Raw genomic sequence first — 144,179 nt, 5'->3', positions numbered from 1 at the left:
GATTCTAATGTGTAGCCAGGGTTGAGATTCTCCAGCTTCAAGAGCAGGGAAGAGCTGATTTGAATGGCGGTGGGTTGGGGGCTGTTTGTGCAGAGCTGACCAGTGGTGTGTTTCTGGTGCCCAGAGGAGCCAGTGATTATTAACAAGGGAATCACTGGCATTTAATTCTAGTTGTCTGCTCAAATCCTCAGTGACAGTCTAGGTGCCCAGTCATGTTCATAGTACTCTCTGGGGGAAATGTCAGAAGCTATGCTGGCCCCAGTAATGGACAAAGAGAACCCAATACCTACAGAAGATGAAAACTGGATCAGGGATGGAGGATTCAGCAAGCAGGAAATTGGAGTTAGAAGAAACAGAGACAAACATAATCCCCCTAAGAGTCCTCTGGGACGTTGGGAAGGATGCTTGGTTTCCTACTGTTTGTGAGATAGGGATTCAAGGTAATCATCTTTAAATCTCAGTGGATGGTGCCTCAGCTGCCGAAGAACATGAAGACTTACAAACAGCTGACACCCGAGCCAGAGGATAATAAATAATTTACCACCTTGCACTCTTTGCACCTTACACACTCCATGTGTGGAGTATTTTACAGTGATCGCAGTTCATTCCCATTCATCTCTCTATGAGCCTTCCAACAGGCCCGGGAGATGGGGAAGGAAGGGATTCATCACATTTGATCGCTGTAGCTTGTGCACACCAATTATAGCAGCAGCGGGACCTGGACCATCACCAGCTCCAAACCATCACTCCGGGTCTGACTTGGTGCTCAGCCCACCATTCTAGGCTGACTTCAGCACTGGATCAAGACCTTCTGCCTTAAAAAAAATTATTTTTCTTTAAATAATGAGCTCTAGATCCAATGTTTACTTTAATCTCTACACTCTCTCCAATTTTTTAAATCTCTTTCTTCTCTCTCTTTTCCCTAATTGTCCATTCTTTGTCTCCATTTCTCCATCTTCTCAATCCATAGCCATTTTTTAATGTTTCCAGGGCCACACTCTCATTGGATAGATTCCCCCTACATTACTGTATTCATGCGTGAATTCTATATAAAAATGTTTTCAAACCCTTCCTTACTATTTGCTCTTTTCTGTTTCTTGATCTGATTCCAGGATGAGTCAAATGTCCTTACCAGCAAGTGATGCAGACTCACCCAGTTTCTAAGCGGGAAACAGTCGCCCTGCCGATCTGGGAGGAGCTTCCTGGCTGTGCTGGTGCAGCTCCACACGCTGCTGCTGTAACCCATTCTCGGCAGATAGAGAGGACTAAGTCTATTAACTGGTTTCAGTGGACCTTTGCTCTAGATATAGAAGAGAGGCCTGGTGACCGGTTTCTCCCACATGCAAGCGAAGAGCTGAGTGTATTTTATGCCCAGGTGTTTGCCATATAGCTTGATACAAAACCATGTCCTGGAAAACTATAAGCCAATCTAATTTATAGAAATAAACTGAGTGAGAATCATTATTTTTTATTGGTACCACTTAATGTGAAGAAAATGCACATTTTCCCAAAATATGGAAAAAAACGTTCCATTTGCCTTATTGGGTCCAAATGTGAGGTTTAAATTATTTTACTATGCAAACTTTCTTTCATATCTTGGCAGTAGTGATTTCCATTTTTATTCCTTTGGTATCCATAATCTTATGAGAATCAAAAACACATGCCTTGAGATCACTGGACAGCTCCTCCTCCAACATTCTAAAAATGCACAATGAAGGGTATTGCTCTGGTAGCAAAATAGCAGGAACGCTATGGGAGAAAACTGTGAGGACATCTAGGCTGATGGGAAGGAGGTTCAAAGGTGCATTCTGGGTGTCATGCTTTTGATTTGCAAGTCATTACTCTGGAAGAGCCCCTGCCTCCTGCTGACTGCCATTAGGAATGCAATATTTTTCTTCTCTAATAGAGGATGCATATTCACTGACTCCAGGTTTGCAACATTGGAGGGGAATGCGGGATCTGGACCTTCCGGTGCTTTTTGAGGAGGGGTGCTTGCTGCTTAGCAGTGGGCTAAGAGTGGATGGGCTCCTGGCCTCCCTTTGTTGGCAGGAGGGGGTGCATTTGGCAGGGAGGGAGAAGCTTCATGCAAGTTTCAGTCCCAGGAATTTCAGGCTGACAGAGAGAAGTCAGTGAAGAGGTGAATGTTTTGTGTTCTCTCCTAAAAAAAAAATTACTAGAGGGAAGAATTTGAGGCTAGTCAGATGCTAAAACATGAAAAAAGGAAAGTGAGAATAACATGACAGAAGAAGGGAATGGGCAGATGAATGGGTCGGTGTCCTTCAGGGGTAGGAGGTCAAGGGCTCTGGCTGGCCTTGCCCCAGCCTAGATGTCCTCACGGTTTTCTCCCATAGCGTTCCTGCTATTTTGCTACCAGAGCAATACCCTTCGTTGTGCATCCACAGGTTATGGTGCCCATTTGGGTTCAGAGTCAGCCAAGGCTCTAACATGTACAGAAATCCCGGTGCCATTTTCTGCCTTCTGCTTGGGATTTGCCACACTTGTCTTCTGTGGGATGTAGGCCTTGCTCAGCATGCACAGCTTGACACCCCAAGACTCCTCCATCCTTCGAGTGTGGTTAGTGAATGAGTGTTTCATCCACAGGCCATGCTTAGTTGAATTTGTGCAGCACACACATTCCCTTTAATCTTCCACATGGATGGTACCTTGGATTGCCCTTTCTCCACTCTGAAAACTCACTCGTCTTCCAAAATTGACACAAGAATCTTCTCAGTGAAACTCTACCTGGTTACCCCAAGCCAAGCTGTTTCTTCTCTCTTTCAAGGCCCCCTGTAGCTAGTGGGCACATAACACTTATTGCCCTGATTTCTCTGTATTATACTTTTCTCTACATGTCTAAGGCTCTTCAACTTGTAAACCCCTTGAGGGAAGAAACTACCTTAATTACCCTAACTTTTCCTACCTTTCTGTACTCAGCACATAAATAGGTGCTTAGTAAATGTTTTTGAATGAGTGAATGAGTGGCATTTATTCATCTAAGCCCTGAATTACAAGGATGAATGAAAAACATACTTCACTCACAAATAAGCAATGTAATTAAAGCAACAGAATTATTTAAAATTTATTTTCTATCAATTAATTTTTGCATTCTAAGAGTGAGAGAGGGTGTGTACATTGTATGGTTAATAACCAAGTGGAAAAATAAAGACCCCCTGTACTTGGAACCCCTGACCCACATTCCACTCTTACCTTGACTTTCTGACTTTGACTGTGGATGCATTGAATGATGCTGCATGACCATCTGCTCATTGATCTCTGGAGACCAATAGTGCCTCTTTGCCTTTAAAAGCACATTGAGGGTACAGTGTGTTATTTGTTTAGTGGGAAAGGCTTTTGATGAACATGATTCAGGAAGCAGGTTTATGTCCATCTGTGACAACTGAAGGGATATAAGAGTCCCATCAGGAACTCATTTCATTCATCAGGACATCACAGTTCCCAGTAATTCAGCCTCCTTGGTCCCCAGGCTTGCCATTGCAAGTCAGACTTTTACTCATTCCTGGGTGGCTCCCTCTGTAGGCCCAACTCCTGCTCAAACCATCTCCGCTAGGAGATATCAATAAGGCTGAAAGATGGTGGGCTTGTGCTTGGTGGGCATGGGTGGAATGCATTAGTAATTGGCCAGCCTGGAAGAGTGGACCGCACGGAGAGCTGGGAGCTAATGGAATTCAGTGGTTGTCCTGGCCTTACCCAGTTCCCCATCATTAGCCTCAGCAAGTTGCTTAACTTCTCCGAGTCTCACTTTTCTTTTTGCAATGTGGGAATAAAATGAGCATTTCTGCTAGTCTCCCATGACTGTTGGCTAAACTGCAGACTATTTGGGTTTCACTGGTTTTCCCACTCATGTCCTTTTTCTCTTCCAGGGTCCCATACCACACTCAGCTGTCCTGTCTCTTTAGTCTCATTCCATCTGGGTTGGTATCTCAGTCTCTCACTGTTTCCCATGACCTTGAAACTGTTTTTGATGGGTATTGGTCAAGTGTTTTGTAGACCGTTCCTCACTTAGGAATTGTCAGATGTTTTTCTCACAATTAAAATTGTGTTAGGGGTTTAGGGAAGAACACCACAGAAGAGATGTACTTAGCCTACACTTCAGTGAGAAATCTGTCTTTGCTGCCTTTTGCTTCTCCTCAATTGCTCTTCCTCTTTTTTTCTCATTATTCTTCCCCAAATAGATTCACAATATGAGGAAACCAAAGAGTAAGATATGAATTGGGCTCTTGAGGAAAATTAGAACTTGGAAGTGAATTAAGAATTTTGCTAGCCTGAGCCTCCATCATCCCTGACATTCCAGAGGCCACCATGAGGGTATAACTCTTCTTACTCCATCCACTCCGCAATTTTTGGAAATTTTGGAGAGGCTTCCTACTGACCCATGACACCAGTTGAGTTTTATCTTCATTTCAAGGTGCAGGTGCTAACATTTCAGTGGCACTTCCTGTGGGTCTTCTGCTCCTCAGAATACCCTTGGATCCATCTCTGCCCAGCTCATAGGCCACCTCTGTCTCTCCACAGCCAGGCTGGAGTTCAAGGTGGAAAGGAGGGCCGATGGACGGATACAAAGGAAGACAAATGCAGCGAGGGATTCTGGGAGAGGTTCAGCACCTGGGCTAACGGTAAGGCCTCTGGTAGGGGCCCCCACACTTCATTTCTGGCCTCCACAGCCAGCAGAACTGTGCTGATACTTGGCATTCATACTGTTTGCTCACATACCATATGCCCACTGCTATCCACACCACCTCCATCAGAGGCTACAGAGTCATGGAGGAAGATAAGAGGGAGAGGACTTGACTTGGCACAAGAAATCTTTGAAACACAAAAAAAAACTTTCAGGTTGGGATTTTCATGCTTAAAATTCAGTCCAGCAAGAGGATTTGGTTTCCAGTCTTAGATCCGTTTCTACTGAAATCTGCATTTCCGCAGCTCACCAGACGGTGATTTAATGGGGTCACCGTGTGAGGACCACAGCAGCTGTTTCATGCATACATATAACCTTCATTCAATGATGAGCTTCTTTTAGTACCATTCACAATTCTGCAGAATTATATTATGCAAATTATTGATTCTATGGTAAATGCCACTCTAAAAACTCTATTTGTATATTTGCCATTTAATTAAAAAAACAAATGATCTGATATACTGTAGAGAACTTTATGGGCAATTTAAGGGATATTCAAGAATAATTTTGACCATATCTGATTGCCACCTTAGGGTCCAACTTGAGAACCTGCAACTGAATAAGATGCAAGCTGCTGTCATTCCAATTTCACTGGCTCTTGCTCTTACTGTATAACCTGAACCCCTTTCACTTCCCATGCATTTCTGGGTGATCCCAGGGATGTCACACAATGAACTCATGAATGGCGCTTTCACAGTCTGTCTATGAATGGGGAACTTGCTGTGGTAGTGAGGGGTTTCGGAGGGAGAGAGAAGGATGAGGAGGGGGCATTACACCTGTAGTCACTAAATGGCTGTGGATGTCAATGCCAAAGGTGCTGCCTCTGGCTCTTCCACCACAGCTGCTAATTCTCCCAGAGCCCTGCCCTCCATCATTGCACATCGCCCACTGCACATCACCCAGTGCACATCACCCTGTGGGACCCTGCCAGATCCCACATTTCCCTAAGCCCGAGTTTGTACAAACCGCAACTTCGGCTCGAGCCTGTGACCTCTCTCTTCCTAGGACTCACACCTGAATCCAGCTGGTAAGGAGAAACATTTGCAATAGACGATGCCCAATGCATTGCATGAAACTTGGTAAGTACTTTAACCTTAATACAAAACGTTTTTGGAGGAAGACAATGTGATTGAAATAATTTAAGTAAATCTTTAAATAACAATACCTCAGCTAATAGTTATTAGTCTTCTAAAATCAAAATTCCTTAATTTTGAAGGTAGTTCAGGAGAAACCCACAAAGGAAGTTGGCAAATCATTGCAAACTGAATATTTAATTTTCACACGATTTAGGCTGAAACACTCAGCAATTTGTAGGTTTGTGAAGGTTAAAATTCATCAGACCACGTGGCTTTTTGAGTTGCAACATCTTGACTGGGGGGCTTATGGAGGTCGTCTTCAGCAGCGAGTTTTTGTTAAGGGGGAAAAGCATTGTTTTAAACATAAGACAGAAAGTGAAACTGATATTCTTCATGCATTGCTTTGAGTTACAGCCTGGTCTGGCATTCATTTAAAGCAAATATCGCCGTGCTGTGCCTCCGCTGTGGCAGGACAAATCAGAAAGGGCCCGGGAATAATTCATGTACTGCAAGCATTCCGAGCTGCTTGATGTGGATTCAGGCAGAACATACTGGAGAACATCCCCAAATTATGTGTTCTGTGTTCAAAGAAACCACAATGTCTCTGCTCCTTTCCCCACCCCCACTTCACCAAAGGCAGCATGCTCTGATGACACAGAGAGTATGGGCTTGGGGTGCAGGGGGCGGGGTGGGGGCGGTCTACCTCTGAGGTTCAGCTCTCCCTTGCTTGCTAACTGTGAGATCCTGGCTCAGTTACTTCGTTTCCAAGTCTCAGTTTCATCATTTGTTAAACAGGGCAAATTATTTCCACCTTTCAGAGTCGTTGGAGATATTAACAATGGTTTCCATCGGGAGAGCCCAATGCCACTGGTGACACATGTATGTAATAGGCCCCCTTTGATTTCTGTGCTATACGTTCTGCTTTTTCCTTGTTTATGGAGTTGGGCCGTAAAGAAACAGAAGAATCTTCTAGAGCTTATCATGGAAAATGAGCTCTTGCCCCCTCCACTGGATTATTCTCAGGACCACATGGCCCTGAGAAATCTGATGGCACTAGAGGAAGGCAGCTCAGAACTTGGGGAGGAGAAAACAATGGGTGGGTAGAGGAGGGTGTTGACTCAGGAGGGGAGGAGATAGAGGAAGAAGAAGGGGCTCTTTAATTCTCCCCCACTCCCTTGTCTCGCCCCGTTCTGCTCCAGGTGGGCAGTTAAATTCCCTGTGTGTGCTTGGTCTGTTTAAGCCGAGTGGGCTGCAGGAAAGCACAGGTTTTTACAAGTTAGTGTCACCACAAGGGCCTCACACATGGGATAAGTTTCACCTTCACTTGCACAATGAGAGATAAGATTTGGGGATGGATTTGGAGAAGGTGTGATCCGAGCATGGAAGGATTATGAGACTCTGCTTATGGAAATGTCCCTATTGGACCAGAGGGAATGCATTGAACAAGCTTTCTTGGGCCTTGAGGCTCTAGGGGTGGTTTGAGGACACCCCAAGCTTCCAGTGTAGACCAAAGTGCTCTGTGACCTGTAAGTTTGTGAAGGTTAAAATTCGTCAGACCACATGTTTTCTTGAATTGTAAAACCATGACTGGGGGCTTGTGAAGGCATGTCTTCAGCAACAAATATTTGTTGGGGAGAAATCTTGTTGTAAATGTAAGACAAAAAGTGAAGCCAATATTCTTCATGCGTGGCTTGGAGGTACAGCCTGGTCTAACAGATTGTAGGGAGCATAGTGTTTTAGGTCCATTAAAAAGGTTTCATCCTCATAGATTTGGTTTTTGTTTGTTTCACCTTCACCTCCATCACCTCTGCCTTCTACAAACCATCATTCTGAGGCTTGATGCTCCACATCACTGGCTCCAGATAAGAAACTTGGTTACCAGACTTTCACTTAATTTATTCTACCCTCTACTGACTTCTGCCATTCTCTGACCTCACTGAGATGCCCCGCCCACCACCCTGACACTCTCTCACTATTCCTACCTTCCTCTTGGCCTCGATTCCTCCCAGACAAAGCTCTGGTTCCTTCCTCAGCACCATATCAACTCCCTTGTAAAAATATTACCTCCCTTTCCCATCTCCTTCCATATCACACTAGCCCAGAAATTACCAACCCGGTTAAACCCATCTGTCCACTTACACTGAGTCATATACATGAGAATCTGGACACAACTGGAGGAAAAATCACATCAGATCATATTTGTGTTGATTGGATTCTCTTTACATTAATGGCCACAAATATCAACTTTCATTCCTTCTCTTACCTCCAGACAATCTTCCAAGGAGCCCCACTTTAAGCTCACAAACTTGCCTCATGCTGTACAGAGAACGGATGTGTTACTGCTCCTATACAAAGTCAAACCCTTCTGCTGGGCTCTGAAGAAGCAACCGTAGCGCTGAATAAATGGCAGGTTATCTTTGATAATGGGTGGATTAAAATAGAGTCCCATTTGACATTTCAGCCAAACTTTTGTCAATCGGGGATTAAGTCCCTTCAAACACGAAAATTTTTCTCAGCAACACCCTACAGTGACATCTGCCAAGTTTTTTTTTCTTCCATCCTTTGCCTGTTGCCTTCAGAGCCATCATGGCTGCCAGCACTGATGATGACCATTGTGAGGACACCCATGTCTGTTTCAGAGATGACCTTGCCACTGTCTCTTCAGCTCACTAACCTCTGCGGTGAAAGCACGTTTGATTTCAGGACTGGGAAAGCCCTCCTCTGAGTCTGAAGTCTGGAGGTGTAAATTGTCCGCCACGCCCACTTCTGCATAGCTGCCCTCCCCATTTACATTCTTAGAGCTGTTGTTCCTCCTTCCAAAAAAGGACAAGCATGAGCATGGGATTAATTAGTTTTTTGGTGCTGTTGTGTGAAAATAGAAAATCAGAGGGACTGTTGCCAGACATAATATCCACTCCCCCCAGTGATGGATGGGAAAAGTCTGCTGGACCCCGGGAGAGTGTACACTGTTTCTCTGAGTGTCGTCCTGATGGGGTTGCCATACATAGAAGCACAGCCCCTGCCACGCCCAGTTAGCGGGCTGGGGTTTGGCTCCTCATTTGTTAAATAAAAGGGTTAGACTAGAAGACTTTTAAGGGTATGTCTAGCTCTGGGACTTTAACTTCAATAAACATTTCGAATGATGCCGTGCATTAACTAACTACCTTTCAAAAATGCGTTGGGGTCTGAATAGAAAATCTTAAGGAAACATGCCAGAGGTCCTTGAGTCTTCAATGGCCCATCCATTTCCTGGTACAAAAGCCAATGTAGGAAATAATCGCAACCTCTATATTCTGATGTATCACAGCTGATTGGTCACACTGAGTCAGGAGGTGACACTTCCCCAGGCATGTCAGTGGGAAATAGGACAGTTCATGGCTGGGGTGGTGGGGGTGGGTGGGTTTCCCCTCAAATAATGATAAAAAAAAGGCAAACTTGGGGGCTGATACTAATTATAGACACCAAGGATTTGACCTGGGGCATATCTCTCTGAGACTTGGTTTCTTCTATAGTGGGAATTTAAATAATTCTTACCTATTTGGTTGGTTTGAAGATTGTTAAGTTTTAAGCACACGAAAAGTACTTAACATACTATCAACAATAATAATTGTGGTATTTATTATTAGTACTACTGAGTATCAAGGAGAGATTAGAGGAGGTTTTCTGAAAAGCTGATGACAGGTTCTGGGGTCCAGGGTGCTCCTGATATCTGTGTATACAGACAGCTACTTCTGCTTGCTAAGCTGAGCTCTAGTGATCAGCCTCATACTCTACATTCTCTAGACCCCAGTGCCTCTCCTCTCTGTCTCAAAATCACCCTCCTAGAAGACCTCATCTCCATGATTTCTGGAATTCAAGGGAGAGGGTGGGGTTAGGGATAGGGTCAGCAGGTGGGTGATATAAGAACCATGGGCAGGATGATATCACTTGGGGAGTAAGTGAGGATGGAGAGGAGAAGGTGGTGCCAGGAGGGCTCTGAAGGAAGAGGGAAGGAATGCTGGTAGAATACAAAATGCTGGTCCACTCCTCTCTGAGACAGGGAAGGCACCTTTGGTACAAAATTATTCATGAGGGGCTTGGCCAAAAAGAGAGGTTAAAGAATTCCGTTCATCCTCTTGGTAGCTCTCCTTCACCTGACTACCAGAATGTTCCAGAAGGTGAACAATTCAGAGTTGAACAATCTTGTTCTTGAGTTTCTCAGGCATTAATTTTGTGAATTGATTGATGTTGGCTCTGACTCTTTGGGGACATTCTCCTTTTGGTAAGCTCGCCATGGTGCTGCATCTTTTAGGAATTATTTAAAATTTATGAGCTCTGGGTTTGCATAGCATTCTCATGGAGGGTTCCTTGGGAGGTCCTGCCTCCACTGGGCAGTAGAGGGGGTCAGGGGGGAGATAATCAGAACTCTGCCCCCTGATTTCAACAGCGCGGTGTGCCTCTCGTGGCTTTACCCAGCAATCTGTGCAGGATGACCTGAGAATCACTGGGAGACACAACTAACTCTGTAGCCCCAGAAGTCGGAAGGCAGCGTGGTGGCCATCAGCTTGTTGAAAGCGGAGGCCATGTGTGTTCGTGGTGGTTCTGTTTTCTCCACAGGGCTGAGCCCCTGCCCGGTGCCCAGCAGACTCCCGGGAAACTCTCAGGAAACTTGTTGAATTGCAGTCCTCGCTGCAGTCCGCAGGCCGGCAGGGCAGCAGCCCCCGTAGGAGGCCGGGTTCCGCAGGGTGCAGGTCCCCGTCTCTAATTGTGCAGCAGAGATGATTGCTGCGGCTGCGGAAACTTCCGATGCAGCATGGAAACGATTAGATGGAAATGCAGTTGGAGGTTCCAGTCATCTCCTTGGAGTAGACAAATAAACGTTGAAATCATTTGCAAATGATGCACCAAATCTGTGTGGCATCTGCTCATTGCAGGGGGAGGATGGGCTGCTTCCAAGAGGCTTTTCATGTGATGACATTGCCGCTTTCACGCGAGGGGTGGGGGCGGGGGGCAGGGGTGGGGGAGCAGGAGGAGCTTGCCCACCGACCAGGCCTCAACCTGCCAGGCACCAGCCCGTGTGGGAGGATGCTGGGATCCCGGCCTGGTCCAGCGGCGGCTCTCTCCTTGGAAGCCATGCTGGTGTGAGATGGGATATGCGTGCTGGCCACCACTCAGGTCCTGGGAGGATGTTTTCTCAGCTTTGCCGCTGCGAGGCTGTGATGGGGGGCTGCCCTTTGACAGGCTTTGATGACAAGCCAAGAAGCTGGGAGAGCCTGTCCCAGACTCACTCTCCTGGCATGACCATGGGCTCGGGCCCCCGTGCCAAGAGGGAGGCGATCCAGAGTGGTCACATTGTATGTGAGGGCACATTCCGGAAGGCCTTGCCTAATTCAAATCTTACGTAATTTCAGACTAATTTTCCTATAAATAGCTCTTTGATAGATACAATTATTGAGGTGTATCAAGTGGAGAGAATGCATTCTTAAAGTGTGTAAATTTCAACTTCGGGAGTCTGGGGCATATTATATGACATTCCTGGGCAGCCATGTCAGCAGCAAAATTTCCATTATCCTTGGATATGTGCGCCTGTTTTCTATACGTATAAACTTGAAGGTGCAACAGCCTTAGAGCTGCCTTTGCTTTCCCAGCATCCTCTGCAATCACTGTCGTGTTGCTGCCTGCTAGATTACAGGGTACCCCACAGTTGTCCTTACCTGGATTTCCTCACAGGACGTTATTGTATTTCATTTCTGTTCCAAAGTGCTATTGCTGCTCTTCTGATCACTTGATGACTGCTTGCATACTATTGCTGTAAGATATAAAAAAAAGGTTTGAAGTTATAATAACAGCAAATGTTATTATAGCAGTGAGCTACAACGTGAGTGTCAGGATATCGTTAAAAGATGGGTTGCTCTACTTAATAGCTGAAATGGTTCTAATGCGATCTTAGTGGGAAACATGGTTTATAATCCACTCGGCCAGAGTGCTTGGAAAGGATCTGATCCCAGAAGAGTTTTCAAAAGGAGTTGGAGGCTTCACATGATTTCAAAATTTGTGTGCAACGTGAATTTGAGAAAACTGTGTGTGATTTCAAATGTGGAGAATTCAAGTTCATACAGCATCCATACTGTTATTAGTTAGGGTTCTTTTGGTTGTAGATTATGGAGCAACAGACTTGAAATCTCTTAAGTGAGCGAGGAATCCTGTATAATAAAACCTTAATATGCAAATCAACCGAACTGCGGAACAACAGGTCGCTATGATGCGCACTGACCACCAGGGGGCAGACGCTTAACGGGAGTGGGCCTAAGCCAGCAGGCAGATATCCCTGGAGGGGTCCCGGACTGCAAGAGGGTACAGGCTGGGCTGAGGGACACCCCCACAGTGCGCGAATGTCGTGCACTGGGCCTCTAGTTGTATTATAAGGATGCTGGTGTCTCTAGAATCCTCGAGGCCCTGTGCCTCTGCTCCAGGAATGGCTGGAACCAGGGGCTTCAAAACTGGTCAGGTTTCTTTTCTCTATGTTTTGCTTTTGCCTCTGTGTGTTGAAACTTTATTATTCTCTCCCACAAAGCTGGCTATATAATTTGTAGCATCCCGTGCAAAATGAAAAGACAGACGGACAGCCTTGTTCAAGTAGCAGAAAAAAAGCTTTTTTCCCCCTTGTTTCCATGGTCTTTTTTCAAACCTATTATGGATTTTTTATTTGTTATTTAATTTCCCTCTCTCCAGGGCATGGGGTTACTTGCAGGGCAAACATGAGCCTCATCCAGTGTGGTTACTGTGACTCGTTGTGTGAGAGGTGCATACCCCTAGACCCTTCCTACATGGGAGAATGGTAGCAGGATGTGACTGAGTGGGTGCAAGGGAGGGGCCAGCCCAGAACCCATTCGAGGGAGGTAGGGAGGTGGTGGGCGGCTGCAGGCCCCTGGGCCCACTGTCCCATCGGACTGCACTCACTGTGTTAGCTCCCTAGGGCTGTCACAACAAGAACCACTGCCAAGTGGCTTAGATGACAGAAACTTAATGTCTCACGTTCTGCAGGAGTCAGTCCCTGATCAAGGTGTGGGCAGGACTGGCTCCTCCTGAGGGCTGTGGGGGAATCTGCCCCTGCCCCTCCCCTGACTCCTGTGGTCTCAGAGACCTCCTTTGACTTACAGGTGAACTCCCTTCCCACCGTGTTCTTTCTGTACCTGTCTGCCCCTGTGTCCAATTTTCCCTTTGTATAAGGACACCAGCCATGCTGGATCAGGGCGCCCCTCATCCCAGCGTGACCTCATTTTAACTCCACCATTTACATCAGCATTGGCCTTATATCCAAGTAAGGGCACATTCTGAGGGTGTTATGGCTTCAACATATATATTTGGGGAGAGGTACAGTTGAACCCATAATACTTACGAAACAGAAACTCACAGATAAAACTCTTAAGGGTTTCAAAACGGCAACTGCAGAGCATGAACCCCCAAGGGTGGGGCACCCTTCGGAGCATGAGGCCCTGTGGGGCTGCAGATTGTATTACATGCTCGCCCCATATTTCCCACAGGGCACACAATGTGACTCCAGTTTAGCTCCTTGGCGGGAGATGACTACGCTCTGAGTCCTGGGTATGTGTGTGTTATCAGATGTTGTCTCTGACTGGAGCACTGGGGCTCTCAGCAGAAATGGGCATCACGGCTCTGTGTTCTAAAGACTCTGGCAACACCAGTCAGAACCTGCTGCCCACTGTGCCCTCCCTGGTCAGAGCTGACTGCGAGTTGGTGAAACTGTCCTCTATCACCAGCACCCCAGTCACCCCACCCCCAAATTCCATGAGCAGATGGAAAGAGGAGTGAGATATCTGGGCCAGGGTCCGTGCCTTTGTGCGACCCTGCCTCCCTTTCTCCCAAAACACAGAGGTCCTCAAGGGTTAGTGACAGAAGAAGCCAGAACCCAAAGGGAGGAACCCTCAATGATGGGCTGTTAACTCTTTCCTACTCCCTCCTGCAAGCCAGGCCATGGGAAGTGAGGGGAGGAGTGTGCCCCAGAACTAGACTAGACTCCCCCTCACTCAAGAGTGCAGGAGCAGGAAGAGGCATGAAGGTGGAGTCCAGTTCCATTCCTGCCATTCTCACCTGTCCAGCACAAGCCGGGCCTGACTGGGGCCCTACAGCACAGACCAGGCTGTCCTTGCTGACACGGAGCTATGACCTTGAGCACTGAGGGGAGCCGCAGAGCAGAGCATACTGATGGCAGCTGAGGGGCCACAGGACTGAAAAGGCGTGCTGGATTTGGAGGGTCGCCAAGGGCCATGGTGGTGGACCGTGCAGATTCAGACTTTTGCAGGCCAGGAGCCCCATGGGACAAGAAGAGGACCTTGAAAAACACAAGACGAACCCAGGGTGGACCAGCGGAGAAGCTCACGCCTTAGCTACACTGGATAGGCATTTGCATGAGGCACACAGTGCTGTGGAATCCTCAGCACTGTAATTCCGTTTTTATGCACATATTTCTACGTAAGGTTAGAACTTTAGCTCCTTCTAGAAATGAGAGGCGAGGTGTTCTTGAGCCTTTTTGACATTTCCCTTTCTTCATATATGGTGATATACAGTTACCCAAGATTGGTGAGCTCTGCCTGACATTTTTCTGCCTGAGTTTATGGAATATTCCAAAAGCAGTTGCTAAATCCTGTTTGTTTAACCTCTGTCACATCTTTAATACCTAATTGTCAGGAGTGTCAACAGGCTCTCCCTGCCGTTAGCCTCTTATTATCTTCATCCTACATACTATATGTCCCACATGATAGATGGCATGCTTTTTATCACACAGTTCTAAATATACTCGAATGTTATCTTTGACCCAGGAGTTCTTTAGGTACGTGTTTCTTAATGATCAAATCTATGGATGTTCCTAATTCTCTTTTTAGTGCATTTCTAATTTCATTGCATTGTGATCCAAGCTGATCAGAAAATGTGGTGTGTATGGCACCAGTACTGTGAAGTATATTGTGGCTTGTCTTACAGCCAAATATCTGTCAATTTTCATAAATATTTCTGTACATGTGCTTGGAAATAATGTGTATTCTTTAGTCCTTGGGCTTAATGCTCTATATTTGTCTATTAGATCAAATTTGTCATGCTATGTCCTGATGGCGGGCAATTTGGCATTATGTAACAAAATTACAAAGGCTGACACTACAATTTCCCATTGTTTCAGCATTTCTGGTTTTAGATGTAAGATGAATTCTAAGATATACTTTTACAAGTGTGAGCCATAAACTCTGTAGTAGACAAGGGCACAATTAACTTATTATATTATCTCTGAGAGCAAAACCAATTCCAGTGCTTATCATGAGGGTACTTTTGTATAAGCGAGGTTTCAGCTTTACCACTGACTAGTATGTAGCCATCAAAAAGCATAAGCAGAATTCCCAACCAACAGAAGTAGAGAAATAAAGGAACTAGAACATCTCCATTAGATCATCACAGTAATAATTTTTGCAGGCAACATACAGATTAATGTTAAAATTAGTGGATGCAACTTTAAGGTGAAACAGTATAGTTGTATAACCTCAAATTATCTCCCTCAAAATGTTTATTAATTAATTATCGCAAATCAAGAAATGAGCATAACCTAGATGAAATAAATGCTATGATGTTGCAAAAGGACACATAAGGAGACTTGAGGAAGATATGACACAAAATTAAAAAGATGTCAATTATTCATAAATAAGACTTTCTTGGTGGGTAAACTCCATTATTATTATACAATGTCCCACTCTCCCCCTGGTAATTATCTTTACTTTGACACCTACTTTACCTGATAGCAATATAGCCACTCTTACGTTCTTTTGATTAAGGTTTGCATGGTATAGTTTTCCCATCCTTTTATTTATAACTTACTTAATTTATAACTTAATATCATTATATTTGAAGTGAGTTTGTTGTAGACAGCTTTTTTAAAACCTTAATTTGGGTTAAATTTTTTATAATTTTATTTTGATTATAGATTGTAGGAGTGCATCTTTTTGGGTAAAATTTTTTAGTAGTCGCTGTAGGCATTAAAATATACATAACATACAATTTACCAGTTTGAGTGAAGAATAAACACCTTGCCTCTCTTTAAATCCCTTTACCCCTGTCCCCTTAAAATTGTCTTAAGTATTTTTTCTACTTGCATTAAGAACCACATCAAACAATGTTTTAAAAACTTATTTTGGAAAATCTGTGTTATTTACCCATATTTTTGCTCTTTCCATTGTCCTTTCTTCCTTTTTGATGGGCTAAGATTCCTTTTTTATAAAATAACTAGAGGTTCAGTGCATGAAATTCGTGCGGGGGGGGGGGGGGTTGTCCCTCAGCTCAACCTGCACCTGCTCCAATCTGGGACCCCTCGGGGGATGTCTGACTGCCGGTTTAGGCCCGATCCCTATGGCAGTTGGACATCCCTGTCGCAATCCAGGAGTGCTGGTTCCTAACTGCTCACCTGCCTGCCTGCCTGATCACCACTAACTGCTCTGCCTGCCTGCCTGATCACCCCTAACTGCCTCTACCTGCCGGCCAGATCACCTCTACCTTGCCCCCTGCCGGCCTGATCAACCCTACCTTGCCCTCCTGCTGGCCTGATCACCCCTAACTTGCCCCCCTGCTGGCCTGATCTCCCTCCCCTAACCACCTCTGCCTTGGCCTCTGGCCTAAGCTGCAGTCAGGCCTCCCTCTGTGGGAGGCAACCTTGAGGATCAGGGGAAGGCACTGCCCCCATTACCCCGCTGCTGCTGCCACTGCCTGCCTGAGCCTGGGCCCTTCGCAGTCGCCCGTGGCTGCTTGAGCCTGGGCCCTATGCAGCGGCATCTCAGCCCTTCACAGCCACTCACAGCTGCCTGAGCCTCGGCCCTTGCAGCCCCTGCGGCTTTGTCTGGAAGGACGTCCAGAAGGTTGTCTGGAAGACGCCTGCCCTAATTAGCATATTACCCTTTTATTAGTATAGATTCCCTTTTTGTTTAGAAAACTTTTCTTAACTATTCTTTTGGGATAGATTTGCTGACAACCAAACCTCCTAGCTTTTCTTCATCTGAAAATCTATTTATTTCCCCTTTGTTTCTGGAAGATACATTTGCTGGCTATAGAATTTGGATTGACAGTTCTTTTCTCTCCACACCTGAAAAATGTTTTTCTCCTTCCTTCTGACCCTCATGGTTTCTGATGAGAAATCCACTGTCATCTGAATTGCTTTTCCTGCACAGGAAAAATGTTGCTTTTTTATCACTGCTTTCATGGTATTTTTCTGGGTCTTTAATTTTCAGATGTTTCATTGTGATGTCTCTTGGTATGGATTTCTTTGGGTATATTCTGTTTGGAGTTTTTTCAAAATCCTTACTTTGGAGGTTTACATTTTTTTTTTTTTTGGTCAAATTTGGGAAATTTTCAGCATTATTTCTTTGAGTACTTTTAAACCACTTCCTCTTTCCTCTTTCCTTCTGGATTCTGAGAATACAAATGTTAGATCTTTCATTATTGTTCACATGGCCCTGAATTTCTCTTTCATTATTTTTCACATGTTGCAAGTGTGCTCATTTTTAAGTCTATTTTCTCTCTGTTTTTCAGATTGGGTAATTTGTCCAGTTATATCTTTAAGTTCACCGATTCTTTCATCTGATTTTGCCATTCTGCTGTTGCACCCATTCATTGAGGTTCTATTTTTAGTTATTGTATTTTTAGTTCTAAAATATTCATTTGGTTCTACTGCTCAGTGAGACTTACTATTTTTTCACATGTTGCAAGTGTGCTCATAGTTATTCATTGAAGTATTTTTTGATGGCTACTTTAAAATATTTTTCAGATAATTTCAATATCTTTGTCATCTTGGTTGTGGCACCTGCTGACTGTCTCATCTTATTCAAGTTGAGATTTTTCTGGTTCTTGGTACACTGAGTGAGTTTTTATTGTATCCTGGACATTTTTGGTATGATGTTATGAGGCTCTGGACCTTGTTGAAGTCTATTTTAGCAAGCCTTGTTGGACATCACACTAGAAGGGAAATGAGGGTCCCACCACATTACTGTCAGGTGGAAGTCCTAGCTCCCCACATGACCTCTGTTGACATCCTGGAGTGAGGAGGAGCCGATGGGCAAAGGACACCTCATTACTCCTAGGATAGGAGTGGAAATTAAGACTCTCCACTAGGCCCCTGTTGATATCACCCTGCTTGGGGCAGGAGGTATGTCTTGTTTCTGTGGCCTCCGTTCACACCACACAGGTGGAGTTCATATTATCTGCCAGATGGTGCTGAAAGTCCTAACTCTCCACTAGGCTGAAAGGGAAGAGCCACCTGTGTGGTGGGGGGCAGGGGGGGTGGAAGGTCAGGATTCCCACAGGGCCTTCACTGACTCCATGGGGAGGGTGCTCTTTATAGCCAGTCATGGATGAAAATTCTGGCTTTCCACTTGGTCTACTCTCATGCCACACTTTCAGTGGGAGACATGTGGATGAGTGGGTTGGGGCTCTAGGTTGATAAGCCAGGTAAAGGTTAAAATCTAGGTTTCCTAATCAGTCTTTGATGATGGGGGTGGGGATGTAGCCATGGTGGGTTTTCTTTCTTTTTTTTTTTTTCCATAGCATTTCTCTAGGGTGGAGAGATTATTTTCTCAACTTTTCTGACTTGCTAAAATATCACTTTCCTGTGCCTTTCCCTAGAGAGAGCTGGCTTTCGTTTGTTTGCTGGTTCTCATTGATGTTCCTAGGTTGCTGGCTTCTCTAGCACCCAGTCTGGGATACATGAGGCAAAAAAAAAGAAAGAAAGAAAGAAAGAAAGAAAGAAAGAAAGAAAGAAAGAAAGAAAGAAAGAAAGAAAGAAAGGAAGGAAGGAAGGAAGGAAGGAAGGAAGGAAGAAAAGAAGAAAGAAAGAAAGCAAAGAAAAGCCCAGGGAACTCAGCAACTCATTATCATATTGTTCCTCATGTTCCAAGGTCCCTCGCCAGTCTGAATTCTTCTTTCTACCTTTCAGAGTTCTTACGTTTGTTCTATACATAATACCAAGGATTTTTAGCTGGAGGCATAAGAGAAACATTTTAGCAGGAGTGAAAAGTGTTTTTAACAAGAAGAATAGGAAAAGCAAGTCATGTTGATCTGAAGCTGGAACTCTTCCTTCCAATTTTTGTCTTTAATTTTTTTCCTGAGGAACTTCTGTTGTAATGTGAAATTAAGGTGGTAAAGGGGGACGTCTATGTCTACTCTTCACTTCAGAAGAATAGGTTCTACTGTTTATCCATTGAGCTTTTGTTAAGTTGAATCTTTTTCATTTTATGGTGCCTTTTAAAGGTTAAGAGTTATTGCTGGATATATGTCAAAATGTTTTATTTTGATATCTATGGATATGAGGATACACTTATCCCCATTTTACAGATAAGACAGCTGAGATTCAAAGAAGTGGAGTGGCATGCCCAACATCACACAGGATGTATTCGATCCAGGATTCAGCCCCAGGTCTGCCTGGCTTCAGAGTCCACAGACTTTACAACTTAATGCTTGTGACACAGAAAGGACAGTTGCCAGGTGCCTTTGTTGACACAGTTCAGCAGTTTATAGGAGTGCAAGACTGTGACATTGTGTGATATTATAGGCTATGGTTATTTTCTGTCTTGCATCTGCTGAAGTTCAACATATGGCTTTCGTCATGCTACTCCTGTAGAGCTTGCTTTTAATTTATCTGCTCAGGAAGTCTCAATTTTCACACAGTGTTTGGTTTCCAGCAGAAACCTATTCTGCTATCACTTTCCAGTTCGTCCGATTCAGGCCAGTCGAGGTCCAGTGTTTTTCCACAGGTCATCCTGTGTGAGGGAGTCAGAAGTTGTGGCTGCTGAATCATAAATTCACAATCCACATGGCTCCTGATTCTTTACCGCGGCCACCATGCCATCTTCCTCGCTGAGCCTGACAAAGCCCAGACTACTGAATGGGAAATGCATTTCAGGGAAGCTAACACCGAGGTGAAAAATAGACTGGGGACTTTCTGAAGAGAAGATCTTATTTAAAGGAATGAACATTCTATTGGTCTCTCAGGCAATAAGACCATCTTTTAGGTAGAGCTTCTCAACGGGGGTGCCAGGGCATGCTGAGCTGCTACAAATGGATTACAGGTGTGTCTGAAATACTGATCCCTTTAATTCATGGGGGCAGCCATGCAGGTCCTGGGGCCCTCCAGGGCTGTGGCTTAGTTACCTCCAGCTGTGAGCAGCAGCATCTATATACCCCAGGGAGTCATGCAAAAGGTATCATTTTCAATGTGTAGCAGGAAGAGAAAAAGGTTGGGGAGCACTGTTTTAGCTGATGTCTACAGTCAGGTACAATATCGCAGAGTTGATTAGCTCCAGTGCTCTGACACTGGGCTAAGCTCCAGCTAAATCAGGACTGCAGTGCTTTCTTGGGGCATGGCTCTTGCGATGGAAAAGATAAAGATGGCGAGAGCCTGCTGGTCTCTGAGAAGGCATGGGTGGCACTCACAAGTCTGTTAACAAAATCATGGAATTCTGGAATGAAGGAGTGGGGGACATTACCTGAAATGAGAAAAATAAGCTGGTGAAAAGTTAAGAGATCCAATTCGTTCAATGGGTGTTAAAAATTAAGAAATGAAAATACCTTCAAATTGAAAAGTCAGAGACCCAGAAAAATGCCTCTAAGGTTACAATGGACATTTCTATTGTGTTTCTAAGGAACATGAGGGTGCTTGTAGGACCTCCTTCCTCTATGAAGTTGATTTCAGGTGGACAGTGAGGCCCATTTAAGAGATCTTGGCTCTGCAGTTAAGGCTAGCATGTCCAGCCTACAGGGACATCTCTGCTATCCTCAGTTCTGCTCTGTTCGGTTTTCCCGTTTGAATGCCACGGAAGTCTCCCGCTTCACTCGCCATCCTGGGGGCTGGAGCCAGTGCAGCGGTACTAATCTCCTCAAGGGCTGAGAGCAGAGGAAGGTTCAGAAATGGGCTTTTTGAGAAGTCAGTGGAGAAATGGGCTTTTCATCTGATGTTTTTTTATTATTATTGAAACTTCCTGTCTTACACTGGGGTTCCTAGGTACAGATATTGACTCTAATTTTGAGAACACACATGAGGTGGAGAGGATCCTGAGGGGGGACTAGAGCAGGAGGAGGCAGAGGCTTAGGGGATGGCTGACAGCACATGTCCAAGCAGGGCTGGGGGAGCAGAACGCTACTGCCCGAGGGGCCTGGCAACCTCCAGCTGCTGTCTGTTTTCATTGCTGCTGATGCTGTGGCTGCTGTTGTTGTTGATAAAGCCATGGCGTTGATGGGTTTGGTTAACAGAATGCCTTGATGAGTGCCAAATCCATGTGCCATTTTTGACACCTTCAAGACATCTTGAGGCTGTTGCATAGGTGAACCTTCCGTTTGTTTTGAACCACACTCTAGAATGGTATTGTGACGAGAGGTGGGGATATGTTGGTTGGATATTTTGGAAATATTGTGTTCTTTGAAGGCACCCTGTGGTCCCAAGAAGAAAGGTCAAGGGTCTCCTCAGGGCATTTTCCCAGTCACATGTTGGAGAAGGGGACAGTCATCCTTACTTAGAAAGCAATCACACCACTGGCAAACGCATGGGATTCTGAATGCTTACAAAAAGGGAACCTTCTAATAGACTAAGCAGGGCTTAGAGGGTTATCAGTGAGCATTAGGCAATGTCCTGCCTGGAGGTGGGAACTTGGAGGGAGAGAAGTAGGAGGAAGAGAAGGAGGAGAAAGTGGGAGGCAGAACAAAGAGGTGGGCCTTTCATTTCCACAGCCAAGGATTTGCAAAGTGGAAACAGTGATCCCAACGTGCACGTCAGAACTGTTGGCTCACAAGAGAGGCGTGGCAGGACCCTTTCTTCTCTTTCCCAGTCACCTCCGACATTGTTTGACTCATCTTTCTGGAAATATTTCTGGTTGTACCTCTGAACCCTGAATGTTTCCCAAGCTCATTGAAATGCACAAGATGAAAATTATTCATCTGTTTGGAGATTACACAAAGCTGAAAATGCTGTCAACAGTGGACGGTCACGGTTACTCAATCAGACAGATCCATTATGAGAAAAGGAAAGATTTGCTACTGACAGCCCAATTGGCCAAGTGCTTGAAGACAGGTAAGGGCAGATGGAGAGTCACTGCTGGCCCTCCCCAAGAGAGTGGGGAGACAGGTGCCCTGAGCTGGTGCTTAAGAGGACACACACCCACCAAGGCAAGCAACATAGATCTGGATGCTGGCCACCTAACTGGTTTCTTGGAATCTGTAGAGATGACTCAGGGTGTGCAAAATCACAAGCAACACAGAGCGAGCGAGCAGACAGGAGAGCGCCAACTCACTCTAGGACCAGGGCTGGGCTGGGCTACTCAGGATGAGCATCGGATGGTGAGTCAGAATCCCAGGACCTCTCTTCTGTTTCTGCGAGGATCAAAGCAGTGGTGATCTGTCTTAGTCAAATCACTTAACAGTCGTTTCTTTACAGAAAAGGGTTTGCAAATCTTTCTCCAAAGCTTGAGTAAACGAATCATGCATTTTCCGGGTAAATAACTGCTGAAAAGTGTCTGTATTGACATTACTAAAGAGAAGGACTAGCTTTGCCACAGGGAACTCAGCGGAGCCCTCTATGGTATGGTTGAGAGTGCTAGGAAGGTCCTTTATATAAAAGAATCTTTCTTACTAGGCTAGAAATTTCACCTTTTCAGATCATTCTTTTGGGCTAATCTCTACTGTCTCCAGTCACCTGTGTTAATGTACAGTATCTTGGAGAACAGGTGATGTCAGGGTGGCTGCAGAGAACCAATGAGATGTCTTCCATCCTGGGCAGGATGGGAGTTCTGGTACTTGGGGATGCAAAGGAGAAAGGTTATGGAGGGGAAGAAGACATGGAGAGGAAGAAGGGAGGCACTGGTATGCTGCCTTCTGGAAGTCTTCAGAGAATGAAGAGCCCCAGACTCCAAAAGTAACTTCCAAAGGCACTTCATGGCCCTAGCCAGTTTGGCTCAATGGATAGAGCATCGGCCTGCGGGCTAAAAGGTCCCTGGTTCGATTCCAGTCAAGGGCTCATGCCTGGGTTGTGGGCTCGATCCCCAGGATGGGGTGTGCAGGAAGCAGCCGATCAATGATTCTCTCTCATCATTGATGTTTCAATCTCTCTCTCCCTCTCCCTTCCTCTCTCTGAAATCAATAAAAATATATTTAAAAATATATTTTTAAAAAGGCACTTAATGAAAGAAAAATCATGTGGTCAGTTTCATCTTGGAGATATCTCTCCTCCTTTTATGTGTCTCATTCCCTTTCAGTGTTTTGAGGTACATAGACTCATGGATGTTCAGAGCTGGTGACGGTATTACATGCTGGTGAGTGCATGGAGTCAGCCAGCTAGTGATGGAACCACTTGACTACCATTTCTGTGTCTATGATCATATTATTTAACTCCTCTGTGCTTCCAATTTCTTATTTGTAAATTGAGCATAATGACACCTATTTCCCAGATTTTCTATGAGGTTAGAATAAAAATATTACATAGTAAAAGGCTAGCACAGGCCCTGGAAAAATTGCCAAAAACCCAATAAAATGCAAGGGGATTCCCTCTGCAGCCTCAAAACTCCCTGGTCTATTAGAGAATTCGAGTGACACTGACAGGGAACTCACTACTGCATGAGGCAGCTCTCTTTGTTTCCGAGTAGTTGTGATTGTCAAGAAATTCTTTTTTGAATCATTATCTGCCTTTCTGTACCTTCTACCTATTAGCTGTAACTTTATCATTTGGATCTTCTCAAATATACTTCTTAGAATTCACTTACATTCTGCCAGGATAACCTTAAGATTTTCTTAGAAGACAGTGATACTTGAGGTTACCACTTTTCAAGGCTAAAAAGCTCTATTTCCATCAAGCCTTATTCATTTGAATAGTTTTGAGCCTCCAACAACCTCTCCTGCTTCCCCTGGACTATGTAGTCTTTTTTCCTTTTTTAAGTCAATTTGCAATTTATACTATTCATAGATTTGGTATTTACAGTTGTGTATATTTTACACAATGTTCATGGATTCAGGGCCTACTGTGTTGAGACACTGCCTTGAGGGGCCAGAGAATTAGTATCATGCCCTCCTGAAGCGATGGTCCCCACATCAGGGTCGTGTCAGTGGCGTCCCCCAGCTCTGGTTGGACAATTACACCCATTACGTTAGCTGAGGCTCGTTTTTAAAAATTCCAGCCCGATGCAAACCAACACTGGTAAAATGTAATAAGGATGATTACTGGAGGCTAAAATTACTGGAAAAACAAATTAAAAAACACATATGATACAAGCCATAATTTTTTTACTCTAATTCACAGACATAAAATTGTGTTTTAATAAATGTCACCAAAACAAATATAACATAGGAGAAAAACGAGTGATAGAAACTGGACATGTTTGTTATAGATGTGCACTGAGGTGATTACTGTGAAGAATACCTTTGCACTAGTAAATGTTTGCCAATCTGTAGTACAGCAAGCACAGTCAGCTGTGAGTAAGTGGGAGTCCCCATCTCCAGTCCCTGTGCAGGCAGCGTGAGTGGACACCAGGAATGAACATTTCAGTGTGACAAACAAATTAGCTTCTTGCTGGCTAATTAAGTAAGGTTGGACTCACAGTACTACTCTCAGAGGGTAATGCTTATCTAGATTGCTTCCATGTCTTGTTAAAATATTGAACATAGGCAAAGCGGAACTAGGTTAGAGGGAACGAAGATGATTTTAAAAAATATATATTTTATTGATTTTTACAGAGAGGAAGGGAGAGGGATAGAGAGTTAGAAACATCAATGAGAGAGAAACATCAATCAGCTGCCTCCTGCACCCCCCCCCCAAGGGATGTGCCCGCAACCAAGGCACATGCCCTTGACCAGAATCGAACCCGGGACCCTTGAGTCCTCAGACTAACACTCTATTCACTGAGCCAAACCGGGTAGGGCACGAAGATGATTTTTAAAAGCAATTTCAGCTGGTTAAGGATATTTCCTTTTTTAAAAATACGTTTTTGTTGATTTTTAGAGAGAGAGGAAGGGAGACAAGGAGAGAGGTAGAAACATCAGTGATGAGAAAGAATCATCGATGGGCTGCCTCCTGTATACTCCCTACTGGGGATCTAGCCTGAAACTCAGTCATGTGCCCTGACCAGGAATTGAACCATGACTTCCTGATTTGAAACCAGAGATATTATTTTCAAAATTTATCTTCAACTTCTCATCAATAGCCAGTTGCAGAGATTTCATCCTGCAAGTTGAAGGTAAATTAAAAATAATCTTTAATTGACAAAAGCAGTAGATTCTAGATTGTATGAGATTTTCAGATGACAGACTAATGTTGAGATATCTACAGTACAGCATGGTCTCAGGTGCACTTGACAGTGCAGGCCAAATTTGACTCACCACAGGAGTGTGACAAGAACCAGTCTCTACGCTGCTCTACCAGATGCATCCATGGGTGGATGCCATGGCAATGACCTATTGCTGTAAATGTTTCTAAATGTGGCTCTCAGTTTCTATATGTACGTTGTCGCAGACTAGTAACAACAGCTCAACAACCAGCCAGGGTCACACTTTGAGCAACACTGGCTTACCCTGCCTGTGGGGCAGTCACTCCATAGTTGGACTGTTCTAGTTGCTAGAAAATTTGTCCTTACATTTTGCAAAAAATCTGCGTCTTGTTGGTTCTAATTCTTTGCTTTTGAACCATAACTAATAAGTTTACTTCCTGCCATATGTGTCAGCATGCCAGGAATTTCACAGCAGGTGTGGTGTATCCTTTGCATTTCCTCTTCCCCAGGTAAACCAAACACCCTTGCCAGGACACGAATTCTGGGGTCTTCACCTGGTCACCCTCTGGCTACCCTGGCGGTCAGTGTCCTTAAAACACAGTGGTATTTGTTTATACTCAATACTCTAATAGACAGAGTGTTTTTATTTCAATGAATGAGAAGACTATGACAGATAGTATGAATGGTCTTAGGTTCTACAGAAAAACTCTCCATACCCCCCATCTTTCTCTCTTTCTGTCTGTGTCTGTCTCTGTCTCTCTTTGTCTTTCTCTGTGAGCTTGCAAATGTTTCTGTTGTTCAAAAGGGACAGACTGGTCATATTTGCTCAAACTGTGAGCTGGAGCACAGTGATGTCAGCAAGACAGTTGCCTGGCCTTCTTTGGTGAGTCTTCCTCGGCTCTGCCACATCGGTCTTCTTATAATTGCTTCATATGCATGCACACTTCTGCCTTCAGGTCACTAGATATGCTCTTTACTCCTTATTCATTCATTCATTCATTCATCCATCCATTCATCCATTCAACAGCTTCTTATTGATGTGTGTTTGATTCTCTCCCAGGCCCTGAGAGTTTAATGGTAAACCACAGAGGTATATATCCTGCTTTCTTTCTCTCCACTTAAGAAGGAAAGATAGACAAACGGATCAGAGGACCAAGAGGAGTCTCCAGGTGAGGAGTGTGTGTAGGTGTGTGTATGTGCAGAGGAAATTATTCCCAGCAAATGCAGCAGCTCATGGGAGGGCTCTGAAGCAGGAACTTTTTGCAGAAAGTTGCCCTTCTGGATGTCTGCCGTGTGAGTTGCTATGTAGCTGGTGAGCGAATACTAAGAGGCAGGTTCTGTGAAGACAAGGTCCATGTCCATCTCCTTCACCCCTGACCCCCCAGCACTTACAAGATGGCTGGCACAGAGCTGGCTCTTCAGTCATATTTGCTGACAGAATGAGTCAGTGTATAAAATCTAATTGTCAACGCATCTGGGGCTGTACTTTAGCTCCAGAGTACTGGGATTCTAACAGAGACAATGACAGTGAGCTGCATTTCTTCACAATCACTTATCTGTCCTCACATATATCGCTGCATGCACGTTTCTTCTCAAATTACCTACAGAAAACCAAGGGACCAGAAATCATAATAGGACCAGCCCAGGATTATACAGAGAGTGAAAATCCGTCTGGTTGTAGATTGCAGGCCTTCTGACATGCAGACTGCCTATTATCCTGAAATAAAACTTGAAGTCAATTTTTTTGCTTTTTATCGCAGACACAACTATCATTATTACAGTAGTTTGCCTAATAATGCCATGCATTTGATTGCCATATATTGACAATAAGATTTTTAATACAACTTCTACTGCTTTTGACATCAAAGCCAAGCAAAAAATCACAAGAAAGATCTTTCTTTTATTTTAATTTTTTTTAAAAAATAAGCTATTATTAGGAAAGAACAAAAGAACTGGCAAGCCCTGGAGGTTGACCATCTGGGAAGGATCACTGGCGCTTTCTCCCAGGCTGATTTGGACTAGTTTGGGTCTGTCACTCAGGGACTGATCTTTCCGCAGAGGAGTGACTCATGCCCATGGGCAGAGTTGCATCTGTGATGTTGTTTCCAACAGCAGCAGAGGCAGGGGCTTAGCCTGGGTTGGTTTTGCCTTGAAAACAGAGCCCAAGACAAGGTCTTGCAGGTTAGTTCATTCCATGAAACAGGGGTGAGGACTGGGCAGAGTGAGGGATGAAGGAAAGCCTACAGGAGGGTACATTATCAAGGGTACCGCTGAGGGCAGTTGGAGCTTGGTGATAAAGAATACTCCCAATTGCCCCTAAGGGTTGGTCAGGAGAGGTGGAATCATGCCCCCCCCCCCCCGCACCCTTGCTCATTGGTTGTGGTCTCCCTGAAGAGGAACTCGCTGTACTTTTAACTGCACAAGCCTGTTGGCCCCATGGGCTCCTGAGGGTGTGGCTGACAGTGTTAGGTGAGTCAGCAGGTACAGAATGGTTGCAATACCCCAAAAGATGTGAGACAGAGAATCAGAAAGGCAAAGGGCATCATCTCCTAGATAGCAAGACTACTGCAGGGAGGCCCTGGGCTGACCCTGCTGTGCCCAGTGAGGCTAGGGGTAAGGAGCACTCTCAACCTCTTTCACCAATGAAAATTCTGGTAACTTGGAGAAGAAAGGAAGGCTGGCAGGTGCCCAAAATATCATCACATACTCACATTTATAAGCTAGACCAAGGCTGGAGACAGGTCAAGTCAATGCAAAGGCAAAGCTTCTCTGCTTTCCACAAGAGTCTGCTGGAAACCCGAAAGGACTCAGCAAGGCTGGGGGAAGACCACTCTAGGGCTGGAGTCCATTTCTTTAGAGATGTTTACTTCATTTCTGAGACTTGTCTCTTTGCCAAGGCCAAAGACCAGGCTTTCTGCCTCTTTATCCCTGCAGCTTGGTCACCATAGGGCTGGACATGCTAAGTGCCCTCAGAGATGTCTTGCCACATTAGATACATGGCAACTTTACTGCCTGCTCCCTTGTCATGTGGTGTGAAGACAGGCACAGTGCATTTGGTGACAATGGTAGTCTCCTGAACTATAATTATTGTTGTTCTTTAAATTTGCTCATGGCCTGGGGGAAAAGACCTCTATCTTGGAAAGACCAGAAGTAGGTATGTCAAAAGAGAATCATGGCTCCCACTATTCATGTTGCCCTATGATCTTCTTATAGGTTCCTGTTCAAAAAGGCTTCTCATTGTTCTTGTACTGTCATCTTTCTAGGCCCTGTAACAGTCCTCTCTTACCCAGGAAGCTGCCTTGGATTAGACCATCCTTTCTCTAGGATTCTCACACCCAATAACAGATGGGTGAGCTCTGAATGCACACTCCATGGGAAGACCACTGGGGTCTCTTCTCAGTAGGCTCAGCCTATAAGGGACTGGGCTGGCTGGCCATCATGTGTCTAGACTCTTTGGGAAGACATGTCCAGGAAGACTGGTGGACTTGGGGACTAAGATCACTTGTGTACCCCCAGGCCACATAGCTCATCTCTTCTTTCTGAATCACATCACATGAGCCTAGTGTTTGTTTTGGAGAAGGTTATAAAATTAATGGATGAAATAAATACAGCAGATGCTACCTATTAGAGAAGAATTTCATATAGCAGGCCATGAAAATTTTGTTTGCAAAATAAGACCTAATTAGTTGGCTTATGCTAAAACACAATAAATTACAGTGACAGGGTAATTAATAATGATAGTTTGAGCCTCATTCCTGGTTTCACTTCTATTTGTGTTACTTGTTGGGATTGTTTTTGCCAACGTCTCCTATTTGAAACCAAGTCTTTCCTCCATATTCACTTGACTCATATATGAGAAGATTCTGACAAAGTCATGTTGTTTTTTTGGGAGGGGCGGGGGTCAAGAGGAGAGCCATGGTCCTTCTTTGACTGCAGAGGAATCTTGGCTGTGACTATCTCCCTATTGGTCCGATGAGTGTTTTGGAGGATTCTCCTCTTCTGCTGTGCCATCCATTCATCATTCTAAGTAACAAATATATGAGCACCTAGACATGCCAGGCCCTGTTCTCAGCATTAGAGAATTAAAGTGCAGGGCATGGTGCTACTCTTAAAAAGGTCACAGTCTAGTGGGGGAGACAAAGAAGTGTCCTAAGTGCTAGAAGTCATCTGTGTGCTTGTTATTATTCAGAAAAATAGTGTGTAAATTAGTGAATAGATTCACTGAGTCTTGAAGGGCCAACACAAGTTATGGTGAGTGCAAACTACTGATGAATTTAAGTGGAGAATGGCTTGATCAGATCTCTGTTTTTGAGAGATCATTCTGGAAGCACTGTGGAAGATGGAATGGAGGGGGACAGATCTAGAAGATACTATTACATAATCCAGCAAGAGAAATTTGGGGTCTGAATTAAGATAGAACCAATGATGAAGGTGGAAAGAAATAGGAATAGATTATCCTCCTAAGGTAGAAGTGCCTCCTTCTTCCTTAGGTGTCCGGTGCCCTCCTGCTTCACTTTCATTCAACGTGCTTATTGAAGATCTACTGAGTGTGCAGTGCCCTGCCAAGTACTGTATCGTGATAAACAAAACAGACATAATCTCTTCTTCCCAGAGTTTGCAGCGAGCTCTTCTCTCAAGAACTGAGTTTGGAAGGAAGTGGATATTGGCTGTTTCTTCCTGGTTTACAGCATCAGCCACCGTCTTTCCTTTTTTAGCTTTAGTTCTCACTGTGAGATAAAGGATTTAATTCCCAGAGGCAGGATTATAGCAGGAAGAGAGGGATTAGGAGAGAAGGCTCGGGGAGGGACTTCCAAAGATCTCTAAACTTTCACTGAGCTCCCGGCAGCAGCTTCCTCCAGCAGGTAACACAAGCCCTGCCCTCAGGGCCTGGCCTTGGCTTCCCGATGATCTTCCTGCCTGTGATTTATCTCTGTCTAAGCACTCCTGGTTGTTGGTTGCTGTTGGAATGTGCACAGTGCCATGGGTCTTCCCAACCTTCTCTTCCTTGGTTCTATCCCATATCTCCAGCCAAACATCTGGCCATACCAGACTAGACCTGCAGTATGAAAGTCAGAGGAGAAGCAAGTAGGCCAGAAATCATAAAACACTTCCTGACAGCATGAGTCTCCAGGGAGAATGTGGCTCTTCCCAGGGGACTCTGCCAGGAGGTAGATGAAATGCTACACAGAGGCTTGGACAGAACAATCCAACTGTCAGGAGGATAAATAAGGTGATCTCTTGGATGTGTTCCATCTCTTCTAAGATTTTCTGACCTCTCTGGCCCTTCAGAATTTGTTAAAGATGAGCAGCTGCTTCTGAGTAGGACAGATAGCTTATTCTAACCTTGGTTGGCTGGGCTGATGAAGGCTCACATTTTCTCAGGAAGTGGGCTAGAGCTGGTCCTCTGGTCTCCATGTGTGGTTCGGGGTAAAACCTTTCAGTCTTATCCCTCACAGCTCAGAGCTTCTCCTCATTCCCTTGAAGCTTCTCCTTTTTTAAAGACATGTGGGAGGTCTTTCTATAACCTCCTCACAAGCTGTGTGGGAGGAGTTCTTTGCAACTGAAGTCTTGCTTCTCATCCAGGTTGGTGTGGTCTGTAGCTGCCTTTTGATCTTCCTACTCAAATCATAGTCCCTCCACAAGAAAATTTCATTACCCACATTTTAGGTCGTGGCATGTGCATCTTTCAACCAATAAGAGCATCCATGCCATTACTGACCTCTCCAGATTGTGCTGTCTGACTTAGCAGACTTCCTCTGGAGGGACCATCCAAGAGAAATATTTTTCACGTGAAATTATTGTTGGAGACTCTCCAGATCAACGAGTCCCTTCTCTACCTGCAAGGGATCGGAGGGCTGTGGATTTGCCAAGGCTGCTGACCTCCTGTCCTGTGGCTGCAGAGGCCACATCAGAGGACAAGCCAGCAGTGTGTTTCCTTAATATCACACTTGTTACAAACATACAAAGTGTTGGCTTGATCACTTTAGACGTTTCTGTTGCCTCCAATAATTTATTTCCCACAGAACAAATGGAATTTTCCAACTAGTTCTTCTTTGGGGAAACTAACTAGTGTTATTAATCAAGTGTTAGTTGCTAACATCTGTGGATCCATGAACCTAAAATAAAAACGTTTTAAATTCAGTGATCTCCTATATTAGTGTCTGGGTCACATGATATGTTGTGAAATATCTACTAATAGTATTGCTCGAAAGCAGAACCTTCTCTATTTCTTTACTCTTTTACCCCAGTGCACTGCCAATCTTTTAGCCTAGTGAGGTGGCCAGTGCCAGGAGGCATTTTGCCTGTAATTGTTAACGGAACCTGTAGATGAATTTTTTAAAAAAATATTTTTATAAATTTCAGAGAAAAAGGAGGAGAGAGAGAGAGAGAGAGAGAGAGAGAGAGAGAGAGAGAGAGAGGAATATCAATGTTGAGAGAGAATCATTGATTGGCCTCCTCTGGCACACCCCATACTGGGGATCGAGCCCACAACCCGGCATGTGCCCGGATGGGGAATCAAACCATGACTTCCTGGTTCATAGGGCGACGCTCAACTACTGAGCCACACCAGTAGTTTGTAGCTGAATTCTTTCTTTTAAAAAAAATATATTTTATTGTTTTTGTTTTGTTTTGTTTTTTGTTTTGTTTTTTACAGAGAGGAAGGGAGAGGGATAGAGAGTTAGAAACATTGATGAGAGAGAAACATTGATCAGCTGCCTCCTGCACACTCCCTACAGGGGATGTGCCTGCAACCAAGGTACATGCCCTTGACTGGAATCGAACCTGGGACCCTTCAGTCCGCAGGCCGTTGCTCTATCCACTGAGCCAAACCGGTTAGCGCTGTAGCTGAATTCTTAAGCTGAACGGATGCTGCTGTGACCAAGCTCCTGAAAGAATTTTCATCCTTAGTTTGAACTTTGATTCTCCATGACCTTTGGAAAGGGCGCAGAGACTGGGGTTGCACCTCCTTCCCCGACCCTGCGGAGCCCAGAATCCTTCAGGGGCAGGAAATTGTGCCTGCCATTTTAAAATTATAAAACTAGACGAGTCTGAACCATAATGGGGACCTTGAAAATGCAAATGATTACCTGTTGCTGATGGCAGGTTTCCAGAGGTAAGTGGGTGAGCAGTGCACCTGAGGCAGTCCTGGGGATTTCACATCACCAGCACCTCTGGCCTTCCAGGCGTGGGCATTGCGAGGGGAGCACTGCTCGCTCTGGGGCCTTTCATGCCTCCTTATGATAACTGGTGGTTAACTGAGCATGCGGAGAGTAAGCTTGGAGAGTCCGTAACAAAACCTTTCGGCCTTGCCTGGCCAGCGTGGCTCTGTGGTTGAGCATCGACCTATGAACCAGGAGGTCATGGTTCGATTCCTGGTCAGGGCACATGCCTGGGTTGCAGGCTCGATCCCCAGTGCGGGGCGTGCAGGAGGCAGCCGATCAATGATTCTCTCTCATCATTGATGTTTCTATCTCTCTCTCCCTCTCCCTTCCTCACTCTGAAATCAATAAAAATATATATTAAAACAAAGCAAACAAAAAACCCCCTTTTGGCCTCAACGTCTAACATACATTTTTACAATAGCCAATATGTGAACAAATGTTACGTGTTAAGACGTGGACTTTGGTAGTGTGTCTTGCTCCGCCTTGGTCAGGCAGCTCTTTGAATTTTTGAATCAGGATAGCATTGGCATCTTTCAAGCCTCTGTTAGACATGAATGCTGCATTTCAGCGACAGAGACAAGACCAGGAGAGCAGCCACTGTGAAGGGATCAAACCGAGACAGACATCTGCTTGGAAGACTCGGGCTCATTTCTCATTCCCCCAAAGCACCTCAGCAAGGTTAAACACGCGGCCGTTTGGCTTCCACTTTTATATCTTGAACTCCGAAAACTCCCCTGAACGATGCAATCACATTCTCTTGATAACTCCGGGCCAAGTGTGGATCCGGTGTCGCTGCTTCCCTGGCCCGGTTGACTGTAATAATCAAGTTCAACACTTAATTGTCAGGTTTCCCCCTGCCTTTGTGTGGTTTAGACAGAGTTTCAGAATGCCTGGAAAGCCCCGGCCATAAATAAAACAAGATTGCACACAGGGGCTTGGAAATGCAACATTTATAAAAGCCCCAGATGCGGGGCAGAGGGAATTCAGAGTGAAATATTTAATTATTTCATCATTGGAAACTAATTACCAATCGGGGAGTGTTTTCATTTGTGGAACATAGATTGATTAGCAGGATCACCAAACTTCTAGTTTCCTTACTACTGATTACATCTTTCAGAGAAGAAAAATGGGTTCGTTTTAACAAGCTCGACTCCAGCTAGAGACAAGCAGGGTCACAAGAGTGATTGCACGGGATTAGTGTTATTCAATAAGCAACGGGGTATTGAGTTCAGGTTTTTTTTTCCTGATAGACTATTAGAGATAAATTTTACAATTGGGAATTTCTCTTCAGGCAGGGTTGTGTTTTTTTTCATACCGGAAGTTAATTTGTTTGTAACACAAAATGTTTCAATCAATGTTATACATGTTCAGTGACCTGGAGCCCCGAGGCTAAGTTTTGTCCCAGACACTGGACATAGATATATTGTTAAAAGTCCAAGTTTGGGAAATGAGGACCTCTGTAGTAACTTTAAAAAAATGTATATATTTTTTATTGATTTCAAAGAGGAAGGAGAGGGAGAAAGCGATAGAAACATTAATGATGAGAGAGAATCATTGTTCGGGCTGCCTCCTGCATGCCCCCTACTGGGGATCAAGCCCACAGCTTGGGCATGTGCCTTGACCTGGAATCTTGAATCATAGGTCGATGCTCAACCACTGAGCCACTCCAATTGGGCTGCAGCCACTTTTTAACATGAAATTATAAGAGCTGTGGCTCATGATGGGGCCCTGTGATTGATTGGCCACAGACTCTGATGGGGTGGGACTTTTATCAGGGAGATATTTTTAGAGAATGGAGGGGCATGGTTTTGCTTAGCTTTCATATTCCCAGGTGCCTCTCCTTCTTCAGATATCTCCATGTCACACTCCTATTCAGGTGACCTGTCACCTTATTCTCTCTTGCCCTTTCCCTTGTCCATTTTGGTTTCCAGAAGGAATCTGCTGTTAAGTCATTTGTGGATCCATGAACCTAAAATAAAAACGTTTTAAATTCAGTGATCTCCTATATTAGTGTCTGGGTCACATGATATGTTGTGAAATATCTACTAATAGTATTGCTCGAAAGCAGAACCTTCCCTATGAGAATGGATTTAAGTCTCTGTGTTCCCTGATCTCTTCTTAAGATAGAAAATAATTTCAGCACCCAACCAGCAGGTGGGCTCTGGCCCCAAGATAACACTGTGCAGACAGACACATTCTTCCCGTTGGTGTGGAGGTTCCTGCTGCGGGTGACACTCAGAGGAATCCCGATACAGGAAGAAGGATGCTGGGAAACGAATAGAAGTCCTCAGTCCCAGTTCTGGTTCTGCCACCTCCTCTGAGTCCCCGGGTCTATTAATTGATCCTTTGAGTTTATTCCTCGCATCTGAGGATCATATGGAATAAGGAATGTGAAAGGAAGGGCATGGGAAGGCTTACCGTATTGTTCAGATGAAAACGACTCTTCCCATTGCTTTGGCTACTAAGAATGATCATTTGGAGGCTAAAAGGGGTGCCTCAGAGCAAGGCTCAGCCTGTCCTGCCCAATTTCACTCTACACTGGAATTGGTGTTTCTATTTTGAGATGGAGACAAGCTTATAAACTCTCGTTCATGAGCCAGCATGGCCTTCTTCCAGGCGAGTGTGTTCTCCTCTGGGCTTTAGGCTGTACCAGGACTTTTTAAAGCAGACAGGGCCCTCTGATGGGGGCGCTTGGTCTGGGGGCATGGACAGGAGTGATTTTGAAACCACTCACCTCTGACCCTCATGCCTGGTGGGCAGCTCACCACTCAGCTGGCTTGCTGGATTTCCTAGCGCTAGCTGGGGATGACCCTGGGTAGGCCATGGCCGCCTCTAACGTAGTGGGAATGAGTGTGTGTGACACGTGCATGGGTAGAATCACTATTGTCTGGAGGATGGAGTTTCACACATTGCTTAGATTATGACTTTTGGGGACTGACTTAAAAATTGATGGGGATCCGCCAAAGCCGGTTTGGCTCAGTGGATAGAGCGTCGGCCTGTGGACTGAAAGGTCCCAGGTTCGATTCCAGTCAAGGGCATATACCTTGGTTGCGGGCACATCCCCAGTAGGGGGTGTGCAGGAGGCGGCTGATGGGTGTTTCTCTCTCATCGATGTTTCTAACTCTCTATCCCTCTCCCTTCCTCTCTGTAAAATATCAATAAAATATATTTTAAAAAAAAATTGATGGGGATCCAATTAAGGGGCTCCAGAGGGAGGGGCAGCTGTGGAGGAGCAGACAAGACAGGGGTACTGAATTGTTTCCTGAATATATCTGTCCATGACTGTGACCCCGACAAGGCGAAGACTTTTCTGCCTGACGTTCGGCCAATGCCAACAATAAAATGTTTAAAGGAGATAAAAGCACAAGACCAATGATAAAAGATAGACATTTTAGAAATTAAAGGCTAAAAGCATCAAGTGAGTAGAAGGAGGAAAGACTTTAAATTCAGAACAATAAATGAAATGTTGAAATAGTTATAATAGCATTATTAATGATTATACAAAGATAAGAGATAAAAGAGGTTTGATAGTTAAAAAAAATAGCTTAGAAGTTACAAAAAAAAGAAGTAAAGAAATATTAAGAGCTTCAGACAAACAACCTAAAAAGTAGCTAAAGAGCTGAGGGGCACAAAAAGAAAGAAAATGGAACGTTAGAAAGTAAAAGTTTAGCTAGAAAGTAAAACATGTAAGCAACATTCAAAAGCCACGTTGTACTCTCACGATTAAAAATAAAGTGACCTAGAAGTCAGTGAAAAAGAGGCAAAGTATAAACTTTTTTAAAAAAATATATTTTATTGATTTTTTACAGAGAGGAAGAGAGAGGGATAGAGAGTTAGAAACATCGATGAGAGAGAAACATCGATCAGCTGCCTCCTGCACAACCCCCACTGGGGATGTGCCCGCAACCAAGGTACATTCCCTTGACCGGAATTGAACCTGGGACCTTTCAGTCCGCAGGCCGATGCTCTATCCACTGAGCCAAACTGGTTTTGGCACAAAGTATAAACTTTTTAAAAAAGTGACAAATGCTGCAAGTGGAAAAAATAAAAGTGACAAACCAATTTAGATGTCTAAAGCCCTGCTCCCGCGGCGATGCCTTCCGTTTCCACGGCGTCCTGGGCACTCATCCTCTGGACAGTCCAGCACCTTGTCCCAGGGGCTCTCACGTAAGATTTCTTTGGGAACTGGGGGATGAAGGAGCACTGGCCCACCCCCACCCCATTTTTGATGTAGAGATTTCTAATTTCCTTAAGCTTCTGTAAAAACACATCATGGGTATGAGTTTCATCGAAGATTGCCCCCCAACACCTAGTGTACCGAAATCCGGGGCCCACTGGAGGTGGGGGGTAGAGAGACACGGTGAACTTAGCCCCCAGATGCAGAAGGGCAAGGGCGTCCTAGCAATCTTCGGCTCCGGAGGCCCTGTTTCGGCCAGGCATCAGAGCTAGACAACCTACAGAGAAGGGTCTCGTTTAGTCTCCACAACATGATGAGATGGGTTCTACCAACACTCCAGGTTTACAGGGAAGAGAGTTAGCTAGTCGGTTAGATAGTCTATCTGTGGTCCCCAGCTGACCAGTGTGAGAGCTGGCACTGCTGTCCAGCCCTCGGACCCAGAGCCCATGTTAACCATGCTCCGACCACCTCCTGTCTGTCTGCAGTGCCACCAGGGGCCCAGCATCTGCCCCGTCCCGTCCCCCCAAAGAGCGAGACAACTTTCTCTGAAAGCAGCAGTTCGAGTTGCTGTTTCTCTTTCATCGTCGGCTCTGAGTGGACAGTGACACGTGCACTTGTCCAAGGCCATTAGGATGAATCCATTGGTGATGACATGCTGACAAGTTGCCCAGTGCCTGTGGCATCTGCAGGCTGGGGTGGGGGGAGCGGTTGGGGACTCTAAACTCCAGGAGGGCAGGGGCATATTTTCCCGGCTTCTCCCTGGGTCACCCGGAGCTTGGCGCCTCACAGAGCCAGCCTCTCAGTAAATTACAAGGTGACCTGATTCTGCATCTTGTAATTCGGTCCAAGGGACAAGTCAAAGACAGTGCTGGTGGCATAAAGAGGGGTCGATCCCATTCCCTCCTTTCCTGCTGTGTTCGACTGCCCCTTGCAGAGCGCAGGAAGGAAGTCTGTGTTGGGACTTCTGCATCCTATGGGGTGAGTTCTTTAGAGGGGTCGCATTCGCAGAGCAAAGGGGCACGGGACACCCCTCTTGGTGTGTGGTATGGGGGCTCCTGAACAGCACGGTTGCCCAGAACCTTCCGCCGTCCGGGCCTTCTCTTGGGAGAGTCACTCCTTTGGTTAAGGTCCTGTTTCCAGCACATAGTGAGTAACCAGCAAACATGTGCTTGGGAAGGAAACTCGCCCAGGCCTCTGACCCTGGACTATGGGGTGGCTCATGATACCGACAACAGGACCCCGATTCTTGGGAAACAAGACGAGAGCGTGGAGGTGGACGCGAGGGAGGAGAGACCCTGTGGTGCAGGAGGCGTGGGGGTGTCATTGCCCGTCTGCTGTGGGGGTGGCGTGGGCAACGGCATGTCCCGAGGACGGCAGGGCTGTACTTTGTTTACCTCTGCGTTCTCCAGCATCTGGCTCAGGGCCTGACGTGGAAAGGGCTCTCTGCCTATAGAACCAACAAGGAAACAGGCTTGTCCTAGATTCTGGCATCAGAGGGAGTGGCCATTGATCACCAGGAGAGCCTGGGTCCGAAATGAGACAGCAGAGCAGGCGCTGACCGAGAGCAGGCGGAGTGCCTGTGCCGGGCGGAGTGGGGGATGCAGACACAGAGCGGGCCCTCCCCACCCGTAGGGACCTTTCCAGGCAGCTGGGGGGAGACATGTTACATGGTAAACAAGGAGCATGGTTTAAAAGTATGTGTTTTGACATCCCCAGTAATGGGACAAATAGATATCAGATGCTCCCTGATACGATGCGCGGAGAAGGACCCATCATCACTTCTGTGGTATGCCGGCCAACAATGCACAGCCTGAATCCAATCAGGGGGAGCTTCAGAGGGGCCCCAACTTGGTCGCCTTCAAAAATGTCAAGGTCGTGGCAGCATGTGATCCTGGATGGGGCCTGGAAAAGGAACAGGAAAGAAACCCACTCGGTTTCTGCAGCCACCAAACTCGGTGCGAAAGATGCTGCGGGGAGAATGAGCCCAATGTGAGTGTGGTCTGCAGATTAGATAATGGACTTTCTCATTTTAATGATTTCCAGGATGTCCTTGCTTCAAGGAAATACACAGAGATTTTGGGGCACAGAGGGTCCTCACATCTGCAACTTGCTCTCGGTGGCTTTAGAAAAACATCAGCGTGTGTGAGTATGTATGTGTGTGAGTATGTATACATATATACATATATACATATATACATATATACATATATATACTGTATACACACACTCACACACACACACACACACACACACACATATATATATATATATATATATATAGAGAGAGAGAGAGAGAGAGAGAGAGAGGGAGGGGGGAGAAGAAGGGGGGGAGAGAGGGAGAGAGAGAGAGAGAGAGAGAGGAGAGAGAGAAAGAGAGAGAGAGAGAGAGAGAGAGAGAGAGAGAGAGAGGGAGAGAGAGGGAGAGAATGGTCAAGCAAATGTGCTAAAGTGTTAACATTTGGGGAATCTAAGTGAATAATATGTAGGAATTCTTTGTATGACTTTTGCAACTTTTCTCTACGTCTGAAATCGTTTCAAAATAGTTTAAAATTGTACATCTGTGTGCGTATGTGTGCATATCCCAGCATGCATAGGGTCAAGGACACGGGCTCCACAGCCAGGGACCTGGGTCCGCATCCTGGCCGCACCCCTTGTGAGCTGCACCACGTTTTACTTAAGCAACCTGAGCCTGCATAGCACGGGAGGTAACTGGTGCCGACCTTGGTTGGTGGTGAGGATTAAGTGGGTTAAAACCTGCGACACGTTTAGAACAGCACAAGCACATGGCAAGTGTGGAATAAATGCCAGCTCTTCTTATGTAATGTAGAGCCGTATATAATGACAGTAGTTATTTAGTTTCAAGGCATGGAGTATACATACATTTGTAGACCCGCCATCTATAGGAACAATTTAGTGTTTAAAAATAATTTACATATTTTATTATTACAACAGTCCTATAAAGAATAATAATAGCAAGAAATATTGCCCCTATTGTATAGATCTGTAAATTGAGGCCAAGAAAAGGCAGGAAACTTACCTAAAGCCCACCCCCCCCCCCGCCCACATCCCACAGCTGATAATTGCCAGGTGACTGATAACTGATAATCGTCCAGATAATGGACCCTAGAGGACATGCTTTCTGCAGGTGCCTCCGGATCACTGTTGCCTGTTTGCTCTCTTTTCTACCCTGTGAGTGGGCATCTCCTGGGGCAAAGTGCGTTCGGGGGCCGCCCGTCATCCTGTGCTTATCCATCGTCAAAGCTGTCATGTGTATGTGGAGGAGCATGCTTCCTCCCAGCGGTTACTGACCAGTTCCTTGAACCAGAGTCCAAGCCAGAGGTGGCCCGTCGCTAATCCGGAGGCCGAAAAGCCGCCCGCGAGGTGCTTTCTTGGAACACAAATCGGAGGAGGCTTCGTCTAAATGTCAGGTGCCCTGCGCTTGTCACAGCCCGCGAGTGGATGAGTTGCAGCCAGCACCTGGGCGTTCTGGAAGCTATAGATTCTATTCGCCTTAAAGCCCCTTGGAATGCGGTCATTACATCTCTTTTAATAAAAGCACAACAAACTAAAAACAAGAAAAGCAACAGGAGTTTTCTGAGAAGCAGCCCTCATCTACACTTCAGAGGACCCAGAAACCGGATTCCTGCCTCTGCGGGCCCTGTGATCGCCAATGGGGCCTCAGCCCGACAGATGTTATTACTATAAACCCATCTCTGGCAGCCGCGTGGAAAGGGAAGCACCTCTCAATTTGTCAGGGATAATAACATCTTCCCTGTATTTGCTCACTGCCTCATCCTTTGCTCAGCTTTGTATTGAATATTTTTATTGATTCTCTCGAGGAGAGCTCAGGGTAAGGGGGATGGGGGTCGAGGCTGCAGTTATCACTGAGTCCAGGATAAAACCAGGGGCTCATGGAGGCTAAACCCACAGCCCACCAGCCAGGACCCCTGGGTGCCGATTCATGCTGCTCACTTCACGGTCTCCCTAACCCTTGCCTTCCTATGTTGAAGGTTATTCTATCTTGCTCCTTATTCATTGCGCGCATGTTTACTGAGCACCGCTCGCTCCTTCCAGCCGGCCTCATCCTGCCATCCTTTCGAGCATTTCTCGGTTGTCTCACCAGCTGTGAGCCTGCAAGTGCTCAAGGGATGTGGAATCCCTCAACCAGTTGCTTGAAAAGCAGGAAAATTGTGAGAACAAATGTGTTGCCAATATGACCACGAAATGCATGATAAAGCCCAATAGATATGGTGCTGAATGTTAACTCTGGTTTACATTTTCTGCACAAAAGTCTTCTCCATGTGCACACTTAACGAAGAGCTGAAAGCACACTCATTCATTCAGTCACAGGGAGCATCGCCTATGGGCCAGGGCCTAAGGTTTTCCCTCCTGCCTCTTCCTCCAGGTGAGAGGGTGCACGTTGTCAGCCAGACTCAGGATGGAGCTTCAAGACTTGAATTCTAGACCTTTCTTCACCAGGACCTTTTAAGATCTGTGAATTGCAAGGAGGCTAATTTAATTCTTGCACTTCCTACCTTATTATGGCAAGAAAACAAAATGAATTTGAAGGTCTTTTGTGGATTGCAGAATATTCCTCAATGTAAGCAGGTATAACAGGGATGATAATGCCAAAGAAGACAGGGGTTGTTTCTGAGAGCCCCTACTACTGTCATGCTCCCTATGTCCTGTGCAGATGAGAATACATTCGATAAATAGGATAGTAAATGGCCTATGTATAAATATGAGAATGAATGAACAAAAAGGAATTGTAAGCTACCCTTTTCCAGTATTTTTATCAAATCAAGAACTTAATTCCCAGAAACATTAGCAGGAACCAAAATGACATATCTGTATGTTCCTATAGCTAATCTATAGAAAGCCTTGCACTCCTACACATCCTTTAACCAGTTAACTGCCACGTGTCCAAAACAGAAACCATCCTTGCGTCTATAGACGCTTATGGCCTACAAAGGGTTAAAAGTCAGCTCAGCTGTCATCAACTCTAGAAAGCCTTCTTGGACTCACCAGTCCTCCTCAGCCAGGCTGGATACAATGGCTCTTCTCTGCTGCCAGAATACAGGGGCTAATTTCTACTGCATGCATCACGTTATGCTCACCTGTGCTCTGCCTGCCTACACTCTGTCCTATTCCTCTTCGCATCCTGCATGTCCAGGGCAATTCCTGGCACGCTCTTTTTGCCTTTGGAAATATTTCCCGAGTGAATGGCCAAACATTTACCAGTTCAAACCAGGCTTGGCTTGTAAACACGAGGATTGAGGTCAGGGAAATGTGGTTCACTTTTTGCTATAAAGTGCTTACATATTACACACAAAAACACAGTGCTTCATGGTTTTTTTTTTTCAACCTCTTATGTGATTATCCCCACCAAAGCCCCAGGGGCTGGAAAGGACTATAATGGCCTTGGGAGTTTTGAGCAGTTTAATATTTTCTTTACATCCAAGTTGGCCTGTTTTCATTGTGAAAGAGATGCCTGACTTCACGTAGGCAGGAAGAATCAGAAGATGGCCCTCTCTCCCCAGAAAGTCTTCAAAAGCCCAGCCTGGCCTTTTGGGGCTCTACCAGTATATGGAACATAAGGAGGCAGTAGGATATGGGCAAAGTTGTCCATTTTTTAAAAGATTAAACGTGATATAGTACTGGAACTGAGCATGGGCGATTGGGGCCCTGGGTATTATGCTTTCCCTTGCTACAGGGGATGGAAAGAATATTGTTTCTCCTTAAAATGATTTATTTAAATGGGTAGGCTAGAATTCTACTTAAAACCCAGTGTCTGAATGCACCTGTTTGAGCCAGCTTCTTGTTCTCCCAGGTATTTAGGCATTGAATTTTCCCCATTAGGGAAGTGATTGACACCGTGGTCCTTACAATAACACATGATTATAACTCTGCAAATGGCAATTACATTCAATGGAAACCAGATGTTGCACGGAATTTGACTCTCTGGGTTTCTTGGTGAAGTAGATGAATTTGTAAAGTAGAAAACCACAATCATTACTCAGATGGACTGTACATGAATTAATGACATAATATCTAAATCATATATGGTTGAAAATAATGATTAACTTAAACTATCAAGATAAGCTAATGAAAAACAGACTCTTCAAAAATTAGGGATATGTTTTCTTCAATATATACTTGATCAGTATGCTAATAGCAAAACCAGACTTGTTTTCATGTCTCTGCAGCCCCAAATAAGAATATATTTAAAAGGAAACTCTTTGCAATGGTTAACATTAAGGAGAAAGTGAACAACCTATGATAGTTTTTCTTGGCGGGCGAATTTTTAGAGTGTCTGAAATCAATCTTTAAAAAATATATTGTTGTTAAGGACAGTTAGCAGTGTTTTATGCTGAATTACACAGGATAGTTCATTTTTAAGGACACATTTGACATGCAAAGTACCAACTTCATATGCCTGTGCAAAGTATAAACTCTCAAATGCAACTTTTTTTTCTGTTCCCATCTGTCTCCAGAGACTGCATGCAAATGTGTGTGTACACGCATGTGCACGCACATACATGCGCACGCGCGCGCACACACACACCCACACACACACACACACCACACCAATGATGCCTCAGGCCAGGAAGACAAATCAGCATTACATTGAACCCGGCACTGTCCCTTGAAAATCTCAGCCTTCAGCTAGCAACCTCCTAAGTGGTTAAGTTTGCAAACCTTGGCCCATCATTTCCACTGTCATGAATTCTCCATGACATCATCACTGTAAAATTAGGAACTCTCTTTCTTTTCCTGCAGATGTGAAAGTTTGACATTGCATTCCATGGTCCCGTGCCACATTTCATCAGCGTTTTTCCTTTGCTTTCTCCAAAGCCCGTGGCCGCATGTGGCGTGTAGATTGCCAGTGCTGTTTGGGATCTCATATCAAATGCTGCTACCTAATCCCAGGCGGCCTTTCCCAAGCCCACACCTGCAGCTCATTGAATCCTCCTGGAGTACAAAGGGCTGATTTACAGCACGAAGGGTCCAGGCACTGGCTGCAGCTGGGGCTCCAGCAGGAAAAGGAAGTTGTTCATCTTCTTGTGTGCATTTCATTAACAATAGTGTACCCGATATGTAGCTTATAGAATAATTTCAAATCACTGACACAGAGCATTATGGCATTTGGCACTGCTAGGAAAAATACTTGGGGATGGGCAAATTACACCTGAGCGTGAGGTTGCCAGGCGACCCTCTGGAACTGGGCTCACTGATTTATACCAGGTGGGTTGACCTTGCGATACTTTCTGATTCCTGGGGCATTTTCCCATTCCTCATTTCGTTCCCTTTGTCTTTGAAGCAGCCTGGGGTAGAATCGGAATCTCCTTAGCTTTCTGTTCTTTCCATGTATCAGTAACCAAGAGCTCAGAGGAACCTGAGCCCAGCCTGGTGTTTGGAGACCAACCACCTGAGGATATGTCTGTGTCCCAGGTGAGCTGGGAGTGCCACAGCCAAAGGTGACAAATAGGGTGTCCCTTTCTCCTTTGAGTTTCAATGGCCCCAGAAATGAGGGAGTCCCAGTCAGACACTAGAGCCTAGAGCTGGCTCGTCAGGGGTCGAGGGAATAAAAGGACAGGAGAGTCTTGTTCTGTCTCCATGGTGATTGTGTCATCATGGTGGACATGCCATGAGGGTGGTGATGCGTGCAGATGAAGAAAGAGACAAGGAAGTGACAGGCAGGGAGATGACTGCACTCTGGCCAAGCTTCCCACCGCCCGCAGGCAGCCTGGGGCCTGTCCCCTGTGGGGCAGCATGGCCTCCAGCTCCAGCATCTCACCTATTCACCAAGCCCGGCCAGTGTGGCTCAGTGATTGAGCATTGACCTATGAACCAGGAAGTCGCGGTTGGATTCCTGGTCAGGGCACATGCCCAGGTGGTGGGCTCCATCCCCAGTGTGGGGTGTGCAGAAGGCAGCTGATCAATGATTCTCGTCATTGATGTTTCTATCTCATCATTGATATTTCTATCTCTCTCCCTTCCTCTCTGAAATCAATAAAAATATATTTTAGAAAAGAGAAGGTTCCAGGTGCTCTGCCTTCCTAGATCTTTCCGGGGAGTAGCCTGCAGATTCCCGGGGAAGGATTTTTTAAGGAAGTAGAAAGCCTTGGAACCTCAAAATAAAAAACCGCTCCCAGAGCAAAGGCTCTCTGGGTTTGGGGCCAAGTCTGCCTGGGGAGGCCAGCAGCTGGTGCAGAATTAAAACGCAAGGGCTTCTCATTAGGTTATCGCAGGCATTTCAACTTCGACCGGTTTATGAAGGAAAACAAAATCAATAAAAATCGCCGTCCTCGAGGGAAAGGAAGCAGGGGAGGAAAAGCAAATTTCTTTTCACTTTGTAATGGTAAACAAACTGGGCTCCGAGCAGTATCTGATGTGGCCGCGCGGAGCCTGGTTTCCAGTTTCTCTTGATGTGTCAAATGTATCCCGTATGTGAATCGGGCTTTAAAAATACTTTTACTCCGTGGGTTCGGGAAATCCATGAGCTTTTATGATTCTTTCCTTGCTTCACATAATTTCTGATTTCAAAAGAGACTCTGGGTATTCCTTAAAGATGTGTATATAGTATGCATTTTAAAAACTAACAATTCTTCCCTGGGCTCCTCAACCATTGTTGTGGGAGTGGTGGGTTGTTGTGGTTTTTGTTTTTTTGTAGCCACCCCACTCCCAAACCTCTTCTTTCTTTCTTTTTTTTTGAAAACATAATACTAATGATTACGGGGCTTACACATAAATTGAAGCCGGATTTATAAAATGCAATATAAAAATCCTTGGGAAGGAAGATAAATATAACAAGCTAGGAAACCGCCTTAGCCTCGTCCAGCGTTGGAGTGACTACAAAAGGGGAAATTAACGACCAGGATGTGTGATGTTGCCCAGGTTAGGGGCTCTGGCTCCCAGGCCAGCTGCCTTAAGACAAGCTGTCCTGCACTCCTTGATTTCTCTGAAATACAAATCTAATTGCAGATTGGAACATGTCCATTCGCTTAGTCTGTAAAAATAATTTTCCCTGAATATTTACCCAAAGCGCATTATTGCTTATACAGTTGTGAAAAGCATTTAGCACTTTATAATCCCGTATTTGCTCCTATGTGGGCCTGGGAGTGTACTCTCCTTACAAAATTCACAAATGCCTAGAAGGCTAACAATTTTTACAAAGTGTTCCTCGTGGAAAACATCTGGAAGTTTTCCAGAATGGCATTCCAGATGTTATAGTTTTAGCAGTCACCAAAGTGCGCTGCACACCGTGTGTGTGAGTGTGCATGTGTGTGTGTGTGCATGTGTGTGCGTGCGTTTTTCCTGGTTCTACATACTACATTACTTATCCATCCCTGCTCTCTTTGCTCTACCTCTGGAACATTTTAGGTTTGAATTGTTTAATATTCCACTGCTGGGCAACTCTGCTTGCTGGGCAATTACACATCTGTAAGGAGGGGGTGATGGGGTAGACTACTGTAACCAAATAGGCGGTGAGAAGGGCCTTTTAGTTGGTGTTTTTCAATTCATTTTTTCTCTCTGATGGGTTAGAAAGAAGAATAAACACTGGGGGAGAGAGCCCTGGATGCATCGGCTGTATCAGGAGGGCCATCCTCCCCCAATTTATAGTTTGCAGAGAAGAGAGCATCCTCAAGCCCTCCTCCCCCCCTCCCACCAGCTGCAGGGTCAGGAGATGAGCTGAGGTGAGACAGTTCTGCTTTCAAACTGCTAAGTGCTGCTCGGCTCCCAGGCCAGCTGCCTTAAGACACGGGGCCCTGCATTCTTTGATTTCTCTGAAACACAAATCTTGCCTGGGGAGAAGTTTAGGAAAGCGCCAGATCCAAGTCACTGCTCCTGGCTTTTCTCTTCTCCCTGTCCTCCTTCCCTCTGGCCTTCTGGAGATGGGTCCTTTCTCTAGCAACTGCCCCGGGAGATGTAACAGCCCATAGAAGTTCAGCCAGGAGACTGGCCTCTGTTCTCAGAACCAGCTCCTGGTGAGTCCCGCCTCAGGACAGGTCTCCTCAGGACCAGGGCAGAGGATGGCGACAGGAGGATGGGAGAAGGGCAGATCTGGTCATGGCTAAGGGTTTTCCAGCCACGAGCAATGACTTTCACCACCTGGGGAGACAGGAGAACGGGGTCCCCTCAACAAGCCACCAGACTCATGAAAACCCCCTCTGATCTGAAATATTCTTGAGCATCACTTGTTCTGTGTTGCAAGTTACTTTGTGGGGAGTAGGGCGAGCATACTGGCAAGGAAAACAGCCTACGCAAAGGGCGGGCGGTGGTGAGGAGGTGATGCATGTGGGTAACAGTGGTTGGTCTACCTTAGCTGAAGTGGCCAAGAGGTGGGGAGCAGTGGGAGGACAGGGCCCAAGACCTGTATAAAGGGGTCAGACTGGGGAGCACCAATGCCCTTGTGGGCTTGGGAGAAGGAACTGGGTCTTTGAGGAAATGTCTTCCAAGACAAGGGTTGGAGAGGGCAGTCCTCTTCGTTGACTCTAATTCTGCTCAGCCCACACCCACTGAGCACTCACCCCGAGCAGGATGGAGGGTCTGTGGGTGAGAAGCAGCATGCTGTGCCCGCCTAGCTCCCTGGGGGCCCCCTCAGCTCCTTCAGGCTGGTGGAGAGGCACAGGGCAGAAATGCACCACCACCCCCTGCCCTGAGGCTCTGGTACCTCCTGGGAGTGCTCATCAGGAGGCTGACATGAAAATGGCAAAGGCCCCTTGTTCTCCCCTCGCCAATTCTGGGATAGGTGTCAGCTCTAGTCATTTGCCCCAGGAAATTCCTTAAGGGTCCTGGCATGGCCTTGGGAGAGTCAGAATCAGGTCCCCTTCAATGAAGAGGGTCAGAGAAGGGTCAGAGAAGGACTGGGCCTGCCTGATTTCCCATCAGCTCTTGGGCTCTTGTTCTCACCATTGACCCACAAAGAAGTTGCTCCTCTGGACTGCCCTGGTTCTTGGGTCCTGGGCTTCCTAGTTCAAGTACGTTCCTGCTTTATGTCCGATTACCTTAGGTGGTGGTGACCTTCCTTTTCCCTCCTGGTGCTGCCATAACCAAGAACCTGTTTAGAGCTGGTTCCTGGGTCAGCCCTGACCCCTGGAACACCTGTCACACTGCTGTCAGATCACAGCAGTCGGGTCTTGCTTCAGGGGGTGCAGGCTCTTTCCGGGGGTACCAAGGAAGAACAGACAATGAATACTTAGGGCCAATCCCTCTCTTTGCCTCCACCGCCTTGTTCCCCAGGGGGTGGTTACTGGTGATCTGCTCCAGGAAGGGGGAAGGGCAGTGAGGCACAATGGGAAGAGCCCAGCACCAAGACTGAGATTGTTTCTAGTCCTGGATTCATGATCAACTACATTTTTATTTGTGATATTTAACCTCTCCAGGTCGCAGTTTCCTCGTCTGTAAAATAGGGATAGTGATTCTTGTTTTATAAAATCTTAGTGCTGTGTTTGGTGTATATTACTTGTTAAAAATATTTGTTTCTTCTGCCTCAGGATCATGAGGGGGTCATCATCCATAGTGGAATAAATGTCGTTTATGTCCAGCATAAGTGGCCTATGAGGGTGACCCTTGGATGCATCTCACAGCCCGGCTTCCTCCTTCACAATGGGTTTCTGTCCCTTTGCTCTCCTGGGTCACCTTGGACTCCTCTGACCCTGATCAGCCTCCTCCCAGGGCCATGTCCTCCACTCCTTTTCTGTTCTTGAAACTTGCCTCCATTTCCAGGGCCAATCACTCTCTCCCATGGCATGAACAGGCTAGCAAAGGCTCCCAGGCCAATCTCCATTTCCCCACTGCATTGCTCTCTTGGACGCCATATACTTTTAGTTTAATAATATTACAACTATTGAATATCTTTTCTGTCTCTCACTGTCTTTCTCTGTCATTGTCTCTTTCATTCTCTCTCTCTCTCTCTCTCTCTCTCTCTCTCTCTCTCTCTCTCTCTCTCTCTCTCTCTCCCCCCAACTAGTCAACAAACGAATTTAATTTACCTCATACATATTTTTCAAAACCAAGCCAGTTCTCATAGACTCTCTCCTGGTCTATTTAAATAAAAACCCCTATTATATTTTTTTACCTCTAATTCCGTACCTCTCCAATCTCCCCTCTCCCCTCAGTGAGACCAGAGTGTTGTTGTTGTTTAACTCACATTGGACCATGTCACATCCTAACTCAAAAACCTTCACTATATTCCCATTGTTTCCACATTAAGCTCACATTGCTTAACTTGGCATCTAAGGTACTTAGCATTTAGGTCTTAATCTCTCCAATGTCCTATCCTACTGTTCCTCCCTCTCTTTCCTCTTCCTCTCTCTGTGCTTTGCAGTGACACTGTGCGCCTGTAGTCCTTTGTATATCCCGTGCCTTCGGCTCCCAATGGTTCTTCATCACCCATCCTTTAACACCCATCCTTTAACAGTTACCTCTTTTGCTTAGGCAGAAGGAGAGCTATAGCATCTGTGCATTCATCTGTTGTAGCACTTAACACCTTGTGTTATTGGTTTTCGTCTGCAGCTCCAATGTGTATCACCAGGCTTAGGATGTCGTAGGGCAAGGGATATCCAGTTGAACAAATGAACAGAACCCTGGGAAAGATGGCTGAGCACTCATAAACACTGTGGTCACCAAGGTCAGAGTGCCATGCATTCGTCCACTCCAAGGGCTCAGAAGAAATCTTGAGTGGAAACTCCCAAATCTTCAGTGAAGAGCTGACAGAGATGCTACCTGGGGGGTAAAAAGTTCTTCCCACCCTCTTGGATAAGGTCCAGATTGAACTTTCCATATACAGAATCCTGTTCCTCAGTGATTCAAAAATCTTTTTCATTACAGATGGTTAGTTGACAATAAAAATAAACTGTAAAAGTTGAAAATTATACATAAACATGCTGATATTACTTTAATATTAATATTACCTTGAAGCAAGGTTCAAGGAATTATGACTATACTAGAGGCCCGGTGCACGAAATTCATGCACGAAGGGGGGGTTGTCCCTCAGCCCAGCCTGTACCCTCTCCAATCTGGGACCCCTCGAGGGATGTCCGACTGCCCGTTTAGGCCCGATCCCACCAGGATTGGGCCTAAACGGGCAGTCGGACATCCCTCTCACAATCCAGGACTGCTGGCTCCCAACTGCTTGCCTGCCTGCCTTCCTGATTGCCCCTAACTGCTTCTGCCTGCCAGCCTGATCACCCCCTAACCACTCCGCTGCCAGCCTGTTTGCCCCCAATTTCCCTCCTCTGCCAGCCTGGTCACCCTTAACTGCCCTCCCTTGCAGGCCTGGTCCCTCTCAACTGCCCTCCCTTGCAGGCCTGGTCCCTCTCAACTGCCCTCCCTTGCAGGCCTGGTCCTTCTCAACTGCCCTCCCTTACAGGCTGGGTGCCTCCCAACTGCCCTCTCCTGCTGGCCATCTTGTGGTGGTCATCTTGTGTCCACATGGGGGCAGGATCTTTGACCACATGGGGGCAGCTATATTGTGTGTTGCAGTGATGATCAATCTGCATATTACTTTTTTATTAGGTAGGATAGAGGCCTGGTACAGGGGTTGGGGCCAGCTGGTTTGCCCTGAAGGGTGTCCCTGATCAGGGTGGAGTTCCCTTGGGGCATGGGGTGGCCTGAGCGAGGGGCCTGTGGTGGTTTGCAGGCCGGCCACGCCCCCTGGCAACCCAAGCGGAGGCCCTGGTATCTGGAATTTATTTTCCTTCTATAATTGAAACTTTGTAGCCTGGAGTGGAGCCAAGCCTGGGGCTCCCTCCGCAGCCGGCAGCCATTTCTGTTGGGGTTATAATTGAAACTTTGTAGCCTTAAGCGGGTGAGCCCGGCCAGGGTGTGCAGAAAGCTTTGCTTCCCCTGTTGCTGGGGACAACCCTGGCCTGCTCTCTCAAGCTCCGTTCTGCCGCCATTTCTGTTTGAATTTGTTTACCTTCTATAATTGAAACTTTGTAGCTTGAGTGGAGGCTTAGGCCTGGCAAGGGCAGACAGAAAGCTTGGCTTCCTCTGTTACCTAGGAAACCTTGCTCTCTGTGGCTGTAGCCATCTTGGTTGGGTTAATTTGCATACTCACTCTGATTGGGTGGTGGGTGTGGCTTGTGGGCGTGGCTTGTGGGTGTGTCGGAGGTATGGTCAATTTGCATATTTGTCTATTATTAGGTAGGATGTCCCTTGTGTCTATTTTGTTTCATTTAGGCAGTTTCAAGAATTTTAATGACAAAATTGAATTCCACTCCTGTACATTTCTTCTGAATTAAAAGAGCTAGTATGCTAATATGACAGCCAAACAAATCAGTGACATGTAGACAAAGGCATGGCTAATACATAAGCCGTATCAGAGATCTCAGCACTGGTGTGGCACTATCCCTTCAGGTAACAGGTGATGGGGTGGGGCCTATGGTGGCATTTCAAAGGTGGTTCCTTACTTTGAATTTGATTCACCCTGTTATGCCAGGAACCCTGTACTCTGTACTGAACACTGGAGCATGTGCATGAAGTTTAAAGCATCACTGTCCAGCATAGAAGACTCAACTCCTCCAATGTGTCAACACTCAAGGGCACTTAATCAAGATGAAAATTCTGGAAGTGACCAGGGTTGCATATCTGCCACAACTAGAATCTGGCTCAGATTTTACAACATCAGACTATAATCCATTGTGATATGAGACCAAATATATTTTGGGTAGCAGTTTGAGACACTTGATAAAGTCAAAGTTTCCAAAAGTTAATTATTTATCTCCAAATATAAGGATGAGTAAGCACTTCCAAATTATACTGCAAAATGGGTCAGAGTCATCAAAATTGGAACCTATAAATTTATGGGAAATAACTCATATATTCTAGTAGGTCACGTTAACTTATTCTGTCCTCTGGGGATAGAGATATAGATTTAGCTATAGATATTGATGCATCTGTAGATATAGCTAAGGACATATAGATGTAGACATAAAAGCTGATATACATACCATATATATACATGTGCTACTATTCAACAAATAACTTTTTAAAGCTGAGATACTGATTGCCAAAATTGAATCAATAGCCTTAGAATATTTTTATTTCTTATTTCTTTCTTTCCCAAGATGTTGGTGTTCTGCGTGGTTTGTCTGCAAACCCATTGTATATTATTTTACACTCTTTTTGAGCTGTTTGGCAATTCCCATAGCCTCACCTTTTTAGGTATATATCTGGCACCTCTTAAGTGTAGATCATGGAACTAGGTGTTCATTGTGTGTAATACAAAAGTTGTAGACCCCCAAGGCTCACCTCCCTCTGCAGGGAATGCAGTGCACACCCAGGGGTCAACGGGGATGTTTGTGCTGATCCCCATTTTGGGAATTCTAGCTTGTGGAAGTCCAACTACCTCTCCAACTTTTCTGTAAACTCCCAGGACTTCTTCTTCTTCTTTTTTTTTTACTTGCATTGGGACTTTTTTTTTGTAATTAATGTTCTATTCTGCTTTGTAGATTTCTGCTTCCTGATATGAAAACTTTGCTCTGAGTTTTTAACAGGCAATAGGATGATTCTCACACCAGCATCTGTAGTCCACACCTTTGCACGTGAGGCAATTCAATTTGCCTCGTGTCTTGCTGCCAAATGTGCATATCCAAAGGTGTTCAGCAGAGCCAAACAGACTTCAGCTCAATACAACTTTTTTGCTATAAAACTCAGCTGTGGTTAATGACCCCCTTTTATTTTGTGGGATTTATAAGACAAAAATGTGTATGAATATTACCAAAGGAGCATTATGGACAAGTCAATGTCATAAGAGTTCAGAGGATGGAAAAAACATTGTGTTCTCAGAGTGCATGAAAAGTATCCAAGATGGTTTTCTGAGAGGTGATGAAATTGAACTTTGAGGAACACACAGAATCCATCTAGAAGGAGGAAAACGATCTGCTCAGCTATAGGGCAAACAATATGAGCAAGAGTTTGAGAGGTGGACAGACATGGGGTGGCAAGAATAGGATGTATTTGAGGACCCAGGGGACACGACCCAACTGGAGTGGAGAGCCCTGGGTACCAGGCAATCCGGAGGCCTAGGAGGAGAAACAATAACCTGCCATCACTACTGGTAAATTCATAAAGCATACTGTCTTTTTGAATTAGTGCCCCCTGCATTTATGGACACAACAGGAATTTATACAATGACTCCTCAGGGAGGGTGCTTTCCTGCTTAGCTGATCCACGGTGCCTGGGATTCTGCAAGAAAATCAGTAATTCCCATTGACTGACATGTTTTGTCCTGGTCCCCAAGGCCTTCTGTAAAGGCTTCTGAAAAGACCGCCTTTCTTCTCTTTCCGACCTCAGCACTCCCTCACCTCTACCTTCCACTCCCAATCTTCCCGAAGCTGCCATTTCCTGTCTCGCCTCCCTCTAGTTTGTTCCTTGTGAGCCTTGATTAGAGGTAAGCCCACGGAGCAGGACCCTCAGGCAGCTGTCTTTCTTCCCTCTCTTCCCTGAGCTGGGGCATCTGGTTCTCATTCTCATCCTGATGCATCGGTCTCCACTTTCACCTTGCTCTGTTTGCGTGTGGGTTACACTGCCTATTTGAAACGCAGAGCTCCTAATTGTTCTTGCCCCCTGTAATGAAAACAGCATCCAAGGGGAATCTGAAGAGAGCTGGATGGTTGAGAAGAGTTTGGGTATGAATCAGGCCTTCACCAGAAAAAAATTTCTGTAGCCAGGGAGATGTGAGCCTGTCAGACCTTTTGAAGGCATCATTCCTAACTCGATCTGAGGACAATCTTTGTGGAGTCTGTTGATCCCACGTGGGATTTGAACTTGTGTACAGGCACGTGCATTCTTTGAGGAAAGGATTTGAAGCTTTTATGAGAGTCTCAAAAAATCTGGGACCCACAAGAGGTAAAAATCCACCATCACAGATCATTCTAGATGGTTATCTGTAGCAATACCATTGTTACTAGGAGGAAGCCGAAGCTTAGAAAGTTATATGCTTGTGAACTGGAAGCAAACCACAATGGGCTGAGTGCTGGCAATGAACCATGCTATCCTGCCCCTCCAGTGTGGGAGACGGTCTTCACATTTGCTAGAAACACTAGTCACCTAGTACAGTGGTCGGCAGACTCATTAGTCAACAGAGCCAAATATCAACTGGACAACGATTGAAATTTCTTTTGAGAGCCAAATTTTTTAAACTTAAACTTCTTCTAATGCCACTTCTTCAAAATAGACTCGCCCAGGCCGTGGTATTTTGTGGAAGAGCCACACTCAAGGGGCCAAAGAGCCGCATGTGGCTCGCGAGCTGCAGTTTGCCGACCACTGACCTAGTAGACTGCACAGGTGTGCAAAGGAGGCTGGGTGTAGCCTGTGTGTTTTCTGTTGGTACCTGGAGCAGTACAGGTCACCTAGAACAGACGTTCTCATCCTTTGTTGAATTAGAAGTTCCTGGGTAGCTTGTACTCATCCTGATAGCCAGTCCATCATTTCATTAGACCCTCAGGGGGTAGGACTCAGGAGCCAGTAATTTGTACAGCTCCTCGGGTGTTCCAATATGCAGGCAAGTTTGAAACCATTGACCAACAGCATTTGGAATGGTGACACAAGACAGTGCAATTTGGGAAACATGAATCCTGGCCATGGCACAGCCATTAACAAGCCCAGTGCATTGAGCCTTTGTGGTTTCCTACCCATAGGGCTTGCTCAGCCTCAGTGCTCCATCAGGATTGGCCTTCCCTCTTCTGTTCTCATTAAAGTGTTGTTCATTTTCTGAAGCCCAGCTCCTGGGATGCCACCAGCCAGAAATGCTGTCTCACTTCCTGTTCCCTCAAAGCACAGCTGGTTCCTCTTCTCCTGGCACTCTGATTTGTTCAGTATGAACCTTTACCACAATACTTGGTGTATAGGGGTTATAATTTCTAGCCCAGTTACTATCAGGGTATTTTTCTGGGGTTGTTTGCTCTCCCAAGAAAGGAGAGAGAGAGAGAGAGAGAGAGAGAGAGAGAGAGAGAGAGAGAGAAATGATGTTAGAGAGACACATCTGATCGGTTGTATGAGCTGATGCTCTAACCATTTAGCCAAACTGGACAGGGCAAAGCCTGGCGATTTTTTTCTTAAAACATCCCAGGAGATGATTATTATTAAGGAAATTTGAGAAACACTGTAGAGCAAGGCTTGGGACTTTTAGACTTTATTATTTTGGATTTATTTAGTAAATTTGATGTCTTTTTTAAAACATTGACAGCATTCAAGCATAGTGTCCTCACAAGTCAAAGCAACCAATAACATTAGAACAAATTAGAAGGGCTCTTTTTAGCAACTTCTTAAAGGAATCCACATATCACAATATCTAACACCTTTCTTAATGAAGAAGCATTCCCCATAAAATCAGGAGCAAGACAGGGATGGCCACGATCATCATTATGGCTTAACCCTGACCATCTAGTTGCAAACTCAGGTCCTGGAGTCAGAGCCCCCAGGCTAGTTCCTCCTCTAACCTACTCTTTAATAATCAGCACATTGCATCTCTGTCCCTCAGCTTTCTCAACTCTAAAATGGGGATGAGGATGTGAGGCTAAAGTGAGGTGATGCATATGATATGCTGAACCAAGTGCCCAGCCCACTAGTTAGCACTCCCAACAGTCAGCTTTCTAAAATTGTCCATCGTGCACAAATGAACCTCTGAGAGACAGTGAGCTTGCCTGAGGGCACCTGAGTTATGGATGTCAACTCTGGCTTTGGGAGTCGCCTTGTGCTTTTCTCATTGCCACTTAAACCTGCACTTGGAAGAGTTGAAACAGGAGAAGCAAACAACAGAAACATAGATTTGATGTTCAATGCAGGCTAACCCCCCACAAACCCAGAGGGTGAGCACTCATGCTTCCTGACCATAGTCCTGCCTCTGAGAGTCACTTGGGGAAGAATCTTCTAGAACCTTCCAGTCACTGGGGCAGTGGCAGAATGGATGGGAGAGTGTGCCACATGGACCCCATCCAGGCCTTCCTCACTCCTACTACCCTCTAGGAAGAAGCAGCAAGCCTAGTACATGAAATGCGATCACTTCTGCATGGTGGCCTTCCCCAGAGTGGGTGCGGCTGTAGGTTTGCTCTCCCAGCAGGGATGGTCTGAACCTTTCATCACCCAAACCACAGTTCATGCCTGAAGACTGTGGTGAAATTAATTCTGTGGGTCTTGACTCAGAGCTTTGATTACCCATCCTTCACTTAGATGAATCATTATTTTCCCCACTTTGGTGGTTGACAATCTCCTGGTGCCCAAGGGAGGCAGGAAATGTGCTGATGGCAAGATGTGAACATCTCAGAAAGGGCCTGGCCTATGGTGGGCCAGGGCAGCCGGGTGGTATTAGAAAATACCTATCAGGTATATGTCTGGGTGGATGAATGGAGTGAACAGCGGTACAAAAACCTTCCTTGGTTTCCTTAGCATACTCCATGTTTTGTTCCCATTCATTTGGAAGAGAAGTCTCATATTTGCTATAATGATAAGAGGTTAAAAAAACTTCTGCTCCTCTGAAAACCAAATATTCAGAGGTCAAAGCTGAACAAGGACTGGACATTAGGAATCCTGGGTTCCAGACTCATGTGCCCCTAGTGGTGTGTGGCTTTGGACATGTTAGCTCAAGTTTCAGTTTTCTGCAGTCAATAATATCTACTCTGATGATCTCACTGGGGGCTGTAAGGTGTAGTTGACAGTTCATATAAAAGCTTTGTTGAGGGCACGGTTCAATTTTTATTTATCCCTCTCTCTTGACAAAGAAAAACTGTTCAGTGCATTTTTGGTTGAAGAATGAATGAATCTTTTTATGTCTCGGTATCTTCTCCTACCCCATGATTTTGATGAGGACAGGAAGGGCATCTTCTTCATGATTGTACACCTGAAGTCTGCATCAGGGTCTGGGGAGCAGTAGTTCTTGGTTGTAAATTTAGTGAATGCAGAATAGCGGTGGTATGGTTCCAAAGATGCCCCCAAACCCAGCTCCTTCTCTTGTGTTAAGTTTATTTATTCTGTCAATCCAAGTTGGTGTTAAATGTATCTCAGTTCACTTTACTTATATATTTTGTCTCTTCCATGAACTGTGAGGTCCCAAGGGAGGGGGCACTATCTTCCTGGCAGTTAGGCCTCAGGAGAGATGCCTTCAGCTTGGTGGATGGAGCTATTGGTATCAGTCTGGCTAATAATGGTCCAATAAGCACTTGAAAAAAACAAACAAACCCAACAGTATTTTTTCTTATTATAAAAGTAATAAACACTCATGTTAGAAAATTTGTAAAGTACAAAATATTATGAAGAAAGAAATTTTAAAACCTTACCCTAATCCTTCCACCCAAGAGCTATTCTACATTAGAAAAATTTAATGTTATTTGAATTTAGCAACATAAAAATGTAGAAAAATTTACTTAATTTGTGATATGTGTTTCTTCCATGTTAGAAATAGTTAATTCCTAAATAATTTCTTGTTACTGCTCTCTCTTTTTCTGAGCAGATATGAAGAAGTTGGTGTTCATGTGTTTTAACACATATTTGATGAACATGACTCTAAATGTATAGTTAATAAAACTTGGTCCGAGGTCAGAAGACACCACTGAAATCTAAAGTAATAAGCACACAAGTTAATTTTTCTTTCATGAAGTAAATAAATTATGCTTACTTTTATGATTCTTTTTCTTCAATAAAAATTAATAGGGAAAAACCCATCTATACTAAAAATGCCCCATGAAAGTAACAGAGCACGTTAAAGATGAGCAGACACGTTATGGGGGAAATGGGGAAGAATAGCAGTTCAAATGCATTCATGCTATCGAAGGCTAGCTTGTTCTCTCCTTTCTTCTGAGTTACCTGAACAATAGAATTTGAATTGATTTATTTCTACTAACATACATTAAACACTTAATTTATGCATGGCAGGTGGTGACCTAAATTCAGTGTATTTTATCCTCAAAACTTAATTATTTTGCAGATGAGGAATTGAGGAGTTGAGAGTAGGTTGGCTAAGATCCCACAGCTGATATGTGGCAGAGTGGTTTTGGGTGAAGGGAGACTTTTATTGTATCTTTAGTAGACCCGTAGGGACTTTAGAGAGACCATCTAGCCCAACCATCTTGTTTCAGTATTAGGAAACTGGGACTTAAATGATACTCACAGTTTCTCAGGCAGGTCTTAGCAAGCTGGGCTAATCTCCAAGTCTCATTATTCTTATTCCAGTGTTCCCTCCACAATTCTGACCTTGAGTATAGTCACACAATTTTTCCAGGGACTAACTATCCTTATTTATCAAATCTATGTACTTGGACCCATTGGGGATGGTGGTTTTTACTCTCATCAGTTGCATTATCGTGGTGTGTGGGACCCCCAGGACCAATGAGTCTGTCTGAAGTGCTGTGACAGTCAACAGCATTGTATGTTACCAGATCAATTGGTTGGAAAAAAATAGAGGTTTAGATGACTGCTGGTTCCAGAAACGTGAGACAGTGATGTGTGAGAAGGTGCAAGCCATCATTCCCCTTCCAACTCCACCCTTGTCACTTAGAGTTAGAACCCTAGGTGAGAAGGTGCGAGAGGGAACACAGCTACCGTGTGTTCTTAGCCAAATCACTGGTGCCAGCCAGCACGTGTGGGCATAGACCATGTGCTAAGCCCTGAAGAACTCCTTCCTTTGTGTCTTCATTTTCACCACCAGCTTCCTGTTGTTTTTTTAGCAATGGGTTGGTCGTGTTCCCCAGGTTTCACCCTTTCAACATCTGAATGTCATTCCTTTGGCTAACTGAATTTTTTTCTTCACTTCTTCACTGGGTGATGACAGGAGAAACTGTTAGTTTTTAAAAAGTTGATTTAATGGTCCACTTGCAAGAAGCCACATAGCAACCAATCTGTTCTTAAGATTTGGAATTTATTTGATTCATCTTCTCAGATGACTTATTGAAATTGTCTTTAGAATGTGTCTAAAATGGGTGTTGTGTGCTCTACTGATGGCACCAGACCCAGAATTTCCATCCAGGTATTTATTTAATTGTCTCTTTTAATTCTCTCTACTGACACTCATCTTGAAGTTTACTTTTGCCATTTTGTTGGAACAGCACTCCACCCCTGCCCCAAACATTTAACTCCTCTCAGATAAATCCAAGCCCAACCCTGAAATTCCCAGGTTGGCCCTAAATCAATGCCAGACTGTATGGTATGTTAGTAATGGCTCATACTTCAGGGAGAAGAATTTTCATGAGTAGTTTCAGAGATGCAGATAAAAGAAGCAGAAAACCCACACTTAGACTATAGCGATCATTACTTAAGACAAGTAGAAACGATGTGGTGGAAAGAAGAGAGATTCGTTGTTCGAATACAAGATGAATATTAGAAGTAGGTGTTGGGAAGCCAGAGTCTCTCCAAATTTAAGTTTAACTCTTTAAGGACATTTGAATTTGGTCCTAAGACAAGGATAGGGAGATTCAGGGTCTTTCAAAGGAAAGGATGGTTTCATGGTGTGGGCTATTTCTTGGAGCTCTGACAATGAATGGACAGGCAGCTCTTCAGAAAGGTGTGCTCTTTTGACAATTAAGATGCACCAGCTTCTTAATTGTGTGGTGACACTTCGTGAAGGCATGGACCTGGCCAGGCTTTGCTTTCCTTCCTTGTCAGAATCTCTGCGACACAATCAAGTATTTCATGACAAACTTGGGGAAATCACCTCTCCTCTGTGCATTAGTTTCCTCCTTGGCAAAACAGTGGTATAGAATAGAGATGCTTTTAGTGACATTGTTCTATTAACATTATGATTCGCTCTATACTAGGGTTTTAGAATTATAAAGCTGAAAGCACCTTAGAAGTCATCTGGTCTAACTTCCTGGCTCAGTTAGTCTTTGATGTGTCCCAAACCATGCAAAAATGTAGTGGCTTGAAACCAAATAATGTATGATTTCTCATAATTCTGTAGGGTGGCCAGTTGTTTCTCTTCCTCTTTCCCTGTGCTCATTCATGATTGCTTTCAGCTGGCTGGAAGAGCCAAGACGGCCTCCTTCACATGTTTGGAAGTTGATGCTGGCTGTTGGTTGGGGGCCCTTATTCTCTATGTGACCTTTCCTGTTCTAGTAGATTAGACCAGCTCCCATACAGGGAAATCTCAGGGCAGTATCTTAAGAGGGGGAAAGCTGCAAGGCCTCTCAAGAACTAGTGTCAGAAGTCACACAAGGTCACGTTCAATGCATCGATCATGATGAAAATGCAGGTATGCTAACTCCCCGAATGGAGAGCTATGTTCACTCTGTAACACACTCCTCTCTGATGGCCATTTTCCAATTCATTCATTAGCCACAATAAGTATTATTGGGCATGTACTGCATGCCAGGGAAAGTATACTGGGATACTTTTGGTGGATTCAAAAAATGAACGAGAAAGCATCCCCCTTTCTTCAAGTAATTCACAACCTATACCTAGCATGACATTCAAAAGGGGTTAACTGACCACGTTTTAAATAGGACTGTAACTGACTTCTATAGTCTCTATAAGACTGTGGGTCATAGGTAGAAATGAAAGCTCCTTCTTATCTAGATTTCAGTAGGCATTACCATATATTTTTACTGGGACAGTTGGGATTCTTTTCCACTTTCCTCAATCTCCTCCTCAGTGAGTTTAATACATGAAGAAAGACAATATCCAAATTATCATAAATCTGTCGGCATTCCATTTCAGAACAGAGGCAAATGGAGCTTCCATGTATCTGCAATGTTGTATGTATCTGGATTACCGTTTTATCCTTTAATGGGGTGGACCTCAGGGTCAAGTTTTATTATATGCATCTTAAAAATGTAGAGCTGGAGTTTCAGAGAGGGGAGTAGAGAGGTGACCTGAGTCAGGATGGGACATTAACCTCCTGACCTTGGAGATTGATGGGTCTCAGGCAGCACTGCACCTCTGAGGGGAGGCTGTTTGGGCACAGGGAGGAAGGCCAGATGCCCTGGTGTTTCATTTTAAGCTTTGAAAGGTTAAACTTAGGCTTGCCTTTGCCCTCTAACCTGCCAGGGCCACCCCAAAGCAAAGACCACCATTAGAGTTCTCTCCTTCCTCTTCTTGGACTTTAATTCTGCTCGTCCCCCTCCTTTGGGTACCTGATGCCCACTCGTCTACAGCTGCTCCATTCCATACCTGACTTCCAAGAAAGAATCAGCTACCAATTATTTACTCTTCCATGTGAATGTCAGTTAGTGGATGAGTATGATATTTTACTGGGAAAAGGAAAGCTACATTCATGGGGAAAGGGAGTGTAGACACCAGCAAATAGGATATGAGAACATTCCCAAGGCCTCTCAGATCATGCCTGCTACTTTCTGCTCTTAATACCCATTCAGAGAGTCCAATATTCTAAGATGGTTGAGTAATAGAGTTTTAGAATTGAAATGGTCACTGATAATTCTTAATTTGTTGGTGAAAAAAACTGAGATGCAGATAGAAGTGGTTGCTTGTCATGTTACACAACTAGAGTTGGGATTCACATCTGAATCAGTAGATCTTTACATCAGCAAAGTTTGAGCTAGATATTATTTTCATTTCCAGAGAAATTGATCTACACAAAGCTGGACAGTTTTCAGTTGCATAAATCCTCATATATTGTTTTTATAAGATGGTAAAGAGTGCTAGGGTTTTGATACCAAAAGAAAAAAAAAAAGAATAAGGGATGGAGAGGAAGCTATGGCTAGTCTTCAAGTTGCTATTGTTATTGTTGTTGCTGCTGCTGCTACTTCGATATGACTCATGGAAGTGGCATCAGAAAAATAGCATTTGACAGATCAGGTCTTAAGCTGTAGCATTCAGACACAAGTTCACTATGTGGTCTTGGCAACTGGCATAACCTCCTTACTCATCTGTTTAACAAAGAACAATAATCTCTAAGCAAATCCATAGACTCTCCAGCTCTGGAGCTGGGCAGATGAGATTCTGAGGCAACAACCAGAATGAGCACAGACTTGGAGTAACAAGGGAGTAATGGTTGGAATAATGGAGTAATTCTTGGAGTAATGGTTATTCGCTATTTTGGGGACAGCAAAGAGGCCAATTTGGCAAAGAGGAATGATTTATGTTTGCAACTTTTAGTGAAATAGAGATAATAGTTACTTTCTTAACATGATAAAATATGCCTATCAGGGGCAAGGGAAGACTGAAAACTCATGTCACCATCATAAAAAGTTGCTCAAGAAGTATTAGACAATGCCATTAGCTCTTTGATGTCTCTTGGTTTTGGACCACGTTAAAACTCAGGACATTTTAAGAGTTCTGGTCCTTTTCTGAAAGAAGTGGATCTGTGGTAAAATGTTTCACATCATTGATAAGCAAGTAGAGGAAATAATTTTAGGCAGATGGTCTTCAAGTCACACTTAGACATCTACCTCCTGTCTTCTTAGTGGGATGCCTACAAGGGTAGGCACTTTATAACAGCTCTTTATTACAATTCTTCCTGGTTTGATAGATAGAACAGCCTTGTGGAAGGAGCACTACTCATATCTTTATAAAGATAGATATGATACCTACTCTGTTTGTATCACAGAATTGTTTTCAAGATGAAATGAAAAAATGTATATGAATGTTTTATTGTTGAAGAAAATTTATGGCTATGAAGGGTGGATCTTCTCTGGACCCTTCAAGCCTGTGGGTCTTGAGCCTCCAGAGAGCCCAGGTGACTATACCTCTGTACTACCCTATAAAACCACAGTCTTTTCTGGGTGCAGGCAAGGCCCTGATCACCGAACCCCACCACCCAGAGTAGATGGCTCCCTGAATGACAGCCAGCATGGACTTGTATTTGCAGAGCAGGTACAGTTAAAAGGCCTTGGACTTTGGAATTTTAAAAAGGGAACCAACACCAACATCCCTGAAATAAATTGATTTGGTTGAAACTCCTCCAAAGAAATTACCTTAATTCTGAGACTAAATATGCTGTGTTCCAGCCCAAATGGACTTTTCTTGGCCAATTTCTTGAGAAGTAAACATTCAAGTTTAATAGGGACAGGGCAGTAGAACTTGCAGTTTTAGCTCACTGATGTCACCCATTGCTTTTTGAGCCAAAGAACAAGAAAATCCAACCCTTCCTTCAAGTATGAAGGCATCGTGTGGGAACGGCACAAATATGTTTGTGGTTTCTATATATTTTCCTCTAAAGAAAAACACAGGCATTGAAGAGGATACATTTTTCAGAAACTTGACAGACATATGTGCTTCTCTCAGAGAGGGGCCCACCTGGGAATTTTGGCTGTCTGGTCTAAAAGGCTGTCTTTTTATTCCTCGATTAAAAATATGATAAAAAATAAGCACAGAGGTTCTAAACTGTGAAAGAACTTAATGTTAAATCAAACAACAAAAGTCAGATCAAGGATAAGATCTTAGTGTTAGGGGAAAAAGAGAGCTTTTGAACTTGAAAGGCAAGTGTTCATTTTATCGTGGATGAAGCGACAAAACGAAGAGCTGGGAGAATTGTCAAACCCACTCCAGATCACAGGGCTCTGTCTTCAAGGCTGGACTGGGGCTTAGGCTTCTTGGCACCAGGAATCTTCCGTTGGATAACAGGTCATTTCTTTTTTAAAATGGATTTTTAAATATTTAATTACACTTATAAAAGATTTTGCTTAGCCCTAACTGGTTTGGCTCAGTGGATGGAGCATCGGCCTTGGGACTGAAGGGTCCCAGGTTTGATTCTGGTCAAGGGAATGTACCTTGGTTGTGGGCACATCCCCAGGAGTGGGTGTGCAGGAGGCAGCTGATCAATATTTCTCTCTCATCAATGTTTCAAACTCTCTATCCCTCTCCCTTTCTTTCTGTAAAAAACCAATAAAATATATTTAAATAAAGATTTTGCTTAAAGAATTGAAAGGGGGTGATGTCTGAAATAAAGTTTGGATTCATATCAATGAAACCATATGGTCTATGTCATGATATCACAGATAATGGTCAAGTTATTATGTTCTCTTTTTTAGTATATTTTTGTTGATTTCAGAGAAGAAGGGAGAGGGAGAGATAAAAACATCAATGATGAGAGAGAATTATTGAGTGGCTGCCTCCTGCATGTCCCCTACTGGGGACCAAGCCTGTAATCCGGTCATGTGCCCTGACCTGGAATTGAACCATGACCTCCTGGTTCCTGGGTTGATGCTCAACTACTGAACCACACTGGCCAGGCAAGTTGTTATATTCTCATAAAGCCACTCTGAAGTGCAGTGTTCTCACACTGCCGGGCACTAATGACTCTAAGTGATAAAATGATGCGGCAGTGACACCTCACTTCATGTAATGAGGCAGGCTATAGCCCCCTTCCAATGGTAGCTGACTCCACTCAAGATCTGTATCGGAGGGCTGCCTCCTGGGCAATGAATCAAATCGCTGATTTCAAAGGTACTAGCACAGCTAGTCGGATCCTAGCAGAGCTATTCTTGTCCATCTCTGGCGCTTTCCACTGGAGAGTGCAGAACACTTTGGCGAATCCATTTTGATTCCGTCCACCTTAAATAAGAACCACTGAGGTAGGCAGATGGTCAGAAACCAGGAAGCCAATCCCAGCCCAGAGGTGACTCATGATCCAAAGAGGAGGCAAGGATTGGAGATTTTCCATTGTTATATCCACAGTCTTGAGCTCCCAGAAAGTATTTAAACAACAGTTGGTGATTGAATATGGATGGCTAAATGTTAAGTTGGTGGTAGAATTGCTCTGAGTGTGGAGTGGAAGGGCGATCAATCTTCCTGGGGTGTGGAAAACAAGGTCAAGGAAAGCTTCAAAGCTGATATTCGATCTGAGCCTTAAAGGGAAACACATTGCAGAACAAATGATCATCCTCTTGTCTATTTAAGTTTCAGGTTATACAGATCTGTTACTTTAAAGATACTACTTGTATGTCCATCAAACACCCCAACTTCCCTGATATGGAAAGTGAGCACTCGGACTCAGGGGTACCCGTCTTGTTCTCATCAGAGCTACCCGGTCTGCCTCTGGGGGGTGCTTCATCCTTAGGGAGCAGGCGAGGGCCTCAGACTCTCCTGCAGCCTCACCTGACTTCCTGCATTGCCCTCACTTGGGGCCTGGGGAACGGCTGTTGTACTTGGCCTCTCTCCACCCCCAGGGTACGCAATTACTCAGAAACTCCCAGCTGCTCCCAAGCCCCACACTGAGTTTCCAAACAGAACCTGTGAAAATAGATCCCAGTGGCACCTTCGGCCACTTTTGGCAACTGCCCGGTCCACAGTGCACCAGCAGGCTCTCAAGGCCCAGATGCTCTCCAACCCAGGTGCGAAGAAAGCCTGGGCCGACACTGTCTGTGAGACACATCCAGGAAAGGTCTGCCCAGGAACCCTTGATCTGATGTGTTTCTTTTGGCTTCATCCAAACCAAATGGTGCTGAAGATCTGTGCTGGGACCTGTCCCTTTATTGCAGGCATAGGCTCATACATCTTCGGTCATGCAGGAACAGAAAGCCTCCTACCTGCCTGGCCCCCTGCTGGTTCGGAATGTCTGCTTCTTCCTGTATGGAAACTTGGTGTTCATGTGGCTCCGCCTCACCCCTTCTCCTGACCAACTGCTCCATCCGTTCTGTATTCAATCCTGTTCCATGTTTTCTTCCTGCCTCCTTGTCATCCTCATTCAGGCCCCCACTTCTTCTTTTTTTTAATATATATTTTTTTTATTTCAGAGAGGGAGAGAGAGATACAAACATCAATGATGAGAGAGAATAATTGATTGGCTGCCTCCTGCATGCCTCCACACTGGGGATCAAGCCCACAACCCAGGCACATGCCCTGACCGGGAATCAAAACATGACCTCCTGGTTCATAGGTCAATGCTCAACCACTGAGTCATGCTGACAGAGCAGGCCCCCACTTCTTAGCTGCACTATTTCAATAGTCTCCTACTGTTCTCCCTTCCTACATTGTCCATCCTCCAGAGACATGCTGTTGCCAGACTGACCTTTCCAAAGTGCATACCTTTGGTGACAAAATTCCCCTGCTCAGAATCCTACCAGGGCCAGCTCACCTGCTCCGTGACACCCGGACACCTCGTCTGGCATTAAGACCTTGTTTGATCAAGGCCCTGTGGCTGAGGGGGTCAACTAAAACTTGTGTTCCCCACCTGGAGTGTACAGTGTATTTTGGAAGTGGCTGCCCAGCCTGAGACCACATTTTTCATCTCCTCATGTCCCCAACTCTACCCTGCATCTCATTTTACAAATGACATATATGCAAAAGTGCTGTATGTGTATATGTGTATAGATACCCACATGCATATATATACAAATATACATATCTATACATATATAGACACATATATACAATCTCTAAGGAGAGTACAGGTTACCTAAGGGCATATGTCATGATTTACATTTCTTCTTACCTCATGCAACACTATTTTAAGATGTGGGGACACCCAATCAGGATTTTATCAATGACTCAGATCAGGGTTTCCACCTTGCCTGATGATAGCATACTTGTTAAAAACAGATTCCTATGCTCTTCCTGGAGATTCTGATTTACGTGGCCTGAGGTGGGATACAGCCTGCAGATCTTCCAGGAACCCTTCCTTCCTTAGAGTCTGAAGAGCACTTTGGTCTTATTATGTCCCTTGTTAAGACAGGCATTTGGGAAAAGAAAGTCAATTCAAGCATTTACTGAAACATACTCTCAAACAACACTCTCAGCTTTTATTCCTTCATTGCTGGCCCAGGACAAAGAATGGGTACCTGAGGTGGGGCTGGGAATAGATCAAGGTGAAGATGGGAGTGGTCGTGGAGAGACAAGGTCAAAGAGGAAAAAGAGAACTTCACCAATTTTTAATCAACACTTAATCTATCTCTTGTACTCATGTCTTTGGACTCTAAAAATCCCTCCCAAAAGTCTCCTTTCAATTATTTAAACACATTTCAAGATAATTCAGCAATTCTAAACAAGTATCCACACAAAGATTGTGTGAGCCTAAGAAACATGTACTCTGTGAGGGTCTTAACTACAGCTTACAAATAGTAATAGCTACAATGGGTTCTATGCTCTGGGTGCCTGAGGGTCTTAATTACAGCTTACAAATAGTAATAGCTACAATGGGTTCTATGCTCTGGGTGCCTGAGGGTCTTAACTACAGCTTACAAATAGTAATAGCTACAGTGGGTTCTATGCTCTGGGTGCCTGAGGGTCTTAATTACAGCTTACAAATAGTAATAGCTACAATGGGTTCTATGCTCTGGGTGCCTGGGGGTCTTAACTACAGCTTACAAATAGTAATAGCTACAATGGGTTCTATGCTCTGGGTGCCTGAGGGTCTTAATTACAGCTTACAAATAGTAATAGCTACAATGGGTTCTATGCTCTGGGTGCCTGGGTATCAGGCACTATGCCAAGTGCTTTATGTGCCTTGGTTCTAACACAGATGGAGAAACCCAGGCCCACAGCTTAGTAGGTGGGAGAGCAGCTATCTGACCCCACATCAGTTTGGTGTGAAGGCCATCTTTCTTTTATGCCACACTGCTTTTGTGTCTGCCCAGTGTACAGCTTGGGTCAGGAACAGAATGAGTTCTTAGTAAATACTGGTTAAAAGATTGAGTGAATATTCCACAGTGTTAGGTTCCTGTGTTGCAACCTTGTTTGGGAGGACAGAAGGTTCAAAGCAGGCTACAGAAAAAAGTCTAGAAAAATCTTTTAAAAAGGGAAGAAATGAAAGGGAGAAAAGTAAAACAAAAATCCAGATTTAGAGGAAAAGTAGCATGATTGGGGTAATTAAGCACAAAGAGGAAAGAGCAGCCCTCTAAATGGTCCTTTCGGTTTATGAAGCGAGGAAGAGCAGAGGGAGAGGGGGATCCATGGCGGGAGGAAGGTGGGTAATCACTGCAGTGGCCTGGGACTTCACCGGGCTGTCGGGGCGGAGCTCTGTGGAATGGTTGACCATGGGGTGTTGGATGGCAACCAATGCTGACTGCTGAGAAATGTACAGGAAAGGACTGCAGAACTCACCGACAGCTGGGATCGCGAAGCCTCATTCTTGTGCCTGTCCCGGGTGTATATCATCCAGTGTTCTACCAGTCACTTCTTCCCAGCATCAGTCTTGTCTATCACAACAACTGGAAATACCATTATCTGAATGTAATTGCATTTCTGCAAAGAGACCTCAGTCTCGGTGGATAATCTGACATCATAGGCCATGATGGATCATCTCAGCCCATATGCCCTGAAAGACACACATACCATACTAAAGCCAAAGATTATGTCACAAGCACTCTGGTCTCTCCATCGAAGCTCCTGTCGTCAATAGGTTGGGCTCCAAATGAAAGCATGGAAGGCAGGAGGAGACCACTACATTTGAGCTGCATTCTGGGAGCAGCGAAGTTACTACACTAGTGAGCTTATTTCCCACCTCCTTGACCCTGCAATACTGTGGGGTCAAATCTCTTACTCAGCCTTACTGTTTATTTCTGCTCTCCCCTCCTCCACCTATTTCATTTAAATTCAAGAAAAGTTAATTTCCATAGTTTAAGTAGATAATAAGGAATATTATTTTTATTAAATTTATCATAAATCCCATAGTTTAACTAGTTTACATAGTTAAATAAGGAATGTTAGTTTTATTAAATTTGTCACACAGAAAAGCAGAACAAAGTAGGGCAGAAAGGTTTCCACCTGGGCATAAGCATAATCGTTTTGCTCACAAAAGACTTTAAACCTTACTAAACTTTTAAACTTTTAAACATTTCAAAACTCCCTGATGCCCCTGGTGCCTGGATTATAGTATTTGAATCTCTTTTTTCAATTGGAAAATGTAAAATGATGTCACATAGATAGCTTCCCAATTGACTTTCAACTATGTGGAGTAATCGATTTTCTTTCTTCAAAAGATAGCCCTTGGGTGGCAAGCTACAAACAGCCACCCACTTAAGGACAGGAAAATATTTTTGGTTCATGTATTAAGCCTGTTGAAGTTAGAACCATCCTCCAGACTTCCACCAGGAATCTTGGATTCTTCTGTTGAAACTGTCCCCACCTCTCCTTGGTCCCCATCTCTTCTTAGAGCACTTGTCTAGACCTACTGCACGTCACACCATGGCACATTCACTTCTGCCTTTCCCTTCAGGCCGAGCAGAGGGCCTTGAACCCCATGGGCATTGCATAGGTGTTCTGTGAAATCCAACCTTCATTACAGAGAGCACGAGAACACCCCAGGAACCCCTTTTAAGTCATTCAGATGGCAATAAATGGTCCAGCTCCCCACTTCCTCCAACAGGGAATGATCTCAGTGGTATTGCAGTTCAAGTTTGAAGCCAGATGTGGCTACACATTTTTTTTGTGTGTGTGTGACCAACTCACATCAGTCTCCAGAGGAACCAGAAACTTCCTACTGCAGAAATGCAGGTGATCACACACGGCCACCATAGGGAGATGTTTGTCACCGATCCATATTTCAACATTTGGAGATGGTTCCAGGTAAACGGAGAGATGGTAATAGTTTCCAGATATGTGCAGATTGCTGCTGGCTCAGTGATTGTCCCCATCAAGCTGGGAGATAATGAAAAGTGCCCCTTCTGTGATTCAAATCACTTCCTCCTGTTGGTTGACTTTTTTTGAATTATATGAAGTTACGGCTATACTGTGTTTGCAAAGGAAGTGGCTCATTGTTCTACATTTATTGTCAATGCTTTCTCCTCAGGATGATTTTGCTATGCAAATTTATCCTTATGAAGTAAATTTTTAAAATTATAAAGACCTATGTGGAATTTGAAATATTTCCTATAATTATTTCACAATAGCATATGGATTAGCAAATAGTGTGGGGTAGAGGATACTAACGGAGATATTTACAGGGAAAAAAGTGCACATGAAATATGGTTTGGCCAGGTTTAATACACACAGAATACACTTTAATACTTTCATATGGTCTGAATAATATCCCCATATTGATTTTTTCCTCATTTCTACCAACTCCACAGCAAATGTACGACAATGGCTCATTGATTTATTGTGAGTGTAGCAATGGGTTTATAACGGCATGAATCATGCCGATTGCTCAATTCACCACATGCCTTAATAAAAGTTTCACTTTAATAAAACTGAGCTAAGGCAAATATGCCCAGAGGCTGGCCTGACATTCCTTATACATTACCCTGCCTCAGGAAATTATTGCCATATATTTTACAGCAGCTACAGTAGGTTAGGGGATCAGGATTAAAATGTACTAACTACCGTGATATTTAACAGAACTCCTGTGTTCCCAGTTAACCCTCACGGGTACAAAATGAACAGGGCAATTAGGAGAGAGGACGGTGTAGGGAACAGAACTGGGGGAGACTCAGGCCCTTGTTACACCATGAGAGTGGGAATACCTGTCCTGTTTTGCTTCTGCAGTGGTATGAGCACCAAAGGAGAAAGAGGAAGCCCAGGGCTTTACAAATTATAAATGCCATGCATGTGTCAGATGGGGGTGTCACCCAGAATATATCATAGGGACTGAGCCTGCAAGATGCACACACAGCCACCCTTAGTACTGTGAACTCTGTCCTTTGCAAGATAGATCATCATGGTTGTTAATAACAATGGGTTTGCAGAAATAACAAGTCTTACTCTATTGATAGGTGTTTGGGGGTTAAAAAGAAGAAAAATCAGCCATTTTAATAGTGCTACAATATTCTTTTACAAACTAAGGATTGTGTTTTGTCTTCCCTGGTAAGAGTTGAAAAGGGCCCCATCACACCTGCATTCTATTTTTTTTTTTTTTAAACTAAGCTGGGGTGTGAGAACATAGGCTAAAAGGAATTATGGGTAGTGTTCAAGTGACTTATCAGCTGCTCACTATTGCTCCCAAAGAAATTGTGATTAGATTATCTATATCCTATTAAATGCTGATTGGTGCAATGTATGTTAGTCCAGAAGGCCAAGGAGGCATCTCTGGATGTCTAATCAGGACCAATGACCTAGTCTTGATTGCGGGGTGGTGTCAACCTGTGGACAGAGCCAGACAGATTTGGGCTTGAATCTTGTCTCTGTTGTTACCTCCTGGCTGTATGATCTTGGACCAGGTACAGAGTCCCTCTGGGCCTCCATTTCCTCCTCTGTACAATGGGGGTTCCATTTGTTGGAATGTAAAGAGTCTGGGCTTCGAGAAGACATTTAATAATGCAGTTCCCTGCACCCATTCTCAGCTGCCTCGTGTTGACTAGTCTCCATCTCCCCCACCTCATCTACACATAGCCCTCACTCATGCAGCAGCCGGGTAGGGAAGGCACGTTCTCCCAGCGTCCTCTCTGGCTCAGGGGCCCTATCTCTCTGCTCCCACACCTTCTTCATCGCCTTCAGCACTCACCAAACCAGCTTGGATTCATCTCAGTCTCATCTTTTTCCCCACTTAAAATCTTGAGGGAAGAAACTGTATTTGTATGTTTTACATTCTGTCTCCCTCATAGAAGGTGGTCACTAAATATTAAATAAATGATGGATGAATTAATGATGTACAGCCAAGTCACAACTTAAAGGGTATGTACTGTCACCAAAGGGAACCTGATCATTAGTTTTGAAAATAAATGATGATGCAGGAGATGCTGGATGCGCCCAAACTCAATTTACAATTCAAAGTCACTGCTTCTAAGCTAGCATAACAGCAATAATACCCAGCTGATATTTATCAACTGCTTCCTATGTGTAGGCACTGTGCTAATCATGTACGTACCTCAGGACCTTAGTCCTTACAACTCTACAACATGCTATCGTTACTCCCATATTACAGGTCAACATACTGAGTCTTAGATCAAATAACTTTCCCAAGGTTGCATAGTTAACAATGGCCAACCTAGGATTTGAACCTGTGTCTTTCTGATTCCAGGTTCAAATCCAGCTCTGACTCATTGTAGTGAGCAAAGAGAATTGAACACTGCCATCCACAAAGGGGTTAATGTTTGAATATGGGGCTGAGAGTCCCAGGGAACTAAACTCACTGTTACCTAGGTCTCTCTGAGTTTCACTCCCGCCTGGTCCATGTTCTGAGGCTTTATGGCTAACTCGCCCGCAAAGGGACTCCAACAGGGCCAGCTGAAATCAAACCCACCGTCATCAACCAGGAACTAAGCTGTCAAAAGAAATGAAAAATCCAGGGGCAACTGCAGTCTTACCATTCATTAATGGGTTTATCGGGAACTCTCTTGACATTGAGCTCTAACTACGGCATTTAAGAAAATCCCAAATTTGAAAATAAATAAGTTGGCTGACATACAGACATTTTACATATGAATTTAATAAAATAGATTTTTCTTTTTGAAATCTTTGGTAATCTCTGAAATATATCAACTGCAACCCAGGAACATTGTATCCCAAGCCGTGATTCATGAAATGAAACGGAAATGTATTATGTAATTCAATTTGGAGAGTCCAGCCCAGAGCTCATTAGGGCTGTTGCTGGTGATGTGGACTGTAGTTCGGAGGCCCTGTGGTTTGGGCAAACTTCTCCCAGTCCTTACCTCCCCTTCCTCTGAGAACATTATAACCAAATATCGTCACCCTTTAAAAATAGCAGTCTTGAACATTTTGCCCACAAATGAAGATCACTCAGGGAAACCTTAGGAAAAACTGTGGATTGTTTCCCCTCTGCTCCCACTTTACCATTAACACATCTCGTGATGAGTCAGGCTCAGCACTGACTCATGGCCTCTCTATGTAGTCCTTGGATCCAGACCAGGCCTGGCCCATACATTGGGCAGGTAGACACCAGCATGTCATCTGAGGTAACTGCAGCCCAGAGAAATGAAGGGACTTCCCCAAGGTCATGTGGTTCTTGAATATCCCAACTAGAACTAACTCTGAAATCTCTGGATTTTTTAAGCTCATCACACAGCCTAAATCTGTAATCAAAGCATAGTTTTCCCTACATGTGGTTATTTCTATAAAAACAAATGAGAACATGAGTAAGCAATGTACTATAAAGTAAAAATGTTTCAGTCTTTATTTCACTATTTACAATTAATGAGATTAGATGAAACTCACCATTTTAACCATTTAAAAGTCTACAACTCAGTGAATTTCAGTACATTCTCAATGTTGTGCACCACCACCACTATCTAATTCCAGCATGTTTTATCACCCTGAAGAACTCTGTACCCATTAAGCACTCTCCCCACTCCCCTTCGCCCTCCCCCGAGCCTCTGGCAACCACTAATCAGCTTTCTGTCTCTATGGATTTGCCAATTCTAGACATTTCATATAACAAAACATGCACTGTGTGATCCTTTATGAATGGCTTCTCTCAGCAAAGTGGATTCAAGGCTCATCCATGCTGTAGCATGTATCAGTACTTAATTCCTTTTTATGGTTGAATAATATTTCACTGTATGTTTATACTACATTTTATTTACCCATTTGTTAGTTGATGGACATTTGGGTTGTTTTTCATTTTGGGCTATTGATGAATAATGCTGCTATGAACACTCATGTACACGTCTTTGTTTGAATTTTTGTTAGCTTGTTTTCAATTCTCTTGGGTTTACCTAGGAATAGAATTTCTAAGTCATATGGTAATTCTGTTTAACTTATTAAAGGACTACCAAAGTATTTTTCAGAGTGGCTACACTATTTGACATTCTCATTGGGAATGTAGGAGGGTTGCAATCTCTCCATATTCTCACTGACATTTGTTACTTCTGTTTTTTTGTTTGTTTGTTTGTTTTTGGTAATTTTTAAAAATTGGACCCATGCTAGTGGGTGTGAAGTGGTATCTCATTGTGGTTTTGATTTGCATCCCTAATGATTAATGATGTATTATCTTTTCATTTGCTCATTGGCCATTTTTGGGGCCATTTTTTATATCTTCTTTAGAGAAATACCTATTCAAGTCATTTGCCTATTTTTAAAAAATTGGGTTGTCTTTTTGTTGTTGGGCCATAAGAATACTTTTCTGGGTATTAGAACCTTACCAGATATATGATTTGCAGATATTGTTTCTCCTTCTGAGAATGCCTTTGCCCCTTCTTATTATTGTCCTTTGCACAAAAGTTTTAAATTTTCACCAAGTTCAATTTATTTTTTTCTTTCGTTCATTATGATTTGGGTGTCATATTTATAAAACTATCATCTAATCCAAAGTCATAAAGCTATATAACTATATTTCCTTCTAAGAGATGAATGGCTTTAGCTCTTACATTTAGGCCTTTCATCCACTTTGAGTAAATTTTTATATTATCTATGGTATGAGATAGTGGTCCAATTTCATTCTCTTTTGTGTGAATATCCAGTTATTCCAGCACCACTTGTTGAAAAGGCTATACTTCCTCCAATGAATGGTTTCGGTTGAAATCAATTGGCCATAGATATATGAGTTTACTTCTGGGCTCTTGATTCTAGTCTGTTGATCTATGTCTATCCTTATGTCAGTACTGTATTTTTTAACTACTATAGCTTGATAGTAAGTTTTGAAATTGGGAAATGTGAGTCACCCAACTTTGTTTTTCTTTTTCAAGATTGTTTTGACTACTCAGAATCTCTTGCAATTTCATATGAATTTTCAGATCAGTTTGTCTATTTCTGCATAAAAGGCTGTTGGAAAGATTCCCTTGTAGAGCACGTCTGCTAGCAATAAACTCGCTTCATTTTGTTTATATGGGAATGACTTAATTTCTACTTCTCTATTGAAATGGTTTTATTGAGATACAGTTCCAATATCCTACAACTTACCCATGTAAGTGTACCAGTCAATCATTGTGAATATATTTATGTATATGTGTAACCATCACCACTGTCAATTTTAGAACATTTTCATCATGTTAAAAAAATCCCATACCATCTGACTTTCACTCTTTCTGGTTTATTTTAAATAATTAACCAAAACATTTATTTGGCTTATAATTATTGTCCTATTCTGTGGGAAACTTAAGCTATGATTTCATTTCTGAAAGACATTACACTTTATCTAAAGGAGAGAAAAAAAACCCACAACTAACACATATGCAACAGCCTGGTTCTGCCACTTTTAAGCTTTCAGACTGTGGCAGATCATATTTTCCAAAGATGGACACAATAATGTCTTGGAAGGGGTTGGATATCATGAAATTGGTATTTGGGTAGCTTGGTCTGGGAGAGTATGCCTGGTGGTTACAGGACTAAAACTTGAAGCAAGTAGAGGGCTTGTACAGTGGCTTTCTGGCATATAGTAGGTAGTCAGTGTTTATTGAAATTAGAAATGACTGAATCAATGAATTGTGGATGTCCACCTAAAGACTTATTAAGAATCCATCTAGAATGGTGGCTTTAGGAAAATGCAAGGAGGAGAGATTACTAGAGACCTGAGAAGGAAAAGGTAGCTGAATCAGATGAAAGAGCAAAGATGGAGAACACGATTGTATTCACCTATGAAACGAGAATGCAGGGAAGTACAACAGAGAAACATGGTGAACTTGAAAAAGGCAAGTCTGTAGTTTTGGGGTCAGCCTTTGTGTTTTATGATCACTACATGCTATATGTGTTAAATAAAAAACCCCGTTAAAGCTGAAAATGAGAGAAATAAAAAGAAGGTTGTTCTGCCCCGAAGGAAACATGCAATGCTTTGGTGAGCATCTCTAATATTAAAAATCCTTGCAAAGACCGCATGGTCCCAGCAGGGATTAAAATGAAGAATAGACATTATAACAGAAGACTAAGAAGAGTGCTTTTTGCTCAGGTTCTCTGTATAAAACCTGTTGGTTAATTAATTGACTCACTTATTTCCTCATTCAATAAATATGTCTTGACTATCTGCTATGTATCAGGCAGGTACAGTAAGAAGTCATGATTTCTTTCCTCAAGGAGAGACAGTGGGAATTTGATTCTGGAAGTAAGCAGAAATTGGATCATGTAGGACCTATTAGTTCTGATGAAGATATTTGGACTTTATCAATGTGGGACTGAGCCAGCTAATAGCCTCCTCTTAAAATGACTGCATGAGTGGAGAGAGAGAAAGAGAGAGAGAGGGAGAGAGATATTGAGATTCAGAGAAGTTGTTTTACCCATTCTAAAGCCACAGTTTGATAATCCCTTGAGCACACAAACTCATTATGCACATTAAGCTTAAATTGTGAAGTTGACTCTGCCTGCCACCTGGGAGGGATGGGTAACGGGAAATTATTTACATGTGTGCTTCAGGAGCTGGTGGAGGAAATGGAGTCAGGGTCTCCTTCAAAAGGAGAGTGAGTTTTCTAGATCGTGGAAGTGACTTCTTGACATAGAGGACGTTCTTAGAAGCCAGGGTGAAGTGTGCTAGTCTAAGTGCAATCCCCTGGCTTCAAATGAGGAAAACCCAAATTTTCAAATTGCCAATTCACACAGAAAATTCTTTCAGGGAGGATGTGTGATAATCCCTGTGGAAGTGAACGAAACCAGCAACACTAAGGGCTTCTCTCTCATCTAGTCAGTGGCAGAGACCAAGTGGGCAAAAGCAAGGGAGGCTAAGCAGTCCTACTTTACTGTGGAGCAATAAAAGCAAAACTCTTATAGCGATTTCCCCCAAATGGAGGAGACTAGGTTTACCACGTAAGGACCTTCATCAGTTCCCTAGTGCCGTGGTCGGCAAACTCATTATTCAACAGAGCCAAATATCAACAGTAACAACGATTGAAATTTCTTTTGAGAGCCAAATTGTTTAAACTTAAACTTCTTCTAACGCCACTTCTTCAAAACAGACTCGCCCAGGCCGTGGTATTTTGTGGAAGAGCCACACTCAAGGGGCCAAAGAGCCGCATGTGGCTCGCGAGCCGCAGTTTGCCGACCATGGCTCTAGTGGAAGGTGAGCAGTTTCACCAGGTAGAGGAGAGAATGTGTTCCCCTTGGAAGCAGAGGTCTTTGGGTGACCAACTATGTGTCCAAGTAAAGACAATTGTCTGTGGTGCCCAGGACCCTCCGCGGGAAAACAAAACCTCTCCTGGTGGGAAAGAGATTCAGGTGAATGGGTTTGATGGGAAGGAAGGGGGTCTGGGCAGGAAATCATGCCCTTCCACTCAGGCTAGCTTGTTGCGTGGGGTGGAATTCCTAACGAGCCAAATGGGAAGTGCTGTTCACCCTTTACTGCCCCAAAAATGACCCACGAATGTGTTCGCTGGAGAAAATAAGAAAACAAATGATATTGAAGGGATTTAGGTTGGAGGTAAATTGGGATCGAAGGAGCCCATGAAACTGGGTGGCTCTCGGGGAAGCTCTCCACTTCAGATGCCAATGTACTTACCTTACCCCAAACCTAGCAGTGACAGGCACTGTTAGGAATTCTTTGCAGCCTTGAAACAGTCCAGCTGTGTTGGAACTGCTCTAAAATTAAGATTTTTTTTTTGATAAGGTGGTTAAGAACAAAGATTGTAAATTTTGCATGCAAACTTGAGAGAAATTGTGAGGCTTTTGTACTGAGTATCAAGATTTTAAGGTCATTGTTCTATGAGGTTTGTCCAAGTTCTTGTTCTCAATTTCCATTGTGTAAAAGTGTGAATCAGAAGAGTGACAGAGCATTATGATGAAGTAAAACACACACACACACACACACACACACACACACACACACACACCACTCGGGGCAATGGAGCAGAAGCCTGGAGTAGACTGGAGTAGACAGAAAGCTAGGAGAGGGGCCAGTTGCCCCAAGGACCAACATGTAGATGCATTCCCCAGCAGTTCAGCTTTTCCACCTGAGGAGAGGGAACGCTAACCCTGCCTTGCCCCACTTCTCAGGCTGATGGGAAGAATGAATGAGAAGACTGAAATCTATGTATTTTGGATGTAGAGGTGTAAAATGAAATGTTTTGTAATCAGCCAATTAAAAAAAAATCATGACCAAGGACACTTTCTATAACCTTAGCTATCTTCTAGATAGGACAGGAATAGAGCAGCTGTGGCTACAACGATAAAACAGATCTAATGACCCAAGTCCCACTCAAGTCTGCTTTATGCTCTGTTGTTTATGCTGTGTACTTCTGCTCTGGTCAGCACGTTACTGAGATTAGAACTTCCACAAACAGCCTCAGTTTTCCTTCCCCTCTCATGTAGCTTTTGCTGACTACCCTTGTCCACTCTTCCTCTCCCTTCCCTGTACCCAGCTCCCCAAGCAAGTCTAAACAATGGACGAGTGCACTGTATCTTATCCATCCATGTCTGCCTCAGATTTCAGCAGGGGGACTGAGTATAAATATTTTTTGATCAATTGTTTGGTAAACAAAAATACTTTTAATAATAAAAATGCAAAATTTCAGCTCAAAAAGAAAACAGTGGCATGACCTTTTGGAATGGACCACTCTGGCCAGAAACTACTAACTTATCTCCCAAACACACAGAAGTAGAAACATTCCAGAGTTAGGTTTCATAGTTCACATTTCTCTAGCAGGATTTATCATTTTTACTATGAACTCTATGTAGACTAAATCCACACTAAATGATAGTACAGTAAAAATTGCAGAAAATAGATAACCTCTGTTTCTCTTCATAACACAAATGTACCTACTTGACAGATCGTTTAAAATTTTTCAATAAATTGCTATTTTTAAAGAGTAGAATGAAAAACAGAGAAAAAACCAGTGGTATGGAATAATGGAAAGAAGACTGAATTTGGCCTTTAAGTCTCAGGCATGAAAATTATCTACTGTCCCTACTGAACTTATTTGAGCCCCAGTGTCCTTAATCACAATATCAATATGGAAATAAGGTAGGCCCACAACACATCTCAAGGCTTTGAAACCTCAGTGATACAGTGCATGCAACTATGATTTATAAATTCTAAAGTGCTTCACTATATTAGTTAATATTATTACAAAGATGAAACAAAGCTCTCCATATCTTCTGTGGAAAGGGGAATTGGCATTAACCATGATCATTGTGTAATTTCAGATAAGCAGACCCACTTAAGATCACAGTAGACATGCTGGAATTTTGAGAAATGAATGATCTAATTTCATTTTTGTTTTTGTAAAATCGTCAGACAAATTGTTTTGTGGTGTTTTCTTTCTTTCTCTTAACATCTGGTTTCTTTGATTCGATCAGAACTAGACATACCAAAAGAGTATAAAAAATATTTTTGGGATATATTTGCAGACACTAGTCATTTGGATCTTTTCATGCATTTTCTGGGTTCTTATCTCAGCCCAGCCTAGACACTCGAGTTTTTAAATATTTCTCATGTACAAGATGATGTAGTTATCAGGTGAACCTATTTATATTCAACTTAATTAAAAAGTTTGTTGAGACTATACTAGCCCAAACTCCTTTACAATAGAAAGTTGGTGGCCAAAGTTGTTGAAGTAATTTCCTATTGTGGTGTGGAAGGGAGAAAACCTCACTGGGGAGGTGGCTTCTTATGTGGGAGCCAAGTGAGAAGTCATGAGTCCCACTCTCATTGGTACAACTAGAGCTTGTGAGCTCTCCTGACTTCTGACTCACATGACCCGGTCTCTCATTCACTTTTTTGTAAATATGGACACAGTGAGGCTCAGGTGTGATCATCCTGGCTGTTGAGGCCAGGAAGAGTTGCCCTCTAAGCCAAGGCCACCATGACCTCCCTAAGCTTATGCATGCCTAGAGGTCAGCCAGGGTTCTGTCTCACTCACATTGGCTCAGTTGGACTTTTAGAAAAGTATGCAGAATAAAGATAAATTACTAACCAACTAGTCAGTGCACCCCATGGTCTAAATGGGCAGAGTGTAGAATTAATGTCAACAGATCAAACCGTGGCTCAGTCCACCAAGAATAGTCTTGCTTTGCCAGTGTGGCTCAGTGGTTGAGCATTGATTAATGAACCAGGAGGTCATGGTTCAATTCATGGTCGGGGCACATGTCTGGGTTGTGGATTTGATCCTCGATGTGGGCTGTGCAGGAGGCAGCTGATCAATGATTCTCTCTCATCATTGATGTTTCTCTCTCTCCTCTCACTTCCTCTCTGAAATCAATATATATATATATATTAAAAAAAAATAGTCTCAGTCTTCAAACAGTCAAGCAGTCACTCACTGCTCAGTATGCGAATACTAGATGCTATGAATGAATAAGAAGATAGCAGCCCACAGGTTTTTCTCACACACTGAGCTTTTGGGTGTCAGTCTTCATTCATTTATTCATTAAAAATATTGACTGAATACCCGTGGATCAGGCAGCAGCATCAGGTCCTGACAACACCAGGAATGGTTTCTGTACCTTGGGAACCTAAAGTCTATAAGGGTAGTGAAACTTGAATCAAAAGGACACATACTCAAATATAAAATCACCACTGTGATAAGTGCTAAAAAAGGAAAGGTACCAATCAGTCTGAGTATCAGGAAGGCTTCCCTAAGGAAGGGACATTTGAGCTACGACCTGAAGAGTGAGGATAGGTCAGCTAGATGAGGATTCCAACAAGAAGCAGTCGCTCGAGCAAAAAACTCTGTTACAGGAGAAAGCAAGGTTTTCTGAAGAGTTGAAGAAACTGTGCAGTGTGTCATTCAAATGAGAAGTAGAACAATACTTGCTGATATTAGGATGGTAGACAGGGACCAGATCATTAAAGACTTTGTGGCCAGGATAAGAATTCTTAGACTAAGAATGATTGGAACACATAAAAGAATTTGAAAAGCTTGGTATGAAGGACAGTTTGGAGTGGTAAGAGTAGATGGGGGACACCTATTAGGAGGCTATGCCAGTAGTCAAGATGGTAGCTAAGAAAGACTAAAAAATGAAGTGGACAGAATGAAGAACTTGGTAAGAATTGATAGAACTTGGAGTCGGTTGGATATTTATATGATGGTGGAATGCAATGACTCTTGGGTTTGGGGCTTGTACAATTGGATAGGTGAAGGTGCCATCTCCTGAGATAAGGAACCCTCGTAGAGTACCAGGTGTAAGGAAAGATTATAGGTTCATTTTGCACATGTTGATATTCAGGTGTCTTTATGCCATCAGTATGTAGACAAAGAGTAAGCATTTGAACACATGAGACTAAAGCTCAGAGGAGAGGTCATAGCTAAACATGTAAACTTGGTTGTCATTGCTACTTAGGTGGCATAAACACTGACGTAGCCAGGAGCATGAATGAAATTCAGTGACGTGGAAGGGCATCTTCCTCCTGATAGTCTTGCTCTGCCTCTACTACCAAGCTCTTTGTTCCCAGCCACACACTGGAAGCTGCTTCTCCAGGTCATTCAGTCCTGGCGGGCTTCTCTTCAAATTAAACAGGTGTGTGTGTGTGTGTGTGTGTGTGTGTGTGTGTGTGTGTGTGTGTGTGTGTTGTATATGGGTACAGGTTTATTCTGTCAATCCAGGCTTGGAAAGGTACCAGGGTACCTTTCCAAGTACCTTTTTGAGGTTCTATTTCATTTTCTAACGCTCTAGTCTGCCCATGTTTTCAAAACAGAGGGAGAGAAGTGGCCTTTTCTGGGGCATAACCTGTCTCTTGTACTCTTGGCTGTTTGCAAAACTCACACCTTTTTTTGCAAGGTTTCCTACTGCTTGAGACTTTAAACAGTCCAATTGTATTTCTAATTTTCTCATAATTTCACCACCCACAGTTACTGGACAGTTGTACTTTTTCTTCTTCCAGCAGGTTTACTGGGAGTTGAACACCTACTTTTCATTTCCCCACCTGCCTTGGCACATGATTCTGGGTTATTAAACTCAGTCTACTGGTCACAGCACAACACCTGGCACTCCACCCCCATGGTGCCCAGACATTGTGTTCCTAGAGAGGGCGCTAGCAAAGGTCTCCATCTTTCCACTGGAATTGTAATTGAAGTTGCTAGATTTTCATGAACTTTTACTTCCTTGGTTTGCTTTGTATTGTACTTTTCTCATGATTTCCCTCAGGTAGTTTTCCTGGCTTTTCTACATGTCTTGAGAAAAAGGTAGTGTTTTTGAGCGGCCAGAATGTGAAGTTTGGGAAGGCAAGGGTTCTTGCTTGTTGCTGACAGTTAGGCTTGGCTAAGATTAAGATTTTAGGGTCTGTTTTTATTGCCTATCATCTTTCAGTTCTACTTTAGAAAATACATATATATTTTGTTTTGAATTTAAAACTAACCAATATAGGGTGAATGCCTAGAATAATCTGCTGGGCTTAAGCCCTGGGGATACCAAAATAAGAAAGACGTAATCCATGCCAACAAGATGCACATTTGTTTAGTAGAAGTAAATGAAAGAAAATGACCAACTCTAAGATGATATGATGATAACGGTAAAGGAGCAACTAATGTGAATAGAATAAATTTTTCCACTAGTGCTTATAAGAGCTGTGTGTTTTAAGGAACCTGGCATGGCTAGTTTGCACAAAACAGACATATCAATAATTCATCTAACAGGAAATGATGGTGGTCTCCACAGACCAATTATGGAAACAAGGTAAATAGCCAGAAAGTAGGATGTGGACCCAGATACTCAGAAGTTCCTCCAACAGTTAGATTTGCAACAAAAATTGATATTAATGGAATAAGTAATTCCAATGGAAGGTAGATGCACAGAACATACTAGTGTTAGCAAACCGACAAATAGCATTAAAGTTTAACTTAAGAGATGAGATATCTAATGATTCCCAAAAGAAAAAAAAAGCATATGAGGCCTCCACAGTCACCAGACAGACAAACATACATACAAGTCATTTTAGTGGATCTCAAGTTTGTCTTAAATCAACAACCTTCTACACATGCTAATGTCTTGGTTAACTATCGCAACTAAAAATACCTGCACATTAAGTAGAAGAATTCTAGCTGATAAACATGACCCAGGCATTTGTAAGAATATGTTCAATATATGTATACTTAGGTTTTTAGGTAACAGAAACGAAAATGTTGTATAATCCCCCCTTGTTATTCCACATCTGTGCTTACTGTCAGGAATGGTTGAAATAGAATTCAGGTTTACAAGATGAAAGCATGAAAGTAAGTGTCAGATGGCTGTGTTTCTGAAAAATCAAAATCTCAAGAAGGAAAAACAAATAGCATGCTATGCTCAATCCTTCTTGCTCAGTGAAACAGCAACAGTTTAGATTGTCTAAAGTAGTAGGTACAATGAATATTGTCACAAATCCTATTCATTGTTGACACAATATGGATGCCGACTACCAGTAGTATCAAGAATATAGCTAGGATTGTTTTGATACTTGTCTTTATAATCATGAAATACCCAGGGGGTGGGATCAATGCATTTCTCTTAAAAAGTTGTTTCTCTGTGTTACATAGAACAGACATGGTACATATGTGTTTATAGTCTTTGTTGAAGAAACTGTGCATTTAAGCTTAAGTGAAATTAATGAAAAATAAAATAGATGTATGGAGATGTGATTTGGAGATTAAAGTTAGTCTTAAAATGTAAATAAAATGTGGAATGAAAAAATATATCATCCTTTAAGTTCTGAAGGGACATGGAAGAGGGAGGTAACAAATAGAAAATCTGTATTATCCCAGAGGACATAACTGGAGCTTAGAATTTATAGGGAGGTGAAACTTGGCACTCTAGGAGGGAGGAACTTCCCAAGAACTTGAGATATCCAATATGGAAATGAGCTGCTTCAGGATAATGAACTCACAATGACAGCAGTGTTCAAGCAGATATTGGATTACTGCCTGTCAAGGATGTCATAGAAGGAATTGATTTGTGTGCAAGACTGGGCTAGATCAGTGACTTTCAATTTATTTTTTAAGGAGTGGAATTTTTTTTCCAAATCACCTCTTACATAAAAGCACAACATTAAAAAATATATAACAAATAAAAAGAAGGCTGTTTTGGTGAGCCCCCACCCTCTGGGTCTCCTCAACTCTCACATGACTGACCTTGGAATCTCTTAAGAATTCCAAGGGCTTGAACAATCCCCCTCTTACTACAAAAAATCTAAGGATTTATGATTCTGTTTGCTTCCAGGATTCCATGATTATTCTGTATGGGAATCGTTCTTGCTTGAAATGGTTCGTTACTAGGTTTCTTTTCATTTTAATTTCTAAAGCGTATGGATTGTCACAAATTAGGTTCAGGAATTTTTAGTCCAGAGTTTAGTTTATATCTGTCTAAACACATATTTGGACCAGTCAGGATATAGAAATTATTATTCCCCCCTCCCCACCAAAAAAGGGAAGACTTTTTGAGATCTAGTAATATAGGCTTTAGATTCAAACTACTTCAAATCAGATTGTGTGACAATGAGGAAGTGCAGCATTAAGTAACCAGCCCCAATAACTTTGATCAGCTTGTATTTAGTGTGTTAGGGAATTATGTGTTTCTTTCAACTCTGTCTGGCCATAGAGGCTCTTTTGAAGCTCACATGCAGGCAGTTAATCTTACTGGGTTCATTGATTTATAACAGGGAGAAAAATGCTCTTGTGAATCCAAATAACTTAAACTTGAAAAAGTTTCAGTCAAGTGATTTTGTCCATAAGCCACTAATAAAATTAAAGAGATGTCAAACAGAGAACAGATGTCTTGCAGGGTCATTGCTGTGCAGGTGCAAAAACGAGTTAACCAGTTCATCAGCTTGGGAGACTCAACATGTTAACTAACCCAAAAAAGATGGATGCAACAGGCAGGTCACGATTTATTAGTCAGCAGGAAGGAAAAGATGGCAGTTCTGACTTGAAAAATGAGACTGTTTTATCAGTCTCTCTGGTGTGTATGTACTCTTAGCAGGACAAATTACAGTCCATGTACAGAAGAGAGAGACATTGACATGTATGTTCACCGCCACCTCAGTTATGAGAAGGAGCTGACGGCATTCTGCTTGTGTGTCACCTGTAGAATATATGGGTAAAAGGTGGTGGGTGTATTCTTGGAATATTAGGAGTAACCTGTTAGAAGCAACATACTAGCTGCAACAAAGCAATGTGGATGCACTGAAAAACATAGAGTTATTTTTTAATGAGATATGTAACACAATACCATTTCCATGAATGAAAACTACATCAATACAAAACAACAAGACTCATATTTTGTCAGAGCCCATTCAAACACATGAGTGCCTATGGGAGAAAGCAAGAAGAATAGGAGCTGAGGAATGGGAATAAAAGAGGCCCAAGACAGTGATCAAACCATTAGTTGTTGTACAGTGTAAAACTAATGGTATGAAGGAGAAATGTCCAAAGTAAAATTTGGAAATGAGGAAGAAATTGATCACATCTGTGAGGATTAGAGAACACTTCTCAGAAGAGGGAATACTTGGCTTTTCAGGCATAGAATATGGAAAATTTGGAGAACTTAAATAATTCATTGTAACTGTAGCATACAATGTGAATTGAGAAATAGCGGGAGGTGAAGTAAGTACTATAAGTGGGGTACAGGTCACAGATGGTCCAGTATGCCATGTAAGCAACTTGTATTTATCCCAGAGGCAATGGAACTAATGGAGGTTTTAAGCAAAAAAATAATAAGAATGGACTGAGTAATATATAGACCACTCAAGGATGTCATAGGCAGGGTGGAGTCTGGATTTGAACAGATAGAACAGAGAGAGAGAGAAATCTGTGGGAATATTTGAAACAATCTGTATAGAGAAGATGAGTGTCTGAATTAAGCAATTAAATATAGGGATGGAAAAAATAGGATAGATACTTGGAAAAGATATGCCACGGTATTAAGGTATACAATTGATAGGACATTGCAACTGATATTGAGAGCTGAGAAAACAAAGTTTAGGATGTCCCCAAGGTTTTTGGCTTGGGCTATGAAACAAACTTGTGCTATTAAACAGTAAAGGACATTCAGGAGAAGGCTTAGGAGTGGACTGAGTTCACTGTAGCGCGTGTTGAGTTTGAAGCACTTGTGGGGCCATTCAAGCAGTGATATCTAGTAGATAATTAGATCTGTTATCAGGAGAGGAGTCTGAGCTAAAGATACAAATTTGGGAATGAAGCAGTGAAAAAAGTATGATTTCTGTCTCAAAAACTCAGGAGGATATGTAAAAGGAAGAGAAAAAAGCATCAAGCCCTTAAAGAGTACAAAGGAACAGAGAGAGGTAAGAAGGAGTACAAGAAGGTATTCTGGTATAATAGAAGAATGAGAGAAAGAAAAAGAGAAAGAAATCTGTAATATAGAAGGAAACCTAGGAGAAATTGTGTATTGGAAGACTAGGGCATTGAATACTTGATGAATGAGGAGGAAAACCTTCCTTCCATTCCGCATGTCTATCCATTAGCAAGCCCTTCTGATGACATCCCCAAAGCTCAAACCTCCATCACCATCACTGTCACCTGAGCCCCTGCCAACATGAGCTCTCTACCGTGATAGCCTCTTAACTGGCCTCTTCCCTCCACTCTCATCTTAAATCATAGCCAGAGTACTTTATTTAAAACATAAATTATATCAAGTCACTTTTCCACTTATAAACCTTCCATCACTTATCCTTATAAATAGAAACGAAATCCATACTTTATCAGGGCCTACAAGAACTGGCAAAATCTGCCCCCTGCTGGTCTTTCCCACCCTCTTCATGCCCCTTCCTCTCTTGGCCTCCATTGGCCTCCATTCTGTTCTTAAATGACAACAAATTCTTCTCCCATCCCCTCCTTTTTCTTTCCTGAAATGTTAGCGCGACTTGTCCATTCTCATCTTCCCTGATCATTTTACTCCCTCTTTACTTGCCTAAAGTATCAGCAGTGTGGCATTCTGTGTGAGAGTGTGATTAGTAAGGAAGACACCCAGGTAAAAGGCTCACAGGAGCAGGAAAGAACTGGGATTTTCTCTATAGGAGAGAAGAACTGTAGTTTTTACCTACACAGACTCATGTGTGCAATCACCTCTCCAAATCAGTTATAGAATACTAGAGACCCGGTGCACGAGATTTGTGCACTCGGCAGCGTGAGGGGTTTCTCCCTCAGCCCAGCCTGCGCCCTTTTGTAGTCCGGGAGCCCTTGGGGGATGTCCGACTGATGGTTTAGCTCGCTCCCTGGGTAGCGGGCCTAAGCTGTCAGTCTCTTTAGTGCTGCTGCGGAGGCGGGAGAGGCTCCTGCCACCACCGCTGCGCTCCCTAGCAGTGAGCCCGGCTTCTGGGCTTCTGGCTGAGCAGTGCTCCCCCTGTGGGAGCGCACTGACCACCAGGGGGCAGCTCCTGTGTTGAGCGTCTGCCCCCTGGTGGTCCGTGCATGTCATAGCAACTGGCTGTTTCTCTGTTCGGTTGATTTGCATATTACCCTTTTTTTTATATAGGATTATTATATAGGATAGTCTTTGCTACCCAAAGTTCGCACATGCTCCTTTCCAATCAATTCCCTCCCTCAATACCTGCCAACAGAGGCAACCACCTTTGGCTTTTGTTACCAGCATTTTGGGCTTCCCTAAACCTTATCAGATGTCCTGCTGGGGAAAATGATAGTAAATTTGGGGGCTTGACTAGATTTCAATCCTTCAACATAGTCTGTGTGACTGTCAAGACTCTATTGGATTTCCCTGGCCAGGATGGTTTGGTTGGGCATAGTCCTGTGCACTGAAGGTTGCCAGTTCGATTCCCGTGTCAGGGTACATGCCCAGGTTGTGGACTCAATCCCCAGTAGGGGGCATGCAGGAGCCAGCCAATAGATGTGTTGCCCTAACATTGATGTTTCTAGCTCTCTCCTCTCCCTTCCTCTCTCTCTAAAAGTCAATTAAAAAAATCTTTTTAAGCCAAAACCGGTTTGGCTCAGTAGATAGAGCGCCGGCCTGCGGACTGAAGGGTCCCAGGTTCGATTCCGGTCAAGGGCATGTACCTTGGTTGCGGGCACATCCCCAGTGGGGAGTGTGCAGGAGGCAGCTGATCGATGTTTCTCTCTCATCGATGTTTCTGGCTCTCTGTCCTTCTCCATTCCTCTCTGTAAAAGGTCAATAAAAAATATATTTTTAAAAAAATCTTTTTAAAAATCTACCAGTTTGGCTTTCTCATAGTGAACTGCCTCCACCTCTCCTAGCACCATGACTGGCATAGGAAATAGCCAGCATTTGTCAACTGGGCCTAGAAAGGACATTTTCTTCTCTGGAAATTTAGATGATTTAGCTATTTTTGCTTCTACAAGTATCTTATATCTTTAAGAATATTATTTTAAAATAGTTTTCTATTGTTTTCCTCATGGTCGCAAGCAAAAATGTTGGGCTACTACATCCTGCTATATATTAATTGAAAGTGGAGGTTACACTGCTCCCAGCACCTCCTGACCCCTTCCCCCTTTGGAGGAGAGGTCCATTATTGCAGCCTGTATTCTTCAGCCTTACTACAATCTATGTGCCTGACAACTCAACACACCACAGGGCTAAGGTTCCCACCATAGCTCTAACTGACCAACTAGACAGACAACCTCTATCACCCTTCTCAAGGTAATAAAGACCATGCTCCCAAGAAAGGTTCCTGGTCTATGCTTGCTGGTCCCAGGGCTGGCAGGGCAACCCAACCAGGACCTGAATCCCACTACAAAGTGGGCCAAGTATCATAGGGGAAACTTTCTGAAGAATGGCTGCTCAGGAGATTCCAGAATGAAGCACTGGCCCACACCATTCACGATCCTCCTGGATTTCCCCAGTGGCTGCTTTTCCTGCCTCCTTGCCTTCTGGAATGGGGTGAATTCTTAGCCTTCTCTCCTCCCCTTTCCAGACCTTCTGCCCTGAGTTGGTGATGTCTGGTGGGGCCTGTTCCTTCCTGGAGATGCCTTGAGTCAGGCAATTTTGAGGTCTTGGGAGGAAGGACGAATGCATGGAAATGACAATTATGACTCTCAAGAGGCTGGTGATGTGACATGGCAACTGTACAACTGACTTCAATTCAACACACCCTCACTGAGCACCTGCTGATGCTGAGCACTCACTGTATACTGAGCACTGAACGGGGGAGGGAGGTGGGACACTGGGACGATCAGCATGGGCCTGGTCTGGGGGACGTGCCTACTAACAAGGCATGGACTCAAATGTGATGGGTGTAAGGTGGGAAGTGATGGGAGATGGCATGAGAAAGTGTTTGTGACATTACTGAAAAGGCAGATGGCAGTTGGTGCAGACGAAGGAGAGCGTTCTAGAGGAGACTGCATTTGAGCAAAGTTCGGGAAGCATCTTTGTAAACTGGGAGGAGACTGTAACTTGAAAGGGTGAAAGAATGAGGGACCGGAAGGGAGGTCTCTTATGCTCTCATTTAAAACATCAACCCTCTCGGTTACTTCTCTTTATGGCCAATATCTTTCAACTGTCCTGACCCCTTAGAAATGTCCCCAGCCAGACGCAATCATTGCATCTGCCTCATTGTCACTGGTTGAGAACTTGGCAAGATTTGAAGGGCTTTTGTTATTGTTGTTGGATATTTTTGTTTCCCATAAAGGCACATGATTTCAACCTCCAAAAAAAAATGGAGGTCAGTTTTCTTTGTAAAAACTATTTTTTAAAAGATTTTCTAGCAAATACTTACTGCACACCTATTTTATTCTTAACATTGTGCTGACAGAGTTAGAAAAAAAAATCTAAGCAATGAGCCTTTACCAAGGCAGCTGACATCCAGTTGAGAAGGAAAAACATGCCCAAGTGAAGCAATTAGAGAGTGTTGTGGGGTTGTCAGATATAATGGGAAAGTATATAACCTCAGTTAAGTCCTTTGTCTTCTAGATTACAGTTTCCTCAGCAGCAAATAAGAGGTTTGATTTCAATTAGTGTTATCAAACATTTATATTAAATACTCTGAGCCAGATAATGGGGCTGGCCAGCTGAGTAACTGCCCGGATATCCATCTATATGAGGTGTTAAAACAGCAGTGGAAACAAAATAAGATGGAGAAAATGGAGTTTATCAGGACTCCTCTCAGGAAGAGTACCATATGTGATCCGAGCGTAAGCTATTTGGGATATTGGGTGAGATTCCCAATGAACAAGCTTAAGAAACAACAGATGGAGGATAAACCCTTCTACAGGGAGGGACTTCGATTTACCACCGGGCTTTTGTTCTGTTAAATGGCAAACGCCTGGGCAGCTGAGGGGAGGCTGGATCTCGCCGCTAGCAGTCTTGTTTTTCTGCCCCCTTCATGTGGTGTTCACTATTTCTACATAAATGAACAAATATTTTCAAAATACAGTCTGCCTGGGGCACATAACTATTAGCACTGCATGCCTCAGCCTAGTTCTGGAGCAAACAGCTCATTTACAAATAACATTTTACATAAAACCTCAGAATAAAAGCAGATAAAACAAAAACCACTTTTGTTAAATTAGCTATAAAGAATCAGGGCTTGTTCACTCAACTTCTCTTTAAACCTGCTGAGAAAATTTTGTCAAATTTTGGGAATGCAAGGTTAGTACAATATCCACAAATCAATAAATGTAATATACCACATAAACAAAATGAAGGGTAAACTAGGGTATAAGAGGTCACAGATCAGAGCAGAGGGGCGGAGGGTTGTGGAGGGATGGGTGAAAAAGTGAAGAGATTAAGCAAAGAAAAAAAAACCTCATAGACACAGACAACAGTATGGTGGTTACCAGGAAAAAGGGGGTAGGTAGAGGTAGAAGAGGGTAAAAGAGGGATAAGTTATGACAGAAGGAGACTTGACTTGGGTTGGTGAACACATAATACAATATACAGATGATGTGTTATAGAATTATATATCTGAAACCTATTTAATTTTATTAACCAAAGTCACCCCAATAAATTCAATAAAAATTTTTTTAAAAATTCATATTAAAGAGTGAAAGACTATGTTGATGAATAAAGCCTGATCTGTGATTTCCTCTGTTGCTTCAGGTCTCCATCCAGAAAGAGATAGTAATTCATATTCAAGGGTATTGATTATCAGGCGTCCTACCTACCTCCACTTCTGCTGGGCTGAAATAAAGAGAGCCAACTTTAGGGTACCAACTCTTGTATGGGAACCCAAACTCTTCCCAGGCAGATTGCTTAATTCCTTTAGGAGCATTTCTCAGGTCTTCATCCATGGGGCAGGGCGATGTATCGGGCTGACCTGGCAGAAATTCACAGGTGGCTCTCCATCCACCATCTCAACTTCTGCCTCTTCTCCCATTGTCTCCACCTTTACTCATTATAAAAAACTGCAATGAAAAATTAGTCACGTGGCAGCCTTCCTCCTCCTGTACATGCTCTGATCTGTGTCTTTTACATCTTAGTTTATTAGGCAGTATGATCCCAATGTCTAAGATTTTTTTAAAAAATGATTATTACACCCATTCTCAGTGCTTTTTATGAATTTTTCCTTTTTGTGTTTTATTGTGGTGGCATTCTAAAGAGGGGGTGGTTGGGAAGCTCCATTCAGCACAAAGGACAGTAGGGGCTACACTGCTGGAAAATAATTTATAAACAATAATAAAATCAATGGAAAGAAAGTCTGGCATTTATAATCACCAAAGTCAGGGATAAAATGCTCTCCCCACACCACCCCCACCCCAAGGTATTTTTAAAAAAGTCTAAGTTCTAAATAATTGCTTTGGTCACTGTAGAGTTTTAATAATAAATATGTATGTTTCAAATAAGCACTTTTTTTTTTTTACTATTTATTATCTGAAGAACATTGAATTCTAAAGGGAAATTAATTTGGAAATTCCCAAATATACAGTTGACCAAGCACAAATAGAGTCAGCTACACGCTTGTTTCAAGCATACGTTTGTGAAGTTTTGGAATCATTGCGTTTGACACCACTTGTGTTTCCAATCCCTTTGGTACTAATGCTCCTGCATTCACACACATTCACACAGTAGATTGGAAATAAGCATTGACAGTGTAGTGTTGTAATGATAAAGAAACAGAAGTTGAGGTACTTTGTCTCATTCTATGAGACCATTTGGAGTTTTATGTGTATTTAAATTTAAAACAGTGATATACGAAGCAAACTGTGAGGTGTAATACTTTTTATGGTAAGTACAAATTGCAGTTCATGCATGAAATCTTTTTAAAAGTTAGAATAATATCTTTAAGTGGGAATTTCTTGTTTATAAGTTAACTCTTTGTTTTAAACTACGGAAAAACCCAAGGAAATAATGTCTATTACTGCAAGTAATTTTGTTATAAAGGAGAAGGGAGTATTAAAAGATGATTCATTCCAGGTGTCAAATATATTCTGCATGGCACTGCTTTCCATCGTAGTAGTGGGTTGGAGGGAAGAAGGAAGTGAATGCATGTCTTTAGTCTGCCATTTTGAACCGGAAGTAGGTACCATGAAGAAACAGAGATGTCAAGAGGTTAAATAGCTTTTCACAAGCAATATTAAGTCAGTAGTGGAACTTATGTCCCACTCCCATTACTTTGAACCAAACTGGTCTTTGCACTCAGTGTCACTCAACCTGTGGAGGATATGCACACACTTCCAGCTCCACCAGTTCCTCTGGCTGAGCATAACTTCTCAGACTGCCTCAGCCCAGATTCCTCTCAACTGGCACATACAGTTTTCTTCATTTAGCACTTTTCATATTATACTTGTGTTTTGTTTCCACTTAAACTGCAAGCTCTTTAACCCTTTGCACTCGCTTGCTTTTTTTTCGATTCCTTTATTCTACTCAGGATTTAATTTTTTAAATACCCCAGATTTTACAAAGCGCGGCAGTAGAATAAAAAACTGGAGTTTCTTTTCATACAAACTTATTTATTTGGATTTTTTTATATTTCAAATTATTGATACATTCAAAGAGTAATTTTAATCTCAACATCCGAGTGCAAAAGGTTAAGAATAGGGACGATATCTTATGGACCGCTACATCCCCGGTAGCACAGAGCCTACTTATCATAGGTACTCAGGGGTGCTTTCTGATGGACATGGTCATGGTAAGACTGCTAAGAAGGGCTAGCCCTCAGTGGTGACCTACTTTGCAGGTAAATTTAAATAAACAACTAGGGCCACTCTCTCTTTAAAAAAATGTATGTATTGTTTTATTGATTTCAGAGAGGGAGAGAGAGATAGAAACATAAATGATGAGAGAGAATCATTGATCGGCTGCCTCCTGCACACCCACTGGGGATGAGCCTGCAACCCGGGCATGTGCCCTGACCAAGAATTGAACTGTGACCTCCTGGTTCATAGGTTGACACTCAACCACTAAGCCATACTGACCAGGCAAAGGTAACTTTTTTTTGAAAGTGTTTTTTTAATGGCCAGACTAAAAAGTAAACCCTAACACCTAAGTGCTTTTTACTTCTTAGTCAAAAGTGAAATGTGAATATAAAGCAATGAGATGTCCCTCTAGTTTAATTTACGGGATGGCTCAAAAAGTATTCCCAAAAGTGTAATTATAGATGTGCTCTCTGCGAAGGCAAGGTCATTGGCACAGGCATATGGCCTTAGTCAGAGGGACTCCTCTGAAAGACAATACTCTTTAGATCTGCTGCTCTGGTTGCCTAAATAACTTCCTAAGGTAATAGTATTTTCTTAAAGCACTAAGTCACACTGAAGGCCTTGGTTCAATCTGAAACCAGAGCTTGAGACAACCTTTAATTTGATAAGAAAGCAAGAGTTTTGCTTCCTTTCATTTTGGAGAAAGTCATTGTAATCGGACACCTTCTGTTCAAATGTTGCTCAACTTCAATTTCAGAGAAAAAATATAAAAGGTAGGGTAGCTGTGGCTGACAGGAGAATTTTAGCTTATATCACTAGATCTTTCTTTTTGTTTAAATCCAGACACACAGTTGAACAGATTGAGGAAGTGGTGGGAGAAGAGAGAGCCTGTACAAATTCAATCTCAAACAACAAGATCTTTCATTTGGAAAGATAAGGATGTGTTTAGATAAAATCAAGTCTTCATGGGGTGGGGAGGATGAGCTGAGCCTTTTTAACAAACACAAATTCTAGATATTCACGAGTGCTAAGTTTAGAATGAATAAAAGGGGGATAGTCTTTCAACAGAGGGAAGTGAATACACTTCTGGAACCTATTAGCTTAAGAGCTGGTACTGGCTAAAATACAAGTAGACTGCAAAGAGGTCCAATTCATTCATGGATGACAGATATGGCATGGGTTATTAAGGGAGGCCGGGGTGACTGGGCACTTCTATGACCTCCGAAGCTGATGTCAAATGTGGCATCCCAGGCCCCTAGGACTCACTCTTGGAGTCATCATCAGAGACAGTCTCCTGCACTGCAAGGACCAAGGGACTGGCCCAGGGTCACAATTCCGATGTTCTCATGTTTCATCTTACGAGGCTAAATATTAACTTTCAGCCCGAGGTGTCTGTCACCAAGTCATCTGTCTTGGTAAATGCTGTTGGGGTCTTAGCATTGTGAGGGGGCCATGAATCTTCCCTGCTGACAGTGAGAATATCCACGCCAAGCTGCCATAGAGATTTCGGCTTCCCACAATGTTTATGACAGTAAATTACGCTACAGAGTGCACCAAAGATTGTTTACATAACCCCTGATACCTGGGGTATTTGTCAGCCCCCACTCCATGGATGGTGACTTTTGTAGAGCCAGAAAATGTTTAAAATATAAGGCTACAGATAATGCATAAAATGATCAGAGTGCTTTGCAAGAACTCACATTGGTTTATTTGGACCTTTCCCTTAGATCTCATCTATTTTCTTTTCTTCTTTTTCTCTTTGGTCTTCTCATTATCAATCCATTTCCCTCCAGCTTCATTGTTAGTTTCAATTTCATACCCAAACAGAGTATCTTGGACTCTCCCTTAAGCATATCTTTGGATCCTGAGCTTGTCTCCTTACATAGCCATTTTCTTAGGAAGCTCAGCTATACAACTTGGCTATCTATGTGTGCAGGGATTTCCAAATCTGTAGATCCTACTATAACTCTTATCCAGATTCTTTGCCTTGTTTCCAGTTGCTTCTTTGTAGCTTTGTGGTTACACTTACCTTACAAGTTTAATCTTTAGTATAAAATCCCAGGTTATAAGATCTGGTTGTAAAATAGGGAGACAGATAGCACCAAGAAACAATCTCTATAGAATGTCATTCTAATCAAAATAGAAACTTCAGGGAAATATTTATTTGTTGCATGTATTTCTCAAAATAATTTTACAACTTGTGTGTGTCCCCCTCTTGGAGGTAAATTTGTCCTTTGACATTGTAATCTTATTTTTTTTAAAAGCCAAAGTTATCTGATTTAGATTCAATACATCTGGTAGCAAATTAACTCTTACAGATTTAAGAAGTTCCAACCTTTATACAATTCTTATTTCTATCGAACTAAAGTTTATTTTCTCATGCATTTCATTCCTTTGGTATAATTGAGTGACTACTTTGTTCTCAGAACTGCAGAAGATTTATTGATACTGAGATGAATAATACACAGTTAACATTATTGAAATAAACTAGAGGTTCAGTGCACAAAATTCATGCACGGGGTGGGGGGGTGTCCCTCAGCCCGGTATGCACCCTCTCCAATCTGGGACCCCTTGGGGGATGTCTGACTGCCAGCAGTCAGACATCCCTCTCACAATCCAGGACCACTGGCTTCTAACCACTCCCCTGCTTGCCTGCCTGATTACCCCTAACCGCTTCTGCCTGCCAGCCTGATCACCCCCTAACTGCTCCCCTGCTGGCCTGATTGATGCCTAACTGCTCCCCTGCTGGCCTGATCACCCCCAACTGCCCTCCCCTGCCAGCCTAATCACCCCCAACTGCCCTCCCCTGCTGGCCTGATCGCCCACAACTGCCCTGCCCTGCCACAACCCACCTCCTCCATCAGGACCCGCCTCCTCCATCAGGACCCGCCTCCTCCGCGCGAGGCAGCGGAGATGCCAGGACTGGCCTCCACCATGCCGCGCGGAGCCCTTAGCATATTACACTTTGATTGGTTGAATGGACCGATCAGACACTTAGCATATTAGGCTTTTATTGTATAGGACAGTGGTCGGCAAACTGCGGCTCGCGAGACACATGCGGCTTGTGAGCTGCGGTTTGCCGCTCTGTTGACTAATGAGTTTGCTGACCACTGATATAGGATATTTGCATTTCAATATTAGCAGTCCTTTTGTAATGCAGTATATTTTATGCATTTCAAAACATGATTTTGTGGGGTTTTTAAAAATATATTTTTATTCAGAGAGGAGGGAGAGGGAGAGAGATAAAAACATCATTGATGAGGGAGAATCATTGATTAGCTGCCTCATACATGCCCCACACTGGAGATCGAGCCCACAGCCCAGGCATGTTCCCTGACCTCCTGGTTCATAGGGAGCCTGCGGCCATCTTGTGGTGGCCATTTTGTGGCAGCCATCTTTGTGGCGGCCATCTTTGTGGTGGCCATCTTGTGACAACATCGCACGCAAGGGTGCAAGGACCACCTAGGTATTTATTAGTATAGATGGTCTGGAGGAAAATTTTGATTCCTTAATTCTAATAATTCATTTGGGGCAGGCATCCTCAAACTACGGCCCTCGGGCCACATGCGGCTCGCCGAGGACATTTATCCGGCCCGCCAGGTGTTTTTGCCATTTTGTTTTTTTACTTCAAAATAAGATTTGTGCAGTGTGCATAGGAATTTGTTCATAGTTTGTTTGTTTTTTAAACTATAGTCCGGCCCTCCAACGGTCTGAGGGACAGTGAACTGGCCTCCTGTTTAAAAAGTTTGAGGCCCCCTGATTTAGGGCTTTGCGCAAGTCATGACTAATTAATGGATTGTGAAATTTTAAATTTGGTGGTCACTACCTGAGATTGTTTGAGTGGGAAGAAATAGAAGAGAATGTGTATAGTATCTTTTCTAGCTTTATTGGGATATATTTGAAATAGAAGAGAATGGAATAATGTAGAACAGAATTGGATTCCAGTTCTGCTTAGGATGTAGAAAGCCACACAATAACTTTGCTTCTACCCTATTAATGAGAAGAGACTGAATAATCAACAAAGTAATATTTTTCTTAAATCCATAATAGAGTTAAGTGTGCAAAGCAACCAGGTAAATCGAATTCCAGAAGTGGTAAATCTCTCCAATGAGAGATAAACACATTCTCACCTTTGTCAGAACATGGGAAGAAGTGGCTGCTATAGAGGGGAGAAGAAGAAGACAGCTATCATTTTAGTGAATTCTTATAGGTGGAACATGGACTCATATGTCAGTTTAGAATAACTGGGAGCACCAGACACAAGAGAATCTGAAAACTCTTTTCTACTGGTCTCCAGTGGGTGTTCCAAAGAAATACTGTAGACTGGGCAGGAGAGTGAGGACAGGGTGCCACACAGATGTGTGGGGACCAGCTGCTGCTGGTACATGAAAATAAAACACCACTAACTTCCTGAGCTCCTTCTCTCATACCAAAGGACAGGCCTTACATGCTGGCCAAAGGGCTTGAAACCCTTTCGGATCCAGGATTCTGTCCTGATGCAAAGCATATGTATCAGTGGACAAGAAACTCTGCCACTCAACCTCCCTACTACCACCATCACCACCTCTGGGACACAAGTCAGAATTTGGCTGTAATGGTGAGGCAATGGCAGGAGCTCCAAAAAAGCTCAACCCCCTACAGCTGGATCAGGAGAACCAAGAACCCTCACTGTGAGTCTACTACCAAGTAACAGGTAATGACTGTCTTCTGCTGGTGTTGGTCAAGAGCATTGAGACAGGTTCCTCTGTGGTACAGAGTGGCAGGGACTGCTAAAAGCTGATGGGGGAGCAAGAACACTGTGGAAAACTCCTCACAACTCCATACTCCACACTAAGCTCAAGGTAACAGCAGCCCACTGCTGGAGGAATTTGAGTCTGGGGTTTACCAGAGGTAACCACAGAAATGAGAAAGCTTGGACCCAAATCAATTAGATTGAATCAACCCCCCCCCCTTACTATGGGCCTGACTGAAGAAGCATCATGCCCACCTCTGGATGCAAATAAATTTTTAACTCCATCTATATTGTTCTTCTAAGTAACAAAAATTACAAAGCCCCCGAAGCAGAAAAAACAAACAAAACCCAACCCACTGTGAAGAGACAAAACAATCAATAGAGATTAGATGTTAGAACCATCATCTTTGTATTTTAAGATAGCCACGATTAATAGTTATTAATTACATTAGCCACTGGAGAATGGAGACAACATGAAAGAATAGATTGATACCGAGTAAAGTGCTGAAAACTGTATATAAAAAAGAGTTTATAAGCAGATTGGATACAGCTGAAGAAATGAGTGAACTTGAAGTTAGGACAATAGAAATCATCTAAACTGAAACACAAAAGGAAATTCAAGTAGGGCAGGAATGGGAGGAGAGGAGAACATCCAAGAGTTGTGTGGGGCAATATCAAAAGTCTGACATATGTGTAATTGGAGCCCCAGATGGAGGAACAGTGAACAAAGCAGACAAAATATTTGAAAAGATCAAGGCCAAGACTTTTCCAAAATTAATGAAATGGAATAAATCAAAGATCCAAAAAGCTCAAGAGATCTCTAAGCAGGATTAATTACACACCTAGACACATTGTATTCAAATTGCTCTAAACTAAAGATGAAGAGAATATCTTGAAGTCAGCTAGAGGAAGAATACACTTTTATAAGTTAAAGATGTTGTAAACCATAGAACAATAACTTAAAAGTATAATTAAAACAGAGATATCACTAATGAATTAAGAGGAGACAAAATGAGCACACAAATAATGAAATAGAAGGCAAGAAAAGAGGGGAGAAAGCTATTAAGAACAGATGAAACAGATAGCAAACAACTAGCTAGATCAGTGGTTCTCAACCTTTCTAATGCCGCGACCCTTTAATACAGTTCCTCCTGTTGTGGTGACCCCCAACCATAAAATTACTTTTGTTGCTACTTCATAACTGTAATGTTGCTACCGTTAATGAATCGTAATGTAAATATCTGTGTTTTCCGATAGTCTTAGGCAACCCACAGGTTGAGAACCACTGCTGTAGAGCCTAAGCCCATCGGAAAACACAGATATTTACATTACGATTCATAACAGTAGCAACATTACAATTATGAAGTAGCAACGAAAATAATTTTATGGTTGGGGGTCACCACAACATGAGGAATTGTATTAAAGGGTCGTGGCATTAGAAAGGTTGAGAACCACTGAGCTAGATTATATATTTATGTCCAACCATATCAATAATTAGGTCAAATGTAAATGGTATACACACTCCAATTGAAAGCAATGGAAATTTTATATAATCAATCATCATGTTGTATACCTTAAACTTAAAATATCTCTCAGTAAAACTGAGGGGGAGTGAGAAAATCAATGATTGCCAGATTGGATAAAAAGCAAGATAAAGCTACATAAATCTAGGTTAAGAGTATAAGTATGGGACAAGATACACCATACAAACTCGAACCAAAAAAACGCAAGAGCAGCTATGTTAATATCAAACAAACATACTTCAAAGAGGCATTACATTATTATAAAGTGGTCAATTTATCAAAATACATAATAGTTCATAATGTGTATGCACTTAGCAGAAGTTTGAAGTACATGAAGTACAAACTTATAGAACTAAATGGAGAAATAAACAAATCCACAATTTAGGTAGAGAGTTTGCTGAGTAAATGATCGAACAAGTAGGCAAAACGTTGTGAAGATATAGAATACCAGAACTATACCATCAATCAATTTAAGCAAATTGATATTTGTAGAATGAACACTTTAGCCACCAGTAACAGAACACACATTAGTTTCAAGTGTACATGGAACATTCACCAAGATGCACTGCCTTCTGGGCCATAAAAGAAAATGCAACAAATTTCAAAGAATTAAAATTACTCAGAGTATGTCCTTTTGCTAAGGATGGATTTAAATTAGAATCAATAACAGAATGTTATTGGAGAGAGTATTGTAAAATACTCAAGTATTTCAAAATTAAATACTAACATACTTCTAAGCAATCGTGTCTAGAAATCATAAGGGAAATTATAAATGAAAATACAGCATATAAGAATTTGTGATGCAGCTATGGCAATACTTAAAAGGATTTTAAGTAGAAACTGGATACACTACTATTGCAGCTAATATTAGGCCAACTGCTATGAGTCATGTGAGAGACACATTTGCTTGAAAGATACATGGTAAATTTACACATTAGGTAGAAATGAGGTGTTTATTTATTGCTTACTTTTTTGTTAATTTTGTTTATCAATATAGCAGGAATGCTAAACTATAGAGGTTCTTTTCTTTATTTTTTTAAATCTTCCCCTGAGGATATTTTCCCATTGATTTTTAGAGAGAGTGGAAAAGAGAGGGAAAGACAGAGAGAAATTTCTATGTGAGAGAAAAACATTGATTGGTTGCCTCCCATACGCACCCCAACCAGGGCCTTGGCTGGGGAGGAACCTGCAAACAAGGTATGTGCCCTTGACCAGAATTGAACTCAGAACCGTCAGCAGGCCAACGCTCTATCCACTGTGCTAAACCAGCTAGGGCCTAAAGTGTAGAGTTTAATGTTTTTATCAGTATAACCCATAGTTTTGAAGCAAAGTGAGAATTTTTTCTCTGCCCTTAGCAAGAGTGGAGACTTTCAACCAAATTTCAGTTAGGAACTTTCAGTGGATTTTTCAGAAAGAAAGTTTAGAACATGATACTTCCCGAGTTTGTAACAATTGTGGTATTTAATTCCAACTAGTGTAGATTGCATAATAAAATATATTTTTATTAGAAAAACAAAGAATATGCATGTTCAATTTCAACTCCTCTATATAAATTGTGATACTATTGAGGAAATCATTGAGTCCATCCTAAAAACACTTTATAATAAAGTTTATTAAAAATTTAGTTTTAGCAAATGCTGAAAACACAATGAGAATCACAGAATACACTGCATTTTTGTTATGAAACTTTAAACCTTCAAAATTAAGAGATAAAAATCTACTTGGCAACACAGTATGCCAAATTTGTTGATAAAAATTCTCAAATATTTTCATTGGAAAAAAAAGACAGAGTTATTGCAACACTTTCTACCACATTCTGCAACCATTAAGTAAGGCTTATATCATCATATTTAATAATTCACAGTAATACTATATAGTGTGACAAAGGTACAATTGCTAGTATAATTACTGGGAAATTTATTTTTTCCATATGTGTTGATTCTGTATACCTTCATTTTGTCTTATATAATGTTTATTATTAAATAATATTCCAAAGCAATGTTTATTACATCATTATACTCAACTACAGATTTTACAGTCCAACCTGATTGAGTGTCCTGCTATTTGTAACACTTTTCATTTATATGAGGTAATTGTATCAAGACAATTTTATAGAGAATTTGTTTTGTTGTGTAAATCTAACCTAGATTAGAGTTCTAGATTTGAATTTCTTCCTAAGAAAAAAATGTTAGTCAATATAAATGAACCTGGAAAAGTTATAAAAATAATTATAGGCAATAAGACTAAAGACCTATTGGAAAATATATAGAAGTTACTAAACTGGTTAGTGTCTATTAATAGTGGTTCCATTTAAAAACATTTAAAAATACTTCACAAATCTTGGGAATCTCAAAAATTCTGCTGATTTTCATGGGTATATTTAAAAAATCCATTGAATAATTTTTAATTTATTTTAAAAATGTTACTAGGTAACTGGGTTATGGAAATATCTTGTTCAGAGATTATAGTTAACCACTGCTGTCTACTACATCATTCTGAAATCCCTTGGTTTATGGAAGAGAAAATAGTAAGCACGGCATAGGAACGCACAAATGAGAGTCACATTTTTAGTTGTAAAAGAATCTCTCTTGGAAAATATTTCTACAGATGTCATATGGGTAACAAGTTTGGCTACTTAACTGATATTTTTAGCATTCTTAACAAATATAATTTAAAACTGTAGGGAGAACCAATGCTATATTTCAACACATCAAATGTATCCAAGACGTTCCAAAAGATGTTATGGCAGGCAAGATTCAAAAATAGTCACCCTAGTTGCTATGTTTTCCCAACATTGCTGTAACATATTGAAAAGAATGCTATTAACAAAGCCAATTTGAATAAAATAAATTTAGAGATATTGTTACAGTTCACTTCTATGTCCTTAACTTTTAATCATTACTTTCCAGGAGAGAAATTTGAAACATTAAAGAAAAATGTTTTCTTTGCAAACCTTGAAATAATAATGGATTTAAACTTGGCCCACCACAAAGAAAATAAATTTTATATCTGAGCTCTTCATTTATACCAAAGACTATTTATAAGAAAGAAGTTACCATTACTTTGGATTAAGATTACAAAAGAATTCCATTGCTAAATAGGAAAAAATTATATATTTATAATTACCATTCACAATTGCAATGACTTATTTGTATAAACTAAGATTTTCAATACTAAACTGATAAAAAAAAAGCAATAGAAAGAAATCAGTTTACAAGTTGGAAAACTTGAATTGGATTTACCATTCCAACTGAAACAACTTAAATATCAAATGAACAAATGAAAATCAGACAAAATTAAGGAAGTGACAAATTTTGAGAAATTGGTTCTCAGGTAATAAAAGGCAGTGATCTCTGAGCTATGGGAAACAAATGAGGGAAGCCTTGCAATTAGCCACTGAAGGGAGAGGGAACCGGAGATCGTGTTAGTCTCTCTGAGATGAGGAGACAGAGCTGAGACACTAAAGCTGCCACAGTCCACATGGCAGAGTGCTGAAGAAAGGAGACATGCATGGAGAGAACATCAACAGATTTGCAGAGGGTTCTCCTTGAGTATTAAGTAGAGGACTGAGCCTGTTCTCATCAGCAAGACTGGAAAAACCTTCATCTCCACTGGGCATTGGCTAGAATTCTCAAAAGTGTCTTACCTCAGTTGTGGGGATTAGTTAGCCCTTGAATTAGATGCAGTTTTGGTCTCACCTAACATACTTCGAAAGCAGACCTAAAGGGATCATGCTGTTTACAAATAACCAACTGTACTATAGAACAATGATTTAAAAAAAAATATGTATAGGAATACAAAAATATTCAGCACCTAGCAAAGTAAAATTTACAATGTGTGGCTTCTAATGAAAATTTACCAAGTATGCAAAAACCAAAATGAAACAAACATCAAAACAACACCATAGAGACAGCACCCATAATGAGGAGAAACATAAATCAATTAAAATTGATGCATACTACATCAAAATAAAAAGTTTCTACACAGCAAAAGAAAACATCAACAAAACAACAAGAAAGCCCATTGCATTGGAGAACGTATTTGCCAATGTTATATCTGATAAGGGCCTAATCTCCAAAATTTATAGGGAACTCATACATCTTAACAAAAAGAAGATAAACAATCCAATCAAAAAATGGGCAAAGGACTTAAATAGACACCTTTCAAAAGTGGACATACAGAAGGCTGAAAGACATATGAAAACATGCTCTAAGTTGCTAATCATCTGAGAGATGCAAATCAAAACGACAATGAGGTACCATCTCACACCTGTCAGAATGGGTATCATTAACAAATCAACAAACGACAAGTGCTGGCTAGGATGTGGAGAAAAATGAGCCCTCATGCACTGCTGTTGGGAATGCAGACTGGTGCAGCCACTGTGAAAAACAGTATGGAGTTTCCTCAAAAAATTAAAAAATGGAGCTCCCATTTGACCCAGTGATCCCACTTCTAGGAATATATCCCAAGAAACCAGACCCACCAATCAGAAAGGACATATGCACCCCTATGTTCATAGCAGCACAATTCACCATAGCTAAGATTTGGAAACAGCCTAAGTGCCCATCAACAGATGACTGGATTAAAAAGCTGTAGTACATCTACACAGTGGAATACAATGCTGCTGTAAAAAAGAAAGAACTCTTACCATTCGCAACAGCATGGATGGACCTGGAGGGCATTTTCTAATCGAAATAAGCCAGTCAGAGAAAGATAAATATCACATGATCTCACTCATTTGTGGAATAAAATGAACCTTATAAACTGATGAACAAAAATAGATACAGAGACAAAGAAGCATCGAACAAACTGTCAAACTTCAGTGGGAAGACAGGGCAAGGGTTGGGAGTGAGGGTAAGAAATCAACCAAAGGACTTGTATGCATGCATATAAGCATAAGCAATGGACATAGACACTAGGGGGGTGAGGGCATGTGCTGGGGGATGGGGTGGCCAGGGGAAGGTCAATGGGGGGAAAAGGAGACATATGTAATACTATATGTAATACTTTAAACAATAAAATAAAACTTAAATAAATAAATAAATGAAATTGATGCATACTGACATAGATGTTAGAATTACTGAAGACATTAAAACAGTTATAATTGTATTTCATGTGCTCAAAAAGGTGGAGGACAGATTAAACGTATTACAAAGACATGCAAATTATAAAAAAAATATTTATATCAGACTTTTAGAGGTTAAAACTATCATGTCTACTGTATTTAGTTAATGTCAGATTAGACATTGAAGATGTATAAAGTAATGAATTTGAAGACGTAGCAGCAATAGAAATGATCTGAAAATCAAACACAAAGAAAGCAAAAGAGAATGGAGTATCTGTGAGCTGTGAGACTACTTCAAGAAACAATATATGTGTAAGAGGAACTCTGAATTAAAAGGGGGCACACCCATATTTGAAGAAATAGTGACTAAGTAATTCCAAAATTTGGTGGGAACTCTAAAGATATAGATTTTTTAAAAAGCTCAATAAACTCCAAGTGTAAGAAACATAAAGAAAACTATAGGAAGACACATTATATTCCAAAAGCAGTGATAAAGAGAACATCTTGAAATCAACTAGAGGAAAAAAGACACATAGGAACAAAGACAAATATGACAGCATATTTCTCATCAGAAACTATGCAAGCAAAAAGACAGTGGAGTAATGTAGTGAGAGTGCTAAAAAAAGTCACCTAGAATTTTATAACCAATAAAATATATTTAAAATAAATATTTTAAAAAAATATTTTAAATTATACAAAAGCTGAACCAATTACTGTAGTAGTTACTAACCAGCGAACCTGAAGTAAAATGTTAAAATAATTAAGATCCAAGGAAAATGGTACTGGATGGATATAGGGGTTTGCACAAAGGAAAGGAAAGCCTATAAAATGGTATCTATATAAATGTTTCTAATTACTTAAATATATTTAAATAATAATTAACCTAAAAATAGGAACAATGTATGGTGGTGTTTATAAAATGTATGAGAGTAAAAAGTATGACATCAGCAGCACAAAGAACAGGAAGGGAGAAATAAAAGAATACTATTCTAAGGGTCTTAGACTATATGTGAAGTGGTTTAATGTACCTTGAAGGTAAACTGGGATAATATGTATGTTTTAAACCCTAAATCAACCAATAAAAAGAAAATTACAGCTAGTGAGCTAAAAAAAAAAAAAGGAGGTAGAATTAAATAATGAAAATATCTGAAAACTGGAAACAAACCAAGTATCCATCAACAGGTGAAATGGGTAGTATATTCAGCAACAATAAAGAACCATTGAAACACACAATATAAATGAATCAGAAAATAATTATGCTGAGTAAAATAGCTAAATATATAGAATTTTTTGAAGTGCAACGTTTACTAGGAGGTTTTTGTCCTAGTATTCTTCCTTCAACACCCTCCACGTTATATGCCAAAAAAAAAAAAAAAAAAAAAGTGTTCCAGGACTCAAATATTTCAGGGTAGTAGCACAATCTTAGGCAATGATCTTTTGATGGTGGTGAGGTCTGGAGTTCTGGGTTCTAGTTCTAATTTTTCCACTAACTAGCTGTAGGACAATGGGAAAAGTCTTTTTAAAAAAACACAAACATACACATTTGCTTTGCTTCTACATTTTTAAAACAAGGAGATTGGGTTATGAGATCTCTAAGGCCCCTAACAGCTGTTAGTCACTGAACCACATCAGGTCTTGAAAATCTAGCCATGACACAGAAGGGCTGGAACCAGAAAACTGTCAGGCTTTTGTGGGGGATGCTGGGCTGAGTTAAAATCCACACCTACCTCAGGTAGCTAGCTCCCTCTCCAGTGGAAGTGGCCAGAATAAAAATGACTAGGGTGTGTGACAGTTGCTGCAATAGTGATACACACTTTCTTTCAAAGAGTGATTATGAGCTCCATGCTTCAACATAATTGATAGAAATCCCCACACTTTTTATGTTGTCTTCATTAATTCTGTCTTAGTTTAAACTTGTGCATGGCTCTATAATCCAAAAGCCTAGTCCTAATTGCCAGTAATCTCTCCCCTCTGGGTTCCAGATTCATATTTGTACACAAATACTTTATGTCTCCACTTGGAGATCTCAAATGCTTCTCAAATTCAATACACTCCGGACTGACCTCATCTTCCCTCAGTGTTTTCTTTCCTTTTATTGTCTTTGCTGTCTACCTAGTTACATTCACTTTATTGAGTTAATATACTATGAGTCGTAACTAGTGATCTATATATAGTCATCCATATATAGTGAGCTTCTGATGGGAACTCAAAAGTTCAATATATATATATATATATATAGTGAGTGAGCAAATATAATTTAAAAAAACATCCTTGATACCTCCTTAACCTCACCCACCCTCCCAGATACAATAAATTATAAAGCTCTGTTGAGTATACATCCTAACTATCTCTTCAATTCACCTATTTCTTTTCTCCCTCCACCACTCTAGTCTAATTTCCTGTTTACTCTTGACTAGATTATACAATAAACTCCAAACTGGACTCCTCACATCCATACTTGCCTCTTTCCAATGCGTTCTCCATATTTATCTATTGTGGGATCTAATCTTGGGGCAAGACTAGGTCTAATGTTGCTGCTCTGCTCACCCTGTTAAAACCCTTCACACTGACCTCCACAAGTTTAGCAGCCTCTTCTCTCATGTTGTCTTAAACTCCTTCAAATGTCTTCTTTCAATTCCTTTAATTCGGGTATGCTATATTCCATGCCTCTAATGTCTTCCTATATCCCTCTTTCTTCTCCTCATTTAATTTAATCCAACTCAACATGCAGGTCACAACTCCATGTCGTCCTGACTCCCTGACTAGTTCAAATATCCCTGTTTTACTCTTTTACACACCATGCATCCCTCCCTTACAGATTTCATCATAATTGAGATTTGGGTGTTTATTCGGAAGAAGTCAATTAGGCTACCTTTATCTCTTTCACCCAGACTATAAGCTTCTTAAAGGCACCCGACTTGGTGTTTTTCTGTTCATCTCGAAATTCCCAGCACTTAACCCCATGAGTGACACATACTGGGCAATCAATAAATATTTGTGAAATGAATGAATGAGTGAATGACTATAAAGTATACATAAGAGGTAATTCAGGGACACTAAGATATTCTTATCTAGCTGCAGTTGAATCTGACCTTGAACCTTCCTAGCTAATGAAGTCAGCCACATTGATAAAGGCCCAGTGCAGTCCTCCTTCTTGCTGAAGTCTTCTCTGTTGATAACCAGAATGTAAGGCTCTTGCTCTGTTCTAAACTCCTAGGGTCTCCATCGACTGCTCAGCCCTTTGTGTTTGGCCTTGGTAATCACTGCCCAGCTTATTGGAAAGACCATGAGTGCATGAAATGTGTCTTAGGCTGACTAGCACCATGATGGCAAGCCAAGTGGTAGCAATGAATGGCCAGCTTTAGGTCTTTTGTTCCCCCAAAACCTCTCAGACTCTGCTGGACAGACAGACTCTCCCATTGCTCTGTCCTTCACACACCCCTGGCTTCTGCCTCTTTGGCCGAATCCACTTATTTACACTCAGCTTCATTTAAGCAAACAAATAAACACAAACATTCAGGTGTTTCTATGGCACTTGCTTCGTTTTGCCCTTTTGTGTAGTTAATTGTATGCCTGTCTTATATGTCTTCAGAGAAGTTGGGTGGTCTAACTCTTTTACCCTCTTCCAGCACCCAGCACAGTGCCTTGACGGTAGCCCCGTTCAGGGTCATATTTGATGACTTCCGCTGACTCATGAAAAGTAGCAGCAATATAAGTGCTGGAGTTTCCCTTTTCTCTTAGTTTGGACACTTGACCTGAACACTTGTCTAGTTGCCAGAGCACTGGATTATGAGTCAGCGAACTTGGATTTTGGTCTGAGTCACTAGTCTCAGTTTTCTCATCTATCTACTGCAATGAGTAGTTGTTAAGATCAAATAGGATGATGGACATGGGGGTATTTTGTAAAATGTAAAGCATTCTACAGATATAAGATATTATTATTATCTCTGTGAATATGCAAAGAACACAGGCTGAAGTAGCTGTGGCTTTCACTTGTGGCTCCTCTGAGCTAGGCCTGGAACTCCGGGTGGGTGCCCGAGGCGACGTAGGCTTTTTCGCTTTATGTAGCCAAAGGGAGTGATTCATTAGTTGCTGTTATGAGGCCTATATACGCAACACCACCTGGGTGTGCGGTCAACGGTGCCAAAGTTATTTGGTCACCGGAATGTGAGAGAAGTGCCTGGAGCACATCACTGGTGCTTGGTGGGTGGCGATAGTAAACTTCCTTCGGAAGAACTGGGAGATGAGATTTGATGCTGATATCTGTTAGAGACCCAATTGAAAAGTGAATGAGTGAAGGTCACAGGGTGCCTGCAGCAGGCATGGGAGAAGAATGAGTTATAGCTGGTAGCAAAGGGTCCACTCCACGCTCAAAGCGCCCAGGCGGGTCTGACTTGGCCACACTTTATGGTGATGTTTGGTTTCTGCTTCTGCTCCTCCCAACTGGCCGAGAATTCCTTGAGGGCAGGGTCCAGTTTAGTCATCTTTCAACTTCCAGCCCCTGAGATTTCCTAATGCAGAGTACGTGCTCAGAAAACCTTCAGTGACTATTTGAACGACTTCAAAGAAAGAAAATGATGGTGAGGACTAGGGTTGTGGTCTGGCAGAGTGGGAGACTTGTGGCCAGAGAGTTACTAAGTGATGGGCGATGTGTGAGGATAGAGGCTTCAGAGGAGGCTCCTTCGGGAGGGGGCGGGTCGCTCCTAATCTGCATCTCAAAAGAGGAGAAGGCTGAAGCCTGGGGAAGAACAGGAAATGATGGTTTGAAAGGTTCAGTAATGTTACACTCTTAAGATGCTTAAAAAATCCAAGGTGCTTTTGCACCCCAGTCCTCACAGAGATTCAGATGCAAAGAGGGCAAACCTTAGTGTACCTTCATAGGTCAGGAAAACACACTCCAGGTGGCTTCCAGAACTTGCTAACGTTGCATGGCAGGTTGGAAGGAAAGCCAGAATGAGAACTCTCTTCAGTTTATTTCTTTGCCCTTCCCCTGGAGCACACTGCTTTGTGTGCTGGTGCATCCCACACGGTCCTTTTGGGTGGACCTAATAGTGTGCTGAACGGAGTTTCCAGAAGTAATCATAAACTGGGCAGAAAAATGAACTCTTATCAGAGTTGGAAATGGAGAGATTTATTTGTAGCCAGTGCTTTCTTTACAAACAAGTGGAATTCACTGCTTACAGTGTACATCTCAAGGGAGTAAGGACAAGAGAGTCCAATTCACAGTGACATTGACAAGCTGACTGGGTATGGAGAGCAGAGCTGAATCTACCTGAATATCTGAAACTTAAAAGAGAAAAATTGGGGGGTGGGGGTTTGAAAAAAACAACAACCTTAAACTTCCTTCTGTAGGACTCATTTATTTCCTTCATTTCTAGACTTATGAACATTTTTAAAAAATCAAATCCATATGCTTTGGGATTAACAACATTTAAATCATAAAACAGCATTGCATAAGAGCTACTTGATGTCCAAGAGTCAGCATGCCTTTGGTCTTCTAAATGAAAGTTTATTTGTAAGCGACAATTCCAAAATGGTCAATCACCACATATACTCTTCATGATCATGGGCTTTCTCATTTTCTATGGGTGACCAGGAAGCAAGTTGTTTTAATTCTCTGGGCCTCAATGTTCTCATCTGTATGTTGGGGTTTGTTGGCTCATCCCTCTGTTTCTTCCTGGCTGTAACTTTATGTGGTTCTGGCTTACGGACATTACTTGCTCACAAGCATGAGAACTGTTCGTGTTCTGGCTCTGCCACATATGAATTCTACGTGATTTAGTCCTGTTGGCCTCAATTTCTTTATTTATAAAAATGCAATATTAGTACTTACCTCATAGAGTTGTGAGGTTAAATGAGTTAACACAGGCAAATGCTGAGATCCCAGTCTGGGCTATAGGAAGCATTATATAAATGGATGCTATTTTGCTCACTGGCCCAGAATAGCGACATAATGACAAGAGCTACCATTGACTGAGTGCTTCCCACTGAGGCAGGTGCTACACATTTTGCATGGATTGTCTCATTCAACCCTTGCAATGACCCTGTGTGGTGGTAATATTGTGTCTCCTCTTTTGTGATGAGGGGAGGATAAGAAGCTTGCTCCAAGTCATACATCTAGTAAGTGGCAGAGCCTGGAATTACAGCAACTCTCTGGAGTGAAGTAAGAGTTTGAAACCAGCATTCCATACCACCATATCTACATACAGCCCTGGGCTATCTCCAGCACCAGAGATGGAGACCTATAATTTGAAAACCCCTCTGAGCTAGGGATGGAACATATGATTCAGAAAGTAACAAATAAACACCAATTTGTATACAGACTCACATTAGTCATAGATTCTCAATACTTCTCATTTATTCCTCTCATAAGAGTCACTTTTCCCCTTTAACATTAACTTATTATTTCTGTGTTTCTGATGATTCCTCCCCCTCCCCCAACCCCAAGCAACTTGCTATCCTCCAGTTAAATTCAGTCATCTACTCAAGGATCTACCAGTGTGGATAAGGGAGAGCACTGGAGCCCTTTTTAATTTTAATTATTTATTGTTTAAATCCTCACCTGAAGATGATATGCTTTTATTGATTTTACAGAGAGAGGAAGGGAGAGAGAGAGAGAGAGAGAAAGAGAGAGAGAGAGAGAGAGAGAGAGAGAGAGAGAGAGAGAGAGAGAGAAAGTAACATCAATTGGTTGCCTATCATATGTACCCCAACTGGGGATAGAACTTGCAACTTAGGTATGTATCCTGATTGGAAATTGAACCCTCAACCTTTGGTGTACAGGATGATGCTCCAACTAAGTGAGTCACCTGGCCAGGGCTAGAACCCTTTTTTATAATAGCAAAACCCCAACCAAGCCAACAAACCCAGCACACAACCTTAAAATAATGAAGGGTATATCCACAGTGTGTCTGCTATGCTCCTATTGAAAACAAAGAGGCAGCCTGGTGCACAAAATTCGTGCACGGGGGCGGGGGGTGTCCCTCAGCCCAGCCTGCACCCTCTCCAATCTGGGACCCCTCGAGGGATGTCCGACTGCCCGTTTAGTCAGACATCCCTCTCACAATCCAGGACTGCTGGCTCCCAACTGCTCGCCTGCCTGCCTTCCTGATTGCCCCTAACGACTTCTGCCTGCCAGCCTGATCACCCCCTAACCACTCCCATGCCAGCCTGATTGATGTCTAACTGCTCCCCTGCCAGCCTGTTTGCCCCCAACTTCCCTCCTCTGCCGGCCTGGTCACCCCTAACTGCCCTCCTCTGCAGGGTTGATCGCCTCCAACTGCCCTCCCTTGCAGGCCTGGTCCCTTCCAACTGCCCTCCCCTGCTGGCCATCTTGTGGTGGCCATCTTGTGTCCACATGGGGGCAGGATCTTTGACCACATAGGGGCAGCTATCTTGATCTTGTGTGTTGGAGTGATGATCAATCTGCATATTACTCTTTTATTAAATAGGATAGAGGCCTGGTGCATGGGTGGGGGCCAGCTGGTTTGCCCTGAAGGGTGTCCCGGATAATGGTGGGAGTTCCCTTGGTATCTGGAATTTATTTACCTTCTACAATTGAAACTTTGTAGCCTGGAGCGGAGCCAAGCCTCCTGCTCGCTCCATGGCTGGCAGCCATTTCTGTTGGAGTTTGTATATATCTTCTATAATTGAAACTTTGTAGCCTGGAGCGGAGGCCTGGGCCCGCCAGAGTGTGTGGAAAGCTTGGCTTCCTCTGTTGCCAGGGAAACCCAAGCCTCCCTTCTGGTAGCCATCTTGGTGGGGGTTAATTTGCATACTCACCCTGATTGGCTGGTGGGCGTGGCTTGGTTGGTGGGTGTGGCTTGTGTAGCGGAGTGATGGTTAATTTGCATATTACTCTTTTATTAGAGAGGACTAGAGGCCCAGTGCATGACATTTGTGCACTGGGCATGTGTGGGGAGGTCCCTCAACCTGGCCTGTGCCCTCTCGAGGTCCAGGACCCCCGAGGGGTCCTTAGCGCTGCTGCAGAGGCAGGAGAGGCTCCCACCACTGCCACTGCACTCACCAGCCTTGAACCTGGCTTCTGGCTGAGCGGTGCTCCCCCTGTGGGAACACACTGACCACCAAGGGGCAGCTCCTGCATTGAGCGTCTGCCCCCTGGTAGTCAGTGCACATCATAGCGACCGGTCGTTCTGCCGTTTGGTTGATTTGCATATTAGGGTTTTATTATATAGGATACATCTCTGAAATGTACACATGAAAAACCGTTCTGTGGGTAGGCCTCATCTCATGCCATTCTTTTCCCCTCTCTTCGGACCTCAGTTGAACTGACCATCTTTCTGTTCATGAAACATGCCCACACCCCTTCCTGCCTCAGGGCCTTTGTACACGTGCCTCCCCTCCTCTCTTCCCAAATTTTCTCTCACTGTTGCTCTTTGCCTCGCTAATTTCTATAAATATTCCAAAGTCCACTCAAGCTGTCCTGATTTTGGAAGGCTGGACAGAGTGCCCCCGCTGCATACTTTTGCAGCACCTGAGCAGCAAATGGTTTAAGAGCTGCCCGTCTGCTGAAAAGAAACTCTCCTTAGAGGCTGGGCCTTCTTTACTGCCATTTTCACCACTGCATCCCCAGTGGCTAGCGTGGTACTTTGTATGCTCAATCATGAGTGAAAAGCTCATAGGTTCTTGAAAGGTAATTATTATATTTTACTCCGGGAACTTGGTGCGACTTGATCATTAGCGCTTGCCTGGGACTGAGTTTGGAATTCAGGAATCTGCTTTTTTAACATTAATCCCATTTGCACCGTTCTAGCAGACAGGACCTTGAGCACCATGATAAAGCAGAGAGATCATGTGTTTTAGAGTGGAGACTGATTTAAAATCCCATTCGTTTATTAACTCAAAGAGTATTTAGAGTCCCAGATACCAGGCTGGATGCTGCAGAGACCACAGCTAACAGTGCCTGGCTTCAAGAACCTTATATTCTGGTGGGAGAGGGAGGGGGACAACCATTGTGATACACTGGACATGTAAGCAAAGGGGTCTCTGGGGACCCAAGCATTGAGAGGAGACCTACCATCACCTGGCTGGTCTGGAGGTGAGGGCTACACTGCGACCCAGTGGAGGAGGCTACCTGGAGAGCAGATTAGTGAAGCTGGGCATGTCAGGAGGCATGGCTGATGGTGTAGTTGGGGGATAGAATGGGCAGGCACGGGACCTCACTGTGGCTACAAGACAAGGAAGAGGGCAGATTGGAAGAGGGCAGTATAACTCCTAAATGGGGGCCATTGTAGATGGTTCACAAAATGCCAACGCATTTCCAGGTTTCCATATATGGAGAGTGGGTGATAGTGCCCTGTTTCTTGCTTCCTTTGGACTCATCCTGAAGTTTGAAGCACACTCCCTCACCCCCCCGCCCCATTATTTTAATGAAATTGCAAAGATCAGAGATTGGCCTCTTGTGATATGTAAAGGGCTCAGCAAACACCAAAGCAATAAAGAAAGTGGGTGACAGCACAGAATTTCATAAGTATTAAAAATTAATTTAGGGCTTTTATATGAAACCCCCCAAAGGTCCTGATAATAAATTCTCGTTCTCTTTTCCTCAGCCAGTCCTCCTTCTCCATCCCAAACTGTTCTGCACTTCAAAGGCTCCCAGTCCCCAGAGGAGCTCTCTGGCCAGGAGCAGGGCAGCCAGCATGGGAACCGGCAGACTTAGGGCCCCGTCCTCTCTCCTGGCAGAGTGCAATCGCCTGTCAACTTGGGTCACTGTCCTCTGGGTGAAGGCACATTTTAAAAACACTCTGAGCCAATGACTCTAGATGTTTTGGTCTCCTGTTAATATAGGAGAATGCCTTTCTAAGCTCAGCAATGACAAATAACCCCTTGCAAGTTATTAATGCTTCATAAAACAAATATTCCAGCTTTTGTTTGGTTCCTGGCTTTCTCTCACCCTCTTTCCTCCTATTGTTCTTTCTCCTCGTTTTTCTTGTCTCCTCTTTTCATATCTGTCTTTTCTCACACTCCCTCTATAGTTCTAAGTTTGGTTTTGATTGCTGAAATGCTGGTCCAAGTATCCAGTTGGCTAAGTGATACTTCGATAACCTCTTGGAATTTTCAAATGGGATTTCAAAAAATTACTTGTCTTTGTTGCAATGGTTGTGGCTTTGCTTCAGGATTTTTTATTTATTTATCATAAAATTTCTCATATTAAAAAATGCAAATTCCCTAAACACCCACCAATAAATGTGGGGTTAAATATGCATAAATAAAATGTATGGTTAAAAACAAAGACATGTCTTGACAGCTATTGATGTGAAAATACATTCTTTTACGTTTTTCAATTACAGTTGACATTCAATATTATTTTATATTAGTTTCAGGTATGCAAGCATAGTGGTCAGACAGTTATATAGTTTATTAAGTGAGCCCCCTGATCATTCTAATACCCATTTGGCCCAATACATAGTTATTACAATACTATTGACTCTATTCCCTAAACTTTACTTTACATCCCCATGACTATTTTGTACTTCTTAATCTCTTCACCTTTTTCACCCAAACTCCCAATCCTCCTCCCCTCTGGCAACCCTCAGTCTGTTCTCTGTATCTATGAGTCTGTTTCTATTTTGTTCATTTTGTTTTTTTCTTTGGGATTTTATTTTCATAATCGAGTCAAAGGACATTTTATAATTTGTAATTTTTAAAAATATATATTTTATTGATTTTTTACAGAGATGAAGGGAGAGGAAGAGAGAGCTAGAAACACTGATCAGCTGCCTCCTGCACACCTCCTACTGGGGATGTGCCTGCAACCGAGGTACATGCCCTTGACTGGAATCGAACCTAGGACCCTTCAATCTGCAGGCCGACACTCTATCCACTGAGCCAAACCGGTCAGGGCTATAAGTTTTTCTTTAACCAAAGCCATGTTATAATTTACTTGTTCCTTCTTTTTTATCCCTCATAGCTCTCCTAAACTTTCTTTCTATTTCTCTCATTTCCCCCCACCCCCCTCCCGCCCCAACCCCCTGTACTATATCTCATTTATCTCACAGCCCTCCCTCCCTTTCCCCTGTCTCTTCTTTTTCTCTCCAACATCCCTTCCTCCCTCTCTGGTGTCCATTTTCTCACTGGTCAGCTTTAATATTACGGGAGGAAAAATGGTACTAGAACCCTCACGAGACCAGCCGTGGCTAGAAGAAATAAGGGCTTCCAGGAAGATCCTCTCATTCTTTTATTTTACTCATCCCCCTGGGTGTACCCGGTTGGTGCCTGGTTCCGTGTCCAAGTAGCTGGCCATTTCTCAGCGGCCAGGCCCGAGAGATTTTGCAGGGAGTCATGAGGGTCCTGGGCTTCCTCAGAAGCTCCAGCTGCCCCAGTAGCTGTTAGAAGTACTGGGCTTCTGCTCGCTTTCCTGATCTTCCTCTGGCTCGTTTTCGTATCGCTTCAGTGTCTCTTGCAGCCTGTGGTAATGGCCATAGAGTATGGGGCCTTTCGATCGCTTAGACTTGATTGAAGGACGGGGAGTTCTTGGAGAGGCTTTCTTTCTTGAGCTGCCTTGAAGGGGTCTCTTAACCTTCACGGTTGTCTTGGGCTCATTTTCGTTTCGGTGCAGTGCCTCGTTCACTTTGGGATGATGGCCGTGAAGTGCGGGGTGTCTTGATTTCTTAGACTTGACCAAATGTCGGGGAGTTTTGGGAGAAGCGTTTTTCCTGGAACTCCCTTGATGGGCTCCTTTCACCCTGGTGGCTGTCTTGGGCATCTTGCCTCCGCCTCTGGACCTCAGTGGACTGGTGGCCTTCCTCTTACTCCTCCCTTGGCTGCTTAGGGTTGGATTTTCCACAAGTCCTAAGCGCTTGTGAGTTTCTTGGTCACCTTTGCCATGTCAGTGTCTTCTAGTGGTCTGCCTGAGGCCTCCTAAACTCCCTATTTATACTGCCCCCTCCCCCCCCCCCAATGAGGGGCCACACCCTCTGCTTTGTTTGCTCAGCAAGGCCCTCCTCCAGCCAATAGTAGCATGGGAGGGGCTTAGACAACGCATAGCACCATCCTGACCAACCATGGGGGAGGGGAGATGCTGGCCAGGCCAACATACTCCTCCTGGGGGACCACTGGAGGGACTCTTTTTTAGGACCAGTTGTAACAAGCTTTCAGCTTCTTGGTGGAGATACCTTGTGATCAATTTCAGTCCATTTACTTCCCTAGGTCGAGGGTCTCTCATTGGGTTTTGTCTCCTGTCCCTGAGAATTGATTCTGTTGCCAACTGTAAGCAGATTCCAGCATATGCTAGAGGTGTTAGATAAGTAGATGTGCTGATTTTTCTAGAAAGTCAACCCGATTCACTTTGACATGCCAGTGTCAGTCTCGTAGGGCTGCTTCTTTATTTTCTTCATTATAAGCCTTCTGTTCAGCTAGCCTTCAGGTGGCTCTCACTGAGGGCTGCTCTGAAATTTAGTTGTCATGCTGATATGGTTGTGGGAAGGAGGCGAGCACAGGTTTACCTACTCTGCCATCTTAACTGGAAGTCTCGCCATGAATGTTTTTTTAAAATTCATGTAATATGAGCCCTTGGTGGTTTGGCCCAGTGGATAGAACGTGGACCCCAGGACTGAAGGGTCCCAGGTTCCATTCTGGACAAGGGCACGTACCTCAGTTGCAGGCTTGACCCCTGGCCCTGGTCAGGGCTCTGGGGTGGAAGGCAACCAACTGATGCGTCTCTCTCGCATCAATGTTTCTCTCACATCAATAAAAGAGAATAATATGACATTCTTAACAGAAGCATATAAAAATGGCTTAGCAAAGGAACAGTTTCAATATACAACTAGTTTCATTATTTTAAATATGTTTTTATTTATTTCAGAGAGAGGAGGGGAGAGGGAGAGAGGAATAGAAACATCAATGATGAGCCCTAGCCAGTTTGGCTCTGTGTATAGAGCAGGGGTCCTTAAACTTTTTAAACAGGGGGCCAGTTCACTGTCCCTCAGACTGTTGGAGGGCCGGACTATAGTTTAAAAAAAACTATGAACAAATTCTTATGCACACTGCACATATCTTATTTTGAAGTAAAAAAACAAAATGGCAAAAACACCGGCATATGGCCCGCGGGCTGTAGTTTGAGGACGCCTGGTATAGAGCATCAGCCTATGGACTGAAAGGTCCCAGGTTTGATTCTGGTCAAGCGTATGCACCTCTGTTGCAGGCTCCTCCCTGAAGAATCATTGATCGACTGCCTCCTGCATGCCCTCTACTGGGGATTGAGCCCATAACCCGGGCATGTGCCCTGACCAGGAATTGATCCATGACTCCTGGTTCGTAGGTTGATGCTCAACCATTAAGCCACTGAGCCAGACTAGTTTCATTTTAATACATGTTCCTTCTTCTCTCTGTTGTCTTGGTTCAAGCTCTGAGTAAATATGAGTTCAAGAACACGTGCTAAATTTAAATGGCCATCTTACCCCTTCACACATATGGATCCTGGCCCTGGCCAGATATCTCAGTTGGTTGGAGCATTGTCCTGATACTCCAAGGTTGTGGGTTCGATCCCCAGTCTGGGCACATGCAAGAATCGACAAGTTAATGCATGAAAAAGTGAAACAACAAATCGATGTTTCTCTCTTTCTCCCTTCACTTCTTTCTAAAATCAATATATTAAAAAAATTTGTTTTAAATCATACATCCCACACATCCCAGCACTTGCCTTTTTACGCAGGGATCACCAGCACTTTCCTCCGCTCCTTAACTCCCCTTGTTTTATAGCTTCCAGGGGGAGGGAGCCTGGCTGCTTAAGTACCGCTGGAGGCAGGATGGACAGCATCTCCAAATATCTAACAGATGTCACACTGCATCTCAGGATGAGTCCATTATCAATTCGGAACCCGTGCTATGGTAACGTTTGCCAGGTTTTCTTTCACACTTGTGATGAGGAAATGAATTGAGCACCAGCAAGGGGACGAGACAATAACAATAAACAGACATGGAGTTACAAGCAAGGCAGTAGTAACAAAAACAACCCCAGCCCCTTGACGGTTGCTCTCCTTCCAGCGCCAGGTTGCAAATCACTTTGTGTTTCCTTCTCCCTGAGCTCACACACATTCAGAGACATGGGCTCTGAAAACGTGCCCATTTGAGTTCTTGTTCAAGGAAATATTTGGATAAGAGACACGGGACTAAAGAAATTCAGAGTCACCTCGGAGGAAGTTATCAAAGGAGATGGGAGTGCTGGGCCTGGGAAGTGAAAAGGACGACTTAATTTTGTGTTCCTGTCTAATCAGAAGCACTTGCAGCCTCAAAAGCAGATCCTGATTGCAGCGGACGCCAAAGGCATATTTTTCATGTTCAAAGTGGAATCCATCATCTCTCCCCCTCCTTCCAAACCTGCAGTCTCGCATCCAATTTACCTAATGCGTCTCTGTCGTATTCACTTTTCTACAGCTCTCGACTCTCCACTGCCTTGGATGTTTTCAGGAAGTTGGTGTGATAAAAACACATGACTTAGCTTATTCAGCCATTACGTACTGAATGCCCGCCTTAGGACTATGGAGAGCAATAAGAGATAGTGCCTAGTGTAGCAGGAAGAGTCATATAAATGAATACAAAGAAATATGAGAGCCCTAACCGGTTTGGCTCAGTGGATAGAGTGTTGTCCTGCAGACTGAAAGGTCCCAGATTCGATTCCGGTCAAGGGCATGTACCTTGGTTGTGGCAGCTGATTGATGTTTCTCTCTCATCGATGTTTCTAACTCTCTATCCCTCTCCCTTCCTCTCTGTAAAAAAAAAATCAATAAAATGTATATTTTTTTTAAAAAAAAGAAAGAAATATGAGAAGTGGAGTCACAGAGCTCTTAGGTGATGCTATAATGGAGAAAAAGGCAAGGTTTTAACTTAATAGTTGGGCAAGGCTGGAGATTATCAGGGGAGGCTTCATGGAGGAGGTGACATTTGAGCTAGTGTTTCCGACGCAGATAAGGAGGCTACTTATGCAGAGGCATAGAAGTATGAGAAATCATGGTGTTTAATGGAACAGAGATGAAGTCCAGATCCAAAAACAGGGCCATGGGGGGTGAGGGGGGGTGGAGGAGACATATGTAATGCTTTAAACAATAAAGAACTAAAAATAAAAATCATTTTGTAATTTTTTAAATATTTGAGTACCTCATATTTTAATAAAAATATTACTGCTGTGCTGAAAAACAAAACAAAACAGGGTCACAGGGGAATGTGTGTTTGAGCAAGTTACTAAGTTGACAGGTAGGTGAAATTTAGAACACCACAGAACTTGCAACATAGTGCCAAGGGTCTGGAAATTATCCTATAGGAGAGAGGAGCCCACTGATGGGTTTTTAAGCTGGGCATGATATAATCATATTTCTACTTAAGACTGAGGGAGGGTGTCCTGGAATGAAGAGGCACTAGGAAGAAGGTGCGCAGTAAGAGCACAAAGTAAAATTGATAGGGGTTGCCGAGCAATTAGATGTGAGAGGGTAGCCCTGGCCGATTTTCTCAGTGGTTAGAGTGTCAGCCCATGAACTGAGGGTCTAGGGTTCAATTCCTGGTCGAGGGCATGTACCTTAGTTGTAGGCTCCATCACTGGCCCCCGAGTCAGGATGTGTGCAGGAGGCAACCAAGGTCTCTCTCACATCGATGTTTCTCTCTCTCTCCTTCTCCCACCTCCCCTCCACTCTAAAAATCAATGGCAAAAAATATCCTTGAATGAGGATTAACAACAACAAAGAAATATGTGAGAGGGTAAATAACAATAAATAATAAATGTAGGCCACTAACCTGTTTTAAAAAAAATCTTCAGTGGTCTCTCATGACTTACTAAATTAAGTTGAATATATTTAGCCTGATCTTCAACAATTGGGGTCCAATTTATCTTTCCACCTTTATTTCCCAATATTCCTCAGATGGGAGGAGAAGTTTTGGAATGGAATGTGGAATATTTTTGAAGCCTGCGAGATTCTCTTATTCATGTTCTTATCCCCTTCATACCTCATATAGAACATTGAACATATAGAACATTATAATTTTTCAAGTCAAAGACTTTTACTTCAGCTGAGTTTCCCTAATTGCATGAAGTAAAGTGGAGAATTAGAACACTGAGGCAGATAATCCAGATGAAAGTATCTACTTTGGCCGCGATATCTGGCCATTGCTATGTGAAATCTCATGACAATATTAACTTAGACGAGATTTACTAATTGAGCAAAGAAAAACACATATTAAGTTTTATGTCCCAAAATATCATATCCATCAATAAATCTTGGTTATGTTTGGCACATCTCAAAGAGACCAACAGATTGTAAAGATATTATTGATAAGATTCTATAAGCTTATATCCTGCTATTAATTTTTATACCAAATTCCTATTGGCTTTAATGAGAATTCTGACATATTTTTAAGACTATGACTCCATAAAATTTTTCAGTGAATTTGTTTTTAGTTCTATAATGAGGTATGTGTGAGTACAAGTAGAGAAAAGTGCTTTTGGACATATTTATGGACCATATGTATTTATTCACTTAGAGATATTTGAGTAAAAACTCCCCTCAAAGACCATAAACATAAAATATCACATGAATAGCTGCATCGTTACTATTTTATTCCTTAATATGATCATCATGATGATGTTTACATGGTGTTTGTCTTTGAGTGGCAATGAGTACATTTGTTAAAGGACTTTTTAAAAACAGTTGTTTCATTTCTACATGGTTCTTAAGGATCCATGTTAGTGCCATTTAGCTGATGTGGAACCAAAGCACAAGAGGGGAAGCTAGTTGTTTAAGAGCACGTGAGGTAACCTGGCTCCCTTTGTCAGTGAAGATTCTAGCACAGCCTTCAAAACCCAGTACAATCCCACGCCTCCTGATAGGTCTGCCGGGCCATTCTGAGCCACACTGGGTCTCCTGACTATATTGCACCTGTTTGGTGGGTGTTGGTCTTGTCTTCCCATCTAGACTACAAGTTCCTTTAGAGATATGAAAAATCACACTATTTGGATGCTTAGTATTGCCAGGGACTAGGGATACTGGTAGGAACAACCCAGAATAATAGTACCTTCTCAAAGAATGTGGGCAAAGTGGCAAAGTAAACCCACGACTGCAGCCTGGTAGGAAGAGTGGGGGTGTCGATGGGTCACAGGGAAGGGGCTGCTAATACAACCTAAGTTGATAAAACAGAGGCTCATGGAGAGCAAGTGATTTGCCCCATGTAATGACCCCGTAAGTGGCCGTTGCAGGAATTCAGCCTCGTTGTAAACCCTGGATTCCAGGCATTTGGGTTTTTTTAAGATCATGTTACCCCCCTTGAACACCTACCTGTGTCTGACATGCTCATGCCCTCTGCACCTACAAAACCATTGCCAGCACATAGGAAATGGCTGTTTTGTTGAGTTATTGAATAGGAGGTGATATTGCTTCTTACTGTATTTTATGCCAAATATTAAATTAGCACTAAATGACTCACGAAAGCATTTGCATGTTTCAAAAGGTGAAAATAACCCTGGGGGCATGCTTTTCTGGAATGAGGGAGGTTAGAGGAAGGTCAGGAAAGATTATTGCTCTATATTTCTTGTGCTGGTGAAACTGAAAGGAAGAAACAAACAGGGCCACTGTTTCACCCTCATGGACAGTAATGGGGTACAACTGGGGTCTCACAATGAGTGATGGGGAGAAGGCTGTTGCAGGACTAGTAAGTGGGCTTTGGCTGTTTATATGTCTTGTCAATTTCAGCTGTTTTTATGGGTATCAGCGAAGATTCAAGTGCAGGGTGAATTTTGGACATAAGTGGCCCGTTTTTTATGCCCGTTGCTCCGCCATTAACCTTCCCACTCAGTCCTGGAAATGCAAAGCCCAGCATCTTCCATCTGCTCCACGTTATTTATGATGATGCCTCTAATTATGTCCAATTGAGTTGCTGTCGATGATTAAAGGTAATAGGTAATAATAACTTGGCCTCATCATTACCACCATTATTATTAGCTCATTGATTGCAATAATTTCTAAAATTACCCCTTGGAATAAAATATGTTAAGCACCTGGTTTATCCTTTTTAGGAACATCTGCTCTAAATGTGTGATAGGGTAGGACTGAACGTGTCTTGCTCTGAAAGGAAAGCAAACAATGTTGACATTGGGAGTCTTGTCTGTGCTGGTATGGCATATTGTGAGATGATGAGAGGAGGAAATAATGATCAGTCTCAAGTTCAATGCTGAAATTAGAGCTGTTAAAAAAAGGGGAGGAGAAACACACACACACACACATACACACACACACACACACACACACACACACACACACACACACCAGAAGATTGTGTGGCTACTGCAATCTCCTCCCTTGGAAAAATTCACATCTTGAAAGTGGCCCACATCTTTTCTACGGCTGTGCCTCATCAGGCCTCTATAAACAGGACACTGGGTATGTGGTGGGTGGGAGGGATGGGAGGCAGGAGAGATGACAGAGCCATATATGGAGGTGTCAGTGGTTTACAGGGGATCCTTTGAGTAGAATCCTCTTCCTAACACCGTGTTCCTGCCTCAGCTCCAGAAATCCCACCACCAGCCTTGCATTCTTTTTGATCAAGTGTTGTCTGCTCAAGGCTCCTCTTTGGGATTGGGAGTCTGCCATGCACGTTGTGTTTATTATGTCTTCGTACACTTCAGTTCATGGCAGGCTTTCCTCCTTTTTCAGGTTGGAAGTGACTGTGAGACAGATGCTGCATGTTCTAGGTGATGTAAGGTACTAGGGAAAGATAAGCTTGGGAACAGTACTGCTTCAAACTACTGCCTACTGTACTGTCCGCTGTGGTAGCCACTAGCCATGCATGGCTATTTGTATTTAATTAATTAAAATTAAGTAAAACTAAGCTCTCATTTTGTCCGTTGCACCAACCTCATTTCAAAAGCTCAACAGGAGGTTGTGTCTAGTGGCTCCCTTTATGGTCAGTGAAAACGTGGAGCATTTCCGTCATCACCGTGCAATGGGAAGGGCGCGGGTAGGCCATTCTAAACATTCGTTAGCTAAGGGTCAAAAGTGGGAGACTTCTGCTGGGTGTTGATCCTGATTTCCCACAGGAACCCCAAAAATGTTTGAGTAGCTTAATCACATATATAATCCATCCCAACTCTGAATAATAAACAGGATATGTGCCTCTGTTACTAATATATAAAATAAATTAGTGTTTATGGATAAGCTGTTCTCATATATGTTGCCTCATCTACTACTCAATAATCTTGAGAGAGTGGATTATTTCCACTTCATAAATGAATAAACTAAGGCCCAGAGAGGCTATAGAATTGATCAAAGGCCACACAGACTACCAGTGGTACCTAAGTGGTAGAACTGGCCAGGCCTTTAGAATCCTAGTTCAATGCCATTTCCTATACACATACATGGAAATATATGCATATTTACTCTTTATTTATAGAATATTATTCCTCAGATGAACAAATTATATTGTGATCAGACCAAATGTAAATTAAATCTTGTAAGTGAAAAGAAAAAATAATTTTCAATTAAGTTACTTTTCCACATCCGTTAAGCTGGGTCAAGAAAATGTAATTCATTTTTACATAATAGTTATTGATGAATAGTGATTTAAACATAGTCACTGAGCTCAACACAAAATAGATTTTCTGATTTCATAAATGTTGCCATACTTTAGAATCACATTTTGGAATCCTTTGTAATTGTAAATCTTTAATTCTGCTTCCTACTTTGAGCGGGCCCTCACTTTCCTGTCATCCAGCATGGCTCTAGACTGCTCTGGGCAATCCTGTGCCATGGTACCTCTGGTTTTTCAGGGACTTTGCATATAAACCTTCTGATTGAATTCACAGAAAGCAAGGAATATATATGTCACTGGTATATAAGTACTTGTGGAACTTCTATGTGACTCCAGGGGCATGATTTGGTCCTGGCATCCAGTCCCTTTAATGCTTTCAGGGTCCCTGAAGAATGTCATATTTCAGGAAAGAGCTCTGGTCACGTTGTATCATTAACTTTATGGAGTGTTGTAGAATAACATTTAGCTTGATTCTGATAGAATAAAGGTGCAAATCCACACGCATAATTTAGAAATAAAAGTCCCTTTTCTGGTCCCATATAAACACATGCCAGGTGTGAGAGGAGAACAGAACTGGTCTCCAAGGGTGCTCTCATACAGGAGGCTACACTTTCTCCACCAGCTACTCCCAGCCCCTCTTGGGAACGGCTGTCCGTTCCCACCATCGTATCTGATGTTGCTTCTAGGGAGTTTTCAGGGATCCCCTTCACTCTTCCCAAACTCTTAGTAAAAATCAAAAGTGAATTTCTGGAGGCTAAAACTGGGACACCTTGTCTCCTTTATTGGTTTCTGATGCAGAAAAGAGCAGGTAAGACAGCTATGAAAGTTCTTCGGTAGCTTCTGTGCTATATGGGAATAGGGAGTAATATTTTTATTTGCAGAAGAATTTAAACTTCAGCTAAAGAGTTGAATGCTAAGAAACTCAATGGTAAAATGGAGATTTCTGGACTGTCATTCCAAACCAATGGATGAATATCTTGCCTGACTTGGAACCATGGCATGGAAATATATCAGAAAGCATGTGTGTCGACATTCCCCTCCTCTGTCAGGCATCCCTGTCTTTGACATGGCTTTCCATTTATTTCAGCAGCATACAACATAGTCCACTGCACCCTCAGGTCTACTCTCTAGAAATGTGTTGGGCAAAGTTCTCTCCAGCTCCTCCAAACTCTCAATTCTGGACCTTCCTTCTCCTTTTTAAGGTCTGCACCTTCTTTCTTACTTCACTGATTTTCTGCTTCTCAAGGTCACCCATGTCATAGAGGGAAAGAATGAAATCATTTCTTCTTAATGATGTGTCAGGGACTTTCCAAGCCCTTACCCAGGACCATCAGCACTTCAAAAAGGACACCAGCAAGGGAAATGTTTTGTTCGAAGATATGAGTGGGGTTTCATAGGCACTGTAGACCACGAATCTGAAAGAAGCATCTGGTGAAGGTCTTCACCAATATTGAGAATCTCCCATAACTCAGGTCATAGTTTCTAAGCCATTCCTTGGCTGAGGGAGGAGGGAAGAGGGAAGGAAGCTTCCATGGGGCCCGAGCATCAGTCAGGAGGACCTAGATGAACAGTCTGGAGTGGGGGAGGCCCCCAGCCACAGAGCACTTGGAAGAAGAATAGGAACATGTGGTCCACTTGTGATCTGTGTTTACTCGTCTGTCTGGTGTGTCTGAGAGGAGGGTGTAGGCCAGCCAGAGGTCGGCGAGTCAAAACCCTTTGAAGACAGACCCAGCTTCTGAAATGGATCTGGTGTTCCCTTGCTGGCTCAGTGTCCCACAGTAGTCTGCATACTTCTGAGCCCATCACCTTTTGCATGTGCATTGTTTACAAATTTCACTCGTAGTCATACTAGTCTGTAAAATTGTGAGCTCTCAACTTTTTCTGGAAATTACCACTCTCTTGAGCCCCATTCTGCCTGATAGCAGGAACTGTAGTCACTGAGGGTGGTTTACATCGAAATCCAGTCCATTGGTGTTCTTCCTCGCCCCCTTTGTTAGCTCAGAGTGGCATCTAATTGTTTTTGGATGGGTTGGTATGCATGTGTTGACATTAAGGTGAGGGACTGGCATAGTTGTCTTCTATCTTTGTGGTCATTTGATGGGGTTTGCCTCATTCACAAAGACACTGACCTGTGTCTCTCCTGCTGGGGCCCAGGATCCATCCATGACCTCAGGTTTGTCTCATGGTGGTGTCCCTGCTGATCATGGCCCCTTGTCGGGCCTCTTCTGGTCCAGACTTCCCCTCAAGGATGTAGGGCTGTAGGATATCCTAGATTCTCCTGTTTACCCATTCCCAGCTTCCCCTCCTAGTTTACTGCACTGGGGTGAACATCTGAGAGGACCTTGACAGTCTACTGGACAAGAAGTGAGATGCCAGTCCTCTGTCTTCTAAGAACCATCTCCTTCTCACCCACACCCAAATATGACTACACTTTATACCACCTTCCTCTGGGCCTGGGCCTGGGCCTGGCTGGATGAAGAGTAGACAGGAACTTGAAGTCCCTTCCCTGAGACCCATGCACTAACTGCTAAATCTTGCCCTCCCCTTCCTATCTCCACTCTCTACTCCCCAGAAGATTAGATTTATGTAATTTTTGGAGGGAAATCTGATTTCTTTCTCACAGTACTATTTATAGTATAACATTTGTGTTCTGAGTCCACCCAAGTTGCTGAAGACTCAGAAAACCTTTTCTCTATCATAAAAGCCTGGCTCTCACAATGAAAGCCTTGGCTTTGCTTTGGGTTTCTAGAGGATATTTTAGAAATAAAAAGTCAAGATTTAATTCTTCCATTCTCTGGATTCTCTCCTTCCCTAAAGCAATAAGCCAAGTCCCAAAACAAAAGCCTAGGTTTTTAGGTAACAGTGCCATGAAGCAAATTTAGAATTCTCAGTAATGTATTGATTACTATTTCAGAGAATTACTACACTGAGAATCGCCATGATTTGCTTTGCCCATTTCAGATTTTCATGGGAATCAGGACAAGGAGGTTGAGACTATTGGGAGTACCAAGGAGAGCCTCCCCCACCCACCCACACCAGAAAAAAAAAAAAAAAAAAGAAATAGTCCCCAAACTGGAAGATCATGAGACATTGAAATTATCTTTACAATATGCACCTTTGTAAAAGTAAAATGAAAAAAATGGGAGGCAAACTGGGGAAAAAATCCAGTTGCTCTCAGCTCTACCATTTAGTAGCTATAGAATATTTGAGATGACATCCTAATGGTTTCTTAATCCATAAAATGGGTGTAATGATACTTACCTGCCTTATCTATTTCAGAGGTATGTGTCCACATGGAAATCTGAGGAGATACTATTTTAATGTTTTATTCTCTATATAGCAGACATAACTCTGCCTGACAATGGTAGTATAAAACCTGATGATTAAGAAAGACCCATCTCCCTTAAATGAAAAGTGATCTAATTTTCAATTTTAAAGGATGGTTATTTTCTTTCCAAACATAACAGTAGTTTTTTCTCTCTCTCTTTCTTCCTTTCCCAGGAAGAATTTAGGCAATGCCTACTGTAACATAGTCATTTCATTGCATTTGTCTCCAAATATGACACAGAACTATAGTCCCTGGTTGAACTTGTGAGTGATTTATCAATCACTAAGCATTTGATAAGTGTGAGTACTTGTAAGTAGGATGTACCCCACAGTGGATTGTGGGAAGTACAAATAAAAGGATAATAATATGGTCCCTGCCCTTGAGAGAGTCCACAGTCTACTAGGGAGACATTGTTCAATTATTTATTCATGCAACAAAGACTTATCTAGTCCTCTCATGTGCCAGGCACTATTTTAGGTGCTAAGATTACAGCAAGGAATAAAATTAAAAAATAATTTTTAAATGGGGCTTATATTCTAGTAGGACTTGAACAAATGCATAAAACAAGAATATTTTGAAATATAATTATTTGAAAAGTCATGTGGTACAAAAGATTAATGATGTAGGCATGAATGCAGGGGTGTTTGCAGAATGCAACTTTCAGGGAATCATATTTAGAGCTGGAGTTTGAACCTTGGAAGAATTCCTTTAAATGGTGGGCAAGGAAGAAATAGAGGGGAAAGACTCAAAAAATACAATTTATTTTGGAGACATGGAGGGATCTTGCTTGACTTGAACAGCAGATGTGTTTTGGAGAAGACTGGGGACTTTGACTAGAGAAGAAATGTGGAAGACCATGGCAGCTAGATGAATAAGTTAATTTTAATGGGTTTGGGAATAAAGGTTCATGGAAAACGTTGGGTGGGATGGCAGGATGGTATTGAGGATACAAGGCTGTATGACATGATGAATGTTGTCTTTAAAGCATATGGATTTGGTACACTCAAGATTTAGACTGCCAGAAGAATCACACATGAGTTTTCATTTTCAAAGTCTACACACCATGAAGATTGGAAATTACCAGGAAAGCTGATTATTTGTATAATGATGATAAGCTGGACTTTTAAAAATCTCCTAAAGTCCAGATTATTAATCAACTAAATAAATCTCATTGTGTTTGTCCCTGTATAGTTTATACAGATACATGTAGCTTTTATGTCTACCTTCATGACATTTATTTACGGGTTAAATGATGTGGATTTGACAAAATAATTTCTGATTTGTCTACTTAGAGTTACCAAGTCATGTTTTTATTGAATATCAGTGACTAAAAATAGGAATTTCAACTTCTTTGGAACAGTCCCACCACATACAAAGGAAAAGGGTTTGTGGTATCAATTTAGAAACACTTTCTTTTTCTTGATCTAGTGGTCAACGGCAAATTGGCGACCAAGCATTATTTTCCAGAGAAGCTTAAGAAACTTATCATTGAAAAACTAATCATCCCTCTATTGAGAAGTTAGACCACAGCAGTCATGTGTTTTATTAGCCTTTGCTTTATTAGGGGAGGAGGGTTCCATATGCCACTAAGACGAGGACTTGGTTAAGGATAATATGATTCAGGCTTTGCCATAATTGTATGGAAATTCCCTGGATGAAATGTATGGGTCTGGGAAAGATCAGAAATGACAATGCTCACAATGACTTCTGATTTTCTAATTCGTTGGCATGCCCAGTGGTCTCTCCTTGGATAGCTCCTCATCAAGCTTTATAAGTTAGTAATGTCCCTAGTAGATCAAACAGTGCTTCTCGCCATGGTCTGTCATGGAAATCTAAGAGGAAGAGAATGTGTGTTTGGTCAATGGAATTGGCACACAGAGCAGGCTTCTGGGGCATCTGGACATCGTTCATACTGTAACCTTTTATTTGTTCACTTAGAAATGAACCATCAGGGAAGCTTCTCCATTTGGGAGATATTTGCAAAACGAGTTCTTTCAGGTTGGGTTTGGCTCCAGTCCCATGTGAAGCAGTCACACTTCTTACTCAACTGATTTTGGATAAACCAGGAAAGCTTGGCTCCTCAAATTGTTTGATCTTTGTTACATTGCCTAGTTTTGCAGATTCTGACATCTGGAATGTAAATTAGAACTACACATTGAATATTTCTGTTTCATGTTCATTATTGGTCTCCCCTGAAGATTGTTATTCAGAATTGGCTGCCAAGGACCTGCTATTGTAATTGACAGAGTTCTCATCCAGTTTTCTGGTTATTTTTCTCTTTTCCTCAGTAGACCAAGAAAAGACTGGTACACTTTTCAATTCTCATTAAAAACAATAAGTCATTGGAGCTGTGTAAGTTGATACTGGTCTGAGCAGTTTATAAATGTTTGTTAGATGAGCCATTCTAGACTCTTCTAGAACATTTCTGTGTAAAACTTTCTTATTTATACTCTAGGAATTTTGGAGAATTAACATTTTGAATCCCAGACACATCATGTTATGCATCTTGTTTCACTTAATTCTGTAAAGTTTAATCAACAAATACTAGACATACGGCTCCAGATGCTACTGGGAAGGCAAAGAAATAAAAAGAATAAGTTCTACTTTTGACTAATTGTATTAGTGTGCTAGAGCTGCCATAACAAAATGCCACCGATTGCGTGGCTTAACCAACAGAGTTGTATTTTCTCACAGTTCTGGAGGCTAGGAGTCTGAGGCTAAGCTGTCAGTAGGTTTGGTTTCTTCTAAGTCTCCCTCTGTGGCTTGCAGATGGCCGCCTTCTCACTCTGTCTTCACATGGTCTTTCCTCTGTGTGTGCACATCTCTGGTGTCTCTCTGTGTGTCCTAATCTCCTCTTCTTTTAAGGACCCCAGTCATATTGAAATAGGGCCCACCCTCTGAACTACATTTTAACTTAATTATTTCTTTACAGCCCCTATCTCCAAATATAGTTACACTAGAGGCCCGGTGCATGATATTCATGCACTGGGGGGAGGGAATCCCCATAGCCTGGCCTGCGCTTTCTCACAGTCCGGGACCCCTCGGGGGATGTCTGACTGCTGCGGGGAGCGAGCCTAACCTGGCAGTTGGACATCCCCTGAGGGGTCCTTAGTGCTGTTGTGGAGGTGGAAGAGGCTCCCACCACCGCCTCTACGCACATCAGCTTCTGGCTGAGCGGTGTTCCCCCCTGTGGGAGCACACTGACCACAAGGGGGCAGCTCCTGCATTGAGTCTCTGCCCCCTGGTGGTCAGTGCACATCATAGTGACAGATCATTTTGCCGTTTGGTCGATTTGCGTATTAGTGTTTCATTATATAGGATTCTGAGGTACAGGGGTTAGGCTGTAGCACATGACTTGTTTTTCCTGGGGGGGGAGACACAATTTAGCCCATAGAAGTACATACTGGTGGTGGAGGAGAAGCTATACACTTAATGACTGTTCTACACAGAATCAGCCAAATGTAGGAGAAATTTCTAGAAGAGAGTGCTCCTATCTGTTTGGAAGAACTGGGGAAACTTTTATGGATAAAATGGTTTTGAGATGAATATTGACAAACAGATTTCAAAGAATGAACTATTAAATTGAACTATGTGAAATTGCAATTTAAAAAATCAAAACAGTCAAATATCAGCAATTTCATGTGGCATAACAATATATTTCTTATTCATACTCCCAGAACAGGGGAAGCGTGGGCAGATTTTCCTGTAAAAAGCCAGATAGTAACTGTTTTTAGCTCTGTGTAGCTCTCACAACTACTCAACTCTGCTATTGCAGTGAAGGAGCGTGCAAAGACAACATGCAAACAGTTGTGTGGCTGCGTTTCAATAAAACTTTATTTACAAAAACAGGCGGCAGACAAAACTAGTCAGTGGAAGAGTCAAAGCAGTGACTCAGATCCCCAGACTTCTCAACTCATGACCTTTCCTCTGTGCCATGTTAATTTTATTTCCCAGGAACTAACAAGTTTCTAAGTAAATATTAGGAGGGCTTTCTTTTTTAAAAAAATTTTTAAAAAGTCTATTTGGGGAAATAAAATCTTCTAAAACTCTACCCCTTAATTTCCACCAAAAGAACATAGCAGGCCGGATTTGGCTGTGAGCCATAATTCGCTTACCCTTATGTAGGGGAAACTTGAAATTTCCTAACACTTCTATTTGCTGAAACATGTCTTCCCTGATCCTCTCACACCCTGCGCCAGGCAAGAAACTCCTCTCCTGTGACATGCTGACCCCCTCTGCTCCAAAGCGGAGCCTTCCAAATACCCAGAGACCGGAGAGAAAATACCTGGCTCCCTCTCAATGTTGTCATGTGGTAACAGACCACAAACCTAAGCCACTTCCGCCTTGTTGTTTCACTCTTGGCACTTGCGTGTTTTGTTTCTATTTTATTGGCACTTTAGTGGAAAGGCAAAAACAAAACAAAAACAAAACAAAACAAAACAAAAAAACCCAACCTTGTGGCTTTCTTTCACCTAGTGAAGGAAAACAGCAACCTCCTCTCTTTCCACAACCTCCTTGGTTTCCCTGCAGCGGGAAGGGCTCCTTCACAGTATCAGCTCCTTCCCAATGACTGAGAATTTCCAGCAAACACAGACAATCCATTGAGGGGAGGGTGTACTAAGGTACACAAACACTCCTGTCTTTCTCAGGGAGGAAAAGGATAAGAACACATCCTCCTGGAGAAGACACAGTCGTGTCAGGGGGCCACCTTTCTATTAGCTCTTCCCAAGTATTCACAGAGTCTTACTAGGCCTGGAGCTCATGGTGACCAGTCAGGGAAGGATCCCTTTTCTCGAGAGCTTTCATCCAAACGGGAGAAGACAGAAAATAAACAAGCAGCAGTGCATATAAATCGTATAATTTCAAATACTAATTATCACTTACAAAGAAAATAAAACAGGGTAATGGGCTGCAGATTGCGGGTAGCTATTTGAGAGCTGGTGAAGGGATTTGAAGAGAGAAGGGGCTGCCCATGCGATGAGCTGCCTCAGGGTGTTATAGGCAAGAGGGAGGCAAAGGCTCTGAAGTGGTAACAGGCTTGGTGAGGTCACAGAACAGCCAGGCCACTGTGACTGGCGTGGTATGAACTGGAGGAGGAAGAGTAGAGAATGAGGTTGAAAATCCACTATGAGACAGCGGGGCCCCAGGACATACTGAAGAGTATCAGACACTGTCCCAGATGCATATAGCCTCAGACTGCTGCACTCTTTAAAGTTCTCGTGTCTTTTTAACATCATGATTTCCTCTCCTCTACTAACAAGTTGTCTTAGCTTATACCCATTCTTTCGATGTCCTGTTTCTAATCTCTGAATGAGAAACTTAATCAGTCTTATTAAAACTTCATGTACAAGTTCAAATTGAACTGCAAATGAGGATGTGAAGAACTCTTCTATGATAATATTCATGGGGTGTTTTATAGCCTTTTAAAAGCTCCCATGCCTTTTGCAGACTGAACTCAGCTGGGTTGTTGCTGGCTAAGGCTGTTGCATGTGGCTTCTGGATGAAAGAGGTGCTATAGGAACACTGTCTCCTTGCTTTATAATTGTACTTCCCACACTCCTATATCTTTAGAAAGAAATCGAGTAGATTTCTAAAGGATGTACCTGTACCTTGCAGTAGTTGTGGCTTCCCAGGATTCCAAATATGCAGGAAAGACCTTGGTGGCTGATGAAAGGCTATAATGTCAACTTTGCCTTCCTCCCTCCTGCTTCTCCTTAGGTTCATATGAGAATTAGGGGTAAAAATATCTTTGCTCCCTACTTCTCTGCTGTTGTAGTAGCAAGAAGATGAACAATAAAATCACTTCTTTCCTATTTTTATGAAAGAAGTAGCATTTGGACAAGAAAGATTTTCAATCAGGACAATGAGGGTGTTGAAGGTCAAGGCATGCAGCCCCTAGTCAGAGCCTGAGCATCTCTGGGTGTCAGCTCCCTCTCTTTTCTCCTTCATATTCTTATACTACTATATTATAACACTAGAGGCCTGGTGCACAAAATTCATGCACTGGAGGGGGAGGGGCCTCAGCCCAGCCTGCACCCTCTGGCAGTCTGAGAGCCCTGGGGGGATATCCGTCAGCTGGACATCCTTAGTGCTGCCGTGGAGGTGCGAGAGGCTCCTGCCACTACCACTGTGCTCGCCAGCCATGAACCCAGCTTCTGGCTGAGTGGCGCTCCCCCTGTGGGAGCACACTGACCACCAGGAGGCAGCTCCTGCATTGAGCGTCTGTCCCCCTGGTGGTCAGTGTGCGTCACAGTGACCAGTCGTTCCAATGTTTGGTTGATTTGCATATTAGCCTTTTATGATATAGGACAATATGCAATGGCCAGAACTTTTCAATGCTGTTTTTTCCTCCACAAACCCAGTTTTTTCAAGTTCTATTTTCAGTAACTTTATTTTTAGGGGAGCATTGAAGACCAGAATACTGTTTGACAGGACCAACATTGATTTTACCACCAGGTGTGGGAGACAGCCACCATGAGTGACCTCAGAGACACACAATATCCTGGCTGCATCCTCCTTAAACCCTTCCCTGAAATTCCATCACAACAGCTACAATACCTTGACTAAATTTTTTTTTCTTTTCCATCAAAATGTAAATGCCCAGAGGAAAGGTAATACCTTAAACTCTTTGTAAACCATCCCTTAAGGGGAGTTAGATACTTTACAAACATTAGGATTTTATAGGAGGAAGAGAGGCCAGTGTGAGAACAGTGGGATGCCTGAAACTCAGGAAGTTGGGTTAAGGTTGAGAAAAGCTTGTGGTGGAGGTGAAGGGAACATTTGAAGGAGAAGACTCAAAAAGAAAGGCTAGAAACACCAGAACAAAACTGGGCTGACTTCACAATCACTGATAGCTCTGGCCTCAGGAAATGTCACTGGGCTAACTGTTTCCTTCCTTGGTTCACGAATCCTTGTGTCTTCGGTTTGTATTGGTTTTCATCTCTCTGTCCAAGGCACCATGTCATAGGCAAGCACTTTTACCCCTGTGGGTATGATTTGCTAGGATTTCTGGATCCAAGCGTCTAAATCATCTCAAGATTTGGTTCATTTCTTCTATTATTTGGCTCTCCTTCAATGCGTGTTATAAATAAAAGTGATCCCAAAGCTGCATGACCACTTTCTTTTACTACTCTCCCCTCCTCCATTCAGGTAATCCCTTTCCAAGTCACAAAGCCCTTCCCTGCCTTTCATCTATCTCCCTTTCTTGAGTCAATTTTTTATCTTGCACTTTGTGTCACCCATATTCAATGGCTCTTCTCATTGCCTATTATTCCTGGATGTGGAATCTTGTCAAATCTTATTTAAAATCAAAGCCCTCTTTATACAGCCACTAAATCTCCTTCATTTCATGACAAGGATATCTTCAAGGACTTCCATCCGATTAGGAAAACATGACCTCCTCTGCCTGGGCCCCTGCAGCCCTCCTTCAATAAAGTGGGCTTCTGCAGGTGTTCTCCTGCCACAGCTTTTAAGACTGTTTCCAAGAACTCCTCAGCTGCACCCCTGCTATCCCTAAACAAACCAGATGTTACCCATGTTGATCTCCTATCTCTCTGCTTGTCTTAAGAGGGATCTTAAAAGAAATATGAAGGATGGATCTGGCTATTTTCAAATCCTTGGGAATTACTAAACCAAAATGAATTTTAGTTACTGCCTCTTTACCTTCTCTGCTCTCCCTGAGATTGCAATATTTTTTTAAAAAATAAGAAAGGTAACATGAATAGCCATGTGTTTTCTACTGCTTTATATGATGCATTTATATTATGTCATATTTTTTTAAACTTGCCTCTAAGACAGTTATCCTCAAATGTAAATTTTGGATTTGAGGCAGCTTTAATATATAACATTCCTCTCAGTACATAACATACCTCAGTTCAGGACTAATAGAGAGGTGAGCATAGGTACATGAAGAATAAACTATCACCCATACCGCTGTGAATAAGTGGATTTTCTGTATTAGATAATACTTTTCCACTCAGTCTCTGGAACAGTTGAGTAATCACAGCTTCCTCCCTCAAAGTAGAGGCTACCCCACAGAGTCAAATGCACTCTTGATAGGCAGGCAGATCCCAGAGGGAGGAGACAGATGCAGGGTCTGAGCAAGCACATCCGTTTTACTTTTCCAAGTTCATCACTCAGGAACACCATTCCTCCTTAAAGGGTAGAATGTGTAAGGCATGGGGGGAAGGACCAATAAAAGAGTCTTCTATATGGGAGTTAAAATAGTGGTGAATAGGATCTCTAGTGATATTAGGTCGAATAAGAACAAGTTGTTTGTTTTAAAATGCAGATTCTTCCAGGCCCAGTATGATTTAAGATCTGGAATAGAGCCAGAAATATCCAAAGATATGAAAGAACCCCAATGATTCTATTACAGGAGGTTAATGAACCGCACATTGAGGAACATTGCACTGGAGTCTTCTAAGATGTTCTCCAAAAAAAGGGTATTAAATAGTCAAATGTTTTGGAAACATGGATTTAAAAAGAGTAAGCACAATTATTTCTCAATTTATAGTATTATAAATGTTTGAGAGGAGGATACACAGTATTTTCCATTTTTTTTCCAGAATATCTATTATCATTCGAGGGATACTACTGCAGTGACACAATCTGAAAGGTGCTGTGTTGAATGTGTACAATGAGATAACTTTAATGATAATCTGTACTGGTTAGAACACACCTGAAGTTCAGTTTGAAGTGTTATTACACTTTAAGGAAGTTGCTGTAAACATGGAGTGTGCTAAAAGAAGAGCGAATAGGATCTTTAGGGGTTTGCTAATCCTATCACCTGAACAATGGTTAAAAAAGACTTAAAGAGATGCCTTGGCTAAAGTGATAGCTCAAACATGCACATCTAGACTCACTCCCTGTCAAAACCCCATCAAAGCTACGGGGAAGAGATTCAAGAATTGGGAAATAAAGAGAGAGGACAACAGCAAGAATTAGAAGCTAGAAACCATACAGACCAAAAGTAAATAAATTAGAAAAACCAAAAAGCTGAATCCAAAACCGTAGTGGAGAAAGCTGGGAATAACATGTTATCCATCACAGATTCAGAATGTTTAGGAGGGACAGCTTCAGCTTCCCTTGTAACTGCAAATAGTAGGGGAAATGCAAATAAATAGGGTTGGGTAAAAACTGTTGGCAAGGAAGTCAGATCTCTATATCTCCCAAAATCTATACCACTGGGTAACTGACCCTCCCCAACCCCAGAGAGGACTATAGGTTTGTTCTCTGAATCAGGTAAAACAGATGAACTATGGATTGGATGTTGATGGGAAGATGCTGATGTAGTTGAAGATAGAGTATCCTACTGAAAACAAGGAGATAATCAAACTCTATACATATTAAATAATGGATGCCAACTTCCCCCAACCCTTTCTTCCTCCAGTTCCAACAAATCTTGAATATGAATGCCCCAAATAGGAAATTCAAAGAATATATGTTAAGGAATCTGATTATCCCAAAATGAAGTACCAAAGCTAAGTCTTCCTCACAAAACAGCCAACCATATCATCCTACATGTGATCCAAGTAAACAAACCCCAATACAAATGGCTATAAGATTCCCAGTCCCACATGCAGTTCTAGAACCTTGCCACTCCCCATTAAGAGTCAGTATCTATTTCTCCTCTTCTTGAGACTGGGTTGGATTTTGAACTGCTTCAATAAGTGGGAGGTGTTGCATGATTTTTTTAAGCTAGGTCATCAAAGGTGATATGGCTCCGGCCTGGCCTTTTCTCTCTCTGGACTCTTGCCCTTAAAACCTTGCTGTCATGTTGTGAAAACAGTCATGCTAGTCCACGTAAGAAACCCACTAAAGAAAAATTGAGGGTCTCAACTAGAAGCTAGCATCAACCACAGGCCTGTGAGTGATAAATGCCAGACTCAGCCTTGGAACCTTTCAGCCGAGGCCTCTGACAGTATGAAGTGGGAAGGTCACCTTCACTTTGCTCTGTCCAAATTCCTGACCCACAGAATCCATGAACATTGTAAATGGTTGTTTCCGACCACTCTGCTTTGGAATATTATGTAATAAAGTATTTAGTAACTGGAATAAACATTAGTTAAACATTGAAAGAGTTAAACGTACAATAATTATTTGGGAAGTCGTCTTCTGTAAACATTGCAAGATCCCTGGGGGAAGAAATGTACCATCAAAGTGTAGAAGACTTGTATTGGTGTGTATATAAGGAACCAGGAGATCAGACTATGGAGGAAGGTAAATGGGTACAGTACTCCATATCATCCATAATTCTCTTAAAAGCTTTTCTGGAATTTTAACTATTTACTTTTTTCTTTGATTAAAAAATACATAGAGGATGAGACATGAACTCATTACAAGAATAATAAGTTTCAGGATTTTGTAAAACTAAGAGAAAGTTTTGAATAGGCTGAATAGGAATTCAAAGACAACTTATAATACGTTCCAGAGCTCAGCAAATTTTTTCAGATTGCCTGCTGTTTAGGATTATATTCATCACCGCTGCATTCAGTTACAGGTGGGGACATTATTTTGGAAACCTCTCCTTGTATTGTCTTTGTAACCTAGATCTATTGCCCATGACATTTTAGCTATTTAATAACTCTACTGTTCCAACAAAAACCCCCGAGGAGTGCTTCAGCCGCCCAGTGTCCACCAACCTAAGCTCTCCATAGGAGCCATGAAAAACCACAGGTGTGAGAAATCTGAGGATTCCTTCTCTAAGGGGTCTCTCTTCAGTCAGTCAGTCAGTTCTGTTTTTGTCTTAAAATGGATCTTAAACTCTATGGAGTAGTTAATCTTAGAAATACAGAAATGGAAGATTAACCCCTGAAGATTAAGCGATTGTCTAAACATGTTAATTCCATGTGATTGTTAATTTATTACCTTCTGTCCTCATGACAAATGACAATCTTCCCTTCAACCTTCAATCCAGTTATTTTCATCACATGAGAACAAAAATGTCCTTGCGAGTAAGGAAAGTACATATCTTTCCTCCAAATGAACAACAGAAAGGCAAAACCATGCTTGTGCAGCTTTAAAAACGTGTGAAAGAGACTCTGAAGTTCCATGACTGTTCCCTCTGGTGTGACATTTTTCATTTGAAAGAATATTGTTTCCAGCTTGCGCCTATTGTAAAAGTCAGGTCCCAATATTTATAGAAATTTTAAAAATCTTTATCAGCCTTTCTCCTTCAAAGAGATTTAAGGTTATTAAATCACTGGCAAGCCCTATCGATTCTAGAGGTACTTATTTTTTGCTAGGTAAAGTTAATTACACATCGAATTGGACTTCAAAAAGTTTACAGTTGAACGGGGAGGTAAGCCATATGTAAAAACTATTAAAATGCAAGGAAGAAAGTGAGATGGACCATCTGAAAGATGGAAACATACTTGGTGAGAGTTAAGAAGAGTGAGAGGAATGTTGCGGTTGGTGGTGAGAAAGTCAGGATGGTGGGATAAGGGAAAGAGGCATCAGAGAAAAGTGGGTTCATGTCAGGGGTAGTTGTGAAGAACTGGCAAAGGATTTGTTCAAGTGAGCAATGAAGGTTCAATTTGGCTGGACCATCCAAACTAGACAAACATCAGGATCAGCAAGTTCCCACTAAAAGGACGGATTCCTATACCCCACATCAGACTTAAAGATGCAGCCTCCATAGCAGTCAGCCTGGGCATCTGTGTTTTTAATAGGATCCTCTTAAGACTCTGATTATGTCTGGATTTGGGAATCTCTAGGATGACATGCAGGGTTCACACAGGGAATGTTGAAGATGAAGTAGTGAAGGTTGTGTGGTGCCAAATCCCCAAGGGCATTGACTTCCAGAATGTATATGGACTTTATTCTTTACCTAGAGGCCCGGTGCATGAAATTTGTGCATGGTGTGTGTGTGTGTGTGTGTGTGTGTGTGTGTGTGTGTGTGTCCCTCAGCCCAGCCTGCACCCTCTCCAATCTGGGACCCCTCAAGGGATGTCCGATTGTGAGTTGGACATCCCTCTCACAATCCAGGATTGCTGGCTCCCAACCACTCGCCTGCCTGCCTGATTGCCCCTAACCACTTCTGCCTGCCAGCCGGATCACTCCCCTGCCAGCCTGATTGACACCTAACTACTCTCCTGCTGGCCCCATTGCCCCTAACTGTCCTCCCCTGCAGGCTTGGATGCCCCCAACTGCCCCTCTCTGCCGGTCCGGTCACCCCTAACTGCCTTCCCCTGCAGGCCTGGTCCCTCCCAACTGCCCTCCCCTGCTGGCCTGATTGCCCACAACTTCCCTCACCTGCTGGCCATCTTGTGGCGGCCATCTTGTGTCCACATGGGAGTGGCCATCTTTGATCACATGGGGGTGGCCATCTTGTGTGTTGGAGTGATGGTCAATTTGCATATTACCTCTTTATTATATAGGATTAGTGGGGTGGTGTGGGAGACCCCTGAGGAATGCAGTAATGGATCAGAGTGGTGCTTCAAGAACAGAGATCTGCTGGTGTGTACAGGATGGATTGGGAAGAAGACCACAGACAAGGAAGATAATTAGGTGCTACGTGTAATTTCTCAGGAGAAAGTAATTAAAGCATGAACTTTAGGACTAGCAACAGCTGGGCTGGAGAGGAAAACTTGGGGATGGCTTCTAATCTCATTTACTCTCACCATTTACTTGAGCTTTTGAAATTTCTCTTACTTTGATCTTTTCTCCCATTGAAGATACTCTCAGTAAACCCTTCGTACTCCTGACCCAAGTTCTTCCTTTTTGGTTAAAATACCTGGTGCTTAAATGTATGGGATAGTATTTACTGGCATTGTTTTAAGAAAAACGTATGTTCAGGACATTGAGTCCTCTGGACAGCAAGATGCAACTGATTCTTTACCAAATGAGATGAGTCAAGGAAGGGCAGAAGCTGTTGCATTTTTTTGTATCCAGCACATTGCATAAGAGTGGCCATATAGTAAATCACTTTAAAAATCTTGATTACTGATTTGAGCTCCAATTCCAGTTTCTTAAACTTATGATTCTGTCCCTTGATTCTTTTGAGAAGTCAGGGTGTGATTTTTTCTGATATGTTTCCTGCCTGATAATCTTTCTCTGTGCTCTCTCCTAATACAGCCTATTCTCATAGTCTTAATGGGCCCTGACTATCCTCCATGTCTCACAGAAGTCCCTTAGAGGAGTCGTAAGGAGCCTGGTGACTCCTCATTGGAATTAGCTTGCCTTTGAACACATTGTACCTATTAAGAAAAAGGTGCAGCCCAGCCGGCATGGCTCTGTGGTTGAGCATCGACCTTTGAACCAGGAAGTCATGGTTCGATTCCCAATTGGTTGGGGCACATGGCTGGCCTGTAGGCTCGAACCCCAGTAAGGGGCATGCAGGAGGCAGCCGATCAATGATTCTCTCTCGTCACTGGTGTTTCTATCTCTCTCTCCTTCTTTCTTCCTCTCTGAGATCAATAAAAAATATATATTTAAAAAAAGAAAAGAAAAATGTGCAGTGGTTGACATGTTACTGGCCAATCATATGAATCCTTGCAGCAGTTAAAACAGGTATTTCTAGTTCCTCTATATAAAGGGTCAATTAAATAAATAAACAAATAAAAAAGAAAGTGCTGAGGAAACTTTAGAGGAAAAACATTATCTGTCTAAAAATGTATTGGCTTACTAATTTCAGTTTAAGATTAACCAAAAAATTGTTTTTTAAAAATAAACTGCTAATTAATCATGAGAATAACTCACAATTGCCTGCTTTGATCTGTACAATGCCTGTTATAGGCTGGACTATGTTTTCCCCCCTAATTCATATGGTAGATCCCTAGCCCCAGAACCTCAGAATATGACTGGTTTTGGAGATAGGGTCTTTAAAGAGATGATTAAGTAAAAATTAGGCTGTTAGGGTGTCCCTAATCCAATCTGACTGGCATCATTCTATGAAGAGGGTATTTAGAGAGATAGAGAAACACCAGGGATTCATGGAGAGAGAGGAATGACCATGTGAGGACAGAGCAAGAAGGTGGCCATCTGCAAGCCAAGAAGAGAGACCTCAGGAGAAACCAAACCTGCCAACACCTTGATCTTGGACTTCTAACCTCCAGAACCAGGAGAAAGTAAATTTTCTCAGGCTGTTTAAACCACCGTCTGTGGTACTTTGATATGGTAGCCCTGGCAGACTAGTCCAGTGCCCCCATGCCAAGAGGAAAGCTAAGGGGCAAGGAGGGTCTCGTGCCAATGAGAGGCCCACCATCTGCAGCAAAGGACCTCACTGGTGGTAGGAGATTGAAAAGACCATGGCTGTTCTCTTTTCTGTGTCCCATACTGACCAAGGCCTCTTTTTCTTCCATATTTTAAAATACTTCTTGCATGTAATTGTTACGTGTATCCACTGTAATTTACTGTAATTTGGGGGCAACATGGGTGGTTAATATTGCAGTACTTAATAGTCTTTCACCCCTTGACACAAAGCATTGCCTTCTGGGTGTTATTTCCTGATTAAATCTCCCCCCACCCACTGCTTCCATTTTCTCTGCAGCTCCTCCTACCCTCTGCTCTGTTCTCATCTATCCTCAATTTTCCCCTCTACTACACAGAGTTTAGCTCTCTCTTTGATTTCCTGTCTGCATCAGGCACTCTATCTTTTTTTAAAAAAACTAAAGCAGCTTATCAATATATTTATCCCAGGAAGAAACTATGGTACACCCCCTAGGAGGCAAAAATAGGTGCATTTTCTTGTGTTTCTTGTTTTGTACTTTGTTTGGATGATAAACAGAGAATAAAAGACACAAATCATAATGATTCAGTTTGGTAAATTTTGAGAATTGCATACGCTCACATAACCACCACCTCAAACAAAAGGTCCAGTCATTCATCACCCAGAAAGTCCCTTTACGTCCCTTTCTAGTTAATTCACAGCTTTCCTCACAGACCACCTGACTTCTATCAGCACAGATTTATTTTTTCCAAGATCAAACTTCACATAAATGGAATCAAACAGTGTGTGCTCTTTTGTGTTGGAATCTTCTCATTTAACATGCTTTTGAGATTCATTCACGTCATTGCATATGCCAGCAGTTCATCCATTTTCGTTGCTGAGTAGGATTCCGTTCTGTGAATACAGCACTATATGTTTCTCTGTTCTCTTATTGATGAGCATTTGGGTTGTTTCCAATGTGTAGCTACTGGAAATAAGGCTGCTATAAATTCTATGAGGTACAAGTCCTTTGGTGGACATACTATTTTCTGTTGTGATTTTTTAAGTGTGCAGTATTTTTTCTCTACTACTCCCAAATAGGTAGACTTCCCTAAGCTATCATCAAAATCTACACTTCATACCACATGTTGATTCTCAGGACAAGGTAACGAAGGCATGAATTCAGAGTGAACTCTGCCCCAGAGCTTTTCTGAAGTCTGTAAACCTGTGGTATCTGTTTCTGAGGCTGTTTCCACATGCACCTTTTCCCCTGAATGATATCTCTATAGATTCAGCTTTCCTGACAGTTGTTGCTACCCAAGTTCTCATTATCTGAACTCTTGCTATCTAAACTCAGGGATGTGGATACTATTTTTGAGTTGATTTGACATCTCTCGGGATCTCATCTCTCATTCCTGTCTATCTGAGACCCAAGCACGGTCTGATTTGGATACTGTGTTTCACAATCCACCATTTAAAATTTCCGGACCTGCCTGGCTAGCGTGGCTCAGTGGTTGAGTGTCGACCTATGAACTAGGAGGTAGCAGTTCGATTCCTGGTCAGGGCACATGCCTGGGTTGTGGTCTCCATCCCCAGTGTGGGGCATGCAGGAGGCAGCCGATCAATGATTCTCTCTCACCATTGATGTTTCTATCTCTCCCTCCCCCTCCTTTCCTCTCTGAAATCAGTAAAAATGTATTTTAAAAATAATAAAATAGAATGGCTGGGAGGGGGGTGAATTGGGAAAAAGAAGACAAGTGTAAAACTTTAGATAATAATAATAATATAAATAAAATAAAATTTCCGGACCTAAATGGAACTTCCCAAAGACAGTTACTGGGCTTCTGTTTTGGACCACGCTTGCTTAAGCTCTACCCATCATCTCCCTATGCCAGTGGTCGGCAAACTCATTAACCAACAGAGCCAAATATCAACAGTACAACGATTGAAATTTCTTTGGAGAGCCAAATTTTTTAAACTTAAACTTCTTCTAACGCCACTTCTTCAAAATAGACTCGCCCAAGCCGTGGTATTTTGTGGAAGAGCCACACTCAAGGGGCCAAAGAGCCGCATGTGGCTTGCGAGCCGCAGTTTGCCAACCACTGCCCTATGCAGAAGAAGCCTAGCTATTCTGTCATTAGAAAGCTGTTGTTGAATTGTACAAGATCAAGTAAGTGATTTTGCTTTTCTGACCCTTGTTTTCTCTGTTCTATGATGAAGCTGTCACTGTGTCATAGAGTTTTGAGGTATACGTGTGCTAGATTATATGGCAAAGCACCAGGAGACTCAGGACTCTGGGTGGGCTGAGTTCTGGTTTCCTGTGAGTCCCTGTTTGCCCTGTAGACCTTCCCTCTCCCCCTCTGCCCTGCTTCACCCCCATCCCAGAAGCTGACTTCTCCAGACTGCATTGCCCAAGCTACCTTCCTTGACCTCTGGCTTCTGGTTGGTTTCAGCCAATGGGAGACACCAGCAAGGGATTGGAGGCAGGGAGGAAAGGGAAGTTTGGGTTCTTACTCCTTTGGAGTCCTCCTCCCTCTCCACACTAGCTGTGGTCTCACAGTGGCACTGCATTCCCCACCCAGTTCCTGGCAGATGGCCCCTCTCCCATGGCTATGCCTATGGCTGGGTCCCTTCTGGTTTCAAAGCTATAAGGGCTTCCTACTACATGTAGTCGCTGAGAGCTCCCATTCTCGGTTCCTTAACTCTACTCATGCCTTTGTATATAGTCCCTTTGTTAAAATCTCTCGAGTGACTCCTCTGAGTGTGCCATCTGTTTAATGCCAGGGCCTGGCTTGTGCCCTCGCCCAGGCCCGCAGGTGGAGGCATGGCTCCTGATGTACTTTGCTAGCTTCAGAAGCTGTATCTCACTGCAGCGGGAGCAGGTCTCAGCCAGAAGAATCCGCATTGGGAACTGGCTCTGTGCAGGCTTCAACAGTTTATGTGCTGAAAATAAGGAGAACGTTGTTCTCTAAAGAGGATTTTTTTTTTTAACTTTTGGCCAAACACCTCTTCCCCCTCCCCCCTGAAACACACACATACACCCCTTAAAAAAAGAAGAAAACGAAGAAGACCCTCTGGCTTGCATTTATGAGGGAGTTAAGCACGCAGTTCGCCTTTCAAAGCTCTTCACATGGAAAGGAAACCGGCCTTGACATTTACACAGTCCAGGAGAATTCCAGATAGAATTTGGACAGATTGGGAAGTTACCATCTTGGAGTGCGTGGGGAAAACAATCCTGGTGGGAAGATGTGGTGACATATATGAGACAATCCATAGATGTCAGGAATGTGCCGCTCTGCATGTGCCTCTCGGCTCCGCGACCCAATGGGATTGCCAAAAATATGCATATGTTCTTGATGATATCACATGAGAAGGCCATCCAATTAAAGCACTCCACAATAAATGCGAGGAGGATAATTCCCGAGTATATTTATGATTGCTTAATGTCAACAAAAGGGTCTTTTAAACACAGCACATTCCTTACCCTGCACTCCCCGATCATGCTAAACACATCCAAATGCACGAACTATAAAAGACGGAAGACGCGGGGCCGGCACCGGCCTCTTTGGTTTCTGCATCTGGCCAGCGTCCACTGGGAGAAATGTAAGTCAGAGTTTACCACATGGATTACAAATGTGCTGAATTGCAAGAATGATTATTAAATGAAAATATCCATAGCACCTGCAGCTTGTCCCGGAAAATTCCCCCAGGGTATTGTGGGTGCTTTTTACATTTTTTTTTTTTTTTTTTGAGGAAAAGAAGTAAGACAGGGTGAGATGCAAATGGCAACTCCAGCTGCTTATGGTAGCAACTCCATTAATGTTCCTGAAGGGTTTAGGAGTCAATTCAATCAGTCTGCGCCGCTTCCATT

This window comes from Cnephaeus nilssonii (assembly GCF_951640355.1).
Source record: "Cnephaeus nilssonii genome assembly, chromosome: 15".
Lineage (NCBI taxonomy): Eukaryota > Metazoa > Chordata > Mammalia > Chiroptera > Vespertilionidae > Cnephaeus > Cnephaeus nilssonii.
This window is presented reverse-complemented; position numbering follows the sequence as displayed.